This window comes from Amblyomma maculatum, chromosome 8, assembly GCF_055883805.1.
Source record: "Amblyomma maculatum isolate TAMU_Amacu chromosome 8, ASM5588380v1, whole genome shotgun sequence".
Taxonomy (NCBI): domain Eukaryota; kingdom Metazoa; phylum Arthropoda; class Arachnida; order Ixodida; family Ixodidae; genus Amblyomma; species Amblyomma maculatum.
Window position 1 is genome coordinate 21,272,556 of NC_139351.1, and position 144,179 is coordinate 21,416,734.

At 45.5% G+C, this 144,179-nt stretch overlaps 1 protein-coding gene, 1 long non-coding RNA gene and 3 pseudogenes across 2 annotated transcripts; 3 read left to right on the forward strand and 2 right to left on the reverse strand.

Moving 5' to 3' along the window:
• The first annotated feature begins 27,105 nt into the window (after positions 1-27,105).
• On the forward strand, positions 27,106-79,075 carry LOC146180686 (chitinase-3-like protein 1). Its single transcript, XM_084577820.1, has 9 exons — positions 27,106-27,151; positions 27,569-27,592; positions 27,782-27,940; positions 34,176-34,393; positions 38,060-38,154; positions 39,432-39,543; positions 50,747-50,908; positions 52,258-52,371; positions 78,866-79,075. The coding sequence occupies exons 1-9, from the start codon at positions 27,106-27,108 to the stop codon at positions 79,067-79,069; spliced, it is 1,134 nt and encodes a 377-aa protein (XP_084433946.1). The 3' UTR covers positions 79,070-79,075.
• On the reverse strand, positions 66,908-77,306 carry LOC146180687 (uncharacterized). The gene is made up of 4 exons (XR_014700391.1): positions 77,261-77,306; positions 69,922-70,093; positions 69,367-69,447; positions 66,908-67,451 (listed from the first exon to the last, which is right to left on the reverse strand). It is a non-coding gene; the product is annotated as an uncharacterized LOC146180687 (long non-coding RNA).
• Positions 79,076-118,741: 39,666 nt separating the features above from the next.
• LOC146180688 (uncharacterized) lies at positions 118,742-121,869 on the reverse strand (annotated as a pseudogene).
• A 248-nt stretch (positions 121,870-122,117) lies between these two features.
• LOC146180689 (uncharacterized) lies at positions 122,118-123,298 on the forward strand (annotated as a pseudogene).
• A 7,992-nt stretch (positions 123,299-131,290) lies between these two features.
• Positions 131,291-131,818, forward strand: LOC146180690 (uncharacterized; annotated as a pseudogene).
• The last annotated feature ends 12,361 nt before the right edge of the window (positions 131,819-144,179 follow it).

Sequence of the window (144,179 nt, forward strand, 5' to 3'; positions counted from 1 at the left end):
TGGGAGTGAAAGTGGAAAGAGAGAAAGAGGAGCCGTAGTGGAGGGCTACGGAGTAATTTCGACCACCTAGGGATCTTTAACGCGCGCTGACATCGCACAGAACACGGACGTCTCTTCGTTTCGCCTCCATCGAAACGCAGCCGCGCTGGTCGGGTTCGAACCCGGGTACTCCGAAACAGTAGTCGGCCGTCTTACCGCTGCACCAGATAGGCTAGGCGTTCCGGTAGCCAGGACGCCTAATGCAGTTTGAACGCTGGTCTTGGTAGATATACACACCCCGGTTACTGCGACCCCCGTCTCGCAGTTTTACACAGTGATGGCAGCGGTGTCGACGGTGGCGCCATCTGTTCGTGTGCGTTCCATATAGCGCATCAAAGTTCGCCGGCGTTTTAGTTGGTCGTGGTAAAGGCGATCCAAATCTACGCCCCCTCCAGTGTATCCGTGACGACGACTCTGCGTAAGGTCCCTTTCCTCACTGGCCCTCTCAACATGCGAAATTCTCTCTTTCCACTTTCACTCCCACCTTCCTCCCTTCCCTTACGGCGCGGTTGCGGTGTCCACAGAAAACAAGTGAGACAGTTACCGTGCCTTTCCCTTTCTACAAATAAATCAGTTTTTAACCAACCTGGGCGTACTCAATCCAACGGGTGGTTAGCATGCTTCGTTTATCCAGTGCGCTGAAGATCATCCCAGGTAGCACAAAGTGGGCTATGAGGGCGGGCCCCGGTAGGTCCGATATAGGCATCGCAGGACAGCCCCGGTGGGCTCAGTGTGGGTGCTGCAATGGGGGCCCACGTAGGCCTAAAGGGGGCTGACGACAAAGCCCCGATGGGCCCCACTAGGGCCCAATGCAGGCGACCCTTGCGGGGCTGCCCACATTTTTCCCGCATTGCCAAAAGGGCACATTCTGCCAACTCCCCCGATGGTTCTACATTGAACAGATTCGGGCAGCCGCTCTGAATGAACATTTACTTTTTATTTAGATTAGCCACTCAGATAATGACATAGGACCGATGCGGGTTCTATAGCGCAAGGCGCACTTGGGCTTGCCCACATTAGTCTTATAGGGGTCCGACGCAGATAATTGATGGGAATCCCCAGTCCAAGTTCTCCCAACCAATATTTACGCCCATAATTAAGTAATTATTTTATATATGTTTGCCCTTTCTAAACAATTAAATTAAATTGGTTCACAGGAAGCGAAAGGCGCAGTAACTGTCACACTTGCTCTGTGGACACCCGAACCGCGCCGTAAGGGAGGGGAGGAGGGTGGGAATGAAAGTGGAAAGAGAAAGAGGAGCCGTAGTGGAGGGCTACGGAGTAATTTCGACCACCTGGGGATCTTTAACGTGCGCTGACATCGCACAGCACACGACGCCTCTTCGTTTCGCCTCCATCGAAACGCAGCCGCCGCGGTCGGGTTCGAACCCGGGAACTCCGGCACAGTAGTCGGGCGTCTTACCACTGCACCACCCCGGCGGGGCACCTTTCTAAACAGCCAGAATAATAAATTTTACAATAATTCATAACATTAATTCAGCCTAAATGACTTCATGTATATCTTGTTCAGGTTATGAAAATGTGTGGTGGTGGCTATTTATTTATTGTAAATACAAAAGGAAAGAGAAGATGTTTGCCAACCCCGGTATCTGCTATCTGACATCTGAAACACCGGAACTGGGGCGGCGTAAATAAAGGGATAGCGAGCAAGAGGTAGAGGAAATCAAAGAGGTGAGCGATAGGCAGAATGAAAAGGGTAGGTAAAAATAAAGAAATATATGCACTAGGGTACAGTATACAGTACTTTGCTTGAGACACAACCGCAAATGTCGTACGTAGGTCACTGAACACTCAGCACATAGTGTGGGCCGCCGCAATAGCTCTGCGTCCAGGCAACTGTTCACTACGCACGCACTTGCACACTGTACAAAACACTGCCGACCGTCGTGGGCGATCGGCCGTTATTATCCTAAATAGCACACGCGGAGCGTTCAGTCACAGCGCGCACTATCTGGCTAGGTGAAATAGGTGGGTCATCAAGACCACCTGTTCGATATATTCACACAGGCTCACGTGCGTTCGCTCGCGGACGCGCGCACTACCCGGTGGCCACAGGAGCACAGCTACACTGTCCGGGATTACCCCCTGCGCTCTGTAAGCCGCCAGAAACTCACGTCGTGGTTCGGCTAGCGCGGCGCAGTGCAGTAGATGTTCGAGAGTTTCTACCGCGCCACAGCCGTCACACACGTCACTGGTGGCAAGTCCGTGGCGCATCCGTCGTTTCCCAGGCCACACACATCCAATGCGTGCACGGAGGATCATTGCGCGGTGCAGCCGAGTCAGCGAGCGATCGCTGACACTGTGAATGCGCTCACCTCTTGCGATGCGTGGGTCGGAGTGCTGCGTTTAGAGGTGGTCGTCAATTACCGCACGCACGTCCTAAAGAGCGAGTTGCTCGTCGCTAGGAGGGAGTTCATCTGTCCGGTCGCGAGCTCGTCGGCACGTTGGTTGCCCTCTATTTCGAAATGCCCGGAGATCCACTGTGCCCGTATAGCGCAGCCGTGCTCCGCCAAGCGCTCGAGACGCACGCCAATCTGACCCAGCAGCGAAGTTCCCGGCCGGTAGTTCGAAGGCGGCTGAGGGCAGCGCGGGAGTCACACAGCACGGCACACCTGGGCAGCAGCTCTGCCGAGGTGGAAGAACCCAGGAATGACAGGTGCAGCTGTCTGTACAGTTGCAGGGCGGGGATAGTAGCCGCCGCTGCTAGCGGGCAACGATCTCTGGCCACGGAGCCGTCGGTGTAAACGAGGAGGTGGTGTTGGAGTTCCTCGTAGATAACGGCTCTGGTCAGCTGCTGCACTGCACAGAGCGGTGTGGTGCGTTTCACCGCGATGCCGAAAATCTCTCGTTGAACCTCTGTAGCAGCGGGCCAGGGCGAGAAGAGGTCGTAGGGGGGCGTTGCACTGGTGAGCTGTTTGTACTCGAGCAGCGCCGCTCCCATGAGCGATTGGCGATGATGTCGCAAGCAACCGCTATAATAGCGGGCCGCCGTCCTCTGCTCGCGGTAAGCAATGGATGTGTCGGAACGTCCGCCGCGAGGCCTGAAGTTGTAAAGGCCACGCGCCTGCCTCGGCCAAAGTAGCTGCGCATTGAGAGTTCTGAGGAAGGCCGAGGCAAATTCGGAGCGCTTTACGATGCTCTTGAACAGTAATTTTGTTGTAGTGGCTGTAAGAAGATGGAAAAGAAAATACACGGGCCTGCTACTGGTTCTGTAACTGAGCCACCTCTGCTGCCTCGTGCAGACAGAAGAGAAAATAGATAAGAAAGAAATGGAAGACGGAGAGAAAGACGCGCGCCGCAACAACAGCCGTCTTCCACCACCGAAACGGCGGCGGGTGCATCAACGGCCTACAACAGATAACAATTCTGTCGCGCTAGCCGCGGTGACTCACCTTTCCCAGCCCCATCAGAGGAATATCAAGGAGGATATATATCCTCCCTGGGGAGTACCAGTCTACAGTTTTTTTTCCTGTTGTGGCGGTAGGAAGAAAGAAAAGAAAATACACGGGCCTGGTACTGGCTCTGTAGCTTAGCCACCTCCGCAGCCGCAGACAGAAGAGAAAATAGAGAAGAAAGAAAAAAAGTAATTTTGTGCTGACAGTTGCAGGCTGTCTATGGCAACCTCATAAGGAGCAACAGTTAGCAATCAGTATGCTTTAGCAGCTTTAGCGCAATTTGAATGAGCGCGTAAATTAAAGCCATGTAATATTTCTTACCGACTTAAAATGACAACTGTTATACAAATCATCTATAATGGTAATTTAGGGCCACGTCTAATACAAATAAAGGATGGAAAGAATTATTGCACAGTTGCAAGCACGCCTTCTAGCCCCATTACGGCCGATGTGGGACCTACAGCGGCTTTATGTAGGCAGCCCCAATTGGGCTGGGTGTTGTGTTTGAACCTAAAGCCCACTTGCTGTTGCACGTACCTTCAAATTGCCCTCAAGAGACCGATTTTGGTATCATGTGGGCCAGCCCCCCTTCCAGCCTCATTACGGCCGATGTGGGGCACAAAGCAGTTTTGTGTGGGCAGCCTCAATTGGGCTGGGTGTTGTCTTTGAATCTAGGGCCCACCGGCTGTTGCACGTGCATTCAAGTTCCCTACAAGGAGCCGATTTTCGTACCATGCGCGCACGCCCGCCTTCCAGCCCCATTACGGCCGATATGGGACCTAAAGCGGTTTAGCTAAGGCTCCCTCATTTGGGCTTCACGAGGACTTGCCCACATTGAGCTCTTATTTATATTTCACCTATCCTTAAGTAACCTGCAAGGGGCCGATTAGGGCAGCATGTGGGCATGTCCGTTTGCTTGCCCCGCTACGGCCAATGTAGGTCCCACAGAGATTTAATGGAGGCGGCCTTATTTCGGATCTTTCACGGCTTTCCCATATATTTCCCACATTTAGGTTGGATTGCCCTCAAATATCCGACAAGGGACCCTTGTGGTCTGGATGCAGGAATGTGATCTGCATTAGCCCGAGTAACGCCGCTATGGGACCCATGCAGGAGGAAAAGGAGCAAGCCCAGTAGGGCTTGCCCACTTTTGCCCCATCGGGGACTGACACAGATTTTATGATGGTTGCCCCAGCCCCACTTGCCTACATAGGAAGTACTGGGGTCCGACATTCTGTGCTGCCTGGAATAGTATGACCTTGACAATGGCCATGTAAAGACAGGCCTCAACTTACCACCTTCCACACTACGAGTTGGCAAAGGCATTTATTGCACCTAAACATGGGGGGTGCACGTAAGCTCCACCTTTGAGGGCATGACGCGATAGGGTAGGCTACCAGCCCACGTAAAAGCCCCGCTTTAACCAAGCCGTATATATACCAGAGTCCTGTCAGACGCATTCTGACATAACAGTCCCATGTGAGACGAGAGACCCAAGTTGGCTGCTCCTGCCGCGGTTTCGTTGTGCCTTCCATTTGCGGCTACGGCATGCGAGCATACGCGACGAGCCGAGCTGGCCGGCGTAGTGTTGCTTTCCAAACAAAAGAAGAGAAAAAATTTGCTGGGGCTTGGCTTTGTTTAAGCCTGGTATGTTGCGAAAGCAAAACATCTTGGCTACTTCTTAGCACGACTTTTGGTTCTTCACTGATAAATGAGCACGTGGATACAGAGTCAGCCTCGCTGTTCAGAGAATCCATCATGCTCCAGTCTGGATTATCGTCAGATGAGTAGGATTCACGAGAAGGTCGACGCGCCCTCCTAGCTGCATCTTGAACACGCCATCGAGCGAGACGCTCTTCACGCTGTTCATCTGTCTCTGTAGCTCGCTGTTACTTTCTAGCAGCAGCGAGGCGACACGTCTTCTCTTGCGGAGGCATGGCGACTGACTTGGCAGATGGTCAACGCGAGTATATACCCCCGGCTCCGCCACCTACCTCTCTATTGTGACGTCAAAGCGAGCGCAGCTCCTCCAACAGAAGGAAAGCAATGCGCCATGTCTTCACGCATGGCTACCGGCCGCCGCTACGCGACGACTCGACTTCAGCCCGTCTCTCGCTCCTGATCTGACGTCAGAGGGCTAGCGCGCAGCGCTTCTAGCGGGAGGAACGCGGCGCGCTGTAGGTACCGGCCGCCGCTACGCGACGACTCGACTTGGTAGCCCATCTCTCACCCTGGTATGACGTCAGAGGTCCTTCTAAAGGTCAGACGTGGCTACCGGCCGCCGCTACGTGAAAGGCCGTTCGTGAGTGTACTATTGCTTTTGCAATAAAACAGACTTAAGGTATCATGCCTCCTGTTTGACTGAACCAGTGAGTGGGGATTGACTACTATTTAATTAGAGTAGCTCATTCCGCCTATGGCGGTTCCTTCGCCTAGTCAGGGTTCTTCGCTCTGGTCGGCTAATCATCCAGCGGAGTTGGTACCTTCGGATTGTTTCCTTCAAAATGGGGTTACTATGGTCCCGGTTGCTCTTGTTCCAGTTGATGGTGGAACAATTCTAGTAAACGAGCCTGAAATTATCCAGGAGGAGCTTCGCTCTATTATTCTGCATTTCTTACACATTTCGGAGGTGAAGCAAATTTGGCAAGACAGGCATCCAATGCAGATCATCAAATGTTGAGCGCCTGAGTGATTTTCTGGCGTGCGTCAGGTGTGGCAACTCAGCCGCAAGGAGTTTTGCCCTTCCGCACCTTGCTTGCATGAAAGGCATTGCTCGTGGCGTTCCTGCAAACCTCTCCGCGGAAGCACTTTTTAAAATGCTTGTCCCTGCTGTCGTGGTGTCCGTTTACCGGTGCACTAGGCCTGCAGGTGATTCTCGCGTACCCACCGAGAGTACCATTTTAACTTTCGGAGGCCTCACCTACCCGTCTGAAGCTAAATCGTGGCCATACCTGTTTCACTTGGAGCCCTTGGCTCCACGTCCGCAGCAGTGCCGTAATCTTTGTTTTGGTCACATTGCAAATGCCTGCAGGTCCGAAATTCGCTGTGGCTCATGTGGTGGTCCCCATTTCACAACAGATTGTGCATCTGATGTGCTGAGTTGCTGCCTGTGCTCTGCCTCACATGCTGTTTCTGATTCTAGTTGCCCTGCTCGTAACAATGAGATTGTGCTCCTTAAATTAATCGAAAAACGTCATTGTTCACGAGGGAAGGCTGCTACAATATTAAAGGATCGCACCTCGTGTTTTGCTGCTCTGACTGCGCGTCAATCAGCTTTCTTAGAATCTACTATTTCTTCTGTTATATCTTGCCATACCTACCCTCACGTCCTTAGAAATTGACACTAGATTTACCGAAATCGATCCCAAATTCGACCGCAAACTAAAAGAATTAGACACCAGCTCTGCTACAATGCAGTCACCTTGCCGCCGCCCAGACCGAATAGTTGGAGCAAGGCATGAACGCGCTGCTCACCAAAATGGTCGAAGTAATGGAAAGTCGCTTCACCCAACTTCTAACTCCTTAAACTCCCAACACCCTCTCTCCACAAGTTTAGCCGACCTTTTCCCCCGAAGAACACATACGAGTAGAGGCCTGTCTCCTTCGCCTCCTTCATTCTCCTACACTCCACTGTGGCGGGGCGGACCAATAATTTCCTGCCCATCGTAAGTTGGAATTGCCGCGGCTTCCGGGGCAAATGCGCACTTCTGCAACTTCTCCTCCCCGCCCCTAACATACTCCATCTACAAGAGACTGCATACCAGGCAACACTCCCTGGCTACACGTCGACACACTCTGAGAGCACCAACACACCCGGGGCATCCAAACTCATTCATCGCAATATCACGTACAAAACTCATCATATCACACCGGAGTCGCCATGCGTGATCGCAGAACTTATACATCATACATATACTCTCCCATCAATGTTCGAGGTCGCAGGCTTTGGCTGCTCCTGCAAAACCTCCAACTTACTATGCATAACACGTTCCATATTTCCACGAGGATTGGCAACAGTGTCAGCATTGACACTAGTACAGATCTGATGCTGAGCCCCTATCTACGCAGTGTTCCCTGGAACAAAACACAACATACACTTAGGCAGTGATTACTATATCACACAGATCACTGTCTCGTACAAACCTCCCCGTCACACGTACACAGCACACAAACGCATTAACTGAGATGCCTTTCGCGCTTCGCGAACTGCCTATTCAGACGCTCCCATCAAAGATATTGACGTTTGGGTGCAATCACTTATGGATGATGTTCGCTACAACACGCGATGCATTCAAACTGCAACCGAAACCCCTACCCTTGACTCACGCCTAGCAAACCTCTGGCAGGCGTATCATAGCATCCTGGGACGCTGGAAAACAATAAACACAACAGACGACTTAAAAAGCGGTAGGCCGCGCTTCAGACACAACTAGAACAATATTCTGAGGAGCTGTGCAGATTCAATTGGGGCAAGTATGTGACAGCATCGCCGGAACACTGTTCACCAAACACGCATGGTAACTTCTCTCTGTGGTGCTTAGACTCAGCGAGGCGGCTCATATATTTGGTAGTGTTAGTCGCGGTCTAGAAATTCGCTTTTCGTCGCTATGCCTAAGGCCACTCGCATTCCCTGCTGCTGCAACAAATTTTTCCGGAGTGACTATGCCGGAATTGGCAGCTGTAATTTCAAAAACAACAGCTTCAGCTCCAGGCCCTGATTGTATTACTGCTGGTATGTTAAAGATGCTGTTCCAGATTTTTTCGCAGGAATTATCAAATATTGTTGACTGTTCGCTAAAGTAATCCTGGCTTCCTAGCTCCTGGAAGCTTGCCAAAGTGGTTCTGATACTTGAGAATCAAAACCTTGGCTATGTTCTTGACAATATCAGACCGATTCCTTTAACTTCTATTCTGGTGAAAACAATAGAACGCATATTTCATTTGCGTTTGTCTCTGTTCATTTCAAGACAAAATTCTTTCTCCCGATTGTATTTGTTGGGTTGTGCCGACAGCAGCCGCGTGCCTGCATTCCTGTCGCTCACGCTTCTCTCCCTCTTCTGTAACCCTCTCAGCAAGAGAGGGTTTATAATCGCGATTCTGGGCAATATACGTTGTTGTTCACTGTCAACCAGCGTTCGTGTTGCTGCGCAGTTCGCGCTGGCTTTACTACAGTGGCGACGAGTTCGAAAATTAGCCATGCGGTAAAAATTGAAGCCGACGGCCTGCCGCAACGTTAAGCACCGACGAGAGTTATGAGCAGCCTGCAGCTCCCGACCTTCGACACACATCAGATAAGTGGAAAGCGTACCTTACAAGGGCAGAAGCATATTGTGAAGCCAATGCTATTACCGACCCAGGACAGCAACGAGCCTTGCTTGTGGCAGCATTCAGCACGCAGACGGCTCAAGTGTTAGCGGGACGGATTGCACCTCGCGCGCCGAATTCCCTCACTTATGACGAAGCAGTCGCAGCTTTAAACAGCTACAGGACCCAAAGAGTTACGAGGTAGCGGAAAGTTCTAAAGTTTTCACCCGTTTCCAACAAGAAGGTGTCGCAATGCAGCATTCCTGATCAAAATACGGCGCATAGCAGACGGCTGCAATTTTGGTACTGCGCTAGAACGAATTCTGAGGGATAGAAGTTCTTGTGGTGTATGTACGCTCAACTAACCTCCGCAAGCAGTTACTGGCGAAGGAAGACGATGCTCGAGGAGGCTGAAACACTGGCAAGAGCAGCAGAAACAGCCGAGAAGGATACAAACTATTAAGTGCAGATTAAACAACGATGCTAAAAATGCAAGCCAGTCATCGCTCTTCATCGCGAGATAATCATACCAGCGGCGCAGTGCAAGAATGCGGACTATGTGGAAACGCGAAACACGATAACGCCAGCCGCTGGGCTAACGAACGATGTTTCCACTGGAGTGGTTATGTGGCGAAGAAATGCTACAATGCCAGAACAGATGAAAATCCTGCTAGGCGAACTGCGAGTGCCAAGGCACTGACAGTTGAAACAGGTCTAGCAATGAGAGCAAGGATGAGGCACACGTCAGGACGTTAATTTCTGAAAGGAAAAGCGGGTTGGAGCTACCGTCTCGGCGCACATTTCAGGGGGGGGGGGGGGGGGTGAATAGATCTGGAAATGGAAGTGGGCACATGATCCCCGGTGTGCGTCATATCACGGAACGTTTACGAATAACACCGAACGCAGTGGCCACGCTTGAAAACGCCCCATGTGAAGATGCTACGCGGGACAACTTTGGCGAACTCGAACTTCCGATGCGATACAGAAATGTGTTGGTACCCAGTCCACTTATTGTGCTTGACTGTTCAGGGCCGAGCCTGCGTGCCCGCGATATTATTGCGTCACTTGGCAAGACGGGCGTTCCGATGAGTATTCCGGGTTTGACAAGAAACGCGCCAAGCGATCACATGGTAAACAGACTTGGTTGGTTGGTTGGTGGGGTTTAACGTCCCAAAGCAACTCAGGCTATGAGAGACGCCGTAGTGGAGGACTCCGGAAATTTCGACCACCTGGGGTTCTTTAACGTGCACTGACATCGCACAGCACACGGGCGCCTTGCTTTTCGCCTCCACCGAAAAGCTGCCGCCGAGGCCGGGATTCGATCCCGCGTCCTTGGGAACAGTAGTCGAGCGCCGTAACCACTGCGCCACCCCGGCGGGGTGGTAAACAGACTGCTCGATGAGTATAAGGATGTCTTTTCGACAGACCAGGGCCTCATTAAGGAACATCCAGCCAGCCTAAAGCTCAAGGAGATGGCGACAGGCCGAAATTCTGTAAGGCCAGATTACTCCCTTACGTCCTCCGTGATAAGGTCTCTCGTGAAATTGATCGGTTATTGTCCCTTGGTGTCTTATCATCCGTGCAGCATTCAGAATGGGCTACGCCCATCGTAGTTGTCCTGAAAAAAGATAGCAACGTAAGAATATGCGGAGACTTTAAAGTCACGCTTAACCCGGCTTGTGATATAGAGCATTACCCACCTCCAGGGATCGAGGACATATTCGCGAACTTAAATGAAGGTGAAAAATACTTCAGCACCTTGGATTTGAAAGACGCATACAATCAAGCGCCACTTGACGAAGCGTCCGCGCGGACTTTGTGTCATTAACACGCAACGCAGACTTTTTCGTTACAACAGGCTTCCATTTCGTATAGCTCCTGCACCAGCTATATTTCACAGAAAGATGGACGCTGTGCTCAGCAGGCTGTTAGGTATGCAAGCCTACCTTGCCGACGTCAGTGTCAGAAGTCAAAAGGAACAACAAAATGCGGCTCAAGAAAGTGTTGGAACGATTCCAGGAGCGTGGTGTCAAGCTTAGGGCCGACAAATGCAAGTTCTGGCAGACATCAGTGACTTAACTTGGGCATCGTATCGATCGGCAAGGCCTAAACCCTATCGAAAAAAACGTAGACTCCATTATGCAAGCCTCGCACCCAAATAACGTGAGTGAGCTGCGTTCGTTCCTTGGTATGCTCACGTACTACGCACTCTTTCTGCCGAGTATGTCGACTGGACTCCACTCATTATATCGACTCATGGGAAGAAGAACCCGTTGGATGTGGTTACAGCCGCAACAGTCGGCTTTCGAGGAGGAGGAGAAAACATTTATTTACGATGATATGATCTCAAGCGAGCTAAACAAAGCCTGAAGATTGCACAAATTCTCGTGCGTTTTGATCCTCACAAGGAGTTGAAATTAGAGTGTAACTCATCTCCGTATGTTTGGGCGCAGTGTTGTTTCCTTTTATAGGAAATGAGCACATGTCAATTGGGTACCGTTCCAGAACACTAACAAAAGCAGAGCGAAACTACTCGCAGCTAGAGCGAGAAGCACTAGCCCTCATGTTTGGCGTTTCTCGCTTTCGTGACTATCTTCTAGGTCGGTGACCCTGGTGACCGACCATCAACCGCTGCTGGGACTGCTCAGGCATGACCGTAAGACGCCGCCAACGGTGGGCACTATTCTTGGGTGGCTACCAGTACAAATACAGTGCGTACCAGGAAAACAGCTGCTGACAGCTGACGCCCTTAACAGGCTATCAACGCCGACTACGGAACCAGGGACCGAGGGTGAATCACCGGAGTATGTCCTTTCATTGGAATCCCTGGAAGAAGGTTTGTACAGTGACGACGCACGAATTGCAGGAGCTGACGGCCAAAGACCTGAGGTTAGGCAGTGTCAGGCACTCATTTTGCATACATGGCCTAAAACGACTAAAGGAATGGCGAGAGACCTGTTGCTGTTTTTGATCGTAAGCTGCAGCGATCCTAGGCTCACCATCATATCTACTGGGGCAACAGAATGGCGATACTGCGGAAAGCACAGGGATGGATGATGCAGCTGCTACACGAAACCCATTAGGGCTCCTCGTCAATGAAATCAGTCGCCCGTTCATTGTTTTTTGTGGCCAGGCCTAGACAGGAACATGCAAAACTTGTCTGCGCAGTGCCGCAAGTGCGTGCAAAACCTGCCACTGCCTACGGCAGCCCCACCAGTGAGTTGGCCTAAGACAGCGGACCGGTGGTCTCGTATTCCGATCGATTTTGCAGGGCCGTGAAGTGGCAAGATACTAATGGTGATTGATGCCCACACGAAGTGGATTGAAGCAGTACCCCTGAAGCACGCGAATGCTTAAGGAGCATGTTCTGCCGGTTTGGTGTGCCACACACAATCGTCCAATAATGGCACACAATTCACAAGTCAAGAATTCGCCACTTTCGTATCGAGAAACAATATCGTGCACCTGCGCGATGCGCCTTTACACCCACAGTCTAACGGAGCAGCAAAAAGAGCGGTTCGGACCGTGAAGGACGGGTTGCGGAAAATGTGAGACAAACAGCTAGAAGACAACCTCATGCGTTTGTTATTCAACTACAGGGGGACACCCCAAAGAGAAGGAAGGTCACCTTCCGCTACGTTCCCGGCTAGACATGTCTGCCATCCAGAGATGCGGACTCGTAGGCGGATGGTCACGACTGGAACATTGCAGCAGCGTATAAGTGCGGAACTATGGCGCTGGCCAAAGATGGGTGCCTGGGAGTGTACAGATCACCTCGGGGGTGAGAATGATAACAGTAAACACGCGAACTGGATCAGTGCAGCGCCACGTCGGCCAAGTGCGTCGTCGTCAAGAGTTTACGCCAGGTGCTGCTTCTGTAGAGGCAACTGCAAGCGCGCAGTTAGAAGGCGGTCCTGACAAGGTGACCAGTGCGGATCTGCCACCTGTACATACGCATACAACCACTGAATCGGAGCAAGAACAAAGCCCTCAGCCGTCAGCAACCGACCAGAGTGAAGTACCATCTCCAGCAACAACGGAGTGTCCACTGGTTCAGTCGGAATTGACTGACCCCCTGCGGCCTACGCTCAGACGATCCACCAGGATAAGAAAACCTATACAGCGGTTTCAATTTTAAGGGAGGAGAAACGCTGTATTTGTTGGTTTGTGCCGAAGGCCGAGTGCCACTGTTTCTGTGCTGAAGGCAGCCGCGTGCCTGCGTTCCTGTGCCGAAGGCAGCCGCGTGCCTGCGTTCCTGTGCCGAAGGCAGCCGCGTGCTTGCGTTCCTGTGCCGAATGCAGCCGCGTGCTTGGGTTCCTGTGCCGAATGCAGCCGCGTGCCTGCGATCCTGTGCCGAAGGCAGCCGCGTGCCTGCGTTCCTGTGCCCATCGCAGCAGCGTGCCTGCGTTCCTGTGGCGAAGGCAGCCGTGTGCCTGCGTTCCTGTACCGAAATCAGGCGCGTGCCTGCGTTCCTGTGCCGAATGCAGCCGCGTGCCTGCGTTTCTGTACCGAAAGCAGCCGCGTGCCTGCGTTCCTGTGCCGAAGGCAGCCGCGTGCCTGCGTTCTTGTGCCAAAGGCAGCCGCGTGACTGCTTTCCTCTCGCTTCTGTAACCCTCTCAGCACGAGAGGTTTTATAATCTCGATTCTGGTCGATAAACGTTGTTGTTCACTGCCGACCAGCGTTGGTGTAGCTGCACAGTTCGCGCTGGCTTTACTGCACTCTCAGACAGATTTTTTTCCGTCCATATGGTCAATATGGTCTGCTAGCATTGACCTGGTGAGGAGAATTCATTTGGCTAGTCGGTTTCATGAAATTTCCGCTCTAGTAACTTCAGATATTTCAAATGCTTACGACAGTGTTGATTACAGACTACTAATTTCTCAATTGATAAATTGCCATGCTCTGAACAACATACATACACTCCTGGACTCAAGAATTTTTATCAGATAGATTTTTTACAGTTATCAGGGTGGTATTTCATCTCGCACATTTTCTCACTCGAAATGCATTCCTCAAGGTTCAGTCCGGTCCCCTCTTCAATACTTTCCTTTCTTCAATACCTTTGCGAGACGATGTTCACCTGTACGTCTACGCAGGCGATATTGCCTTCTTTTCTTCATCCACAGATGTACTTATATCATGACTTACAGAATTACCTAAATGCTCTTGAATCCTGGCTAGACAATCTGTACTTTACTCCAAATGTCAATAAATTCTTCATTCTAGTCCTTCCGGTCAATCAACTTGTTTCTATTTCTCTTTCATGACGTCTAGAGAGAAGGTGAGAAGTCTTAAGTACTTGGGGGTTATCTATGATTTTTCAATGAGCTGGAGACCTCATATTGAACATATTAAGCGAAAAGGGGAGTTTGCCTTGACTTACTGCATCCCATCAGCCTCATGAAGTATGGAATAAGGAGATATACACTTGTTATGATCTATAAACTTTATGTGCGCTCTATTCTGGAATTCGGCTGCGTCTTGTTTACAGGCTGCGCTGCTTACACACTTCGACGACTTCTCTTTATTGAACGGCAAGCATTGCGGCTTTACCTGGGCCTTCCTAGTTTTGCGGCATTAAATGTCTTGAACTCTGAGGCTCGAGTACTTCTTTTGGATTCCCGGTTTCGGCAACTGACGGCACATTCCATTCTAAAATATATGATTATTTCCAATCGTGTTCACAATTTTCATTACCCCTCCTAATTTATTTTTTCGTACAAATTGGTTGTATGCGTGCAGTCTCTATTAACTCCGTTGTCAGTAGATGTTTGCTCTCTTCGACAAGCCAGTTCTCATCTACCTCAATTTAATTTGGTCCATGATGACATTTATTCCAATCATGCCGACTGTTTGCCAGTGTCAACCTTGGTTTCTATTTTGAATGACCATCTGCAACATTTTCATTCCTATGTTTTTATTGCCACTAATTCTGCACAGCACAAGGGAAAAGAGGGTGTTGGGATTTTTAAAAGGATTGAGAGAGGAAGACGCGCGTCGCTAAAGCTGTCGTCCACCACCGAAGCGGTGGCGGGTGCAATGACGGCCTACAACAGGTACAACCGCGAATGGCATGTGATCTCCCGCCGCAAATGGAGGGACCTACCAGTCTCAGCCCTGTAGGGTCAGAAGCAGCCACCCTCCCCATGCGAGTCGGTTTGCATGTAATGTGAGTCGGTTTCCATGAATATATCTAATTATAAAAACCTCAAACAGACCACCTTTTCCAATAGATTGACAGACCCAGGTGCCCAAGGCTTAATTTCAAAAACATCAATAATTTGGCGGATAGATCCCCAGAATAGATTCGGATAAGCCTGATATGAAGATGAGTAGAGCGAACAAACATTCGTCATTTCCACACGCTATGCGCCTAGCAACACATTACCATCTCACATCTACTGCTAAAATATGTGAAACTGGTTGAAGCTGTAGACTTTGGAAGGTATTGAAAGGCTTTAATTGGCTTTACGCCATATTTCAACCGGCGGCGATGCCATAGTTGTCACATGATGACGGTGTTCCGTATATGTGAAAACCATGCCATCATCGCACGCTGAAAATTCACGTGTTGAACAGCCACAACTTTCCGCACTGTATGTACCCCTCATGAACTTACATTTCATCTCGTCCCCTTCGATACAAGCCGATATGCAAGCCAAAATTTGAACGGGCGCTGTATCTGCTTCGACAGCAGTGCCGCGCCGTAGTCTCTGAGGGGTTTTTGGATGTAATTGGTGCGCGAAAGCGCAGAGAGAGAAAGCGAATGTGGAATTAATCATCGTCATCATCAGCCTTACTATACCCACTGCAGAGCGAAGGCCTCTCATATTTCTCCAATTAACCCTGTCCTGTGCAAGCTGCATCCACTTCATCCCTGCGAACTTCTAATCTTATCCACCCACTTAACATTGTGCCTTTCCTTGCTGCGGCTTCTTTCCCACTGGATCCAGTTTGTTACCCTGCGCGACCATTGGTGATTCTCTCTTTGCATTACATGCCCTGCCCATGCCCATTTCTTCTTGATTTCCACTCGAATGTGATTAACTCGGGTTATTTCTCTGACCCATTCTGTACGCTTTTGTTTCTTGGTATTACACCTAACAATTTCCATTCCATAGCTCTCTGTATTGTCCTCAGCTTAACTATAACCCTTTCCTTAGCATCCATGCTTCAGCCCCATAGATGCAACTGTTATATACTCTCCTCTTGAGCGATACCGTTAAGCTACTAGTCAGCTTAACTATAATCCTTTCCTTAGCATCCATGCTTCAGCCCCATAGATGCAACTGTTATATACTCTCCTCTTGAGCGATACCGTTAAGCTACTAGTCATAATCGGCGGGTACTTGCCAAATGCACTCCACCATAATCTAATTCTCCTGGTCATTTCTATTTCATTGTCCCGATCTGCATTTACTTTCCTGTAAATCAATTACACTTGTTTAATTCCGGCCTAAGCCCGAAGCCTTAACCACTCAACACGGTTTGGCCGCAGATTGCAGATAACAGAAGCTGAATTATGTGGACGGAAGGAATCATAGCTCTGACCATATTTTATTTGTTTGTTAGGCTTAGTCTGCAACCCATTCATTGGCTTTAAGCCGGTTTAGTTAGATGACAATTTTTCACTGTCCAGACGTATCTAAAGATACATGAATCACATTTCCATCGCTCTCTGTAAGTTTTTAGTTGTCAGCCGGCCATCTTTTTTTTTAGTCAACTAGCCTGGGTTTCATACCCCGCAGGTAATACTAGTGCAAAATGTGTTAAAACCTATAAACCTAATCCTCTCTATCATATTTCCAGCAAAACGCAGTCGATCTCGGGTTCAAACTGTCTAAGATGACATTTTCGCCAATAACGTCAAACACTTATCACCTCGTACTTTAAATGCATCATTAGAATATCATTTACAAAGTCTTTCCATTAGCATAATGACGCTACAATGTCAGTAACTTGAGTTATTTCTCTGTCCCACTATTTGGTATTTTTTTTATAGAGCAGATAAAGGAGAGTGACCTCCCACGCAACTGTAGTGCGCAGACTGAGATCGCTGACCTCTTGTTAGCCAAGCTATATTGTCAGTCACTTCTGGTTATATAACTTGTCGCGTGGCTCTGAAGACACTCGGGGGATGGTATTATAGGTTTGGTCCGGTGACCAGATGGGTGAGGCGAATTGAAGTTGGTGACGACCAAGCGTCTTATGTGGAGGCTTTAGGGTGGGTAATGTCGCGTCCTGGAGTATACGTTTCAGACAGCCGATGGTGCGCGATGATTTAATGATTATACCTTTCGGGCTAGCCATGCAGAAAAGGCTGCACGTGAGTTATACATCAAGGTACTTATACGAGAGACCGGAGCACAAGGGTTAAAATTAAGGCCGTTACGTTAAAACAGGAAACCTCTTTTGTAAACGAGAATTTATACAGCATTTTACAAAATTCTACTTTATTAGACGTGATGTTCACCAGTTAGTGATTTTACCAGAGTTGTTATGACGTTCAAGATGTTTAGAACATGAGCAAAGTTTCACTTGTATTATGCAGTCATCAACGAAAAGTCGAGTGGAACATAATTTTTGATTGAAGATTATCGATGTGCGTTATGAACAGAAATGGATCCAAGAAGCTGTATTGTGAGCGGCGGATGATACGTGATTTGGAGCTGGTGAGCACCCGTCAACGATAGGAACTGAACTGTTCAGAAAACGTTTTATTGAGTAGGGTCGGCAGCAATAGAGCGACGACTGCATCCACACACTTGCGTCGCCTCTTTTTCGTGCCAATTGTCAATTTATGCACTCGAGCACCAGTTAGGCAATGTTGCTTGTGCTGGTGAGCCTTTAGTGTTGCTGCCTCAGATTGCTTCGCTATCAAGTGTCAGCTGCGGATCTTGGCGGGTGACTTTGAGAACGACAGCGGTCTCATTACGCAGGAACCTGTCGACATTATTACGCAGGAACCTGTCGACATTATGACAGCCTTACATGAAATTCGGTGCTGGCGAGCATTGCTGCTGGATGGACTCAACACAATCCGTAGTACGTTAGCACAGTTAGAGCGCTGGGTGATATCAGATCCTTATTGTCCAAAAGTGCCACAATTTAATGAAAATACCAACGATACTTCGGAGCATGCGTTGGAAGCATCGAACACTGTGTCGAAGCTCGCCAACTCATGAGGTTATGGGCCTCCGTTGAAATTTATTGTTTTTCGCCTTAAGGAAACTGACCGTATATGTTGGCCGAGTATGTTTGCGTCCATAATTCAGCAAACATAAGTTATCTGTGAGAATAAGCATCACAGAGATTAAAAGAGTAAACAAAGTAGAAAGCTTTTATGATAACACAACAAGCCGATATATATTGACTGCGTGCATCATAAAATTAAAGAAAAAACTTGCGCTAACAAATTAAGAAACGTGGTTTGATTGTATCTGAAGATTTCACAAAATCTATTGATTTCACCAGGAATCACTTACTTGCTTTCGTAAAATTTGAAAAGAATTCGAAATTCGAATTGTGGCAGGGTATGCCGCAATGAAATCGTCATCGATAGTAACACTTACACGCGTGATATTCGCCCTACAAAAAAGTACCCTACCCGATCTCCAAAGCTGCTATAAAGCCCCTGGGAGAAGACAAAGCTCAGCCCATTCTCCATCCTTCATATTATCGTCCGCAGCCTTGTACCAAACTTAGATGCAATCAACTTTCCTGTAGGAAAAGCGAAAAGCGGCATACTGGTATGCACCGAAACATGGCGAAACTCCGCTGCAGGTGACTCAGATACTTTCCGGCTTTCCCGATTTGACGCGACGGGGTAGAAAGGCAATGAGAGTGTATAATCATAAAGGCTACCTCTTCATCCGTCTATTTTGAGAATAATCTTTCACTGTTTCCTGTGATTTTTCTAGAATGCCCAAAGTCATCCGCGACTGTTCCCCACACTGTTTTGGAATTATTCATTTTGACGCTTCATACACGCGTTTACTTGAGATTTTGAGAGTGTCCGAGCTCCGCAACCTTTGTATGGTTGACGATGGCCAAGCGAAACATGCAACTGGATGCTTTAGAAGTTATCATTTAGCGCTGCAAGGCCGACTCATAAATCCTGGCCATCGCGTCCCCTGGAACTTCAAGCTGCTGTCCGGCGCGGCAATCCGTCTTTGTTTGCCGGGACAACGAGCTGCAGAATTGATATTAGGAGCGCCAATCCAGCGCCATTCCAAGGTGCAATATTTATTTTAGTGATCACAAGCTGTTCTGACTGACTGCCTCATTGATATTGTAGTTTAGTTCGCGGGAACAACCTGCAGCACATTGGTGGTCCGCGATTTCGGGACGCCGTCTGGTCGATTGCGCACGCTTGCAAGATGATGGACGAGACAATATGGAGAAGACACCACTCTAGGCTGTCTTGATGGATCCATCTATACAGCTGGCCGTTGAAAAACGATAGCCGTCGCAGAGAATCACGTGAAACGTCTCAATGCAGACTCAATTCTTATCGACTCTACAGGTGAAGAAAAGGAGGCAACCATTGCGCTATTAATACCCTCCACGCCCACCCCCAATATCATCTGGGACTTATGTCCTTAATTTCGCTAATCTCATGATTCTCACCACACGCCACCTTTTAGGTTTTCGGAAACCCCATAATCCGTCATCCCAAATTAGATATCCGAACATGCGGCACTTCCTGGTAACGAGGAAGATCTATCACCGTGCGCCAGTGACAATGAGCTGGCTGCCGCGATTGCTCCATATGAAAAGCCGGGCCCCATGTTGACGTCACTTTCAGATCCAAGGGGACCGTTATAAATGGGGTACTCACAGCGAACTTGAAAATAACACGCTCACCTTGAAACTTCCTTATGGTTACCGTGCCACTTAGTACTGGGAGTACTGGACGTGCACTCCCGCTTCGGTGCGGAGGGTCACTACGGCTCGCCTTGTGCGGCGCTAAGCTGAAACCGTTGCGGAGCCTTTAGATATGATAATGCGAGCATTAGGACAACCTGCTGGTGCTGTGGCTGTGAGCATACGACGGAGCCCTGCGTGTTACTTCGGTCCTACATGCCAGGCGCTGCTTTTCCTGCCTCCCCGTCACGGAATTCCTCGGGTCCACATTTTTCTGTGGCTCATGACGACACGCCTGAGCATTTTGAAGAACTTGGTGTCTATCGAGGATGAGGTGATGATTCTACTTCGGGGTGAGCTCAGCGATCAAGTCCGATGTGAACTCTTTAGAAGCCTCTTCCAATGACGAGATGTCTATTATGTCGTGTTCAGCCTGGCTGTCGTGGACGGTGTTGAAGCTTCCGTACCTGCCTGCAATAACCGGTTCTCGAGCCGGGTATTTTCAAGTCCCCAAGTTACCCAGGTCGAGAACAATGAGACGCATCTGGCACTGCCTGCTGCAGCGACACCGGCGCCTAATATGCTAGACCATGCACGTAAGCGCAGGGAGTCTTCTGCCCTGGAGAATGTTCCCGGCGCATGTACCCCATAAGAAGGCGCAGCCGTCAGGGAGTGGCGGGGTACACAAAGGACTATAGACACCTAATTTTTGGGTTTCGTGTTCTCTCCTTTGTAATAATGGTTTGGTTTGGTTTGTGGGGTTTAACGTCCCAAAGCAACTCAGGCTATGAGAGACGCCGTAGTGGAAATTTGTAATAATGCTTAAGACATTACTGTACACGGATCACCACGTCACATTTGCCTACGACTTCTGAATAATTATTAATCAAATTGGTCTCTCGCCTGTTTTGGCTAAGGTTTAAACAGCCGAACGATGGCTGCGACGTCGCAGACAAGTCTAGGTCACTTGAAAGATGCAAATACAGCGATATATTAATTCCTGTGTCATTTGAATTCGCAACAACGATAAAGCCAGCCTGCTCCTTCAACAAGAATCCCTACAAGTGAAGAATCGGCGATTATATCGCTGTTTTCATTGCTGTGCGTCAGGACTTGATTGTGACGTCAAGGCCATCTCTCTGCTTTCGAAACCGAAATTGGCGAGAAAATAAAATTTCATTATAGATTATTAATGGTAGTAGGCAAAAACTGCGTGCGTATCGACATACAGGAATGTCTTACGCATCGTTAACAAAAAGAAAAATGTCGCCAACATTTGGTGTCTATACTGCTTTAAGAACACCAAGATAGACGGATATAAGAAGCAGTAAAGCATACAGCTTGATAGTGAGCGCGAACGTATTACAATACTAGAGATGCATATCTACGACCAGGAGGGTGTTTCATGCGCGAGTGCCACCAGAAAAAATGTTAGCCCGCTGTTTCTAAGCCCTCACTTCAGCTGGGACTTTCCGCTGTTGCACGCTGGATACCAACTTTATTTAGTCCTGTTATCGTGGATCTATTTCCACAAACGCCAGCACCTTGTATGTAAACTCGGGCACATATGTCCGTGCATTGTATACATATCCAATATTCTTTTTTATTATCAGACTACAATGGCGACTGCTCCACGTTTTCTATTGCGTGTAGCCCCCAAAGCTTTAACCATTCTCCCTTGGACTTTTCCCGCTTTCAAGCGTTGCTACAAGAGCAGAGCTTAGATTCAGCCTGTTCAAGACATAACTTCTATTGGCACGCATTTATGCTTGCACGGATATCTCCAGACGGTTCTTATTCTTCTTTGGCTATTTTAGAAACACGGCTAAGGGACGCCTATATACTAGCTATCCATGATGGCGCATCATGCGATGCGAACGAAGCGCCCTTACACATAGTCTTAGAACCCGGGGATCAATGTAAATGATCAAGATTAAAGGATAAAGGTCATGAGAGGACATACCACCAACATCATAATGAACTCAAAACATCTCGAGTGGTTCTCCCTATTGGTGGAGATGATACAACACTGCTTTTCCTTATATATAGTTCATCCAAAGTAGGTTGCTCTGCGGCTTCGCAAGGGCAAAGGAAAGTGAAATCTATGCACATCCGGCAGATACACTTTTAGAGCAAATAGGGATTTCACTTCAATAGAAGCAAGACGAAGGACGGATAAACTCGCTCTTTCAAAGATACGATTAAATGGCCTGCACGCTTTCACCAGCGCCGTGCATTTAAAATTGAGTACTTGTTTATGGGCCATGTGGCAGCGCATGTGTGTGATTTGGATTGTTTTTACTGGCTCAATCACAGAAGGAGCAGTGCGGACGTATTTGATTAGCCTGCACGTTTCGTCATTATATAAAGGCGAGGTACTGTGACGTAGAAGAAAAGACAGTTCCCCGGGCAATTGATGAGGCGAAAAGAAGACGACGGCCAGCAACCGCGTGAACATAACATATCTCACTATTAGAAGAAGAAGAGCATGATCGGCATGTCCGGTAAGGAAGTCAAGCCTATCGTGCCTGATCTATTTTTTTTCTTTGCGTGTATTGTTAGCATCGGTAATCTGCTCTTGTAGGTGTGAATCCTTTTCGCAACCACCGTCCGCTCGTATTGTGCGGCGCCTAGAAACGATCCGATGCAGAGCACACCGAAAAGCTGCTGCTCGATCAAGTGTATGGTAACGCCGATGCCTTATAGCAGTTACTGCAAATTATTTGTCGACGTTTTGTCTACTTGTTTCCATTTCATGACTTTAGAACATAAGCAGTTTGCAATTTCTTCCCTATGACCCCGCGGCAGCGTGCTTGTGCGATGGTGCTGCGAGAAGGCCACAAAAGCTTGAACGTAATGCTGGAAACGCCTTGAAAGAAGGTTTTTGTGGTTTATAGTTCTTAAAGCGCATTCTCGATTGTTTCATTCTGAGCATAAAAACGGGTGTGCTGTCATTTCCAGTAAGACGTTTGGCTGCCCTGACTACCTAAGCCATGGCTGTGAGAAAAAAGCATAAAACTTTTTCTCAGTGCTTGATCCTAAGCACCAGTATCCTGATTGTAAAAATTTTGACCAAGACACGCAAGTCGACATACTCCTCCATAGTCCGGAGCGTTTCGGCGAAGCATATAAAGAAAAACACGCCACGTAAGAAAGATCACCGTCAAAGCAGTTGTAGTTAAATGTACAAATGTTCCATGTTGAGGACGAAATGTCTAAATTTAAAGCGCATATCTCTTTGGTCAGCGATTCTTCTAACATTATGTTACCCGATCAGACTAGATTTTGTCAATCCTTCAATTTCATAATGGCCAGCATTCTGGCATAACTATACATGTGCAGTTATTCTTAATCCTTTTTATGCATTGACGCATACATCGCATGCCAAAGTTTTTGTCCTCGCTGAGAAGCGCTGGGTTATTAGTCGTGCTGTAATATCTGTCATCGTGGCACAAATATCAGAAAGCGCTGAGTTAAATGTCCACTCAGAGAAAGTAAATTTTTGCCGACGCAAAAATTTTCTTTTCAGACGACCAGAATAGCCGTGCCAGTGCTGCTAAACCGCTTAAAGAGTAAGTATTACAAAGGGAACCTCCACTAGGCGGCTCAAGTGAATAAAAGAATGGAGAGATATTCTACTTAGGTAGCATTCACAGCGAACCCAAAGTATGCATCATCGGTGATGTTCAATATAGAAAGGTCAGGAAACGTAATGGCATACATGACAATTATATTGACTTTCCCATGTGTTGTCCTCGTTATATCGCGCAGAAAATACATATTTTCATCTAACACTCAACCACTCTAGCGGTGAGGAATCTGCATGCAATATTTGCTCGGCGAGAGAAACAAAAGACCTTTTACGAAGGGCAGAGAAGAGAAAAGGTAAAACTTTGTTAAAGGACCTATATGCGGCACGACGGCTCAGTGCTCTCCAGAGCCGACAGTTGTTGCAGCTTAAATGATGGTGATAGAGTGCGAAGGAGTGTTCATAGGAGGTTGGCCAGCAATGTTTCCATGTGGTCCAAAGAGAGAAATCACCATGTGCGAAACTGGCAACAGCTGGCATGACATTTTCACTATTGAGTTTCGCAATTAGTTGTTGGACATGTACCACGGCCACTCTTCCGAAAATTGACATTTGGCCGCCGCCGTAGCAGCCCGCTTTATTACTTAACCTCGTACGTGGTCGTTCGGCAATGCCACTGGTGAAAATCTGAAACGAACTGTTTCTGGTGTTGAGCATGTACATGCTAAACAGACGCTTGGTCGAGTTCGTGATCCATATTAGTGTAAAAGCATCACACCTAGGGTGGTCATTGAGGCAGTGGTACCACCTGCAAGGTTCGGTTTTCTTGGCTAGCCATGCATTCGATATTTCTCACAAATATGTTGCAACGTCGCAGCTTCCCTGGTAGATAGACTCTTATCATGCCTGTCTAGGAAAATTCAGAAACCCAGGATTGGAAGCATTGGCAGGGACGAGGTTTTACAATAATTCTAGTAACCGCCTCTAATTCAGTTTGCAATGAAAGTGGTTTTCGCACCTCAATTCTTTCTATTGCCGCGATAGATCTCACTCGCGTGCAGGCGTGACTAGTGTCATAGCATAAAATTTGTAATGATTACTAAAGTGTCGTTTACAGAGCGCCAGTTGACAACGGAAACAAGCAATAACATTAACGCCGTACTGCATAGTATGTCGCTAATAATGGATTGTTCTCTAAATCTGTACATAAGAGGTAAGCGCCAAGGGAAGCAACACTAAAAGACACATTACCATGCTTGATGGCCGGATGCAGTTTATGCCGAAGTTGCGGCCAAATCACGGGGATATATGAAGGTGGCACATGCTAAGCTCAAAGAGAGCTCAGACAAGCAGTGTGTTTCGCGCGTGCAGTGGGAAGTTGGGCTACCAGGTGTCCTGGTGGTTTGCGATGGCCAAGCGGAAGTACGGGATGTTCCTCATCGTAGTCTGCGTCACGGTGCTTGCGGCGGCCACGCTGTTCTCTTTCGCCGGCATGACCCAACAGGAAGGTGAGTGCACCAATGAACAGCTTCGCTCGATGTCTTGAAATACACCTACAGCGATCTGGAACGGGAGAATGTCCTATATAATCTATGGCTAGATGAAGAAGCTTAATTTAAGGTAGGTGCTTATTAAGGTAATGACCGTGCTAGACATCTATGAAAAATGGCATCTCCCAAAGGAGAAACGGTTGTCATTATCTAAACTTGATGGCTATGGTAGGGCCACCTTGTGCGTATGCAACCAGCTTTACAAGCAGAGTCCGTAAACTGCCACGATACCAGCCTCGCTCCCAGGAACCCTTTTTTGGACTCATTAGTCGCGTCAGAAGTAGTTCGGACGCATTTAGTCACTGTGTGACCCTCTTATTACGTAATTTTCATTTTTGCCTGTAGCACAACTGGCGGAGGGAAAACATCCACATCCTCAATAAACTTGCTGCAATCGCTGAGTTAGCTATGACTTGAACGGTTCCACCACTTTGAGTAGTAGCTTTCAGCCTAACACTGTATGTTGTGTCTCGAATTCTTCTCAACCGGGTGTGGTTTCAATGTGCTCCAATTCCCAATGCAAGAGCATATACTGCCAGAACACGATTGGAGAAAAGCTTAGAGCAGAATATTCAATAGCAGATAAAGTTTAAAACGTCATAACTCTCGTACAGCACTGGTACATGTGAGCCACTTCAGTTACAGGTTTATTTTTTTTAGCAACTGAACCTTGCCCTACTTACCAAGCGTCGGTGTGAGTTTCATTAGCTAAGAACCAATCAGAGCACGTGAGCCGAGTTTTGTCTATTTCGTCTTTTCAGTTCGGCTCAAGAACTTCAACAGTGAGGAAGGCGGGCACATCGAAGGTAAGTAGAGAGCGTTAGTTTGGTTTTCATTTCTGCTGAGGCCAGCATCTCAATCCCAGAGGATTGTAAGTGTTCTACGTAGCTTGTGAAATATATATATCACGGAGAAGTTTATGTACTGGGCTTTCATAAATATTTTCGTACTATCACATCGCGTATTATGTATTAATATAACTGCACACGTTTAGGCTTTCATTGACACTGCTGCACCGGTAAAAACTCAGATAAGCTTCGGACAGGTTTGGTTCAGAAGCCAGATAAAATGCTGTCGACGGATAGAAGTCGTACATAGGCGTCAAATATCACAAGGTTACTAAAGAACTGCATCTGATTTAGCTATTTTGCCTTTCGCTTCGATGCCATGACATATTGGTAAGGCTTCGGAAAATAACAGAGAAATGGGCGCTTGGGGACCTTGCGCACAAACTTATTTTGGGTCAGCTTCGTAAACTTAAGGAAAGAAGTTAATGCGATAGTGATGTCTTCTGGATCCACTGCGCACGGATTGAATTCAATGAAGGCGATGACATGCAGCGTATATCATCACAAAGTGGCAACTGAATACGGGATATGATCAATTGCGGCGAGAATATAGCCCTGTAGTGTTGTGTACGTGAACCTATTCGAGGCCATATTTGTTTTATGAGTTTGAAAGGTAGATGGAGAAATGACGTCGCAGGCAATGTCTTTTCAGTGGAGAGGAAGCCCTAGAGGTGGCACTGTAAATTTGATACTTTGAATAAAGTCAAGCCAGTGGAAAGAAATTTTCATGTAATGCTGACTTCAGATTGGCGGGCTATAGTAATCATGCCAGCGGCAACCATGGCTGATACGTGACAAGGGGCCGCTTTGGGCGGAGCGCCAGAAGTGCAGTAAATTATGATCTTGAAAACGCGCTGCAACCCCCCCCCCCCCCCCCCCGCTTTAAGTTTTTATAAATGAATCGTGCGAATTGAAGAAGCCAAACTGAATGGCCGTCCTGATGGTTTTCAAAGAATGTGGTAATCACCTGCAAGATGCTTGGCCAGTACGGAGCCGAGGAATATAGTCCTTCCTGTATTGCGTACAGTTTTAACATAACTCGACTTCGATTTCATGAATGGCTACTACTAGCTTCAGCTGGCTTCCACATTATGGAGGGTTCTTATTCGCACACGTTCATTCTTTTACTTCTACGGTATCGGTTAAGGGAGCTCCTCGTTCTGTTTTAGAGTGCCTTAGGTGTGTAGGGTCGACAGCCTGAAAGGACATTTTTCGCTGCTTGTGTGTCGCTGGCAGTACGATCGAGCATGCAAGTAAGCAGTTTTTTTCCCTCATTTTTGAAAAGCATTGCATTTCAGGAATTTTTCATTGTGGCCCACAAGTGCTTTGCTGTTAATTCGGTTTGTTCATCTCATGCACAAGACACCTAACGCGAAAAGGCCTTAAGGGTAAATAAAAAAATAAAAAAAATAACTGTGTTCATTTTTACCTAACGGTCTGAGCCTCCCGGTTCATTCTTGATTTAAAAGTGAGTTCGCTAATGTGGCCACCTTGCCTGAAATTCATTACACACATTAACATTCATTAACTCGCAGACGCCCAGGAAGAAAGCATGGCGGCGATAAGGAAGGCCTTCGAGGACAGTGCCAGCGACAAACGTAAGTAAACGTCAAAACAGACGTCTGAAGAGAGCGCTGGCTGCACGGGGAACAGAGAGCTTTGATATAAGGTCACTCTATACAGAATACACAGGTCGAGCATCAAATCAGACGAGTAGTCAAGATTTTAGGATTTTTCCCTCCGTTTTCAGTGCGAGATAACTAACACTGCGTCCTTTAGTCGTACAAATGGACACCAAATTGGCTTAAGCGAGGCCGTTGCAGTCACGTGATTGCTCATTATTGCACGTCGGCTTCTACAGAGTTGCATTTGTACCCTCCCTAGAGCTTGCTGAACTGTCAGTGATGTTGCCGCATTTCGGGAATGCTCAGAGATATAGTCTATTACTACCTGTAAGCGCATGTTTCATTAAAGTGCGAATAAAACTATCGCTTTCTTCTTTTTCTCGTGTACAGAGAACGCACCGAGCAAGTACTCAGGCAAGTGTACACCTAATGGTGCCTCACAATTGGGTATAATTTAAAAATAGGTTTGATACCAATGATTACTCGTTTGACTAAGGAGTACAATGTATATTTATTGAGTGTACACCCTGCAAATGTTGCCTCAGAGTTGTTTTAAAATTCATCACGTATCCTTTCAATATCCGCGCGATAACGTTCCCGCAGCGTCGTCCAACGCCAACCTGCTGTGCCGGTTCTCTCCGCGGTACCGGGCGGGTATCTGCCCGTATGGCGTGTGTTCTCACTTCATCTACGCCAGCGTGCCCAGCCGGCCGGGGCCGCACTCGCCACGCGGCAATGACGTGCTCTACAACTACGACCCAGGTGCCCGCGATCATTCCATGCAACATTACCTTCGGCCTGCATTTGCTCTGAAACACTGCAACGTCCGCCTGTATAGGGGCGAAAACGTTGTAGTTATATATGAAGCATCTTCTAATTCTTGGTTTCAATAACACCTTCTCCTAATCAGTACCTGGACCATGTGTGTTCCGAGGTCAGTTAAGGTTGCAGCTATAACTTCATCAGGTAGCTGTCTACTATGACAACCATTAATTTCTGCGGCTTTAAATTTGTCAACAGAGCCTACGGGGACATTGTGGCCTTTTTTTAGCTCAAGGCTCAGAGCTTATCTTGAGGTGCAGAACGAACTTCAGCAGCAAAATTATACAGCTGCAGTTTCAATGAAACACTTGAAGTGCTGAAAATGAGTGTACGAGCTAGGATTTCTAGGGCGAAAGCACAAAAAAGATTCTCCATCTTACTGAACAATTGACGGCCGCGTTTGACAACATCAATGTGAGGTCAAAACACTCGTACACTCTTCAGACAAAAAGGAAATCCCTGCTACGATGTGGCACACAGGGCACTGAGTAAAGTACGTTAATTCTTGGTCCAAAGTACAGAAGCCAACGGGTTTTCTGTTTCAGCAGCAAAGCGAAGCCATCTTGGCGTCAGTAAAGACTATGGGGCCATGAAATGCTATGCGACTGTTTCTTGCTGTGATAATAAATCATTGCCTAGCATTTTAAGTGCCATTTAACCTTTAATAATGGCTTGAAGGCTCCATTTTGCTGCTGACGAGAAAAATGTTTGGCTTCAGGACTTTTGACCTTGAATGACATACTTTCCTCACTGCCCATGCTGCGACGACAATCTTCGTGATGAGAGATCCAACTGTGCCTTCGTCATTAGCAGAGGAAATCGTATACGAGTGTAAAGCAACGTTAAATTTAATGCAGCCTTCAGTCAGGTGGCTTCCTGGTCACTCAGTTATGTGGAATGATAGTTCACTATGCATCACTCTGTTCGCTTCAACAGTTGTTCAGACTGAAAATTAGGTCCGCTCTTATACTATATTTACGGGCTCAGACAGTAAAGGTAAAGGTAACCAGGATTCCAAGGTAAATAACCTTAAAATCATGTCGCAATACACGGAGCGAATAGAGTGTTTTTGACGTTTGAACAAAAGTTTGGTAACTGCGTTATTGCCTCAATACCGCGCGTCTCAATACAGTCACATTTTCCTGCCCTCCCCTCGGCGTTTCACTTTCCTCTCCTCTTCCTTTCTTAATTGTTCACGTTTTTCCTAGCGGCGAGTTGCGACCTATGGATAACCACCCTGCTTTACACAATTTCGGTTACAGTCAGGATATGGCTGAAGCCAGCAGGACTTTCTTGCTAGTTCATGTTTCTCCCCATGTTGGGCCTAGTGGTGGTTGTCTGCCACCCTGGCCCAAGAACATATCTTTCTGCTGGCTTGCTCTGAACTTTCAACAAATCGTCCTTATTTGATATGGGTGCGCACCTGTGTCCCTGCGCTGTACCTTTTCAAAGATAAAAACACGTTTCCAAGCATTCACGTGATCACTGGTCAACATGCTGAAAAACTCGGGACAAATCTCGCCGTTCATTGGCTCAAAGATCTTAGGTGGTAGCTGACACTATAGGGCAATGGTAAATTATGAAGAAGCCAGCTAGTAATAGAGACCTCTTTTTATATTACTTTACCGCAGCGAATACAAAAAGAAATATTTATCTGGAATCGGGGCATTTGGAGTCATTGTCGTTGTCATTAGACCCCTCAGATTACTAAACACTGTTCTTGATGTCATTTCAGATAATGACCTACTAAAGTACTAACCGAAGATCTTTTTAACGGGCTAAAATAGCAAAATTTGACCAATGTTTACCTAATCAAGATATGCAGGGACAGCAAAGAAATAGAAACTATGCGCGCCTGATCCTTACCTTCGTATCGAGCATGCTCCCTATAACCCTGTAGAATTAGGGTACACAAGAATGAGCTTCCGACCGCATACCCCTTACCCGCGGACCCACTTAACTGTTTCAACTGTCAGAAGTATGGCTATGGCGCACGCTGCTTTCGAGGCCGAATAACCTGATCGAAATGTACTTCTCCCGAGATAACCTCACCTTTGTATAAACTGCGAGCGCAGCCACTCTGCTTATCCTGGCACCTGCCCTGTTTGGAAAACAGAAAGACAATGGAATTGTTGGGGACTCCCCAGTAAACTAAGTAATGTTAAAGAAAGACAAATTAGCAACGCACTCACTTATTGCTATAAGTTTGTAGAAGACGAACACCGTCACAACCTAACGAACATGGTAAGAACATCAAATCTTTCGCCGTGACCGAGAGCAGCGAGCATGCTCTCCAGGGGGGCATGATCATAGTTCAAAACTGTGTCAGAGATATGTGGTGGCAGCCGCCATATATTGTATATCCCGATCAATAAAGTTTGTTGGATACATCTCGACTGGGCATTATAGTTACAACGCATTATTTACATCTTCTAATCCTGCTGCTGGAGAAGTTCTGTATAGTGGGAGATTTTAATTCCACTTATAATTCTGCGCAAGTGACAAAAGGGACAGTCGAGGCCAAAAAATCGAGAATTTTATATTAAGTAAAAAATCTTGGTTTGCTTAACACTGGTAACCTACGTACATCTCACCGAGCTCACGGAAAATGACTGATTTAAATTCACCTTCCAACGACAACGATTTGATATGAGATATTTTATATAATCCCTTTCATAGCGACCATTTACTCGAACTATCACTTCAACATATCGAACAAAAGTTATTTGAAAAGGAAAACATCATTGGAAGCTGCACCTAACGGCCGGTTGCTTTATTCACGAAGTCAGCCAGCAAGAAGTTTTTTCTCAATAGAGTACTGTCCGCGGTAAACAGAGTACGCGTGGCCCTCATGAGATCCATTACTAGCTGGTAGCGCATCATTCTAAACATGCTGAACAGCTCTTGCTAAAGTCTTTATTAAAACACAGATGACAGAAAAAATATCGGAGGCTTGTGAAAATCTATAATTGTACCTGTTCTCAAACATGGAAAGCTGGCAACTACCTGTACTAGTTATACACAAACAACGCGCACAGTCTGCCTCGCGAAATCCTTCCAAAGTCTCCGAAATATTGACTGATATTTACGCAGGAATTCCGTGAGATTTTTGAAGTTCACCAGTCTGGTTAAAAACAAAAAAAATGCGTTGTCGAGCCACTATATATTTAAGAGATGACTTAATTGTTTTCCTCTGGACAGAGCGGTCACCACTTTATGGATTGATGTGCTCTTTGTTTTTTTTTTTATAAAGAAAACGAGGAAGGGAAGGATTTGGAGGTAGATGAGCTGGTTAAGCAATGAAAGAACGCCTCCTTCACTATGAACTTCTATGAAACTGGAACCAGTGAGCTTCCACCTGAAAAATCAAAGAGGAGGCAGGAGAAGGGAAAGTACAATCCGAGGTCAATGATGAATCGGTATCTGATCCAAGTTTGATGCTTGCAGTTGTCTCTTGGAAGGGAAAAGGCATTCCAAAGAGACCTAATACGAACAGAGCTGCAACAGAATACTTCTCAAGAGCTTTCCGGAATTGGTTCGAATACTTGAAAACAGCTTCCCGAAAGTGGTGAAGTGCCAGCAAATTAAGGCTAAGAATGTTAGACAACATGAAGTATGGAAGAATAATAAATAGTAGGTGTAACGTCGTCAATAGTGCATGTTTACTCGGGTATTCCTTTTGTGTGTGTTTGTCTGTTTCCTCCCGTTTCGGAGAGCCGGCCCGCGAGGCGCGCGGGTAGAGCTGCGCCCGTACCTAGGGAGGGGGGACCTTTTTCTTGCTTTTGTTTACAATGGGAAGTGTCCCTGCGTGTGCGCGTTGTCTGTTTGTCTTTCTTGAGGGGCGGGGGGTCTCGCGAATTGAAAGGCGCTCGGCCGTTCTGTGTTTGGCATGGTGGTTAGCGCGCGAGGCTCCGAACACCTTCGCCGGACCCGTCGAGCGTCCGCTGGGTGTTGTGTTTTTTTTTTTTTTCTTTGCTATGTGTAACAGGCAGCCGTAAATCTCGTGCGCGTCCTCGAGAGTGGAATGCTAGTGGTGAAAAGGCCGGGGTTGGGACGCTTCGGCAGAGGGGAGTGGGAAAGTACATAAAAACACTGAAAAATGTGAAACATATGAACAGAACGCAACAAATCGCTAAAACAAAAGAAAAAAAAAGACTACAAGTAAATAATACAATATTAAACATTAGAAACGGTAACAGCAGAGCGAAACAGAACAAGATCAGTAATTACCGCAACGGAAGAAGGAAGGTGGTTCCAGTCATATGATGTACGAGGTATAAAAGAGTCCAAAAATGTTTAGTTCTGCAGATGGTGATGCCTACTTTATGTATGTGATCGGTTCGAGGCGAAATTTATGAAGGGGGAACGAGCAGCTCACGGCGAATCGATTCGTGCTGAAGCATTTTGTGAAAAAGACACAGATATGCAGTTTTGTGTCGTGATGCAAGTGAAGTTAAGCCCAAGTTACGTTTCATGGCGGTTACGCTTTATGTGCGCAAGTAGTCAGAGAAGATAAAGCGAGCTGATTTGTGTTGTGTCATTTCCAGTAGGTCGATCAAACGTTTAGTACCAGGATCCCAGACTGCTGAAGCGTATTCAAGCTGTGAGCGGACGACTGTGGTGTATAAAAGAAGTTTGATGTTTGCTGGGGCTGCATGATAGTTACGTCTCAAATAACCGAGCATGCGATTAGCTTTGTTAGTAAGGTACTCTATGTGTGTGGACCAACTGAGATCGGAAGTAATATGAATTCCGAGAGACTTATATGTTGTAACAGGTTCAAGAAGGACATCATTAAGGGAATAATGGGCAGATCATTTTAACCCGAGCAATGCGCATACGTTTGGACTTGTTAGGATTGAGTGTCATGTGCCAAGTTTTACACTAGGATGAGATAGTGTTAAGGTCAGTTTGAATCAAGTGCTCAACATTCATAGATTTAATTCCTGACTGGAGAATAAATAACTCGTTTCATTTAAATTTATATACAACTGAAGCTGTATACTGTATGAAAACCCTCTCAGAGATAATCGCTCTGAGCAGACGAAACAAAGTTCCCTAGTCGAAACATTGGCTTTGGTTGGAGGCTTTCCCTTAACGCTTGTTTGGTTCTCTTTCATACATGGAAACTTGGCATTCGTATGCAAGATTAGGCAGAAATAGATGTTCGCGGAAAGATATTTAACTTCATGGAAGACTTTCATTTCAGCTTAGCTTGCGTTCAGTCCTCTCATGAAATTTCCTTCAGGAGAAGGGTGCACTTCAAAGATGTATTTTAAGCCCGAGTTTCATTATAAAAAGTCCATTAAGTACCCAGTTTATGGCGGTGATATACAAACAGCTTGCACATCTTCCAGCTTTTCAAGATGTGGAAGTCAAAACAGATAATATTTAAAAAAAAAAAAACGTCGGATATGGGCAAGCAAAACTGTCTTTGAACTATCCAGGCACCAAATTTTGCTTCATTTTTTTTTTTCAATTTTAACCTTCGAACGGCTTTATAAATTAGTAGTAGACGTAGCTTCAGCCAAGCCAAGCATTTTTTTTGCTCAGCTAGAAAAAACTCCACCCCGGCTTTCTTCCGGGCCGTGTGAACGCAAGCAACCCACGCAGGCGGGAGGGTAGTGAAAGGGGACAGCGCGCGACAGAACACCTTCGGCGGCGGATATTTAGCGAGGACGAAGCAATTAACTTCCTGCCCGCACCGCTGTTTCGGTGACCGAAGGTTTTTCCGTACATTTTTTTTTCACCCATTCCCCGCGGCAGGCTAAGGAAACACGCATTTGCCTGGGCTTGTGGACTGGAACGCTCCCAATCTAGTGGCTTAATGACTTTATTCCTTCATTTCCGTTAGCCCTACTAGTTGTGTCAAGCGGCCTCACACCGCCTAACAAAGACTTCTCAGACTGGTATGTGCATAAATCGATTAATATATCTTCCTGTGTCGCATGCTACAAATCTATTTTTAGTTTTGCCAGCGCATTTCGTTTTGAAGTAAAATAGGAATATCCCGTGCGATAGCGTGTCGCCGAGAGAAGGGAATAGAGGGATAGAGTAGCGAGAATTGGAGTGGATTGCAGTGCGTCTCAGTTATTCCGTGTGTAGCTTTAAATTCATTGCCAAAAAATCGAGAGACGAGGTTTGTAACCTTGGCTACGCTGCATTCCCTGCGCAGGCGCGTTCAAGAAGTTCCTGCATGTGCGTGAGACGGCGGGCGACGTGCGCCTCCTGCTTTCGGTGGAGCTGAAGGCGATGCTCCACACCGGCTGGCCTGCGCAGAAGCTCGCCTCCGACGCCCGCGTATGGCTCGAACGCAGTGGCGTCGACGGGCTGCACTTGGCAGGGCTCGATCTGCTGCCCAGGAACGTCCAGAACATCACCAACATCATCACGGTACGCACACCTCAAGGCGCTTTATTTTAGAGCTCAAAGTTTTGGCTCCGTTTAGCAATTTTCGGTTATGCTAGGCTGCATCCGAATAAAACGATGCAACTTGCTCTCTAAGTATTATTGTCTCATATTTATCGGTTTTTGGTAGAAAATAATGGTTATTCAAACAAATTTTTGACCGATCGTTTACCAAATTAGTAAGTGAAGCGTCTGCCAATCCTGTATTTTATAAAGGTTTAGTGTTCTCGACGTTTCTTCCCTAATACGAGCCAAAAGCAAGGGAAACTAAATGTTAGACAGACGGTAGAGTTCTACCACCGAGATTTCCTCTCACTTCCTAAACACCTGCTTAATGCTGAGCCGACAAGTTTCGACTAAGATGATCTAATTGAAATATCTTTGCGGGCGGCTCCATACGGAAAACAGCATAATTACACTATCTGTCTCGTCTTGTATACTTTGGTTCTGGCAACGGACGATACAGTGGTGAGCAAAAAAAAAGCGGATGTCACGATCCACCAGAGCAAGAGACTGGAATTCATTGCGTTGCGGGCCATGAAGGCGTCGAGAACAACAAAATCAGGCCAGTCATAATCCTCAACCGGGACCTAGATTATGGTTCAGCAGATTACAGCCAGCGGTGAACATCAAATTAGTATTTCTCTTTATGGCCGCTCCATTCATCAGTCATCTATGCCAATTCTTTTTACGCATCACTATGCTTAAATCTTAAGAGCGGCCATTAGCATTAGGGACAGAACACTGGCCAAATTTTGTCATGGGAATATGGTGGAGATGAAAAGACCTTGCCTCCTTTAGTACAGACCGAGTACTACAATATCAAAGAAAAGAGGCTTTACCATTTTAATTTGCCATTGAAAATAGTATAATACAACTGAGGTGCTATCTAGCAGAGAAACCCTATTACTTTCGGTGTAGTACCCCCCGTGACTACATATCAGCAAAATATCGCTGATTTCAGTAAGTCCACACCGTTATCTTTTTTTTCTAGAAGTGCTTGTAATTATTTATTATTTTTTGCGCTCTCTACACTACATCCTTAAATAAAAACCAGCCCTCCTTTCGCACCGCGAGAGGAATGTTTTCAGGATTTGTCACTAGATGGCACCACAGTGTTTGGAATTCTGTGAATGAAACGATGATAGTGCCCACAAAAACTTTCTTCGACGAGGCGTGCGCTATTGTGCCGTAACAGCTTTGAATGTGAAAAGGACGGTACTCTAAGCAAAAAAGTGTCGAATTACTGTCAAGTGAGTGAAATTTATATTTGTTTTCGGTATGTCTTTTTGGTCGACCACCAGTCGTCATTGCGGTCGCTGCTCATGGTTTTCAGCATCGAACCATAAAAACGGGCGCATGCACTGATCTAAAAATTCTCGGTAAAACTTTTCTAAAGCGCTTCTGCCAAAACTGCTACGAAATCGAACGTTTTAGACATCAACCCTTCCATTGCGCCAAAACAAATTGGAAACCTAAATTCCATAGTTCTGTCCCTTTAAGTCTTAATTGCGGCCATTAGCATACAAAACTCTCCAGCAGAAGTGTTTGCTTCGATAACAGTCTGACCAAGCTTGCCTGCGTAAATAAAAAAAACACTACATGTTTATATACTTGCACAGTGTACACCATCCGCGCTCTCTGACGGTGACGTTAGTGGTAGATAACTGTGAGCCCATCGCAGCCAAATAGGAAGAAAGGCATCTATCGAATAACACGCCACTAGTGCAGAAAGCACTGCGGCGAGGCGAGCACTCCAGAAACACATCCGCGATTCCGCACTGCGTGTTCTCTACGCTGTCGCATATCGTTACGAGTGGATATCACGCACCAGTGGGCAACACAACTCCAGAATCGATGGGCACTGCTTAGCGGCTCAACTCAACCCTCAACGTCGTCTTCGTTCACCCAACCAGACACTTCGTTCTTCACTTTCTGAATGCCAGCATGGGGCAGCAGAAGCACAGTCCCGGTGTGTTCTAAGTAAACGAAGCCAGGCGTGAATAATATGGCTTGAGTCGTGTCACATGCACAATGTCCGAAGCTCGTGGTGCAGACGACTTCGTGTTCAGAGGTTCGATTTCATATGTAACATCGGTGACTCGGCGCCAGATACGGTAGGGACCTGTGTAGCGTGGTAGAAGTTATTCGCACAAGCCCACCTGGCGGGATGGGAGCCAAAGCAGAACGAGAGAACCTGGAGCGTAGTGCACATCGCGGTGGCGACTGTTATAACAGGATTGCTGGGAGGCTTGGGCGGCCAATAGTCTGTCTCGAGCAATGCGGCGAGCATCATTAGCGCGGGAGATGGCATCACGAGCGTAAGTACTAGTGGCTGCGTTAGTAGCGAGTAGCTATGTATCAAAGGGGAGGAATGGGTGTCGTCCAAAAAGCAGATAAAAGGGAGAGTAGCCAGTGGCATCATGCCGAGAAGAGTTGTAGGCGAATGTTACAAAAGGTAGTATAATGTCCCAATCCCGATGGTAGCCGGAGACATGCATTGATAACTTATCTGGGAGGGTACAGTTGAGGCGTTCTGTGAGGCCGTTGGTCTGAGGATGATAGGCGGTGGTAAATTTGTGGCGGACGGCACACACACGGAAGTAGCTCGTCAACCACTCTGGGGAGGAAGCAGCGACCAGAATCCGTGAGTAGTTCACGAGGGGCACCGTGTTGTATCACGTCGTGGAGGAGGAAAGCAGCGACGTCTGTAGCCCAGCTAGTCGGGATCGCGCTGGTAATGGCGTAACGCGTAGCAATATGATTCGAATACCTCAACTGCTGCTCTCGAACATTGTCCTACTGAGTACTATAATAGTAGCCCAAGCTTTCAAGGCGAAATCTTCACCAGCATCATTGATTGAAAAAGCCATCGGCGATGTCGCCATTTTCACGTCGTCAGCAGTAAACGCCAGTGGGCACACGATGGAAAGGCATCTCAGGGGTTCGACGAGATAGGGGAGCCTATATAGGAGGAGTCGATTGACTCGAATCTTCTAAAGGCCGGCAGACCGCGGTTGAACTGTTGGTTTGGATATTTTTTGGGAACAGTACCTACCACTGTGTACAAGGCATACGACCGCTGTATGCCTTGTACACAGGGGCTTGAACCTCGTCAAGTGAAGTGTTTTTCACTTTTGTTCGAGCCCCTGCCGCTTTGATGGAAAATAAACCGAATTGAATTGAATTGAATAAATCTTTATAGTTGAAACACATCATGAGTGTATACGGTGCATTATAATATAATTTGGCACGAAAAGAAGCAAACGAGTTTCTCATTGCAAGTTGGATAGGATGGTGTTAGATCAAGGGTAGTAAATATAATGAAATATAGCTTATTTGAATAATCTGAGATGATTTACTTGATTTATTTGCTACAAACACGTCGCCGGTCCAATCTGAAATTCCCACTTTCTTTTGTGTAATGCTATCTGTTATGTATAATCATTACGGAACTGATTTCTTGCTTCAACACCACCTCAAAAAGTTAATTACTTTAGTCTGCCTCATTTGAGGCATTGACAGTTTTCATGCGGTTTCATTTAGACTGTGCTAGTGTCATAAATAAAAGCACGTTCTGTCATTTGGCGAGAAGGGCTAAACGTTTGAGGCTTAGTTTCTATTGGTTTCGTTTCGCATTTCGTTCTGCAGGCCCTCCGTGACTCGTTCAAACGGCAGTATCTGCTCACCATCGGCATCGACCGCACGCAGAAGGCCGTGGAGAGCGAGCTGCTGAAGATTCTCAAGTATGAAATAACACGAATGCCTTTCGCATGGGTAAAGCCGCTCTAGTTATTCTCTACTGATACCGCCGTTGCAGCATTGGTCAAATCAGGAACAACTGTCAAAGAAAAGACGGATACAAGTAAAAACTATATTTAGGTTCATGATTTTTTCTACTTATATTCAGCGGATGCAGCTCCTCTGCTTATTCAGTGTAAATAAACATATGAATCTAAGCTGCACTGAACTGATACAGAAGCAAACGACTCGTAAGATCAATTTTTCGAAGTAGGCTGAGAAATACTATGAACATATAAGCAAGCTGTGAAAGGGCGACGAGGCTGCGGACGCTCCCTCCCAAACACCTTGCGGGCAATGTTTACGTCACTACAATGAATTCTGTATTTCTTGGTATCTCATATGCAGTACGCAATAAATATACGCTAGTGCGAAAAAAAAGCATTACTTAACTTTTTTTTTGATGCGCTATTACTCAGCTTGTCATGTCTTATGGCGAAAAACTAAGAATTGAACTTTTCCGCTTCTATACTGCATCCTATCCAGCTTGGGTCACACTGTGGCTGGAAGTACAGAATATGCAAGGAGTGAGAGGGAACCTATTTTCTGGCACGTAATCAGAAGCTGTCTATTGTGCGGAAGACCAGTGCAGAAAAATTAGGATTTTCCAATTAAAACTGATTGCTGGGCTAGTTGGTGCATTGTGCATAAAAGGAAAGAGTTACAGCGCAACAAAAAGACACTCCCAAATAGTCAAAATAGACGCACAGGACAGGCACTGACACTGCAACTTCGTTCTGAAAACACCACCACATACTAGCTTCTTCTCGAACAACCTATTGCTCCCACAGAGTCAGCAACATATTCAGTCGACTTTTGAATTTTGGTAAGGTAGGGCTGGCCTAAACTGCTATGAATATGTTGCTGACCATGTAGAAGCATTTGGTTGTTCAAGAAGAAGTTTGTATGTGGTGGTGTTTCGACAAAGAAGTTGGAGTGACAGCGCCTGTCCTGTGCGTCTATTTGTGTCTATTTGTGAGTGTCTTTTTGTGGCGCTGTTAACCTTTCCTTTTAGGATCTTCCGCTGATTTGTCTTTATTTTCCGCCGTTAATTTTTGTTCGATTGTCATTGTCTGCTCATTTTTGCTGGATCTATTATGGCAACTACTGTTTTCAATATAAAAGCAATGTTTCGATCTGGAAGTTTTGATGCCCAGCGGGTTCGTGCAAAGAACTCATAAATAGGGTGTTGCTAGCAATATCGTGTATTGCTTGCGTGCAGGTTGGTGGACTTTGCGAGCTTCAAGACGAGCTACGTGAGACACACGGATGAGCGCACCACGCTCACCAACCCGTACAAAGAGTATGACAATAGCACCTCCGCACAGTTTCTGGTAGGTGCATCACTACTTTTCTGCTTATATAAATCAGTGCCCTTAAGCTCAGCAGTTTAAACTGCTGCCACTAAATCTATCTTTAGATACATTTTCTGTACCGGTATTAGGTATTGTATGTTGAAAATGAAAGTATCGCAGTATCGGTATCGAAAATACATTTTTAAAGTATCGTGTATTTTGAAGATACTCGATGCTAAAAAAAACTTCAAATATTGAAACCGCTGTGAGAGTTTTGGGTGACGGCACTCTCTCGGACGGCAGTACAGGCCCTGAGACAGCTCGGCTTGTAGTACCGCGTGAGTTCCCTACTTATGGTCCGGCGCTCAATGTTAACAATATTTCCAGATTCCTTTTCTTTAAAACTGAAGTTGGCAATGGTGAGTAGGTGCTCAAAAGGTGCTTTACATCTGAGCACCGAGTGCGTCACATGAATATGCTAAGCCGTTAACAGACACACAGAAAGATACGAACAAAGCGGAAACACAAGGCGAACATGCTGTTCCTGCTCTTCCTACCCTCTGCCGTCATCCCCCACCTCCCTTCCGTCGGTCCGTCCGTCCGTCTTTGCGGCACTGATTATCGTCAAGCAGCGTCCTGAGTGTGCTGTCGGATGCAGTAACTTATGCACGACCCTTCCCCAAGCCCCGGTGCTCCGCGTGCCAGCTCTGCTTGGCGGCAATTACACAAGCTACTAAGGCCTCAGTCCGCCATAATGCAGTCGGCTAACCGCCGTTCTGCCAGTTCACTGCGTTTGACCGCAAACAAATGCATTCTTTGTAACTGCACAGGGAAGAGGCTTCCACTAGACGGTTGTTATGGAAAGAATATTACGTCAAAGATTTTTTGATATGCATGACATGAAAGCTATGAATGCAATATTCCAGGACAGTTCAATAACAAATTATACGTTGTCAGACATTGTGTTTTGAGAAAAACATTTACGCAACCTTGAATAAACCTTGTAAAGATATCACTATCTTAAAGAGCTGTACTTTTTAAAATATGCGAATTGATTAACACCATATTAGTCACTTTCTGTTAAAAAGGACATTTTTTATCCACAACCAGCCGTAGTTCTCCAGCGACGGTAGTGAACATCGAGTTTCCTAACGACCTCCAGGATGCTTGTGTCAGCGCAGCTATGGTTCACTCTTACAAGCTGATAAAAGGCATCTTCACCTAATACAACACTGCGGTGTGCTCGTGTGCGCATGTAGAGAGGCTTTTCTCATTGTCGTGACATTTAGCACACCCACATTGCGCTCTTTCCTGGCTCTTCTCTTCTTGTTTTCCCTCTAGCTTGTTTTCCCTCTAGCAGAGCTTCAAAAATTTGTTAGCGCACTAATGGCAATATAACTACTCAGTTCTCCAAACGCAGTCGGGTTGAACGTTTTAGCGCGGAAATTTACGCAGGAGCCACAAGGTAAGCAGCGTGTAGTATGAAATGAAAAGCAACAAAATAAACAGAAAAACATTTCAGACGTATTTGTATGCATAGCCAAGTGCTCATAGGTCGGTTCGCATGAACAGCATTACCTTAAAAAAATATTTCGCTAGCTAGCTTGTGGAAGCAATCGCTTCATTGCAACCATGGCTTCAATTCAGTGTCAAGTTATGGCAAGGACAGCTATTAAACAGAGGAGCTTCAATAACTACGTGCTGGCATATTCGTTTAATCCCTTTCAGTAAAACTACGCTATAGCAGTGCTCTAAAGGTTTCAGAAAGCACGGTACAGTTTCCTGATGTCGCTAATCGTATTATGATCTTTATTATGTTGAAATTTCAGTGAGGCATCGAAGTATCTACGATACAGTACCGATTATCTGTATCGAAACCCGATTTCAGGTCTTATCTTGTATCGGCATAGAAAATACAATTTTTCAGAGTATTGAGTATCCCTATCGAAGATACTTTTTTGAATTATCTTGCCCAGCCCTGGTTCCCGGGTTTCCTCAGGAAAAGATATGGCGGAATCAAACAAAGAAGAACGCAATCAGCAATCAGGCCTATGTCACTGATGAAAGCGTCTCGCCGAACCCATGCGCGAGCACGCCAGCTTTGGCCAGGGCAACACCATCTAGACTAAGAGAAGGCCAGCGCAAGTCCCCTTTCCACTAGTCCTACGTCTAGACAGTGAGATCTGGGGATAGATCGGCGGCGCCGAGCGCAAGGCGATCTGGAACGACTCGGTCCGAGTGTGCGTGTTTTCAGCCTGTGTGTGCTGCGTTCCTAATCCATGCTGCAGAGGCGTTTGCGAGCAAGGTATCTACAATGTCTGGGTGTTGTGCGCTAATCTTTCGCTCTAACTATGGCAACGGATCCAAAGCACAAGTGTACAAGTTTCCTTCGGACGCGGCTCAAAATGCAGAGTGGACAAAGGCTGTGCCTTGGAAAAACTTATTACCGATGAAGTACACTGTGGTAAGGAAGCGTTCTTGTTTCCTTTCTGCTACTCGTGCTCCTATTCACCACTATTTCATTTAGCACAGTGTGGTTTATGGTTAGTTTATGGGGTTTAACGCCCCAAAGCAACTCAAGCTATGGACTCCGGAAATTTCGACCAACTGGGGTTCTTTAACGTGCACTGACATCGCACAGCAGACGAGCGGCTTGCTTTTCCCCTCCATCTAAAATCGGCCGCCGAGGCCGGGATTCGATCCCGCTTCCTTGGGAACAGTAGTCAAGCACCCTAACCACTGCGCCACCCCGGCAGGAATTTAGCATAGCATATTAAAGCGTAGGCGTGCCTATATCGAGCACGCAATTTGGACTGCACAGCTCCTAATAATCGAGTAGCATTCGCCCTGTTTTGAGTGCGGAACAAAATTGTTTTGCAACCTAAATTATTTTTTATGGAAGCAATTTTATTTCGCTAGTGACCACGTGATCGTAGTTGCTGTAGTAAATGATTGATTTAAGGCCGAGTTAGCTGCTCGCTGCGTTAATATTGTTACGAGTGGAAATCACGCACCGATAGGTCACACCGCTCTGAAATCGCTGGACACCGCATAGCCGCACAACTCAACACTGAGCGTCGTCTTCGTTCACACACCCAGACACTTCTTTTTTCACTTGCTGAATGCCAGCATGGTACACCACATAACATTACCCCCGCCGCAGAAGCACAGTCCCGGTGCGCTCTAGGTAAACGAAGCAGGGCGTGAATAATACGGCTTGAGTCGTGTCACATGCACAATGTCGGAAGCTTGTGATGCAGAAGACTTCGGGTTCGAAGGTTCGATTTCATATGTGACGTCAGTGACTCGGCGCAAGATACGGTAGGGGCCTGTGTAGCGTGGTAGAAGTTTTTCGCCCAAGCCTACCCGGCGTGATGGGAGCCAGAGCAGAACGAGAGAGCCTCGAGCGTAGTGCAAATCGCGATAGCGACTGTTATAACGGGATTGTTGGGAGCCTTGGGAGGCAAAGAGCCTGTCGCGAGCAATGTGGTGAGCATCTTTAGCGCGGGAGATGGCATCACGAGCGTAAGTACTAGTGGCAGCATCAGTAGTGGGTAGCGATGTATCGAAGTGGAGTAATGGGTGTCAGCCAAAGAGCAGATAAAAGGGAGAGTAGCCAGCGGTATCATGACGAGAAGAGCTGTAGGAAAATGTTCCAAAGGGTAGATTAATGTCCCAATCTCGATGGTCGCCGGAGACATACATTGATCACATATCTGTGAGCGTACGGTTGAGGTGTTCTGGCAGGCCGTTGGTTTGAGGATGAGAGGCGGTGGTAAATTTGTGGCGGACTGTGCACACACGAAGTAGCTCGTCAACCACTCTGGAAAAGAAGCAGCGACCACGATCCGTGAGTAGTTCACAAGGGGCAACCGTGTTGTAGTATCATGTCGTGGAGGAGGAAATCAGCGACGTCTGTAGCGCAGGTGGTTGGGATCGCGTGAGTAATGGGGTAACGCGTAGCATAGTCGGTCGCTACGGCGATCCATTTGTTGCCCGACGCAGAGACCGGGAAGGGTCCAAGCAAATAAACACCAACACGAAAAATGGGTCAGTCGGGATGGATATTGGCTGTAGGTGTCCTGATGGCAATGGGGATGGTTTTTTCCGACGCTGGCACAGCTCACATGCGGCCACATATTGTTGAACTGAGCGATAGAGGCCCGGCCAATAAAAACGTCGTCGCACACTGTCATACGTGCGGGACACGCCAAGATGACCAGTGGTGGGAGCATCATGAAATTCTTCCAGGATGGTGGAGCGCAGATGTTTCGGAGCGCCATCAGGTCGCATATTGCGGCGGTACAATGCGTCCCCTTGGAGTACGAACATGGCGAGGGCAGGATGAGACTGGCCGGTAGTCAGACGGTAGATAATAGACCGGAGCGCAGAGTCCAAGCGCTGTTCATCGCCTATGTGTGGAAAGGCCGATAAAGAGAGGACGCATGCGTCAATGTCACAGGCCGTATAGAGCTGAGAGAGTTGACAGGGGGGCGGGACAAGCAGTCTGAATCTTGGTGAAGCCGACCAGACTTATAGACCACGGAAATTCTTGCAATCTTAACGCCCAGCGTTCCAAACGTCCAGTAGGGTCTTTGAGTGAAGATAGCCAGCACAATGCATGGTGGTCTGATAACAGTAAAGGGTCGTTCAAACAAATAAGGGCGGAATTTCACAATAGCCCAAACAAGAGCTACGCACTCCCTTTCTGTGATAGAGTTAATTTGTTCTGCCCTAGATAGTAGGCGGCTGGCATACGTAATCACTTTGGTGCAGCTGTGGTGTCGCTGAGCGAGGATAGCTCCAATGCCGTGACCACTGGCGTCAGTGCGGAGTTCGGTAGGGGCCGAAGGGCTGAAATGGGCCCAGACGGGTGGATTGGTGAGAGCAGCGATAAGTTCAGAGAAAGCTGCAGCTTGGTCAGGATCCCAAGAGGAAGGTGCATGTTTTTTCAGTAGGACGGTAAGAGGGCGAGCAAGGGCTGCGAAATTCTGGACGAAACGACGGAAAAAAGAACACAAGCAAGAAAACTCCGAACATCGCTAGATGAACGTGGTGTAGGAATAGTACGAACGGCACGAATATTATCGGGGTCAGGCTGGACACCAGCAGCATTCACGAAGTGGCCAAAAACTTTGATTTCCCGATGACCGAAACTACATTTCTTGGAGTTGAGTTGAAGGCTTGCGCGGCGGAATAGCTCGAGAATAGTAGAAAGGCGAGAGAGGTGGCTGTCAAAAGTGGACGAGGAAACAATGACGTCGTCTAAGTAACGAAGCCGCGCAGCAACGAGTCCGTCATCCGTTCAAAAGTTGCAGGAGCGTTAAATAAGTCAAAGGGCATGGCTTTAAATTGGTAGAGGTCATCAGGAGTGATATATGCTGTTTATTCGCGGCCTCGTTCATCGACGGAGATTTACCAGTAGCCAGAGCGAAGGAAAAGTAGCTGGCTCCAAGTGAGCAATCAAGTGAATCGTCGCTGCGCGGAAGAGGGTAGACGTCTTTTCTGGTCAACTTGTTAAGGTGGCGATAGTCGACGCAGAATCTCCAGCTCCCATCTTTTTTCTGCACTAGCAAAACAGGTGGCGCCCGGGGACGGTTTGAAGGCTCAATGATGTCGTCGGCCAGCATCCTGTCAACTTCACTTTGAATCACCTGGCGCTCGGAAAGAGAGACACGGTACGGTCGCTTGTGAACCGGAGCAGCATCACCGGTGTCGATGCGGTGGGCTACAACAGACGTTTAGCCAAGAGGTCGGGCCCCAAAATCAAAAATGTCGCTTTATGAAAGCAACAGCTTGTAGAGCGTGTCGACAATCAGGTTGCAGGTCGGCCACAATCATGCTGGAAACAGGATCACGGCGTAAAGGAGACAACATATGATCGGTAGGGGCTGTTCAACGTGCAGAGGGAGGGTCGGTAGTTAGGGCTGAAACTTCACAGTCGGTTAGCGGGGACAGCTCAGCTAATGATATTCCGTCGGAGAGGACTTGGGTCGACAAACTGAAGTTTAGGACTGGGAGAGTGGTGCGATTGTCAGATACGTGTACGTTGAGGTGTGGGAGGATGCCGTGACGCTGCAGGACGACGTCTATAATTGGGCACGCCAGGTAGTCTCCATCGGGCACGGGCGGGAAGGGGCACATAGGAATATAAACAACAGCTACCGGAGGAAGGCGGGAATATTTTGCTCAGCGGAGGCGAGGCGGCGTGGAGAGGTCTTCAGAGCTGAGAGGAAGGTCCAGACGTAGAATGTCGGCTGCCCAGTCAATAAGGGTTGAGTGAGTGGTCAAGAAGTCAAGGCCAAGGATCAGGTCATCGGGGCATTCCTGGAGCACGGTATATAACACTGGTGTGTGACGACCAGCAATGGTTACACGGGCGGTACACATACCAAGCACGACACCAGGGCTGCCATTGGCGACACGAATGGTGGGCGAAACTGCTGGCGTCAGGACTTTTCCAGGCGACGACGAAACGAGGAACGGAGGACAGAGAGTTGGGCACCAGTGTCAATAAGGGCAGAGACAGGAACACCATCAACAAGGACTTCGATGAGCTTAGATTGCGAAGCAAAGGTCAACAGAGGTTTTTCAGTTCGGGTCACGAATGCAGCAATATACACACGGTAATCGCTGATTCCAGCTTAAGCAGTTTTTCTTATATTTACGTTACAGGTTTGTGACCAGCACTTTCGTGAAAGTGACCTCGTATTCACGACAAGCTACACTTTGTGTCGCCAAGGTCACCGTTCTGAGTAATATCTCTGCCTACCATTCTTATCTTTATCTATCCATCTAACAGTAAATGTGCTCTCAGATGAATTTTATGCCTGTCTTAATGTTTATTCAAGTAACTCTGAATGAAGATGAAATTTTCCTCCCAACTTCATTTCTGCCATTGAAATAGATAGATGACCCCGCCGGGGTGGCGCAGTGGTTACGACGCTCGACTACTGTTCCCAAGGACGCGGGATCGAATCCCGGCCTCGGCGGCAGCTTTTCGCTGGAGGTGAAAAGCAAGGCGTCCGTGTGCTGTGCGATGTCAGTGCACGTTAAAGAACCCCAGGTGGTCGAAATTTCCGGAGTCCTCCACTACGGCGTCTCTCATAGCCTGAGTTGCTTTGGGACGTTAAACCCCACAAACCAACCAACCATTGAAATAGATGCCAGGCGGATTGTGTCAAACTTCTCATATACTTTAAAAAACTGGCAATATTAGATAATAAAGGTAACAGAAATATAACCCTTTTCAGCGCTAGCACTAAAAACTTCAAGAGGTAGCTCCAGAGCGGTGTTGAAAAAAAACGCAACCGCGTAGGGTGAAGCTGACCTTCAGTATGATCTCACTACGATGACGTCACATAAGCTTGCACAGGTCTTGTAATCTAAGTGGTGCTGGCCAGGACTGCGCTCCTGCGCGACTACACCATGCGCTCCGCCCCTGCGAAAAGCTAGGCACCCGTATGCTGTGCGATTTCAATGCACGTTAAAGAACCCCAGGGGGTCGAAATTTCCGGAGTACTCCACTACGGCGTCTCATAGCTTGAGTCGCTTTGGGACGTTAAACCCCAAAAACCAACCAACCGACCACCCCTGGCGGCGAAATTCAGCAGCGCTCGTGACCGTGCAACAGAGGCTGCTCTCCTCTCCTCTGCTCTCGACCACGGCGCGTGAAGCAGACACCCGGCGGTAGCACCGCGTGTCGGTTATATTCTTCGCTGGGCAGTGCTGTTATGCTTGAAATGGTGTCGCGGCTGCCTAAAAGCGGGGTTGCATCGCGCTTGCCTCCCTTGCGTGTTGCTTGCCTCAGATAACGCATTCGTCTACTGGTTGTGCAGTGAAACTGGAGGCAGGTACCACGATTGTATATGCAAGTAAAATATAAATGCAGTAGGGCTGTAACTTGGAAGCAACTGGAATGATACAATGCTTGCAGCAATAAGGGAGAGCGTGGCGGCGGCCCTTTAATCACTATAGGTTTGCACATACTGCGCACCTGTAAACCGGCAGCGCGTGCAATTTCAAAGGCGAAAGTGTCAGGGGCATTTGATGCAAAGTTCTGCCGTACACATTGGGTAGCAAGGAGCGCAGCTCTGGAGTTTACAACCCTTCGATGTGACCGCGCAATAGCGGTGCCGCATTAAGCGTACGGAAGCGATGTCCTGGTAGTAGTTCTTGAGATTAACTATCCGAAAACGACTGTAGTTGGCGGGAAAAGCTGTTTTGGAGGCCTTCAGATTTGTTAGTGTATCCCATATGTTAAATATGCTAACCACAACTATAAATTAATGCAGCATGCACAGGCTAAGATTGCAGGACAGCCAGATGTTGAGTAAGGCGTCGGCTTCAGGCACTAGGTCATAGGGCGGTGGTAGCGCAAGCCGAGAAGGACCGTAATTCAGAAAGAAGTTAACAGACACGGAGACCTTTCAGCGTTTTTAAAGTTGCTCCATGGGTGAAGAATTTACTCCTAATATATAATACTTAATCACTGTAATCTCTTCTGTTGGGCTATTTCGTTAAGGCTATGTATGTATCCCTAATAAAGTTATACATGCATAGCCTTAACGAAATAGCCCAACAGAGGCGTGCTCGGCCTATTACTCATCTTCCGGCAAGATGCTATCCCGGGAACTGTGAAGACTGGCTCGTAAATAAGCGCGGTTATTGTTCAAGATTGGTCACATCGCATCGCTCACGTTATTTAATCGTTGCGCAGGAATGCCGATAAGGAGACGAGGCGCCCTTTTAAAGGAGCGAACAAGCGGGCGCCTTTGCATATGGGTCGAGAGACACGGCTGTCCCAGTTGTCGGTTAGTTAGCTAGCGCAGCCAACTCCACGAAAACAAAAATGCGCACATTGTTATACTGACACTCATCGACACGCGGCACCATGCCGCCGTGTCTTGGATGGTTCAGGCGGCACAACTCTCAGGCAGTCTAAGGCAGGCAATCTGGTTCAAGCCTTCCCACGAGAACAACTGGGGCGTTTTATTGCGGACGCTATTGAATAATGACGCCGTGTCCTTAGTTGTTCATACAGCACGAACTCGGGCGATCGCGTACGTCGAGTTTTCTGAAAGCAGCAGACGTGCAACTCACCACCACTTTCTCGAATTGGACAAACGGTAGAAACGTCATTTTCAAATTTCAGCTACCCGTGTTCATTCACGTGCAACGACATCAGCAAAATACGTTTTCGCATTTATTTTACTTAAGAATACGGGAAGAGCTAATCAGGGACGTTAGGTAAGGGCCTGGAGCCAAAGCGAGTACATCACTACGGAAAGAAAAAAGCAAACTGTAATAAACAAATTCAACCAGTGCACGAAGACGGAGGAGGCAAGCGACGGCGAACTAAGCATCCACAGTATGATGGCACGAAAAAGCGAAACACATTCGCGCCGCAGACTCGTTTAGGGTATCCATTTAATTTTCACGTCGTATACGACGTGATTATACCCTCATGAAAAAATAAAATGACTGACGAGATAGGCGCGAAATACCAATTCTCTAACTCACATGAGCGCACAACCAAGAAAATGTTTCACAGCGGCCTCACGTACAATACAAGCAAGCTAGAAAGCGTACGCGCGCGCGGAACCAGTTTTCTGTCACGTGTAGACTGGGCAGACGCACGCAAGTGAGTAGGAGTGCACGTCGGCCTGTTCGATTGGTTACGCGGAGCCGGTCGGAGACGTTGCTGTTCACTGGCACCAGCAGCGCCATGCTGCGACCCTTGTGTTCCCTTTTTTTCAGCAGCAGCGGAGGATATATAGAAAGAGCGAGCTCCATGACTCCAGCGCAGCTACGTTTGAGTGACGTCATGTTTGTTGTATGACTAGGCAGAAACGAGCGCGGTGTCTGTTTCGGCGGCGTTGATTGAGTCTAGTCATAGTATCCACGTGGTTACCCCTGGGTTGAAGGTCAAACACGCGCCCGGCGAAGAATTTACATAGCGAGAAGTAAAAGCTTTCGCTTTTAAAATTGTTTGCAAGTCTACAAAGCCAGCTTAACAGCAAGTTTTTAGCCAATCCTATACGAGCCGATGTGTGCGGTCGTCTTTTCACTGGAAAGCGCGCATGTAACTGATGTTTATTCGCAAGGCTTAATTCATGCTTCTATGCCCTACTAAATTCATGATTGCTGCGATTGCTTGCATCTTATCTTTAAAGACCAGGATGGCTCTGTTATCCTCTTCTACGTGACCGCCTCTTTCAAAGTGACGCAAAAGTTCGAAGACTGATGTCAGCCAATGAGGCGCTCGGTTATAACAGTGTTCGCCGAATACCTGTCATCGCCACTTGACACCGGAGCGTAGGAGCATGAGGCTACCTTCAGACGCCCGCCTTCGTGAGCAGTTATCATGGTAACAGTTTCTCCACATCACATGCGAGGAATATCTCGTGGAGGTTATTTGGTAACTTGTCCGGATTAATTCGCACTAAAACGCAAATAGGATGTCTCAACATTGCATTTTCTAGCCGTACACTACTATATCATCGCCGTAGATGCAAACAGCGCAGGCGCAAATGGGCTCGCATGTACACCAATTTCGTAGGCTTGCGAGAAATCTGGGTTGATGTTACGGCTTTACACTTCTCTAAAGCATTGTGTCATAACACATGCCGAAGTTCCTCGCTGATTTCAACCCTATTTCGGTAGTGCCTGCTTGTAATTTTAGCGCATAAACTCTTACGAGAGGCATAATATCTCTCGAATGCATCGGGCTCGAAGCCATTTGCAGAGCTTCCTTTTATACTTAGGCTTGACGTCAACTGTGATACAACATCCGTTCCACCTCAGTTGTTCGATCGCTTTGGCGATCTTTACGTATCAGGCCGCAGGAAGCCAGCCACTAGATGCCAGTTTACCTCTAGCTTTTTGCTACGATGTCTCTCATAGTCGCTAAAAAAGTTTGGTACACTAGGTGCACGTGAATTATTTTTCAACAGTAATAAAAGATAATATAGGACCGAGAAGACAATGTTCAGAACACAGGTGTACACCGAGAACTAAGTAGTGTTGCTCCTGCTTTCTCCTTTCAACCATTGTACTGATGAAACGCAGTATTTCGGACGCTTGGCGTATGCTAACAGAAAAACCAGCCGAAAAGACCCGTCTATGAGGGGAAATTGCGCACAGGGCGACGTTTGTGATGGCGTCTTTTCGACATCTGATATTTCTGTATCGGTCATCGTCTTAATTCTTTCATCGCTTGCTTCTTCCTGGACACACGCAGAGTCATGAGATCGACAAGCTAGCCCAGCTAGCAGCCCGGTCCCCCAAGTCCCACCTGTGCTTCACGCTCATTCTGGGTGGAAACCAGTTCGAACTGCGGGATGTCGCACAGCATGGACTCGGGGCAGCGGCGAAGCACGTCAGGGACACTTCGTACGGGGAGGCAAGTGCATACATGGCCTTCTTTGTATCAGGAGTGCATTCAGGCGCCAATGCGCCTCTGCACAAGCTATTAATGGAAGTAGCAGCAATGATTGTTGTAGCTATGAGCGACAGAAAGCACCAACCATAGGTAAAGACGCCTGTTCACTTAACTCCCTTTTTTGAGGGTGTGACGCGAGAGCAATCGTAGCTTTGGCTTCCTCTGCCTGCTCACCTTACGGATCTTCGTTCGCGCACATGCACTTAGATAATCGCTTAAATATATATCTCACACGTCCTAGTTAGCATGCGGTCGTAATTTTCCACAATAGGAGCAAGACCAACCGACACAGATATGCAGCCCCGCTGGAACCCAATTTACACGAACGCGCATGCTTATATATCAGTATAGCGTTTCTACCTCGGAATCCAAGGTTTAAGGTAGGTTCTTTTGAAATATATAAGGAGACCACAACGTTGGTAGCGCCTGCCAACGCCTACGCTGCATTTTCATGACGATGGGGCGTTTATCGCTATTGCTATATTTCACCCAAAGTGTCTGCTTAAGCCTTATGAGAATCCCATTTCAGGAACATACCGTTATCAGCTTTACGTTCTTCGGAATACCTGTCTTTGGTGTTGTCAGAGAGCTGAGCGAAAAATCACGAATATGCTTCTGGATGGGTTATGGTTGACAGGCTACAAGGCCAAGCACTTACTGATCCACGAATTGCGTTACGTCACGAGTCCGCGATGGCCGAGTTAACAGGAGCAACCACTCGAGACGCCTCGTTGAGCAGGAAGGTTGACAGTGAGATCGAGTTCTCAACTACCATTAAATCCCCGGCGAGACACAGTGATCTTAGGCAGGAAGAGACGTCCTTTATATCTGTGTCGGGTTTTTTTTTTCAGACTGTGGTGGCTTATGGCTCTGTGAAAATAAGTATGCTTGAAGCATTAGAGTCACCAATAGAGCGAATAGGAGAGTGTATGTGCTGCTTGAAAGAGGACGAACAAGTGCTGCCGCAGACGGGAGTCATTAAAGTTGCCAGGTCGCATACCCTTAAAGGGTGAGCTTACGCAGCCCTGTTCCCGGTGCCACAAATATTTGTTGTTTTATTTCGCCAATTATTGCTTGGTTTATGGGGTTTTAACGTCTCAAAGCGACTCAGGCTATGAGAGACGCCGTAGTGGAGGACTCCAGAAATTTCGACCAGCTGGGGTCTTTAACGTGCACTAACATCGCACAGCACACGGGCGCCTACGATTGCTTGACTATTGCTTTAAAAGGCATAGGTGGCTATTGTAGGCAGGTCTATAAACTAGCCGCGTTGATTCTGTTACATCGCCTCTTCGATCTCTTGCTTTCAGATTTGCAAGAGGCACTGGAACGAGGTGAAGTACATCGAGCCCGCCATCGGCTACTACGCGCGTAGCGGCAGGACATGGGTAGGCTACGACACCGAGAAGACCATCGCGGCAAAGGTCAGCGACCCTTTCACTCACTCTGATCGGCGTCATCATCTTATTATTATTGATCAATTACAATGAAGCAGCACTCAACGCCGTTGCTTCCATTGAAAGTGGAGACATCATGAGAAAAGTAGAGCTCTGTGACAAAAAGACATATTTGAGATACTGCGAATTTCCGTGTTTTTTTTTTTAGGGTTTTCATCGAGATGGCATATGGTGTTGGTAGCCAACCGCGAGCACCGAAGCTTTGATTCAGGGAAGGATATGTAGGAGGACGTTTTGTTGGGCTAGTTGGTGCAGCATTTGTTAAAAATGGACGAATCGCTAATAACACATTCACATGAAAGAAGACTCGGACAAGCGCTAGCTGACAACTGATCTTTTATTAAAGGGAAACACATTCACAGTGAAGGGAAGGGAAGCACCTGATTAGCGCCGCCATGGTGTGCCTATATAATGTGTGTTTCCCTTCAATAAAAGCTCAGTTGTCAGTGAGCGCTTGTCCGTGTCTTCTTTCATGTGAATATGTTGTAAGCGATTAGTCCAATTTTTAAAAGAAGATACGGAGGAGGATAGTATTAACTTAATAAGGATGTTCGCATGAAGACAAGCCCTCCACTGAGCTCTTGCCACCTATAACTGGGTAAGCCTCTCCTTTCGCCATTTGGGCAGAAGGCGCTTGTATCCCCCTGAGGCTTATGTTTAAGCAGTTGCCCACTCAATCGATGCAAGTTGCCTTGCCTTGTGACACACATGTACTTCACACACACTCAACTGAACACATTCACACCGCCATCGTGGGCATCTACAAGGCTGTTCTAAAACTCCTTTTGTCGGCCTCCACCGCTATGCTAATTTGCATGGGCCTCTTCCTTTTGGATTTCTTTTGTTAACTGAAACTTTCTCGTGACTCCAAGCTTAGCTGCCCTTCATTTTCTAGCTAAGGTCAGCGGTTACTAGCTCAGGCGGGCATTCATTTCATTCTAGCCTCCGCTCGTAGCTCTTTCCACCCATACCGGATCACAACAATCTTCTCGCCCCTTTGGTCCAGTATGTCTCTACAACTCAATGTCGCTCATCGTCATGCAGCCACGGAGCACCGCTCGCGGCTCTTTGGGCGTTTTAGGGCATTCAGGGAGCGACGGCACTGTTTTGGTCCATATCTTCTCGCCCGCGGGACTATTAACCGCACACTGTTTATCTACTGGCTGAAGCCCTCTCAGTTTCCTTCAGCGCACGGTTTAGGAGGCCACCCTCCAACTTCGGCTTGATAAACGCCTTTACTTACCCCTCATCCGTCACTCAGAGTACCGGAGGCTTGCTTCGGCACACCCAAATGATTGCGCTGATTGCCTCCTCCTGCCCCTTCCTCTATCAATATATTTCCGACCACTCCTATCCCAACTGTCCCTCCTCCTACACGAACCTAACCCACTGCATGCTCATTTCACTAGCCGGCAGCTCAGCAGCCGGGTTCCAATATTTTTTCTTACATTGTCACCTAAACCTCCTTGGCATTGAATGAAAATAACAGCGTCGACTAGTCGCGCAAAACATTGACATGTGCGGCCTGTAAGTTGTTGTCATAATAAAAGTCTTATACAACTATTAATATTACGCAAGAGGTGCTAATACCTATCACTCGCAATCCTGACCTTGTGTTAGTATTGTAGTTTAAAGTTGACTCGGACCATGTGGCTGCTGCATATCATATAACTGTGTCTCACTTAAGATCCACTTACCTTAGAAGCATAAGTATGAGCCAACTGAGCAGACTCTTCCTATCTACCACCATAATTTATTGAATTTAAATTAGGTGACTAACGATTGATAAGGAGCCGCACAAGAACATTCATATGAATGCAAAATAGGATCTCTATATGCAGCAGAAACTTTGGAATTGAATAATTTTTCCATTCCATGCCTTGAACCTGGCGCAGCAGCCTGAACGTTTCATCGCTCTGAAAGGCGGTCTAACTGCGACGGCTCGCTAATGGTAGCCCCATTGAGTATTTAGCACCAACTACTGGAGTCGCCAATGAGTTAATGAAATGGCTTAAAAGCACCGAAAGTGAAGTGTGCATCCGACCATAGCCACAATGACGGAAGTTTGGCACTTGCAGGGGAAAAAAATGATACAACAACTGCTCCTCGCAGGCACTCGTGCCAGGTTCGAATCCCCTGCTGGGACAAACTCTCCGTCATTTGCGACATTTATTTCAGGGTTGTGTACTGTTCTTTGTAGCCTTACGGCTACGTCTCAGTGTATGTTAATGAGTAAGGACTCCCCATTTACAAATATGCACCACCTCGGGGAATACTAATAGTGGAGTAAAGCCGATCATATGTAAAATTTTTACTTATTGGTCTCCGCCTCAACACGGCCTAGTTAGATCATGCTAGTGAAAGCATTTTATATAAGTAAAAGTTACTGGTGGTCTGGAAGGGGTGGACGGCACTCACAGTCGAGGATTTCGATAACTTCTGCCATCCTGCGGGCCTTCGGGATCAGATCTTGCTGATCGGACAGTATGGCTCTCGGCAGAGCAGCTTTTCTTCAGATTAGTTTAATGTTAGTTTCCAAGATTGTGGCAGGTTCTATGCTATAGAAAAAACCTTCCCTCTAGAATAATTCAGTCCAAATACAGAAAATTGGCCAGTGGGTCAGAATAAAAAACGCGGATTGCAGGAAATCAAGAATAACGGCCTGAGAGGAGGGTTAGTTTATGATAAAATGAACAGTGGTGCAACAAAGACACAAACAGTTATGTTTCTTCATTGTTAGTGTCGTTGTTAAACCACCGTTCATTTTTTCAGGAAATTACGGCATGTGAATACCTGTCTTATTTTTGGTGATGTGGTTTGCACTCGGTTAGACCTGCACTATGCTCTCGGGCCTAGAATCTCCGTAACGTAGCAGTGGCACAGTTAAGGTTATTTGAAGACGACAGTATTTAAAAATGTCTCCACCAGGAATCGAGACACTATCTTTCCTATCATCAGCCGAGAGAAACCGATCGCAATTCTCCTTGTCTTACATGGAGATGATAGTGCTCTCAATGACGATGCGGTTAATTATAATGATGCTGCATAGTTATAAAGATACTGATGGTAGTAGTGATAAAAATAAGAATGCATTTAGTTACAACCATGATTGTAGCGATAGTGATGATGAAAATTACAATAACGATGCAGTTAGGAAAAAGTCCTGCAAATTAGCTTTCGCCATTTCCACTCTTCAGCAGACTTAAGTGCAGCCTAGTGATTTTTTAATGAGCGAAGCAGTTATTCTTCGAACTGCAACTTTGAACGTCAAGAAATATGTATTTTAAACTCTAATCCAGAAGGAAGACCTGATGTTTAACCATGAGCCTCTCCACAGCCGCGCCGGGCTCCACCACTCCCTTGATCACGTCACTAAGCACGTGTCTAACCCCGTGATGCACCGCCGCAGTTGCTCTTTCGCAGTCATCGGCCCTCCGCCCATGCACTATATAAGCGCCGCAGCTACTTAAGTAGTCGCTCCCTGTGGCCATAGAGGCCGGGCCTAGTGAAAGAACGGCTCGGCATAGAACTAGGAAACACAGTGGGTAACTTTGCTTAACTAGAGCTTCCGCGCTTCTCGCTAACAATGACAGAGTTAAGCGGTTGTAAATATTCATGGCCAATTTCAACACAAATGAATGATGGTACTAAAATGAACACTTTTACTTACTGATGACTGAGTGTTCATTGATTTTGGCAGGAGTGGCAGGAGGAGGGGGGCTATCGACAACAGGTTGAAATCACGTGTGTCGAAGTATAGCCATGGATAACTTAGTCCGACAAACACAAACAAGATCACTGTGTCATCAGTGTTACAAGTGAGTGAAATCTGCCCTATTTTTTTTTTGTCCACGACTTCAGCAGTGAGCGCGTGTCAGTATCGAAATGACAAATTAGTGTGGCCTGGTTCTGGCTACATCTCGTGTATCGAAGTATAATCATGGATAACTTAGTCGGACGAACGCAAACAAGATCGCTGTGTCATCAGTCTTACACGTGAGTGAAATCTGCCTAATTTTTTTTGTCCATGTATTCAGCAGTGAGCACGTGTCAGTATCTTAATGACAACATCGTGTACTCTCTGGCTAGAAAACGCCTGCAAAGCACCGAACATTTTCCCGCTGTCGTATACACGGTGATGTTAAGATAAAGCTTTTCGCAGACGACTGCGTTCTTTATAGCTCAGTCAAATGTGTAGCTGACCAAATTAAACCTAACAACGCCCTCGCTGATGTTTCAGGCTTGTGCACAAATTGAAACATGTTTTTAAATGCTGACAAGTGCTTAGTCCTTCGTATATCTAGGAAAAAAACCGTTTTAAAACAAACTTATTATGTGGATGGCATCGCACTTAAGGAATCGCCTGCTGTTAAATACCTCGGAGTTACTATTACACACAATCTGAGTTGGGATCTTCATATTAATACAGTTTGCAACAAAGCCTTTAAATCTCTGGTTTACTCAACGCAAGCTTTCAAAAGCACCCGTACATGTGAAGCTAGCAGCATATATAGCGTTAGTCCGCCTATGTCTGGAGCATGCTTCGTGTCTATGGGACCTTTATACGGCGAAAAACATTCACAAAATAGAAAGAGTTCAAAGAACAGCGGACAGATTTATTTGCAACAAATATAAACGCACTGATAGTGTGACAGAAATACTTGGTTATCTGGTTCTCGATACACTTCGAGCGAGGCGTTCTGAATGCAGGTTAAAATACTTGTATTTAATGTATTGTGATGGACTTTAGAGTTTAATGATATGCCCTTCGGCCTTTGTAATTCAACGGCAACATTTGAAAGAATGATCGATATTGTACTTCGTGGCCTAAAATGGAAAACCTGTTTATGTTACTTGGAAGACATTGTTATCTTTTCGTCAACTTTTACCGACCATCTCACGCGCCTGAATGAAGTCCTCACGTGTCTTGCTTCAGCGGGCCTTCAGCTCAACACCAAGAAGTGCCACTTTGCAGAGAAGGAAATTAAAATATTGGGACATCTGGTCAGCCATAACGGCATTCGTCCAGACCCTGAAAAAATAATCGCGGTCTTGAACTTTCGCCGTCCGCAACGGGCTACAGATTCGCACAGTTTCCTCGGCCTGGCGTCCTATTTCCGGCGATGTATAAGGCATTTTGCAACTATTGCTGCGCTACTTCTTGAACTACTTAAAGCGCGCAGCCTTTTTGTATGGACTGAACAGTGCAACACTGCTTTTAACGACCTAAAGCCCGCCCTCACATCAGCTCCCATTCTTGGCCACTTCAGCGACAGCGCTCCTACCATCCTGAACACTGATGCCAGTTGTCAGGGTCTTGGCGCTGTCCTGCAGCGTGATGCAACTTCGCGTAAGAAAGTTATTTCCTTCGCCAGTCGGACCATGACTCCAGCTGAGAAAACCTACACCATTACCGAGCAGGAATGTCTCGCCGTCGTCTGGGCTGTTCAAAAGTTTAGCCCTTATCTATATGGTCGGCATTCCACAGTTGTGACCGATCACCACGCAGGAATGTCTCGCCGTCGTCTGGGCTGTTCAAAAGTTTAGCCCTTATCTATATGGTCGGCATTCCACAGTTGTGACCGATCACCACGCACTGAAAAATTTGACAGGCAGACTTGGCCGTTGGATTCTACGCCTGCAAGAATACCATTTCGACGTCGTTTATAAATCGGGTCGCCAAAACCAACGCTCTTTCTCGCTGCCCAGTTTCGGAATCAGCCTGCTGTTTTTCTTCACAATGCATTTCCACCTCTGACCGCAGCCAACCATCGCCTCCACCGACGCATACCATAACAGTTTCTTTTGACGGCTATGAGAACAAACACGCTCTCCGCTCGCAGCAATTAGCTGATGCCTACTGCCGGCCCTCATCGACCGCCTTATCGGTGCTTCGAGGCCATCCAACGCTAGGCTTCGCCGACAGCTTCGCAATGTCAAGCTTGAAGATGGCATACTACGCCGCTACGTGTATTATCCTGATGGAACTCGCTGGCTCCCAGTCGTACCGCGTGTGCTTCGTCCACGTATACTAGCGGCTTTCCACGATGACGCTACTGCAGGTCACCTTGGTTTTGGCAAAACATATGACCGCGTGAAAAAACGTTTCTTTTGGCCTGGCCTGTCAACCACCGTAGCTAAATACGTTGCTTCCTGCCATCTGTGCCAACGTCGCAAGCGGCCGGCTTCTTTCCTCGCTGGCCTCCTAAAGCCCCTTCCCTGTACCGCTACGCCATTCGACGTAGTCGGCATGCATCGACTTATATGGTCCTCTACCTCTCTCCCATGGGGGTAACCATTGGATTATAACAGCTGTCGACCACCTTGCACACTATGCTGAGACAGCCCCTGTACCGACTGGTTCCGCTGAAGAGGCAGCTAATTTCTTTTTGCGATTAATTGTATTGCGTCATGGCGCTTGCTCGCTATGCTGAGACAGCCCCTGTACCGACTGGTTCCGCTGAAGAGGCAGCTAATTTCTTTTTGCGATCAATTGTATTGCGTCATGGCGCTCCTTGCGTGCTCCTAAGTGACCGCGGGACGGCCTTCTTATTGACAGTCGTATCCGAAGTTCTTCATGCGTCATCCACCCTCCATAAGACAACCTCAAGCTACCATCCCCAGACTAACGGTCTGAGTGAGCGATTTCATCGCACCCTATCGGATATGATATCCATGTACATCACACCGGATCATCAAAATTGGAATACTATTGGTTGAAACTGGTTAACGCATCTATTAACGGCTCCGAAGTGGAATCCTGCTTTCCAAATTTCGACATTTTAGATGCGACCGGTTCGACCGGAGAGGCGGCGGCGTCCTTATAGGTGCTCATCCCACACTGCTGTGCACTCGTGTCCGAATAAATTCTCCGCTGAAATTTCTTTTCATTAAATGCAATGTCGCGCATCCACATTTAATCATCGGTGTTTACTACCGCCCCCCCAGACACAACTAATACTTTTGTTTCCGAGTTTCACGACGCCCTTCACGCTGTAACGTCCCAATTTCCAAACGCACCCATCCTCATGTTTGGTGACTTCACTTTTCCGTCAATTATCTGGTCCGATCTCGCACCTACAGCCTCGAAGCAAACCATTGAAAGTCATTTCGTTCACACGTGTTTAACATTTGGATTATCACAAATGGTCAATTCACCAACTAGAAGCACCGCGCGCGTTTCTAACATCTAATTGATGTCATATTAACATCGCATCCCGATAATCTCTCTCCCATCAGCTATCTTGACGCCGTCAGCGACCACTTAGTAATCCACGGAACATTTAACCGCATGCGCAAACGTCCGAACGCTAGAACTAAAAAAATATTATTATACGATAAAAGTGATTACTTATCTATCAACACTGAGCACGAAGAATTCTGCGACATATTCCCACCTGAGTTTAAAGAACGTTCAGTTGAAGTAAACTGGTCAACGTTTAAAACTAAAATGCCGTACCTAATCAAAAAGTACTCACCTGTGAAGATTATTCGCGACCGTCCTTTATCACCATGGTTTACATCATCGCTTAAACGATTAAAAAACAAAACAAAATGACCCTTCAGAGCGGCAAAATCTACTAACACCCCACGTGCATGGCAGAAGTATCATTCTACCATAAAACTTTTTCGCTCGCTCCTAGTAAAGTCTAAACGATTATTCTTTTCATCGACACTACCTTTAGTAATCCGCAACAACCCTAAACAGTTCTGGAGGATTAATAATCCAAAACGTTCAAATACACGCGTGTTCTTAACTAACGAGTCAGGCATTCCTTTATCTGATGGCGACATTGCTGAAGCCCTCAATCGTGCATTCAGTGGGGTTTTCTCTCGAGAGACTAACGCAAACCTCCCTTCCTTTCCCATTTTAACTCATCTGAATAGACGGACATCACATTTACACATCATAGCATAGCAAAATTTATCGACTCTTTGAAGCTCACATCATCGGCAGGAGTTGACGGCATCAACACAAAGGTTTTGAAGAACATTAAGCATATAACTAGCATAAACCTAACACACATTTTTCAGTAGTCTATATCATCTGGCGCAGTCCCTTAAGACTGGGAAGTACGCAAGATCGTTCCAGTTCCTAAGAAGGGCTCAGGTAACACTTTTCGCCCCATTTCTCTCACAAGCGTATGTTCTAAAATCATGGATCACGCTATTTACTCTCATGTCATCAACTTCCTAACATCCATCAAATTTTTCCATCCCAATCAGCACGGTTTTCAGAAAGGCCTTTCTTGTGCCACGCAACTTGCATTGTTTTTAAACGACATTAGTTCGAACTTAGACCTTAATATTCCTACTGATCCACTCTTCTTAGATTTTGAAAAAGCGTTTGATAAGATTCCCCACAAGCGACTATTACTAATACTTTCAAGAATTAACTTAAATGCACCTGTATTTAAATGGATCGAAGATTTCCTTACTAACCGCTCCCAGTTTGTTCTCGCTAACGATTACGCTTCCAGCCTCACCCCTGTTCTCTCCAGTGTACCCCAAGGTACCGTACTTGGTCCTCTTCTTTTCCTTATTTATATTAATGACCTACCCAGCTCCATCTCGTCTAATATCCGCCTTTTTGCCGATGACTGTGTTATTTACCGTCCCATACATAATCCTACTGATAATTTGGCTGTTCAGGCCGATCTGGCAAAAGTCGAGGAATGGTGTCAGTTAAGTTTGCGGGCTTCGCACGGAAGCGAGATTCCGAAGGGGCGGCCAAGGTCAAGGGGCAGTTTGACGCGGGCAGATTTATGACGGTCGCGCGGACGACCGCTTCTCGGAAGTGAGCCCAGAACACATGGCAGCGGGCGACGCCGCCGGCTCTCTCCGTCCCGTGCCGCGAGGGAGGCAGAACAGTGCAGTTAGAGCGCACAGCATAAGCGCAGTGGTTGTAGGTTAGAGCGCACAGCATAAGCGCAGTGGTTGTAGGTTCGGCGCTAACTGCGGTGTCTCCCGGTTCGAGTGGAGAGGGCGCGGAGGCCATAAATCCCGAAACGCGGCGTAACACGGGCCTTGGGAGAACACGCTGTTGACATGTCTTCCCGAGAAGACGCCTGTGTGTCCCTTTGAATCCGCCGCCCGCGCGCAACCGACCAAGAGCAGGGATCGGAATGTTTGGGCCTAAGGTTTGCGCGTGTGTGTTTTTATGTATTTTCGGAAGTGTAACCGTTGACGCCGTTTGTCTTTGCGACTGCTTGGCGCCGCTTGCGTGGCAGGATTTTGGAGAGGGAAAAGTCGCAGATGTATGTGTTTGTGTGCGCAACCACTCGCCGCTTAGTGCGTGCTTTGTGTGTGTTTTATTGGACATGCGTAGGAGAGGGGTATATGTGGCACAATGATTGGCCAACCCATTTTGAAACACTAAATGTTATTGGCCACAGAGTGGCGTACGTTGATTGGTCAACGGACAAAACTGGAATTTTGAGCGCTAAGGAAGGAGCGTGGAGACAGTTGGGCTCGGAACAGAGTTGGGCTCGGACGAGAGTCGAGGGCAGACGGGTTGTTCGAGAGGGAGGCTAGGCTGGCGGAGGTCTCAAGGGACTCCGGCCTAAAGTGTAGCAGGCGGCCAAGGCCTGATTCTGCTAGCCTCTGACCTCAGATCGTTCACCAGTCGCAGTTAGCCCTCTACGTTTGATGTCGCATCCGACGACATTTGTGTAAATACGCTAATTGTAAAAAGTGTAAATAAACGTGTACAGTCCGAGAAGAGAAGTCGTCATCACCGCACCGCAATGTGTCACTGAGCCACGGACGCAGCGGTGGTCCCCAACACCACTCGGTACGAGCGAAGGCAGCAGAAGAAACAGCAGGAACACCTGCTGTATAGGGAAGCCCAACATTCCCCCACGCCTTTGCACCTTTGAGTTTAACTGTGTCGAAACTAGTTAATGCCCCTAAATTTTAACAAAACGGCCCTAATTACCTTCCACAGACGCCAACACTATTCTTCGTACAACTACTTACTAAACGGAACTACTACCTCCTCGGTATATTTTTTGAAATATTTAGGTGTCACAATTTCCAGTGATCTTACATGGCATTCTCACGTTACATCCGTTACTAACGATGCTAACCGCACACTTGGCTTTCTACGGCGTAACCTAGCTCAGGCACCTTCTTCTTATGTAACTTATGTAACTCTTATCTAGCTTATGTAACTCTTGTAAGGCCCAAATTGGAGTACGCATGCGCATTGTGGGACCCGCATCTTCAAAACTTGATATCTACCATGGAATTAACACAAAACCGTGCAGCTAGATTTATCTTCTCTGACTATTCTCGTAATACTAGGGCCATTAATCTAAAAGCTAATGCTGGTCTCCCAAGCTTGCAAGCACGCCGTAAAATATCTAGACTGTTTATTTCGTAAATTTTATCATGCCTTATCATCTAAGCAGTAATCATGCCGATTCATCGAACATCCAGTCGCATCAGCCACACCTTGGCTGTTTATCCGCCACATGCCCGAACGACAACGCACCTCAACTCATGTTTTGTAAGGACAGCCATCGACTGGAACGATCTTCTCGCTGACATCGTCGCTCACTCTAACCCAACCATTTCAGAACCGCCATTAAAAACGTTTTTTGTTTATCTCACAATATTGTCAAGCCTGCCGCTCATGTAAACCCCCGTACTCCTGGGGTCTTTGAGGTATTGGAAATAAATAATACTGCAGCAAAGCGGAACACCGGTTACTCTTCATTTTTCCTCGTTTTCGGCCGTCCTTCCACTACAATCCTCGACACTTCCTTCTTCTCTACGCCCCACTACTCCTCATCATTACCAGCCCAGTTCTTATCCCGTGTGGCCAGATGCCGCCATCGTGCCCGCCTCAACACTGAAGCGTGCCAGCAAGACCGCAAGAATCGCTACGATTCGACGCATCGTGTGGTCTCTTTTCGTCCTGGTGACGAAGTACTGCTCTATACACCACTGCGCACCCCTAACCTTAGTGATAAATTTCAGCGCCGCAATCATAGTCCCTACAAGGTCATCAACCAAACTTCCCCAGTAAACTACCAAGTCACAACTGTTGATCCCCCAGCCGACCGACGCCACCGTGGAACTGAAATTGTTCATGCATCTTGCTTGAAGCCGTTTGCGCGTCGTGGTGCATCGGTTGCTTAGGAGCGGCCAAGCTGGCCGCTTCCGACCCCCGGTCAGATTGTGTGAGCCCTCCACGGATCTTCTTTCATTTGTACATACCATGATCTTCTTCTTCCTCTTGTGCATACCATCATCATCGTCCCGCGGCGCCGGCTCCTGCACGCGCTTGGGTTCTCTCCATCGGATTAAACGCTGACACGGCATACCTTGCCTTGCCGTAACGACCTTTTTTTCTTTTCTTGCCTTCTTTCACAATATAACAGCATAATACAAATCAACAATCACAATTTTATTATCCTTCACAGTCTGCGCACAAGCTCGCGTTTTATAACGGAAAAATGATTGAGGAATATACCCCCCTGAGATATGCCTTCAAATATTCATTTTTTCCCAGAACTATAGACGCTTGGAATAAATTACCTAGGTATATTGTAGACAGTCCCAATGCCGAAACGTTCGTCGCAAATTTGAAAATGCTGGGTAGAAGATGCACTTGTATTCCTGCATTGCTTTTGTTTTTGCTATTGTTGTATGATATGTATTATGCATTGACTTTCTGTAATTGATTGTGATTACCTTTGTTGATGTATTCTTGTAATGTAGTTTTTATTTGTGTCCACTCTTGCTTGGAGTCAAGCGACTCTGCAGTATTTTTAAACAAATAAATAAAACAACCCAATCCAAGAACTAGTGGAAGCTCATTATACTGCCCAGATCAACAGACGTTCCACCATTGAGACGGGCAGGTTTATCCTCGCCGCACTAAAACTCCAACCAATTGGTTCATCCACTGCAAACAGCCACCTTGTCCCTCAACACATCCGGGACAACCTTACCGTACAACCCCTTCCTAAAAATATGCACCCTGCTCATCACAAGGCACGACGAGAAGCTCGAGCCAAGGCGTTACACAAAACACACGCGACTGACACCGAAGCGGCCACGTAGACGCGGCAGAATACAATTACCCCACGGCATATGTTATCATTGTGAATTATAACTTCAATCACACAGTTTCGGCGTTTATCAAATCAAAAACGTCGACAGACACCAAAGAGGCAGCCATAGCGCTAGCCATCTCTTCTTACACTGCCACACTCATTTTCAGCGATTCTAAAGCAGTCATTCAAAATTTTGCAAGAGGGAAAACACACCTAGTCGCCCATCAAACCTTAACCTCTGGCTCCACAGCTCCCCTACCCATTCACATCGTCTGGGTGCAGGTCATGCAGGTAATCCCGGTAACGTGGCAGCCCAATCAACTGCTCGAATGCACGTCAACCGAGCGGAGCATACCGAAGACTGGGAAGCACGCGGGACAGACTGCTAACCTATCATGACATAACAGTTCACTACCGAGGACAACGACTCTTGTATCCCTCACCTCACACCTCACTCTTAAAACTCCATCGAATAATCTGGCGACAGCTACAAGCCAAAATCCTTCCCTCTCCAGCTTGATTGTCCTTTTCATACCTGGGCCGGTATGACCCCACATGCTCTCTATGTGGCGCACCTAGAGCCACCTTCAATCACATGTTTTTATGCGAAAATTTCAAGCCACCGCCCATTCGGGCCTCCGGACCAAGGGGGATGGGAGATCGCGGTCTGCAGATCGGACTCAGCAGCGCAAAAGATGCTGGTTGTCTGGGCTGAAGCGATCGCTGCCAGGCACAGCCTGACAGACACCAGCCGAGATCAGGAACCATCTCAATCCTTGTAATGTACCCTGGTTCTCACAGTGAATATTTTACCACCACCACAAGCTCATTAGGCTCACAGAACCGTATGTCGCAAGCTTACAGCAACGACTCCCGCGATCGCGAAGGACGACAGCGCCCTGGCTGTCTGCTTCTCCCTATTCAACTCTAGGCCTTAATTACTTCGCAGCGAAGCCACAGCAGACGGCACTCCGTTATAGATCAGCGAGAAGTTTTAGTAAATGGACTAATCGGTCATGAAAGTTCTTTACTCTAATCACCACTGTTTAGTAGTAATTGAAATGATTATTTTCCGCGACGCTTTCAGCAGAGCTAGCGTATAAGAACACTGGCAACGCACCGGCTGTGATCAAAAACTTCTACTGTGTGGTTCGGCACTTCACAAGAAACATATTTTTCGAAATTCGTTTTTCTAGACCCTATTATTGGTACAAAAAAAAATTTAAGATTGTTTTCTTACACTGCGCAAGGGATCCGTCGGACGGCTGGCGCGGAAGGCATGGCCCTCGCGGCGTTGTTTACAGCGGTGAGGTCAGTGCTGCCATCGGACGATGGCGGCAGCCGCGCCGAAGGTGGATGGCTTGGCAAGAACAAAATAACGCTGCGCTACAGTCTGTCTTCCGTTTTCAAAAATATGCTGATTGCATTTATTCATGTTAGCAAGCACGAACATAGCACAGTATCGGCGCCGGCATAGCAGCAGACGATGCGTTGGCCGGTGTCGCTCTTTGACGTCACCAAGCATTACAACATGGCGACCGCTATCGGTGGGAGGACCTTCGCAGTATACGCTTCAGCCACTTATTTCGAAATAAGTATTACGTATAGGGCGCTAAAATATCAGAAATAGAATAAAAAGGTTCATTATTATCTGCCAGACTACAAAAGTGTAATATATTGGATGACTATGGCAAGTCCCCTTTAAAACAATGATTCACTTCCCAAGAAGTAAAGGGAGCCGTTATCCTTGGTGAAGAATGACATCCTGCTTTCAGTGGTATGGGCAACCAAGACATGCTTTATTTAGCAGCATAATAGAATTCTATATCGTTCTCACTTTCCTTGTTTTGCGCCTATTCTACACTGTAAAAACAAAAACACCTTATTAGGTGTTTTCGCATGTCTATAACTAACACCCATGCACCCTTGAAAAAAAGTGGCTTCAGAGTGCCAGTGCACCCTCAAAGATGGTGCTTCGGTTGGTCATAACACCCTCCTATGGGGCCAATGCACTGGGGTGTTTTCATCACCTTTACACCCTATTGTAGGGTGGAAGCAGTGGCATTGCACCCTTACACCCCTTGATAAAAATCAGTGCGGATAACGTCCATATATTGCATTCCCTAATTAGGAATTACTTTTGCCACTACACGTTCCTTAATGCTTTTCCTATGTGCACATTTGCAATCAAGCTTAATGGTATTCCTTTTAACCACCTGTAATGCGAAATGAGCATGTAAAGAGATGCTGCATGCCATTATTTTGACATCTTGAATGGCCCATGCCAGTATGATTGTTTTTTCAAATTCACAGAGCATGTTACAAAAAAAATGTCACACAGAAGGAAACTGGAAGTCTTTTATTCGGTATAGAAGGGTCAGGGTTCGGGCTGGTGGGTGCTCGGGTGCTGGTGGAGGGGGGGGGGGGCAGGGGGGCACTTGTGTCCTGTTTCTTCATTTATGCGCGCTATGGAACCTCATTTATTTAACAATACTGCCACTCTCCACCGAGAGCCTAGCAGACGGGCAAAAACATACATGGTATGTACGTAAATACCTAAAAAAATGAAAGAAGCAAAACAGTTCCAACAAATGCAGACAACAAAGTATACAATTTTTTTCAAAAACAGAACTGAACAATGAACACAACAGCATGGTGACATTTCTGAAAAAACAACAACAAAACGTTTAGTCGTATGCAACAATAATCGCAGTACACAATATTAATTCGTGCAGCGCATCTTGGCTTCGACACGCAGACGCCCAAAAAGAGGTGCTCTATAAAGCAGCACAAATTGTCGGACCCCTTGTCATATGTCAGATTGAACAGCCAAAATCGACACATTATTAGAACAATACCCTAAATAGAGTCGATAACTCGAAGAAGCTTCCGCTGCTGAATGAAGGGGAAAGGCTCTTCAGCTTCTTTGATGCTGCTCCCAGTATATCCGACGCACAGCGTGGCAGGCTTTTCTTCCTGTTCCTTGATAAAATTGTGAAAGAAGTGCATAACAGAGCAGCTGTATAAATATGCACTGCACCTGGCAAAAAGCAAATTCCACCTATTTTCTACTCTATATTTAGGATACGCCAATGCCCTTTAGTGTACAGCAGTGTGCTGGAAAATGGCCCTATCGAAAACCACTGGTGGTTATCTCACAATTACCAGTGCAGAGTATACTGTTATGGTTGGTTCAGGAGGCACAAAGCCAGCAGTCTGATCAAGTCATAAATGAGAGCACATAAGGTCAACCCATTTTTATTCATGCAGCATGCTGTTGCATGGTAATTTTAGATTATGCAAGCTTTTATCAAACAAAAATGGCTACACTCATCAAAAGCACCTGGGTTAGAGAACTTCAATGCTGCCCCACGAACTTTTCATTTCACATGAATTGGAATGCTTATTATGATAGTTAAAAATGTAAATAAACAATAAACAACACTGGAGCAAGGCGTTTACTACTAAAATATTAACAGCTGGCTCAATTGAAGGCTTCACACAAGGCCTACAGCATACCCTGCACTGGCCAAGTAGATACCGCAGAACCAAACAAAAAAAAAACATGGAAAGAGCATACTTAGTCATGAGGCACTACAAAAAAAAAAACAAAGTGCATGTAATACATAACACATAATGCATTTCTGAACTTTTGCACGTCTTCTTGTGCTAAGTATGAACCAGCCAAGCCCTAGGTCATCGCAATGCTTCCTGAAGTGTTTACATTTAAGGTTTAGTAACAAGGAAAAAGTGTTCTCGCTGCTCTATGTGGCAGCTCTGAAACTTCATCACATATTATTCATTAAAAGTGTACACTGGAGCTTTGAGTTGAGCGACAATTACATGTGCAACAGCAGAGCATTACCAAACAACCAAACAGCAGAAGCTCTAAAAAATGTCAACACTAAAGCATGGCATGTTAAAACATTTTCCACGCATAGCACATTGTATGCACAGACATCCAGAACATCAGTGGTGAGCCTCAAGAGGCGGCAGGAAGCTCAAGTGTTCAAGAAGTTGTAATCGTTACAGCGGCAGGCAGTCTGAGCACTTTGAAATACTAAAGGGTCGAAAACTAAAAATATGTTGACTAACTTGAAATGCAAAAATAACAATTTGGATTTATTGAGAATGTTTACTATAAATGAGAATGTCTATGACAGTGCCACATGGCTAATGCATGAAATGTTAGCATCTGTAGTTGAAGGCATTATATTTATACAGCATGAACCTTGAAACACAGCAGTATTTTCTCCCAACCAATGTGGTAAACCTAATCTCATAAGAATTAAAATTATTCCATCATTTCAAACTTTGCTAGCAAATTTCAGCATTTTTTTAAAGCAACTATTAAACTGCATTACCCACCTTCAGAAGCCTGTAGGATACGACAGTGTGGCAAATATTTCTTTTGAAGCAGTCTCAGATTATATATTCCAGACATTAGGAACATGTTAGGCACTAGCATGCATGAGCAGGTTGAGAGACCCCTTTCCAGCAAATGCTAAACCCCACCAAGCTGCCTGCAAGAGCCATCTGATAAAGCACTGCTGGTCCACTGCAGCAGAGTGCCTGGTCAAATGGCACACTGCACCAATCTTGACATTACCAGTGCTTCATCAGGTGAAACTTGCATGCAATACGACGCGTGGTAAGCATGTGATGGCAGGAGTCTCTTAAAAGTGCTTTTGATTGTACTTACAGTGCAAATAATCCTTTCACAGCAAAGAATTCACAGTTGTGATGAAAGCTTGTGTAGTATTTCTATTTGAATTATGAATCACTAATACATATTACAAGTTAGACGTTAAACCATTTTAGAAACAAAGAAAATTCGCTAATAATGTCGGTTTCGAGTAGGCTTCCTGAATATTCAAATGAAAAAGAGAAAACTTACAAATGATACAAACAACATCCAGAGCTCCCGGCTGGTTCCCAATGTTTGCCAAGAGTTGCAGAATGCATACTGTCTGTACATCTACAATAGAAATAAGCAACACAACAATGGTGTACCTCCTTGCAGGTAAAAAGAGACAGCCGAGTTTTGAGGCGATAATTTATTGTCTAATTTAGGAAGGCAAATAAACAAAATTGAAAACATGTAGAGGCACGCAAACTGAAAGCCAAACATCTGACAGCAAAAATTAGCAAAGCTTGCGAAGATTCGAATCAGGTATCACCTAATTCTCTGCTACTAGTTGAACAGATTCGAAAAGGCTGCACCATTACAATGGAGAAGAACAACAGGTAATTTAAATTTAGCTAATGCGAAAATTGTTACATATGAAAAAATGCACAGCCTAGTTATGGTTTTATTATTCTTTCTGATGCTCAGCCATGTTTTTAGTATATCTATAAGGCAATGCAAAATGGCAAAAATGTAGGCATTTAGCGAAAAACTGCCAATTAGATAGCACATATAGCAAACAGAAGGAAACAGCTTAATACTTACGCTTCTTTCTCCTTTCACGCATTCCCTCAGAACATACTTCGAGCACCTGGGCAATGTCCTTTTTTCTTGCACGAATGGTGTCCTTCAAAACCAAGACAAGTGTCTTGTTAAGGCCAATTTCAACTGCCTCTTTGCCGTCCTTCTTAATCAGCATGTTGACGTCATGTAAGAACTGCAAGTTTGTGTGAATGGTTGCCATAAAGAATTCATTTTACTCAATGTTTCAAGTGACTGAATATTAAAAATCTTTGTACAAAAGCTAAGGCAATTGATGCCTTTGTACATATCTGAAAAAAAAAAAAACTGGCATTAGCAACCAGCAAATACAAATATTGTAACGTAACGTTACAAAGAAGGCGCTCTGGCACTCTGGCACCGAAGAACACCAACAGCCAGTCAAGGCAGCACAAAAGCGCAGCACCGTTTCGCTTCGTCGTCTTCTCCGAATCGCCGGTTCAAATCTTCGTCGTCTATGAATGGCATGTGTCATTGCCCCCCTTTTTGGCAGCATCGCCTCGATGCTGCAAATGCTGCTTGATGGGATGAGCTGACCATCAGTCTCAAGAATAGTCAGCGGGGCGATCGTGGTAGGGTTTCATCCGGACGACGTGTACAACATCAGTGAACTTGCGTCGTTTGCGGCTTGAGGGATCTTGGGTCGCGGATTCAACTTCGTAAGTAACGTCGCTGAGGCGGCGGAGGACACGATATGGGCCGAAGTACCGGCGCAGCAATTTTTCAGACAGCCCACGATGACGAACGGGCGTCCAAATCCAGACATAGTCTCCAGGCTCGTAGGCAGCGAAGCGCCGTCCCTTGTTGTAACGGTCAGCGTCTAGTTGCTGTTGTAGGTATATGCGCTGCCTTGCCAGCTGCCGTGCTTCTTCCGCACGCTGGGTAAAACTAGCGATGTCCAGGTCAAGCTCATCTTCGTCGTCGGTGTATACGGGCAGCATTGTATCCAGTGGAGTGGTCACTCGACGGCCGAAGACAAGCTCGAAGGGTGTGAGCCGCGTCGTCTCCTGAAGTGCCGTATTATATGCGAACGTGGCATATGGGAGGATTTGATCCCAAGTCTTATGCTCTATATCCACGTACATAGACAGCATGTCGGCCAGAGTTCGGTTTAGCCGTTCCACCAAGCCATTAGTTTGCGGGTGGTATGCCGTGGCCCGTCTATGACTAGTGTGTGTAAGGTTCAGTACAGCCTTAGTCAGGCGGGCCGTAAAAGCTGCCCCGCGATCGGTAATGATAACAGCCGGAGCGCCATGACGCAACACGATGTCGTGGACAAAAAACTCTGCGACTTTGGTGGCAGTTCCATTTGTGAGCGACGCGGTCTCAGCATATCGGGTCAAGTAGTCTGTCGCGACAACAATCCAACGCTTTCCATTACTTGACTTCGGGAAAGGACCAAGAAGATCCATCCCCACTTGTTGGAAAGGAGTTTTCGGTGGAGCGATCGGCTGAAGAAATCCAGCTGGTTTCACGGGTGGAGTCTTTCGGCGTTGACAATCACGGCAGGTTTTTACGTAAGATCGCACTGAAGGTAATAATTTCGGCCAATAGTATTTCTCCCGAATTCTTGCAAGCGTGCGACTAACTCCCAAGTGGCCGGAGGACGGTTCGTCGTGACAAGCGCTTAAGATGTCAAGCCGTAGGTGCGTAGGCACTACGAGTAGAAATGTCTCTTTGGATCTTTCAAAATTGCGCTTGTAGAGAACTCCACTTCGTAAAGCGTATGACTGCAAGCCACGACGAAAAACAAGCGGTACTCTACCACCGCGTCCTTCCAGATAATCGATGAGCGGCGCCACTTCCGGGTCCTTGCGTTGAAGGTCAGCCATATGGGATTGGGTAATGGCCCCAATAAAGGGAAAATCGTCGGCGTTTTCCACTGCAGTGGAGTCCAATGGTGCGCGTGACAAGCAATCAGCATCTTGGTGTTTATGTCCCGACTTATACACAACAGTGACGTCATACTCTTGAAGACGGAGGCTCCAACGAGCTAAGCGTCCAGACGGGTCTTTAAGGCTTGCCAGCCAGCACAAGGAATGATGGTCGCTGACAATACGGAAGGGTCGTCCATACAAATATGGTCGAAACTTGCTGATGGCCCAGATTACCGCAAGGCACTCCTTCTCCGTTGTTGAATAGTTCGCCTCTGATCGTGAGAGTGTTCGGCTCGCGTAGGCGATAACCCGTTCTATTCCGCCTTGCCACTGAATGAGTACCGCGCCGAGGCCAACGTTGCTGGCATCAGTATGTACGTCTGTTGCGGCGTCTTCATCGAAATGGGCGAGAATTGGGGGTTTGTGTAGCCGGCTTCTAAGCTCCTGGAAGGCTTGCTCTTGATCGTCTCCCCACAGGAAGGGTATGTCATCTCTGGCTAGTGCTGTCAGTGGTTCAGCTATCTTTGAAAAATCTTTGACGAAGCTTCGATAGTACGAACAAAGAACAAATCGTCGAAGTGCCTTTTTGTCGGTGGGACGTGGAAAATTTGACACTGCGGTAGTCTTCTCGGGATCAGGGAGAACGCCCTGTGCACTGACAACATGGCCGAGGAAGCGTAGTTCTTTGAAAGGAAAGTGGCATTTCTCAGGCTTGATCGTTAGTTGCGCGCCTTTGAGTGCTTGAAGCACGATGCGCAACCTGTCCAAGTGTTGCTCGAAAGTAGGCGAGAAAATAACAACATCATCTAAGTACACCAAGCACGACTGCCACTTGAGACCTGATAAAACCGTGTCCATCATACGTTGGAACGTGGCCGGCGCAGAGCAAAGACCAAACGGAAGCACCTTAAACTCGTATAGGCCGTCGGGCGTCACAAATGCAGTCTTCTCTCTGTCTCTCTGATCCACTTCGATTTGCCAGTATCCGCTTTTGAGGTCTAATGAGGAGAAGTACCTGGCATCGCGTAGTCGGTCGAAGGCATCATCAATCCTGGGCAGCGGATAGACGTCCTTTTTGGTCACGTTATTTAACTTTCGGTAATCGACACGGAATCTCAAGGTGCCATCTTTCTTTTTGACAAGGACCACTGGCGACGCCCATGGGCTCGTCGAAGGCTGGATCACGTCGTCCGCAAGCATTTCATCCACTTGCGTTTTAATGGCGTCACGTTCCTTAGGAGAAACCCGGTACGGGCGCTGGCATACCGGTAACGTGGTCTCATCGGTGATGATGCGGTGCTTGGCGACAGGAGTACGACCGACCTTCGAGCCTGTGGCGAAGCAGTCTGCGAAATCGCTCAGAAGAGCCGAGAGAAGATTCCTTTGATCGGGCCTCAAGTCGGGGCTAATTTTAACGGTTTGCAGAGCATGGCAGGGTGCGGCCTCTTCTTTAGGGTTCGTTCCGGCGGTGCATAAATGAGGTAAGGCAGTAACATCGTGAAGGACGGCAACAGCCGTGTCCTTGGCGAGATGCCGCATCTCCTTAGCAAAATTTGTCAGGAGGACAGTAGCACAACTGTTCTGGAGTTGTACGAGTCCTCGAGCAACGGCTAATTCCTTCTCGAGGAGTAGCGGAAGGTGCCCATCGGCGATGCCCTCGTAATCGTGGAACAAATCATGCTTTACAACAACCAGCACACTAGAACGTGCCGGAACCCTCACGTCATCGTCGGCTATACGCAAAACGTTCAGATCCGGATCTTCGTTTTCAATGCGCGCCACGGCTCGTTTCGTCGAAAAAGAAACACGCGCTTCTTTCAGGTCAATGACAGCGCCGTTGGTCTGCAGGAAGTCTAGACCAAGGATCAAGTCTTTCGAACACTCAGGAAGCACGATAAATTCTCCGACATACACAAAACCACGGATGCCGACCCGCGCTGTGCACTTGCCTGCAGGTTCAATCAAGTGACTTCCCGCCGTACGAATTTTCGGGCCGGACCAGTTTGTCAAAACTTTCTTCAATTCTCGGGCGAGACCACGGCTCATTACAGAAAAATCGGCACCAGTGTCGAGTAACGCGGTGATATCCACTCCATCAATCGTTACACACAAATCGGAGGTAGTATGCCGGATGCTGTCGCTACCTGACACAAGTGAAATCTCGTCGGGTCGGCCTGACGATGACGGAGGATATTCACATTTCCCGACATCAGCGACCCTGCCTCCGAAGGCCGCTGGTATTAGTTTTCCCGGCCAGGGCTGGGAGAGCGGCGTCGGGAAGAGTGGGGACTTGTCGAACGGTTGCTCGTCGGGGACGTAGACCGACGCTCTTGGTAACCGGATGTGACGGGGTACTGTCGCGCTGCAAGGTCGCTTGCAATCTCAGTAGGCCGTTCTGCATTCCGAGGGTAGAGGCCCTCCGAGGCGAAACCCCGCATGTTGACGCGGCGGTACGGGCATGCCCGGTATAGGTGACTGGCTTCACCGCAATGATAGCACAGGGGCCGACGATCCCGGGGCTGCCATACTTGACTTCTACGGAGTGGCTGGTAGATTGCCGGAGGGGAGTAGCGAGGCTGCATGCGGCTCCATGCGGGGTGCTCCATGCGGGGACCCTGCGGCTCCATTGCTGGAGCTGCGGCGTTGATACTATGGTCTGGCGGGGGAGCCTTACTCAGGACGGACGCGTAGGTGGGCCTCGCGTCAAACGTCTGGTGAGGAACGCGCTGCTGGGGAACAACGTCAGCAACTTGCTGAGCTGCCATACGCACCTCGTCCCGGACGACTTCAGCCAATGAAGGAAAAGATGCTGTGTTGCAAGGCATCCGGAGCGCTTGCAGTTCCTCCCGCACGACAGAACGGATGAGATTGCGTAGTGAGTCCATGTCACTGCCGACATGTACAGGGGGTGCGTCGGACCTAATGATGTCACGGTTGTACTGACGGGCTCGGTGTTGCAGCGTTGTCTCCATGGTCGCTGCCTCGCTGAGAAACTCCGCCACTGTGCGTGGTGGACTGCGCACCAGTCCCGCGAAAAGTTCTTGTTTAACGCCCCGCATCAGGTGACGCAGCTTCTTATCTTCTGACATTTGTGGGTCTGCACGGTTGAAAAGGCGTGTCATGTCCTCAAAGAACATACGCACGCTCTCGTTCTGGCGCTGAATGCGCGAGTGTAGCGCAGCTTCCGCTCGCTCCCGGCGGTCGGCGCTAGGAAACGTGGCTTTGAAATCACGACAGAAGGCTGCCCAGGATGGGAAGGAAGCCTCATGGTTTTCAAACCATGTCCGTGCAGACTCTTCAAGAGCGAAGAACACGTTGTGGAGCTTACGCTCATCAGTCCACCCGTTGTAACGAGCAACTCGCTCGTAGTTCTCAAGCCAGTCCTCGGCGTCCTCGAACACGTCGCCATGAAAAGAGGGGGGTGTTCGCGGCTGATGACACAGAATGTGGGTGGGAAGCCTGCTCTCAGATGTCATTGCAGCAGGTTCTACGGCCGTCTGAGGGTGCGTCGTCCTGGTAGCGGCCGGAAGGGGTCCAAATTTAGGGGGCTCTCCACGTAGGCGGCTGGCGTTGATGTACGGCGGTAAGCTCCGTACTGACAGGTTGATTATGCAGGACTGGATCAATACCTGGCTATTCCTCCACCAGATTTGTAACGTAACGTTACAGAGAAGGCGCTCTGGCACTCTGGCACCGAAGAACACCAACAGCCAGTCAAGGCAGCACAAAAGCGCAGCACCGTTTCGCTTCGTCGTCTTCTCCGAATCGCCGGTTCAAATCTTCGTCGTCTATGAATGGCATGTGTCAATATTTACTAAGGTTAGAAAACTGCAAAAACCATCAGTATTTTGCCACTCATCGCCAAACTGCAAGCAGTATTAAGGAAAGTCTAATATAAAAAATAACAAAGCAAAAATTATGATCCTCCTTCCTTCAACTTGGCACACTGCTGAATGGCAATAAAATATGTAATATATCTCTAAACTAAGGGTCCCCGCTCAGCTTTAAAAAGTAGGCTTCAATTCTTAGAGACAATCTACAGACATGCATCGTTAGCTAATGAAAGTCAAATTGTTTTCTGGGCCCTTTAAATCAGTAAACTGCTTTCAACACATACATTACAACTTTTTTAATAACAGTAAGTCACAAATTTGCCTGCAATATGCGCACTGTGATGAGCAAAGAAGGTAAACATATGCGACTAAGGCTATGATAACCGCTTCATATGTACATTTAAGCAAAAGACAAAAAAAAAGTAAACATCTGGTCGGAATCAAACTCTGTAATAGCAACATCCGGTACAATATTTGGCCACGGAATTCAAGCTGTCGACCTCTACTTGAATGCTGAGGCATCAGTATCGAATATCCATTTATTCTAGTCTAAATACACTACAAAAATCAAGTAATGCGGTCAAACAGTTATGTTGAAATGTGACCACAAAAATAATGAAAACTGGATGGTTTGAACCACATCAGCTGACTTAGCACGTGTACAAGTGCCTTAATTGAAGTCTTGCTGAAAATAAAATACGTACCTAAATGATTCTTCGAGAGCGAAAGTAAACGCCATAATAAAAGCAGCAAAATACAAATGCAAATTCACACTCCATGCAACCTAAAAATATGGTCCTCGTAAAATGAAAAATGCTCCCGTTGTGATTTAAAAAGGCAAATCCAGACGCGGGGAGTTAACATAGGCTGATGATAGCGGCATATAGTTTACGCAGTTTGGAATAAACTATTATGCAACCAGGCCGGCCGACCAGCGCACATCGATGCCGAGAGCACGAGCGCAGAGGCGTGCCGCGCTGAACGGCCGCCGAGAACGAACATAGCCTCCTCGAACAAAAAGTTTAAACAGAAGGGCTGCGGGAGGACGCTCCCCGAGCAGCAGGATGGTGCGCGCCTATGCTGAGAGTAAATAAAAAAAAAGGGGGGGTGGGGTCGCAGCGCTCCGAGTGAAAGAAGACGACGAAGCATGAAAGAGGTTTCAGGAGAGCGAGCGCGAAGTGTAAGAGATAAGGGAGGAGGGGGGAGTCAAGAATGCTAAGAGAATTAAGGTAGTACGCCAACATGACCTTGCCGCACGAACTGAAACGTTAGAACAAAACCGAGTCGTTGCGAACTGAGCGCAAGTATCAAACTGTCAAGAAACGAAAATCGTTTCGTGAACCTCCTGCGCGTACAAAATGCAAGGAAACGTAGCACATACATTATTTCTGTTCAAGAAAGTTGAGACTGATTTCCTTGCGCGAAATCTGCGTAACTCGCCGCGACATCTACCACATGTGCGATGTCATTTTGGCAGCCAGGTGAAAACAAGCGCGTGTCTCACGTTTTCATTTCAGCACATTCTGGAGCGTTCCGGCACAAAAAGACACAGAATGCAGCAATCCGGTAGGACACTGTTCCCACAAAGCGCAATATGCGTGAGAATAGGCTTACCTTTACAGACGATTGCGTCAGCCGCAAAGTACGCTGTCCGCATCCGTATCACAGGCACCGAACCAACCAGTGCGATTTCAGCGCGAGTGCAATGTAGTCGGCGCATATACCTCTTATTCACGCAGAAAAAAAATCGTCCATGCCTTCTTCTTTCGAACATCTCAAACATAAAGTGGTGCAGCAGTCCTTCGGCCTGAGCAAAGCAAAAAGAAGCCCGGACACTTGCCGACACGATAAATGCCCGTTTGCGTTAAACACCACATGTAGAAGGCACTTCACAAGCGTACACACTTCTGTAACACATATGCATGGGAAATGCAACACATTTCACGAGGGTACACAATCGAAGAAGCACATTCAGCATTCGCCAAAACGTGGTCGAAACGCACCCCACAATGCTAACGGCCATATTGTGAAATTTGAAAAGAGCGTTCGTAGCTACCGGCGGCCTCCTGGCGGTGAAATTTTGTATCAGTTTCTGTTTCATTTTTAGAAAGCACTCGTGTGTAATTTTAATTTTAGCGTTACTTTTGGTGCTTTATTTAGGTGTTGGGTTATATTAGCAGCGCCGCTTGTGTATAAAAGGCTACGAAGTTACGCAGCCATTATGCCCCCAGCATGTTAGGTGATATTGCTTGCCCGTAACACCCTAAGGCATATTCTCCAACCAAAGCACCCCTTTGGCATGCAAGAGGTGATTTCCAATGGCACGAACACCCTAGACTCAGGGTGTAAGGGTGTTTTGAATCAAACAAATGCCCAAAAAGGTGTTTTTGTTTTTACAGTGTAGGCAAACGTCCAATTGGTATTCTAGAAATCCTTACCAGCTGTCGGAGCATTTCGTATCATGGATATGTGCAGCAGTGTCAGACCTCATAAACCTGTTCATCAGTTCAGTAGTGTGCCACCAGCCCCGCGTCGACACACCTACGCGGCGACATGCCTGAAGCGTTTTTCGGTGTAACTTTGATTCCCAGTATCCGTAATGTTATTACTATTTTAGTTACTATATCTGGCCCACGTTAAGCCATGCATTCGTTTCGTCATGATGCGCCTCAAACGTTTACTCTGAGATGAGACCCAACGCATACATAATGAGAAACAAGAATTTTGGTTTGGTTCTTGGGGATTAACGGCCCAAAGCGACTCAGGCTATGAGAGACGCCAGCAGAAATTTTACAGGTCGTCTAATTTGTTTATTTAATAGAGCAATAAGAGCTTCGTAAGAGCGGCATCTAGCTGCTATTGAATTGTTTTAATTCTTTACATTCTTTAAGATTGTGTACCCGTTTTCATACTTTCTTGGCAATGTTCGGCTGCACATGATATTTCGCATATGAAGCAATCACACAAAGTTGTGCGAGTAGTTTAGGGTGAGTTTATGCGCAAATTGCTGTTCCGCATTCTTGAGACCTAAAGCAAATTTTCAACGCCTTGTAAACTTTGGCCATGGGCTCAAGATGCGTATAGACGTTGTTCTCGAGCCCGACGTCCGGCAAATTCACATGTTCTTTGTCAGTGCAGTTGCGTTTATGCCAAAATAATACCCTACTTTTGGTTTGCCCCATGACCATCTTGGCATTTGTCTGCTGCATGATGACGTAGGTGCGGCTGGCGCTGCGCAAGTACCCGGACCTGTGCGTGATGCTGGTTCAGGTGGAGAAGGACGACATCCGGGGCGTGTGCTCCGAGAGGCACTTCCCGCTGGTGCAGAGCGTCAAGCACGCCATGCGCCTTTACCACCGCTCACCGCCAGGGCAGGACGGACTTAAGGGGCAGGCGACCGCTGGCCGTTCTGGTCGCGAATAAAGCAAGCGCTGCGAGATGAAAATTTTCAGGACAGAGACCTTTCTGCTGGATTACTGCGGGACGCTATATGTAGCGTCCGCACCTCCTCAGAAGAAGTGTTATCTTTCGACCTCGAGATACATGGTCCACAGTAATGTGATTTTCATCTTAAATTTACCAGCGTAGTTCAAACCGCTTTTATTCCGTGTAATAGAGGTCGAGCTTTAATGCGAAACGGATATCTGTCCACTGAAATTCCTATCTATAATGTTCTTCACTGTATTAAGAGCAATAGATGAGTAGCGAAGACAGTACCGGAACGCAAGCCTGAAAGTGTTTTTGGAAAAAAAAATTGTCTCTCTTGTTAGCGCATATGCTGTGGTATTGGAACGATAGGTGTATGCATACGGGACGCAGAGCCTTAAAGAGCGGATTCAAGCCTCTGTTCGGCAGAAGCGTTTTGCAGGAGCTGCCGTCGCAAATGAAGCATTGCAAATTCCACATCTCTCGTCCTATCTTTGTTCATTTTGTCACATCTTCAGATACTCTCAGCATACCCTGATCTTCCGCTTTCTACCACTTACTTCCACGGTACTTCTATCCTTCCACAGTACTCTCGTACTTTTATTTCCTCCTCCTCCCCTCCTCGTTTCTATCGCCTTACTTTCATCCTCCTCAGCACTTCGTGTTTACCGTTCCTGCATTTTAGGCTAGAGTAGCCAACGCCGCTCAATCTAAATGTTTGTTGGTGGCTACACTCTAAGAACACACAGGAAAGAACGCTGATGTAAAAGAAATAAAAAGCAATTATATTTAATGATGACTATTGTAACGGTATGGAATTTCATGTAACCAAAAAGTGCTTCATTGAATTATTCGGAAGAGAGAAAGAGAGAAAAACATAAATAAAAATGTGTTTGGAAACTGAAGTCCAATAAAATGCTGAACCACAGAAGCCAAGTTAGCTTTAACCGCTTTCAACAACAGCACACATTCTAAACTGCAAGATCAAATATTTATAATATAAAGGAAAGTTACCAGGATTTCTACGGTTTCTTGCGTAAGACATCATTATATAGGCTGGCACACAGTCAGCAGAATTTTATGAGCGTCTCCAACTTGGCAATGATTCAGCCACAGCATATGCAGCTACGTATGGTCTGCAATGTGCTTCTCAGGGCAGACAACTAAAGCAGAAGTGTTCCCAGATGTTATGGGAATGCCTTGCTACCATAGTAATTGACTTTAATGGAGTCAAAATTGTTTGCTCTACATAAATCAGTATCCCCAGCACGATTAGTAAGTTGAGGGTAGCAATACCAGAGCCCAGAAACTCGGCATACCTACGAATCGGCTACAAAGGAGGCCGTGGCTTTGTATAAGTTTTACGGCTTGCAGTTTGTTAACGCGAACTGACATGAAACAAAACTTTGGCGCCTTACGTTACGCATCCATTGAAACTCTGCAGCCACGGCTGGAATCTAACCGAGGTTGCCCTACTCAACAGTTAATCACTCTAACCCCAAAGAGCCACCACCGTGAGGCGCAACTATGCATATATAGACAATAAAGTTGACAGGTTTGCTGTTTACGGCCAAGATTTTGATTTCTTTCTGAAAAGAGAGACAGAAAACGAAAAGACTGCGAGTAGGTAAACGATAAATGAAAACTCGGCGCGAACAGCCGCCAGAAGTGAGGACCCACTGTTCAAAGAGGTGATGACATGCCCATGAAACACCAGGGACCTCCACGTAGTTCCGTGCACCCCGAAAGTACTTCCGAATTATAATCTTTATGCGATTCACACCCGTTATCTGGATTGTTTCATTTATTATCGCTACATAAACGGCAATGTATCTATGACCTGTGATTTAAAGGCGAGTCGACCAGAGGTGCTCACGAAGCTCATCCACGCTGGCACTCAGGCGCGGAACATCCACCATATACCTGTGCTCATATGAGAAAATTCCCCATTCAGCGCTGTTAAAAAATAGCTCTTCTATCTCCCGGGCATAAAGTTGCGCTTCTCGCTTCAGCGGATAGATCCATTTTCATTTTTCATTTCGTGGTGGCAGTATTACGTCCACTATCGCAGAATGTGATCATATCCGGCATGAAACAGAGCAACAATTCGCAATATCGGGACACCTGCCCATGGTGTGGTAGCAAACCTTCGTTATACGAAATCACGTGGGAATGTAGAAATAATGATAGCTTTCGTAAAGACCCGAGTGCAGAACAGTGGGAGAGCCGGCTCTCCAGCGGCGATCTGGGTTATCAACTAGGTCTGATCCAGCACGCCCAGCAAGCAACGAAGCTCAGCAGAGCCCTGGAATAGGGTGAGAAGAGGGAAGATGGACCTCTTCTACTACTAGCATAACACATTTCTAAAAAAATTAACGTATTTTCTATCCTATCCTATCATTAGAAGAATATTGAACCATTCCACAAGCCACGCAGTCACCACCCCACCTGCAACGCAGCTACCTACTAATCCACGTACGCCATTCCTGGAAAGCTATACCGCTTCTCGTCATCTGTGTCAGTCCTTGTTCATATCGTCCATTTGGTAAACAAGATAGACATCAAGGCTTTTCTTTGTACAGCATAATTTGAAGCTCTCCCTTTATAGTGCATGACATCTTTCAATGTACACTGAAAAAATATGTTCTCTCGGTAAGTAAACACGCAGCGGCAGCACCAGTGCTCGTCTCATTCTGGCTTTCATTCCCAGAGGGCTAAAATGCATTCCTGGCACGACTACTAAATTGATCTGTTTTTCGGGAAAGCTATCCAACAGGTCAAGACAAATGTAGGTCGTGCTTCACAGGATAGAACTTTACTTGGCAAGTTCACTAACATTTTTGTTCACTGCACAGCTGTGACTGAATAGAGCTGTCTTGAGTTACTGAATAGCACCTAATGAATGAGTGGTTTAAATGGTCACATCCATTCAAACAACACTGACCAGCTTAGACACGTTTGTATTTAGCATGGTTCGTCCGAGTGATACTAAACTTTTGCTTGTGCAAAACTTCCTACCCAAACGAACGATTTGATAAATATGAAGTTCTCGCAGTAAGCATATAGTAACTATAGTATACAGCAGGTATGCAGTATAGGTGAGCACATAGCTGGTTTGCTTCAAGGCCTTTATAGACTTTTGAGTGTGAACAGAATCTGTGCATATGTGGGATGTGTGAGATCGTTATTTTCGAAAAAAGAATTTTAGTTGAATCAGGTAGTGGGTGAAAAATGTATCTGTGTGAAAAATTTAATTCATGTGGAGTAATTAGGTATAGGTTGTTGGAACAACCTTTGGCACTGCCTTTCTTTGGGATGGGGATGTACACTGACCTCCTCGAATCCTGTGGCCACTGCAGGGTTGTCCAATTTTGCTTACATAATGTATACAGAACGTTATTAGCGTCATGGTTGAGGTTTTGAAGCAACTCAGCTGGAATGCCATCAATTCCGCAAGCTTCGTTCTTCGCAAGGCTGGCTAAGGCCCATTCAACTTCACTCTTCAGGATGCCCTGCTCGAGATCAGTAATCACAACCGTCTTATATTGGGTTTGCACATCCGGGTCCTTCTTGTACAGTTCTGTGTATTCCTGCCACCTCTTCTTTATCTCTGAGGCTTCAGTGAGGTCCCTGCCTCGTTTGTCCTTTATCACGCCCAGCTTAGCACAGAAGCTTCCTTTGATATCTTTGATTGTTTCATACAAAGCTATTGTGTTCCTCAACTGGCTGTTGTACTCAACTGTTTGGCACTGTATGTTCAGGAAGACATTCTTATCTCTCCTTGCTATTTTCTGAAAATCCGCGTTGAGAACATTGTATCTTTCTCTTTCCCCAATAACTTTTTCCATCCTCCTTTCCTCAACTATTTGCAAAGCCTCTTCAGATAACCAGATGGCTTTCTTGCTTTTTTTTTGCTTTGGAACAACCTTAGTAGCAACTTCTTTTATTATATCACGAGCATCAGTCCACACTACTTCAGGCTCTTTGTCCTCTAGACCTAATTCTTGAAATCGATTCCTCCCTTCCACAGCATATTCTGATGAAATTTGATCCAGATCATACCTGAAAGACCTTCTAGTTTTCTGCGTTTTTCTCAATCGAAGCCTAAATTTGGCAACAAGAAGCTGATGAATGGTGCTACAATCGGCCCGAGGCCTTGTTTTTACTGCTTGTATAGTGCTTCTCCATCTCTGCTGGCAAAGAATGTAACCAATCTGATTTCTGTACAGACCATCCGCTGAAGTCCATGTGTACAGGTGCTTCCTGTGCTGTTGAAAATGAGTATTCGCTATGGTAAGGTTGTTTTCTTGAGAAAACTCTACTAGCCTCTGCCGAGCATCATTTAGCTAACCAAGACCGAACTTGCCTGTAATTCCGGATATTTCTTCACTCCCCACCTTAGCATTCCAGTCTCCTATGAGAAAAAAGACGTCTGATGATGGAGTGTGTTCTAAAAGACATTGCAGGTCAGCATAAAATCTCTCAACGTCCTTAAGAAAAGTTAACTTTCACACGCACATAATCACACACATATGAGTTTTAAAGGGTATTAATCAACCCTGTGTCCTTCAGAAAAGTTAGTAAGGCCTTGGTAGCTCGCGCAGCAGACGATCCGTCGCACCAAGGACTCAGGACATGTTCAAGGCGAAAGGTTGTGTCTTTAGGTAAGCTTAAATTATTGCGCAGTGTCCTGCGATGTGCAGTAAAACTCATGTGTGTGTGATTATGTGCGTCTGAAAGTGTGCGACTCCGATTCTCTTTTTTTCTCATTTATTTCCCCTTCCCCTCCCACACTCTGTCACCCTCATCCCTCAACCCTCATCAGGAGTAGCATGCTAGGCTTTCCACCAGGCAGACATCTCCTGTTGCCATTAAAATATATATATATATATATATATATATATATATATATATATATATATATATATATATATATATATATATATATGTATGTATATATATATCAACGTCAGCTTCTTCAGCAATAGTGGTTGGTGCATAGACTTGGATAACTGTTATGTTGAAAGGGTGACCTTGGATCCGAAGTGAAATCATTCCGTCGTTTTTGGGGTTGTACCCTAGCACTGCTTTGTCCATTCTTCTGTTTATTATGAGAGCAACCCATTCCTTCTCCTAGATTCGTGCCCACAATAAAAGACATAATGGTCGCCGGAATTAAATGCTCCCATTCCGGTCCACTTGAGCTCGCTGATACCCAAGATATCAATGTTCAATCTGTCCATTTCTCGCTTGACGAAATCCAGTTTACCTTGCGTCATAGATCTTACATTGCATGTTGCTATGTGATATATCTCCTTGCAACATCGGACTTTCCGGTCGCTTCCCGACACATCCCTAACTGAGCGTCCTTTTGGCTTTAGCCCAGCCGCTTCATTCGTCCTGGAACTACTAGAAGTCGCCATTTGTTCATCCCCAGTAACATGTGGGACTCCTTCCAACCTGGGGGGGGCTCATCTTCCGGCGCCATATCATTAATGCTATTGTGACTGGCCATAGGGTTCTCTTGGCAGGAAATACTGGAGTGGGTTGTCATTACCTTCTCCAGTGAATCACATTTTGTCAGAGCTCTCTGCCGTGACCGTTCTATCTTGGGTGGCCCTACACAGCAGAGCTCACGACTTCATCGAGTTTCGCAAGCCCCTCCGCCAGTTATTCATGAAGGGGGAAAAGAACGAAAAGAACTAATTTAATGGCAGAAAATGAAGTGGAACTCAAGAGACTTCTAATTTGTGTACAAGAAGAAAGTGAGAAGTTTGGGCCTAAACTGAACATTAAAAAGACAAAGATCATGACGTCTTGCCCTATCAAGTCCTGAAGCATCAAGGGACAAAAATTGGAAGCTCTGACAGATTTTCTTTTCTTGGGCTCCAAGATTACCCGGGAAGAAGACTGCAGCCATGAAATTAGGAGATGCCCATAGTTAGCCTTAACCACCTAGTAAAGAGCAGAGACATTAGTCTGCCAACCAAGATCTGTAAAACTCGTGCTATGGTCTTTCCAGTTGTGATGTATGGATGCGAGAGTTGGACTGTGAAGAAGGCTGACTGCCGAAGAATTGACGCGTTTAAATTGTGGTGCTGGCGGAGACTGTTGAGAGTTCCTTGCACTGCCAGAAGATCAAATCAGTCGATATTGTCGACCATAAACCCTGACTGCTCATTGGAGGGTCAAATTCTTAAGTTAAAGCTCAGCTACTTTGGTCCTCTGATGAGAAGAGAGGAGTCGCTGGAGAAAGGTTTGATGTTGGGAAAGGTTGAGGGTCACCGGAGAAGGGGTAGGCAGCGAACGCGATGGTTAGATGGCATCTTCGAGGCGCTGCAGATGAAGTTATGTGATGTTAGGAAGATAGTGAGAGACCGGAAAGCGTGGCGTGATATGGTCCATAGGGTCACGAAGAGTCGACCCCGACTGAACTGCACTGAATTAGTTTTTACAGGAAAAACGTCAACTCTACGTTAAATAACTAAGGACGTCGATATAGTTACAGACGTCAGAACAACCACTGCTGTGGAAATTGTGTAAAAAAAGTAAACATTGTGCTAAAGCGTGCAAAAACGCCGCAAAGCTTTAATATCAGGCCTCGTCACTACTTCACATCATCGAAAATTGTCAGGCAAGAGTAAAAGGGAAAGACATGATGAGAGAAAGAAGTAAGCCAGCAAGATTAGAGAAAGTAATCAAAGGAGTAAAAAGTAGAAAGCGTAAAAAACAAAAAAGAGGAGACGGAAAGAAGAAAAGTAGTGAAAAAGCAGCAAACAAGTGGAAGAAATAACAGCAAATGATTTCCGCTTACTCCTTTAAGAGAGATCCAAATGCATCTACGACTTTTTCATCTAGACTTTCACTATCAGTGTTCGATGTGATCGCTGGTGCTTACACACGCGCTAGCACAATGAATGGCTTTATCCTAGAAGAAATGTCTAGCACAACGTACGAGTCTTCACTGCACAGACTGGAAAATTGCAGCAATATTTGCTGCAAATTCAGCAATATTTATTTGCCCAGAGCAGTTTCCCATTTCTGTGGCAATCTTTTAGATAAGGAGGGAAGTGCTGCGTTGGGTTTAGACTTCATTTCTGAATTATTCTCCACAACATGCACACAAAAAATACTACTAACTGTAAAACGGAACTGAACACACACTTTCTCTATACCACTCAGCTTTGACATCCTCTTCCATACCCAGGTACATCTTCACAAATCTCTTCTTTGCCAAGCAGATAGTAGCACATTCATCCCAGTAGAACACAAACATCGTCCAAGCATGACAATAACAAATTCTACACCCAAGTACATTTCTACACACCTTTGCCAAGCAGTTAGTAGCACAATCGTCTCAGTACAACACAACCATCGTCCAAGCATGACAGTCACAGTCCATCACAAAGACACACACTAGCAAAAGACCACTACACATGTGCAGTAAGACAGTTTCATCCAAAGCACGTCACCTGTGCAGTAGGACAGGTCCATCTAAAGAACCTCTAATTAGCCCTTGCATATAGCCACACAATAACCGTTGTCTGGTCACTATATGCCACATCTTCTTTACCTTTTTTCCATCAACCAACGCGCCTACGTTGTATTTTCTTCTCACGTGATTGTGTTTGTCGCGCCACATTTTTGTGTACTATACTGCGCCAACTCGTCCCTCAAGCTGTTATTTAGAGATTCTACAACATGCCGCCGTGCATAATGATTTTGGCCTTGTTGACTTAAAAATTTATAACTTGTCTGTTTTCCATAACAGGTTGTATAAAAAGAGAAAAGTACACAGCGGTAGACCATCTACCATGCCATGATGACCACACGTATGCAGACGAGGCCGCAGAGTAAGCCTGTCAGGCCCCTAAGCTTGACAGAAGAGGGCTGCCGCCCTACGCTGATTTCTCTAGAGCCATATTTCTGCACAAAACATTATTTTCAGTCTTGGCAGGCGGTCGAAATTACTCCTATGGCACCACTTTCACTCTTTCCGCTTTCACTCCCACCTTCCTCCCTTCCCTTAAGGTGCGGTTCATGTGTTCACAGAACAAGTGTCACAGATACTGAGCCTTTTCTTTCCTGTGAACAAATTATTATTATTATTATTAATATTATTAAAATTTCAACCTCGGCATACAAAGTCACTTTCAAATGTCCCTTTTATAACAGTGTCACCTTTTATGCTTCGCACATAAAAGTAGCGCAGATTCGTGCCAGTACTGTAAATTTGAAAGTGCTTTTGTGCTCTTTAGCATACTCCACATCATACTTGCCTTTTATCCCAAGTCCTACACAGTCCATAATAAAAGGGCATTTCACTTTCAGCAGGGCTTCAGCCAAATTTAAAACCCATCGACCGATGCAGACTAAGTGGTCGCGAAGTACCACATATCACCACAGCGAGACCTGTTGTTTTCATGAACTGCTCTCGAGCAACCGGCTCATCATGTTGCCCCCCGCTTAGTGGCAGAATTGCATGTTAAAATGGATTTAACAATGAACTTTACTGCACATGTGCAAGGTGAGCTCTTTTTCGACACTTCTTAATGCAGGAGCTGTTCGCCTCATGCACCAAAGTAATGAATACTGGGCTTTTGTTTTTGAAGCGAAAGCTTCACTACGCTAGGTGAAGCCGGTCTTTGCACAGGCTTCATTTTGCCTTTCATTTAACCTTCCAGAAGCAAGTGAACAACCTGTCACTATGCGTTTTAGATGTCCACAGAAAAAAATTATCAGGAACTTCAGCGACTAAAGTAGTGAAAGGCGAAAGCCTGAGTGCCGCATTCTACTACGCAACTGTTACGCATGTAGCGATGAATGCTGCTACGAGTCAAGTGAGCGACAACTGTTTCACATTTTACTAGTGCATCGAGCTGTCAAGCAGTGACGAGTTTCCAGAATGTTCCAAGCATTGTCTACTCATCTACAATTGCCCAAGTTTAGGGCATTGATTTGTCATTAATTAGGTATCAATAAAATAAATAATCTCTGATTAGTTATTGATAATTAGTCGTTGGTAATTGATAATTAGCCATTATTAGGCGGTAATTATTGCCTAAATAATTAGTCGTCAGATCGGTAAATAAAATCATTAGTCAATAATTAGTAATTGAGCATTAGCAGTTAAAAATGATAATTTGATCACGTTTAGTCATGTATATTTATCAGTAATTATTTATTTATTTATTTATTTATTTATCATTAGTCATTCGTAACTGATTATTCGGTATTATTAGTCCTTAATTAAATTAGACAATATTTAGTAATTGAATTCTTATTGGCATGGCCATATAAGTCACGCATTCACGCATACTGGGGTAGTACTCTGTAATTGGTCGAGACCTTCATGACGTCATCCCGCCTCGACCAATCAGAGCCGCCGCAAAAGCGGGGTGCATTTTTGCCCACGACAGTATGAGCCATTAAAGGCTTTAGCTTTAAAATTGGCTGCGGTTTAACTCGGCTATGCCAGGATATACGTAGCAAGAGCTAAGGCAGAGCTTCTCCACTATGGCGTCTCTCATAGCCTGAGTCGCTTTGCGACGTAAAACCCCACAAACCAGCTAGGCAGAGCCTGGTTAGCGTTGGTTAATTTTGATTGCCCGTCCAGGTTAGAGTGGTGGCCTGGCTAGGTCTCCTCGGCTCGTCGCCTTCGCCTGTTTTCATTTCAATGCATAAGCCTTGCTTGTTTAAGCATCTCCGACTCGCTTTCCATGACTCAAAACACGGCGGTGCCGGCGAACCTACCGCTGTTTATAAAGCGCCACTAGCTGCTATCTCCAGTCCTACCTCCCAGGCTGCACGACAAACGGCGCGGCTTCTCTCGAGCGTGTGCGCTGCTCTCTTCGCCTTTTTAGGCTCATTCTCATATTGCTGCTGCTATGCGCTCTGATGTAAAACCCGTTAGTAGGGGACCTGCATGTTGCGCCGCGGACGAGTCACACAACGGCTCGTCGCGGTCGCCGCGTGGCCACCACTCCTACAGGCGCGCGTTCGCCGTTGCCCATAGATCGCCACATCTGGCGAGCTCGCCGCACCGTCTATGTGACGTAATCCACAGGCCTCTATTATCCGGAAACTCGGATCGTTGCGTTCGCTGCTCCGAGGTAATCTAGTAACGTTGGCTGCTCCTTCCATTGGGCGCTCGCTGCGCCCTTTTTATGACGTCACCGCGTCGCCACTGTCATAGTTGATGCCACAGTATGGATGGTGAGAATTCGGCCAGTCTGAAGGAGGCCAGGGATTGCCGTAGAAAGGAGGAGACATTGCGCTGAAGAGACTCAAGAAGAGCATGCCGAATGGTTGGCCAAACGCCGTTAAACCGATGCCGCAAGACGGACACGCTTAGCCTCTGACGATGAATCTACCGCGCCGATCTCTGATGATGAATGCTGCTCGATTTCTGTATCTTTGAAGCAGGTGAAAAATAAAGTTTCACCCGTTGGCTGATGACAACGTCTCTCGTCTGTTAGTCTAGTGAGAAACCACTAAGTTTCCTAACAACATGTCTAACTACAAACGAAGCCTAAGCATTGCCAGGGGTCTTTAGCTATCGCTACTCGACTAGGTTTAACCAGAGCTAAACCACCGCCAATTTTTAATAGGGTTGCACGGGCGGTAAGGGTCCTTGTCACTAGGCAGTTTTAAGGCGAAGGTCTTTCTAGGCTCGTGGTGAAGTTCGTGTTCGTTCGCTGAATGTGCCCGCCGCATTAAATTACAAAAGAAAACATCTCTCCACCTGGAATCGAAACACTATCCCTCCGATCCCCAGCCGAGCGCGCAAACCACTACTCCACGCCGGACATTTTTCCTTTGTTGCCTGGTTATGACACACAATGTTCCGCAAAACGAATCCTCAATCTCAACATAAAGGGCACATGGCGATGTTAATATATAGCCATCATGATCAGCCAGTGTTAGTCTGGCTTCGTGACAAAACTCCCGCAACAATAAAGCCTTGTCAGCCAGTCATGAGTTTCTGCAGCCGCTTTTGGTGTGGCAATAAACCAGTGCGTACTTCCTCTCAAAAAATAATTCGAAGCCATTATAGACCTTATTCGAAATTGCTGCCATCTAGTGACCGGCGCGCGCATGTCCGCCATGTTGAAGGGTCGTGGCGCATCCAGCGGCACGCTAGCAAAGTGCATTTCATTTCGTTCACGCACTCCGCTGCCAAAAATGCCTACATACTGTTCGGTGCCGCGTTGTACACAAAGCGGTAACAGGGATGGCGAGGGGGAAAAGGTAAGCAGAAATTTATATTGTCGCAGCGTTACTTTTTCTCGTTGCCTGTGCATGTGGCACCGCGTTATCACTGTGTTCCGGCTTCGCACATGTTCAGGCCAATTGTATACTTGTATCGCACTCATATAAATAAATAAAAAAAGGTATTGAATGCTTCCCACTCATCTAAAAGTCTGGGACGTTGTACTCAGTGCCTAAGTAAAATGCATTGTCTATCGTAAGCTACTTTGAACTCTGTAAACATTACCGCACACAGAATTGTTTACACTGGACATGCAGGAATATTTATTGAAGGCTAGTCCCGACTTACTGTACTGTTACCCGTCCTACTCCTAGATTGAATTATATCGGTTGCCGAATTTATTTTGACCAAGAGCATTTATGAGTTGGAAGAGTTGCCACATATTTACAATTCGCGTAACTAGGTATTTACATCCTAGATGCCACGCAATCAATGTCAGGGAAGGGCTAGCATGAAGCACGAGCCGCCTGGAAAGGTGATGAATGCGCATCCTGTGCTTTGTAAATGTTACTACAGCATACGCAGCATGGGTTCACAACGTCTCGAAGAGCTTGCAAAACACCTTTGGCGTAAAGCAAAACACATATTAACGGTAGTGATACAGCGACAGATCATTTGCTATTTGCCTTTTCTCCGCTACGGCTTCATCACTAACACGAGCACACATAGGCCTGCGCAGGGTTCTGCATTAGGGGAGCGACGTTTCACCGCAGCGCGCACCCCCCCCCCCCCCCCCCTTCCCTCCTCATTCCTTCCACCAAAGTCCCTACGGCCAAAACGCCGCGCAAAGATGAGGATTTGTTATCAAAGATTTGTTTTGACGGGACCTAATTGAAACATAAGAATAGCGTGCGCTTAAAATTAAACAAGCTTCGCCATGGACACAAAATTGAAAAATATGCGCCGACGTGCTCTCACATTTCCTTAAGTCCTCGGCTTTCCGGAGGTAAAGGCGGCAAGTGAGCAGTTCTTCTAATGCAAGATCACGGATCCTCAGCCGCCAGTATTGTCAAAAAAAAAAAAAAAGACCTGCATGGCCATAAACCTACACGTTTAAAACCTACGGCGCAGGTCTGGCAGAGTTATGGCGCAGGCCTTGTGCACGCCTATGCGAGCACCGTAGAACGAATGATAATAAAACAGGCTGTTTGCCTGTTAAAAAGCAACAGCACTGCGGCGGCTAAGTACAGAGTAAAAACGTTCCGCCATCAGCTGTTTCTTCCCACTGCGCTCACTTTAGTTGCTTTTCTATTTTGCAAGGTTGCGTGCTATGAATCCGCAGCATGCCGATCACCTCTCCGTGATCCAAGCAGCTGCGCCGAAACGCGGCACAAAAAAAGAATCCTTATGAAGTTCATATTTGATACATGGCTTAAGCAATACCTATAAATGACTGCTGTAAAGAAAAAGAGTCGATGTCTACAAACCTGTTGCACTTTTTTGTCTTCAGCGTCGGCAGACACACATACGATTCGGTCAGAAGCTTGTAGCTGCGCTGCTGTTGCCGTTCGGAATATGTTTTCGATGCACAGTACTGCTCTACAGTGTCGCTGTGAAATGTAGGCAGTGTCAACAAGTCCGTCGACCACTCTTCTGCTATTTTTTTTGTTGTGGCTACACGCGAATGGCACGGAAACTGCCGCACAAAACAAATGGGCAACAGACGCAGCAAGCGCGATGGTAGTCCCAACCCTTTAACATGGCGTCGCGGCGACAGTTGTGGTTTAGCCCCGACAGATGGCAGCAATTTCGAATAAGGTCAGCAATTTCGAATATCTAGAGTGGAAAACAGACCTTTGTATTTGGCCTTCCTGGACATAAACGGGGCGTACGACAACGTAAGCAGGGAACTTCTCTGGAACATATTAAAAGAAGAAGGTATCGGTTTTGAGATAATAGAGTTCCTACAGGAAATGTACCGGGATAACAAAGTAGAAATTACGTGGGAAGGGATACGAAGTACGGAGGATGTCAAAGTATGCAAAGGATTAAGACAAGGCTGTCCTCTATCACCGGTGCTGTTCATGCTTTATATGATAAACCTGGAACGGAGGATACAAGACAGTAACCTAGGTTTTAATCTGTCATATAGATTAGGTGGAAAGGCGGTAGAGCAGCGCCTCCCCGGTTTGATGTATTCAGACGATATTGTGCTGCTAGCTGAGAGTCTGGAAGAATTGCAAACTCTAATCAAGTATTGCGGAGACGAAGGGGACGCTCTAGGCTTCAGTTTCAGCGCAGTTAAGTCGGGTCTGATGATTTTCAACGGCTCAACTGATCAGGGTCTTAAAATACAAGGCCTTGAAATACCTAGAGTAGCAGAATATAAATATCTGGGGGTATGGGTAAACGAAGGATTGGCATACATTCGAAAGCATGAGCAATCACTTAAGGCCAAGGGCGAAGGAATGCCGGGATAATGAAGCATAAGGCATTGTGGGCATACAATAGGTATGAGGTTTTGAGGGGTATTTGGAAAGGAATTATGGTGCCCGGACTTACTTTCGGAAATGCGGTTTTGTGCCTAAAATCAGAGGTACAGTCGACATTAGAAACAAATCAGAGATCCATTGGACGATTAGCACTAGGTGCCCACGGCAAAACTACAAATGAGGCGGTAAAGGGAGATATGGGCTGGGCATCTTTCGAAGTGCGGGAAGCTCAGAGTAAAATATTATATGAGGAACGCCTGAGGAAATTGGACAGTAACAGATGGGCAGCTAAAGTATTTCAATACCTGTACCTAAAAAGCGTTATTGACTCACAATGGAGGAAAAAAAACTAGGAAACTAACTAGTAAGTATGCTAGTAACAAGGACGGAGAAATAAAGAGCATAAAGCAACAGGTGAAAAATACAGAAGGTAAAAATTTGATAATTTCGATGGAAAAGAAACAGAGTGTGGAATTATACCGAAAGTGAAAAATGCAGATCAGGAAGGAAGATTTCTTTAATAACTCAAGAGGCAGCGCACTACTTTTTGAAGATAGATCAGGGTGCCTTAGAACACGCACCTACAAAAAGAAATTTAACGATGGAGATGACGCATGTGCTGTATGTGGAAACTCCAGCGAAATAATTGCCCATATTATACTCGAATGTAATGGTATCCATCCGGAAGTTGGTGCAGGCGCCATCACTGTTCCTGAAGCTCTGGGGTTTAGAGATAACAGTGGCCGGGTGAATAAATCGGCGGTATAAACTAGCAAAAGACGACCGGAAGATTTGTGGCTTAAAAGCAGAGAAGTGACATAATGTTAGTAATGTAGGAACAAAATTTAATAAATAGGATGCTGGTTTAGTTAACCATTCTAAATCAATAATTAGGATATAGGGAGAAAAATGAGCATAATAGCTACTGCTACCACCCCGTTTCAAAGGCGACGCTCCTATATTCCATCCTTCCATCCATCCATCCGTCTATAGAGCGCCACATGCAGTGGAGGCCAAGCAGCACCCTTACATCAAATGGAAATTCGTCATCATTATTATGGTTATATATCGAAAGCCGCGCGCGTATAGACAATTTTCGCGGCGAAGAAGAAAATAGCCTCGAACTCGGCTCGCGCGGAGGCGCCTGCTCTCCTCGGTATGTGCGGGCGGCGGCGGACCGCATAGGTGGCTGTGCATGGCATTCAGTTTTGCGCTGTGAAGAGGCTGTAAAGTGTTTTCTGCCATCATATCGCCAGGAATGAAGACTCAAGGTCGACAGGCTACCACTGCGCTGTTGTCGGGTGCACAAGCAACTATCGCGGGTGCAAACTATTTCAGTTGCATCGGTTTCCTTCGAACGAAGAGGAGCGACGGCTTTGGATCATAAGCATAAACAGGCAGGGTTTTATCCCATCGACCGGGTCTCGTGTTTGTTCTGAACATTTTGTTGGTGGAGAACGGACGGCAAGAAACGCAGTACCCATGCTTCACCTCGGTTATGAGCGAAAGGTACGTGCGCATCTAGTTCCGTCAAAAAGCGCCTGCCCTTCTCACACGCGTATGTTTTACATCAAGAGGGCTAGCCAAATAATTGTGCCTGATGGAAACTTCAGTTCAGGTTAAAATTGGCCGGAGACATATCGTGAAAGCCGACTACGTACCGAAAAAAAAGAAGGAAGGTGAGTTCGGGGCCATGGACAGATAACCGGCTTTCGTTTTCTGCATGCCAAGGTTGCTTGTGAAGTTTTGCTTGTGAGGTCGCACTGTGTATCCTGTTTCGTCACTTTATCATTGTACATCATACTTTAATATACAAAATCACGGGGTTATGGCTGGCGCGCTGCCCTGTTGTGCATTTGAATGAACAATCTTTCGCTTGCTCAGTTTCTTGTGAAAGAGTATCTTAACTGCTTCATATGAACTATCATGAAAGCGTTCGTGCAGTCGCCGCAACGAATTTTTACTTTGTGTGATAATGTACACCTGCGATAAAAAGGCATGCGCCAAGTGGGGCACCAACTTTCTCCGCATTTCACGTTTCTTTTTCACTGCGTTTGGCTTGTACATGCCTATGGAGTAGCAAAAGGCTGCTAGAGTGGTGCATGATAGACTCACAAAATCTAGAGTACTTATCTTACCACCTAGGTAGAAGTGAGAAAAGAAACGATGATTGACGGTGGTGCCACTTTGACCTTCATAATTCTTTTTTGGTGCCTTCTCTTGAAGCTCTCCGATATTGAAACTCTTCCATCGTCTGATTCAAGCGTTTCCCAAGCTGGTGACGACGTATGTAGCTATGCTCAATACCTGCCACTTTATTAGGAGAAATAAGTGACTAAAGCCAATGGGCAGTGCACAATAACGGGTAGCAGAAATATCAGTACTATATTTTTTGTGTGCGTGCATTTGACAGTATGTGTATCTGATAGGTATGTCATTGTGGAAAGACAGCTGCTCAAGAACTAATTTTTGTAATTATGGCATCTGTCATAGTTCATAAATATTTCCTGATCGATCATCAAATTAACATGTGTAACACGTTTTTGCAGTTAACGCTTTTGAGGCACCTCAAAAGAATTTTTAAATCTCATTAAATGAAATGTTATTGCCTTTTTAGCTACCTCCATGTGTACAGGTCATTTTTTTGCATTTTAATGCCTTGAATATGTCCATGCTTGCCATACCAGTGCATGATAAATGTATGCTTAATACTTCGCAGAATTCAGCTGTCATGTGTCCTGCTGAGCCTGTTACTCTAAAGCATGAACTCAGTACTGTAAGTTGCCATACTTTTCCAGGCTCTGCACGTGTGGTGAATCAGTTTCGCAGTATGTGCCCTGTTACTCAGGCCATGCATTTGCGTACTCACCATGCTGATTATCTGGTTTTTGTTCTCTAAGACAATCTGAAGAAACCGAGTGCAAGTGTCTAACCAGGAAACCTCTGATTTCATTCAACCATTGCAATGCATTGGAGACTGCCTACCTGAATCTTTCCCGAGCCAGACACAGCAAGGCAGCATTCATTATGCAAGTTCTTTTTTTCTTTATACGTGCTGTGCGATGTCAGTGCACGTTAAAGACCCCAGGGGGTTGAAATTTCCGGAGTCCTCCACTACGGCGTCTCATAGCCTGAGTCGCTTTGGGACGTTAAACCCCACAAACCAACCAACCATTCATAGACTTCTAACAATCGAGTAGTGTTGAATTTTTTGAAACTCAGCATGTCTTGCAGGTGTCCAGCTCCTCTGAGTGACAAGAACTAAAGAAATGCAGACTGAAATTATGAAACATTTTTATTTAAGCACTACTGTGTATCACATATTATGGTTCTCTATGCAACCACAAAATTGCATGGCAAACACTGATGAGATCCGGTTCCATTTCAAAAGAAAGATTTTATTGGCTAATACACTCTGTTCTTAATGCACTTCCAGGTCTGCACCCAAGTGCAGAGCACACAGTGTGAAGATCCTTCTCTGATGGACCACGATTGCATCAAGTCATTAAAGCTGTCTACAGCATCACGGATGACACCAGAGAAAATTTGTTTTTACACTGGAGTTTGCTACGCTATTTTTGGAAGGCTAGTGGCATTCATAGACAAAACATCTGCACAGCCCTCATGCCTAGCTTAGATGACCGGGTCCTTCTGACACTTATGCGCCTCAGACTAGGACTTTTATACAAGGACCTTGCTTTCAGATTCAACATTTTCACATCTTCTGTGTGCAAGATCTTTAAAACTATTCCTGAATGCTTAAGAGAGATAATGAAGTGGTTTGTAGTTTGGCTGCGAAAGTCTACAATTGAAAGCAACATGCCACAATCATTCATAGAAAATGGTATGAAGATACCAGGTGCATTTTTGACTGCACAGAGGTGGCTCTGGAGAGACCGAAGAAGCAGAGCGAGAGCACAAATGTACCGTTCCAACAAAAGACATAATACAATCAAATTCCTGGCTGTAATAGAACAGACATCAGGGCGAGTTGGTACGTGGACATGATGAAAAAACAGCGCTACGGACGCGGACGGAGGTCAAGAACAAACAGGACGGGCGCTGACTCGCAACTGAAATTTATTGAAAAGACACAGTATGAATAACCCAGCCAAGCAGCACCATACCACACACTAAACAAAAAACCAAAACATGATGACCTCACACACACACCACGTTCAAGAAACCCTGCCTCATTATCTTTTAAGGCGATTGACGGTTCACTAACACATTTTTCACCCAATCGCATGATATTCCTGGTCTCAATTATTTTCCGGTTAATCTGTGCCGGATGTCTATTCAAAATACCTGTCTGCGTTAGAAAAGGATGGCAGCCATCACACCCCTTACAGTGTAGAACCACGTTAGATCCTTTACCAATCTCTAATGATCTCCCGTGCTCTCGCAACCGAACATTGATACACCTGCCTGTTTGACCCACATACACTTTATCACAAGATAACGGAATCTTATATATCACTCCTACTTTACATGGAACTTAGGGAAACTCATGCTTCACCCGACACGTGTTTCTTTCCCGAACTTTTTTCGCTGCTTTATTCTTAACTATGCTACATATTTTTGACAGTTTATTTGGTGCTGAGAAAACCACATTAACATCAAACCTCCTGGCTACATTTTTCAAATTGTGTGATAGAGCATGCACATATGGCAGGGCCACATATCTTTTTGTATCCATCTGTCCAGCCCCCTCCTGCTCCCGTGAACCTGGGTATGACTGTTTTACTTTTGTGATTAGTTTATCACATATCCTTAATATGACGTGAACAGGAAATCCTGTATTCGCTAGCCTAGACAGTTGTTCACTAAAGCTAATTCGCATTTTATGAAAGCATAATTTTCACAAGACTGCCTCCAGGCTGGACAGAGCGATGCCATCTTTTACGAGCTTTGAATGTTGCGATCCAAAATATAGCAGCGGCTTTGCACTCCTAGGCGAATACCGCTAACAAACAGGATGGGCACAAAACTTCAAAGTGAGGTCCAGAAAACGCAGCTCATTTTCTGCGAGATTCGTTCAAATGTGAATCTCAGTCCCAGCCCTTGCTCTTGAAAAACTTTAAGAATATTCATAGGTGTTGAGCTACTATTGCAACATTTATAAAAGACCAGGAAATCATCAACATACCGAAATATTCTTATCCCCAGCCCTTGCAAGTTTTTGGCAATCAATTCGTCTACTGTGCTTAGGAAAATGTCACTTAGAACAGGAGCGACCTTTGAACCAATACAGATGCTTGATATCTGGGTATACACGGCACTGTCAAATTCAACAAACATTTTTTAAATAAAAAGATGTCACTTCCAAAAACGACCCAGTTGATACACAACTTCTAATACAGTATATTTCTTGTTCACAGGGCTCGTTTTCGTGTGTTAACCTTTCCAGCCAGGCTACGCTTGCCTCACTAATTGCCGTTGCTGTTTGCAACGCACGGGTCGCCACTTGGTACAAGTTAGGGCGCAGCCCTCCTGAGGTTCCGGTGCTTTTTGGGCCTCTACATCCATCGTGGGGTCACAGCCGTATGATGTGGAGCGTACTGTGTTCCGAGATGTGGCGGCAGGTGCGTTACTACAAGGACAATCTGCGCATCGTCTGTGGCGTCGAAGAACATGGTCACGGGCAACGCTCCTTCCAGGAGTGGAGCAGGATTGCGGATAACAGGGCGGAATTCCTCTGGGCAAGTGTTCGTCTCCGACTTCCGCCGAGGAAGAGGAACAGGGCTACATCTGGTGAAGTGGTTGTGCTTGGGGATGCCTGCGTGCCAAAAAGACGCCTTGCTGTGCTTCGCAAGGACCCCAAGTTTGCTACGGAGCCTCGCCTCTCCCCAATTGACAAGGTGGCATTGGTCAGGCGATTGGCCACGCAGGTGAAAGACAGCTTGCGCACTTGCTTCGTTTCGGAATGCGTAAATGTTGCTTCGAGGACAGAACGGTGCCAACGTGAATCTTTAAGTATTGGGCCTGTGGTTGATTACATGGTAAATATGAATCTTAAGGTCGCTCTCTCAGATAAAGACAGTCGTTTTGTTATTCTGTCTGGGGATGTGTACAACCAAAATGCGCTGGATTCTGTTGAGAGGAATTTTAGGGTGGTGTTAAAGGACACTAAGAAGGTCGAGAGAGAGGCTTTGCGCCTGTTAGGGGAACTGAATTTAGGCTGATCGGCTACTGCTGTAAGAGACGCTAAATCAGGGTTTCTGGACATATGACTTTCTGTGAAAACTCATAAACCCAGGGAACCTTTTAGAGCGATAATTTCTGAGAAAGGCTCCTGGCAATGTTCATTATGATTATAAACAATGCGAACACGAAGACAAAGGACAAGATACAAGAGAGCCACAGTAGAAGCGCTGACTCACAACTATGCCTAAGCCCTTTACTCCAAGGCCAAGAAAAAACAAACATGAAGAAAACGAAACAGCCACGAGAAACAACCCCTGGGTTCACCTGCTGCACAAAAAAATCACTTAAAAAAGACACCTCTTTGCTTGAAAGAGCAAGAGAAGTCTTGCTGACACACTTATTGTCTGTTGAAATAAAATATGATTCCACTATCTCTCTCGTCATCTTCTCTTTGTGACGATACAAAATCCTAACCTTGTCAAACTTAGGAGTGCACTTCTTCTTCTCCTTCATTATTTCACATGAATGGCAATGTGATACCAGAAACGTTTTGTCCTTTCCACTTTCCAAGTTGTTCCAGTGTTCCTGTAGTCCCTTATTAATACATCGTCCTGTTGGTCCTATATAACTGGCTCCACAAGAGAGAAGACAGGTGTGTACAGGCTTCCACTCTCTTGTGGAGCCAGTTATATAGGACAAGCAGGACGATGTATTAATGTAGGATCTATTTTATTCGATCCCTCATGTAGTTCTCATGTCCAGTCTGCGAATGAGCATTTTACAACAAAATTATAAAATAGCTTTTGGTAACAGCTGTGGTATATCAACTGAGTCGTTTCTGGAGTTGACATCTTTTTATTTAAAAAATATGTTTCTTGAATTTCACAGTGCCGTGTATATCCAGAAATCGATCATCTGTATTGGTTCAAAGGTCGCTCCTGTTCTAAGGGACATTTTCCTAAGCAGAGTAGACGAATTGATTGCCAAAAACTTGCAAGAGCTAGGGATAAGAATCTTTCGGTATGTTGATGATTTCCTGGTCTTTTACAAAGGTGCAATAGTAGCTTAACACCTATGAATATTCTTAAAGTTTTTGAAGAGCAAGGGCTGGGACTGAGATTCACATTTGAACGAATCTCGCAGAAAATGAGCTGCGTTTTCTGGACCTCACTTTGAAGTTTTGTGCCCATCCTGTTTGTTAGCGGTATTCGCCTAGGAGTGCAAAGCCGCTGCTATATTTTGGATCGCAACATTCAAAGCTCGTAAAAGATGGCATCGCTCTGTCCAGCCTAGAGGCAGTCCTGTGAAAATTATGCTTTCATAAAATGCGAATTAGCTTTAGTGAACAACTGTCTAGACTAGCGAATACAGGATTTCCTGTTCACGTCATTTAAGGATATGTGATAAACTAATCACAAAAGTAAAACAGTCATACGCAGGTTCACGGGAGCAGGAGGGGGCTGGACAGATGGATACAAAAAGATATGTGGCCCTGCCATATGTGCATGCTCTATCACACAATTTGAAAAATGTAGCCAGGAGGTTTGATGTTAATGTGGTTTTCTCAGCACCAAATAAACTGTCAAAAATATGTAGCATAGTTAAGAATAAAGCAGCGAAAAAAGTTCGGGAAAGAAACACGTGTCGGGTGAAGCATGAGTTTCCCTAAGTTCCATGTAAAGTAGGAGTGATATATAAGATTCCGTTATCTTGTGATAAAGTGTATGTGGGTCAAACAGGCAGGTGTATCAATGTTCGGTTGCGAGAGCACGGGAGATCATTAGAGATTGGTAAAGGATCTAACGTGGTTGTACACTGTAAGGGGTGTGATGGCTGCCATCCTCTTCTAACACAGACAAGTATTTTGGATGCCCATCCGGAACACATTAAACGGGAAATAATTGAGGGCAGGCATATCATGCGATTGGGTGAAAAATGTGTTCGTGAACCGTCAATTGCTTTAACAGGTAATGAAGTTGGGTTTCTTGAACGTGGTGGGTGTGTGGGTTCATCATGATTTGGTTTTTTGTTTAATGTGTGGTTTTGGAGCTGCTTGGCTGGGTTATTTATATTGTGCTTTTTCAATAAACTTCAGTTGCCAGTCAGCGCCCGTCCTGTTTGTTTTTGACCTCCGTCCAGGTTCGTAGCGCTGTTTTTCATCATGTCCTGACTGTAATTTCTCCCTGTGGGTATATAATGTTTGTCTCGAAAGCTTTTGGTGGACGTGCCTGGGATAAGCACATTGTTAAGCAGTGCGGTATTCAAGAGTTTCTGGTTCGGGGCGATGTAATAATGGCAGACAGAGGGTTCTCTTTGGACCCATACCTAGAGGCCCAGGATGTCGAGCTGAACATTCCAGCATTCACAAAGGGTAAGAGTACACATTATTGCAGCTGCTGTTATGCTTTAAATTACTTCTTATGTCATGAATATTATGAGGTTTCAAGAATGTTTCCTCGTATTGGACCAGTTGTGGGCTATGCAATAAACAATGTTGTCAGCATATTGAGCTTCCTAAATGCTTCATTTGTGGTATTGATGCATTGTTTCAAAACAGCACTAATGTCATATTTCACCCATTGTACATCTGTGGTGCAGACCATTTCTTTTTGTTGCTTTGTAAAACCCTTAACATTTGTTATATCTGGATGGTAAATCAGGCTACCGTTGTCTGTGTCCTTCAGTATTTAGATGCAACAGGAAGTACGAATCATGACAAATTTTTGCGCTCTGCAGGAAAGCATCAGCTGTCAGAGCAGGAGGTGACCAAAACACGGCGCATTGCGTCAGTAAGAATCCATGTCGAAAAGGCAATAAACCGCATCACGACCTATCGCCTCTTCAAGTCTGCCTTCAGGATCAAAAGCCAGAAGACAATTGATGCAATTGTGATTGTTTGCGCTGGCCTGTGTCACCTCAAGATGCCACTATTGCAGATAAATGCTCTCGTGCCCAGACAGTGAATCTTTTTTCTCAGTCTACTGACTAGTTCAGTACATGTAAAAGATGAAGAGCATACCAAAAGCTAAATAAAGGACTTGACACAGCCGATAATGCATTAAATTTTCAACCCGAATTAGCAGTTCAACAACTTTGCATGAATACATCGACATGTTTGACACAAACTTGCGAATTTAACACTTGTCAAATATCGTTTATGCTGATGGCACCAATATTTTTATTGCCAGAGATTGCATAACTGAATTGATAGATCCCAAAAACATTGTGCTCAAGTAAATAGAAAACTGCAGTAGTAAATACAAATTATGGATTAAATCAAGCTAATTTGTCTTACCAAGTAACTTGTCTGTGACCTTAGAAATTGTACAATCATTTAAAATGCTCGGAGCAATACATAATGAACAACTTTTCATGGGATGGCCATCTTAGCTTCCTAGTGAATAAACGTACACATATTATACGTCTTCTTTAATGGAACTGCGAGATACTAATATGAAACGTGATGCGAAAGCTGTACTACTTACTGTCCGAAACGTGTCAACTATTTACATTGAACTTGGAATGCAACGCCAGCAGGAAACCTTTAGAAGCTGTATGTGCTACAGAACGTTTAAAGAATCCATGAAAACATTTCGGTAACCTGGCACACGCACGACACAAGTTTTTCATAACAGTGTACTTCAAGTTAATTGAATTTTGCAACTACCACCTAAGCAAGAGTATAAAAAGGAGGACTCAAACAACACACTATTTCCTTTTAAATTTACCTGGGCTAGAAAAACGAGATTGAATATAAATGCAGTAAAGCATTAAAACTTCATGCGGTGAACAACCATCAGCCAAAAGAGCATGTGTGTCAGTAAGCTTTTGTCTTGGGGAGGGCAAGCCCCTTGTACCTCAGCATTTAAGGGGGGGGGGGGGGGGTGCAAGTGCATTTTCGCGCTTGCCCCCCCCCCCCCCCACACCCACATACACTTTATCACAAGATAATGGAATCGTATATATCACTCCTACTTTACATGGAACATAGGAAAACTCATGCTTCACCCAACACGTGTTTCTTTCCCGGACGTTTTTCGTTGCTTTGTTCTTAACTATACTACATATTTTTGACAGTTTATTTGATGCTGAGAAAACCACATTAACATCAAACTTTCTGGCTACATTTTTCAAATTGTGTGATAGACGATGCACATATGGCAGGGCCACATATCTTTTCGTATCCATCTGTCCAGCCCCCTCCTGCTCCCGGGAACATGCGCATGATGGTTTTACTTTTGACTACCCCGACTCGCACAAAACAATATTGTCCTGCTGTGGAACCTTTTCGAGTATATTTTGCGTTTAACGTAAATCTATTGATTTCTGACTTCTGTAACCCACTTTTATTTACTCCCCATTATTGTGAACTTCATGCAGCTTTTTTTCACTATTCTCTTGGTGTGCTGATAACCACTGCATTGCTGCCAAAACGGGGGCCCGTTGCCTTGTCGAGCTGTGAAATCTAAGGTTTTACTCCAAGCTCCATTAATCAATTTTACCATGATGCAAAATAAAACTGACTTGAACTGAATTAGATATGTAACAATTGCTTATATTCTGCCAGGTCCAGTTTACCATCGGCTTTCGTTTTTTCTAGGCAAGGCAGCATGCTGGAAAAATACTTTTTTCAGTCTTGGCATAGTCCTTTCCACAAATGCTGCATTGAAAGGAACTTCTGCAATTATCGCAGATTTTAGTGACCGCACATAAAAATAGCACAGGCTTTTCCTGGAGCAAAACTTTGTGAACTGTGCCTGGGCATAATAACCATTTGGACCATTTTCATATGGAGCATAAATTCCATCATGCTCAAAAACATCATATTTCTCCTTACTAATTAAATTTCTGCATTCCTCTACGACGGGGCACTTGATCTTTATTATTGCATGATGGGACTCTATGCTCCCGTCTGGCGTTGCAGACAGCCAAGGCTCGTCCTTGTAAACATGAATACCTTGTAGTGAACCCACCAAGTCGAGGGTGGCTTCAAACTGCTGGCGGGCTATGGCTTCGTGCTTCAAGCCGTGCTGTGTTGCGACATTCTCTTGAAATTTAGGGGCTGTTATGGACAGCAGTGCTTTGTCAACTGGTGTGTTAGGTCTTTTGGGCACTTTTTTGATATTCGAGGCTGTTATGCGCAGGCTGCGTGATGTGTGCCATAAATGGACATTTTGTTTTTTTTTTGTAGCTGCCTCTAATAACGCTATTCTTTCCATTGAAATTTCAACATAGTTGACATAGAATGTGCTGCACAAAGTGCACGCTTCTGGCAAACTTGTGTAGTCGTTATGCGGTGCATGTTCGGGACGGGGCGGTCTGGCTTGTTCTGGAAATTCTTGCCGCTCAGGTGCTGTCATGGTCGCATGAAGAAGAGTTCCTGAAATGGGAGCAGACAAAACTAACTACCCGGCACGATACTTTATTCGCGGTTACCATGCAGGTGTTGTAAGCTTTGTGCCCTAACAGTCTGCAAAAACCTTGCCTAATAGTATTTGCGTTACCTTTAATTTAATTCCCAGAAGGGGTTATTTGAAAGTTTACATTAAATGTGTTCATATTTAAAACATCAGTGCTTTGCAATGGTACATGTATGGTATAAGACTTTATGTAGCTACTGTGAAATGGCTGCCAATGTTATAACAGCAGCCATAAATGTCTTTATTTGCATCTAATGCTGGGTGATGAAAAAGGTGAAAATAAAAGCGACCGCACTAGGAAAAGTGAGCAGGGTAGTAGTGTTCAGCTAGTCTTATGCTACACATACTATGCAGTGAAAAGCATGCATGTTATAAAAAAAAAACTTACCAGGAATGTTCAGAAAGTCTTTAAAGGGGGCAATCCTTGTAGTATTCGGCCAGCTCAGCGTCGCTGCCGAAGTGGCGAGGAATGGAAGGCAGGTTCTTTTTCTAAGCTGTGCTGGTCTATCGTTCTCTTCTGTAACTAGAAGTTTATGTCGACAAGGGCTGAAGGTTCCAAGTTCCATTTGGTTCCTCGGTTCCAAGCAGCAGCTTTATCTTTACATGCTTCCCCAGTTAGGCCAGAGTATACAGCAAGGTCTATCTTCCACAGTAGAGCACCTACATGGCTACAAACTTTTCCTTTGCTTGCATTACATGAACAGCCACTGTCTACTATTTTTTCACTGCTTTCACAACACACCCATGCATCATGAAGAAGTTTCACAGATTGGGATGCCTGTACTTGACACTTCAACAGTGCCAATATGTCATCTATTTTATGAATATACACTATCCCCACCCATCCACTCTGTAAATTTGAGTTGGACTCCATACTCTTGAAAGATTGTACTTGCTTCAACTCACATGCCTTCTTTTCCAGCAAGTAGAATATTATGTGTGGCATCTGTACTTGAGGCCACTTTTTCAAGTCATCGCACCAGTCGGTGATTACACTTGGGTACTTGTATTACTTGTCCCCTGCATGCAAGTAGGAATTGAGTCACCAAAATGTTGCACATCAATGGATAAATTAGTACCGAATAACAAACTAAAACAAAGTTCACTCAAGTTCAACACATATTTCATGTGCTGAAAAAAAACGGCGATTTCCTCTTTCGATGATTTGTTATCCCGTCACATGGAAGATAGATGATTATGGCAGAAATTAATAATGAACATAAAAAAGCTGCGCTGTATCAACTGCTACAGTGAACTAGTTTTTGAATGCCTGCTAGAGCAGCATAAATGCCGCAAACGGAAACGGAAGTAGCTAGAGCTGCGAAACACAGCGCGCTCACCATCTAAATCTGTCAAGATTCCAATGGCTAAGATTTATCGGTCAATGCTTGTGGTGAAGCTATCGCGGGAAAGCGGGCGACCAGCTTGCCGAAGACGACGGCAGTGTAGATCCTCACCGAAACCTAGTCGGCGTGCGGTACGGCACGCATAAGGCGCGGAGTTTTTTTTTTTTTTTAGCTGCTTGGTTGTCAGTCCCAAATGTCTTGTAGTATTTCACTTCCCCATTTCGAAGAAACAGTTTACTCACAGCCATAGCGTCTCCCATCGTAGCGTGATAGCAGCGTGAGACAATCTCGTCACATATTCGCGTCAGTGTCCACTGCATGGCTACTCGAACAGCCAAGTGTCTGCACGCTGAGCCTTTTCGACGAATGAAGTGCTACTAACATCGAGTTTCAAGCAGCCGAAGAAGTGGCCAACCGCACTGCTTAAGGCTAAGCTCCATGCAAACGGACACTAACATTAAGCGACGAAGGCAAGCGACGAGCGCCGCCGTCACCTTCGCATGTATCGATCCGATCTCAGTCAAATCGAAGAGACTGTAGCTCGACAGTACCTCAGTGTTACTCATTCGTCCAATGAAATTGCCAGCAGTATGACATCTTCGCTTTGCATAATATAAGTTTTGCACAATTCATTACAAAATTTGCTTACCTAGGTGAATCGTCAGTACGACGGTGGCAGGGCCTCCGGGGCCAGCGCCCGCTGACGTTCCGGCCATTTTTCAGCCGAACGGCTTCACTGCTGTTTGAAGAGCTTTTTCGGTTCGTCGGATGCTTTCTTCCCAAAAATAAATAAATGAGGAAACACCTGAACAACGATTTGCACTTCCTCCGTCCTAGCCGGTGTGTGCAGCGCAAACGCCATCCCACATACCAACATGGCGGTCGCGATCGGCCTAGACGCTAGATAGTGCCACCTCCTAAAATGGCGGCGCCCTAGATAAAACGGTCTATAAGCCTGCTTCGCCTCGGTGGAATCTGCCTGCCATGACATTTGAATTCATGTTAACTCTATACCACGGGCAGGAGTTAACTCGTGTTGTGCCAACTCGTGTCGCTCCTTTCATATGGGAGGGTTATATCAGAATCAGCCTGCCATAACCGTTTGCTTTCTCTTTACACCTACGACATGCAGGCACTTTTTTGTTTCTTTATTGCATGGAAAAACTTCGGTAAAAAAGGAACAACTCCACTTACTTGAACAAGTCCATGTCTAAAGTTACCGGACTGCTTAATACGAGCCCGTCATATCCCCAGCCCGACAATGCACAATCATCAGAACATCAAAAGTCTGGGAGACAAACACATGCGTCTAGATACGGCATCCAGTTTAGAGGTTCTTCACGTGCAGCATATACACTTCTCACCAAAGCACACTGCTCCCGAAACACGGATTTGGACGATCTTGGCATGCAGGCACAACCATACGGGTTGGTTTAAGCATGATTTTATATGTGATCTGATGGCTTACGCTCTAGCGTCATACTCTTAAAGGATGAGCTTAAGTGTCCCCAATAATGTAGCACCTTACACTGATAGGGGAATAATGTAGCAGACAAAAGAAAGCACTGGCGGAAGTCATTGCTTTCGTAATTCAACTAGGGTTAACCAGAGCTGAACCGCAACTAATGTTTTTTAGCAGTTCATCGTTCCGAAATGTTACGCTCAAAAACATACCAGGGAAATCTTTGAAGCCTTTATCATCGCCCGCAAAGGGGCTTCATGCGCAAGCATACCTTCTGCTTCGTTGTCGCGCCACGAGCTCGCCTATCGTAACTCTTAGTAATGAGCATGATATTTTTCTGTTGACGTTGTGGCCCTTCTTTTTCACTCCTATGCATCTGTCGCTCATTGTATTTATACGCTCATGCCTTTAATGCATTCAGTTGTTAGTCAGCGCTCGTGTTGTGTCTGCTTTCTTGTCCCGTCTCTTACGTTATTTCCTTCTACCATGATCAGTCACCAACTCGCCCAGCAACACACTTTAGTGAGACAGGGCATGGGGCCTTCGTCTTGCTATATCTCACTTGCTGCCCAGGTGTTCAGGTTTCGGTCGCCGGATGAAGAGAAATCGGTGCCCGAACGAAGGAGAATTGGCATCTGGGTGGTCACTCTCGGTCTTCGTTCGAAGTCACCTCAAGTTTGCCGATGATGTAGGCTAAAATCATTTCAGCTTGAAACACTTGAAATGTGCTTGAAACACACGTGACCGAGCGCCTATACAGAGGTGAAAGAACTACATGCTTATTAAATAGTTCTCGTATTCAGTATCAAAGAGTACCCTACTGAAAAAATTGTATGAGGCTATAACCTCACATTTTCTCACACAGGCTCACTAAATTCACGTAAGAAATCACATACAAGTCGCATATAATTGCGTAAAATCTCATAGTTTCTTGCACATTAACATAATTTATGGAAGATATTTTATGATAATGATATGCACCGTATGAGAGTCTATGTGATTTGATGAGATTGTGTGAAGTTGTTGCCCCGTAGAACTTTTCGTTTTTCTGTAGGGTATTTTCATTGATTATGAATATATATACGACAGGTGAATAGACGAAATTAGAAAGCGACTAAAAACAATTTAATTGAATGAAACCTGGAGATGCTGGCCAGCGGTGAGGTGAACCAGGAATGCTACTACTGGGAAAAATGGTGGTAAAACGGGATTTAGAGTGTTAATCGTGCACGATGATGTCACAGCACAATGAACTGCGTGAAATGATCCGGGTTATAGAGCAGACAACGCGCACACAAGGTGGCACTAGTCTCGCGCTGCAGCACACGCCTTTGCGCACACACCTTTTGTCGTAGCACAAACTGTCCGCAGTTGCGAAGAATTCTACACTCTCCTATCCCTGCATACTCACATGTACGTGCAATAGTCATATGTACACAATTTCTTTTTGAAGAATGAATGAGTAAATTTCTTAATAATACAAAAGCATTTTTATATTATATTGGTGAGGCCAAAGCATGGACGTGGGATGTAGACGCTAAAGGTGAAGCCATGATTGTGTCTGCAAATCTTAGTGCGGTGTAGCAGTATGACTTTCCATTACAGTGAGGTTCAGGTGTGAGCAGAGAAAGTGTGAGATATATTCCTCCTTCCTTTTCACTAAACCAATTACTAATACTAGGATATCTAAAAAATAAGAATAAATAGTAATTATTGCAATTGAAAACAATAAAATTTACTACTTAATGTTGATGAATAATCACAATAGTAAATAAACAGAATAATATAAAACAAAACAAAAATAACAAAAAAGAAACAAAATGAAATATCATAAAGTAAATATGAACAGATTAAAAAGTCAGACAAGAAAAAAAATGACAAAATCGGAGTGGCTCTCGCGTGCTGTGCGATGTCGACGCACGTTAAATAACAGGAGGTCGAAATTTCCGGATTCCTCGTTTAAGGCGCCTTTCATAGCCTGAGCAGCTTTTGGACGTTAAACCATACAAACGAAACTCATCAACACAAAGCGGTGTCTGCAGTGACCTCTTCAGCAAAGTCTTTGGTAGATGGATTCTCAGGGCCTTATTTGAAGGCTGGAGGAAGAAAGAAAAAATACTTGAAAAAATCTCAAAGTGCACAGTCATGACCCGGCTCACACGCAAAGGCACTTTCGTGTTCGTACTTTGCTTACGTTTATGTAATAAAAAAAAGGATAGTTTCTAGCAAAATGACTTGAACCTGTAGTTTCCAAAACATTTACAGCACTCTGAGCTCTTGGAAGCCCTTGAAGGGTTGTTAATTTTATATCATTTTCTTATGCATGCAAGTGCTGACTAAGAAGCTTATTTAACTGAACGTTAAAAACCTCGAGTAGATAAAACGGGCATGGGCAGTTCGTGCAATGCGAAGGGAGGATGACCGATGTTCGCAAGGCTAATAAATTGAATTGCAAGGGAATTGGCGTGGCAGGGGACAAAGAATGGCGGGCGAATGCGATTAGACAGCTGTCACATGAGCAGAATAGTTGGAGGCATGTTGGAAAGACCTTTGTCCTGCAATTGGTATGCCCGGACAATGATCGTGACGATGAGCCTCAGAACGTTGCAAAAAAGCGGCCAAGGAGCAATTAGGCCTTACGTGCGGAAATGGGAAACTTTGCAAAGTTTCCTCACGCAGCATGTGAATTCGTCCGCTACTAGGCTCGTGAACTTCGCTCGCTTTCACACAGATGGATTATGTGTATGACGCATTTAACTAGGTTAACTTTAGGAGCACTAAAGATGAAACCTTATGAAGATGACAATGTTGACTGCACAGCGCGATAGTGTTGCATTCTTACGCGGGACGTGATCGCTTGCGGCGATATAATGTAATGCTTTTGTGATTGGGCCAGGGATGTTGTTCTGTTCCTTTTGATGCGGGTTAAAAACTCTGTCGAAACAATGTGTTTAATTTATTGACAGTTCATGAGAACACGCTCTGTTCAAAAATCCTCTTCACGTCACTCACTAGCCAAGATATGTTTTCGCACTAAAATCCTGACTCCTTATTTCGACAGGCCAGTAGCTCAACCAGCTAGCAACCGCAGCACGGATAGGCTGCTTCTACACGGGGACGCCGTGGTATCACGACTAGCAACGACAGACGAGAAGGAAAAGGGCTCGAATTCGGCATTCCCCGCACAGTTGCGTGATTATTTGTTTTGGAGTGCTCCCTTGGGTGTTGGCACCCGTCATGTATCGAGCTCGAGGGCGCGGGGTGAGAAAACGCACAGAACTGAATTGCGCAGAGATAGCTCTACTCAAAGCAATAGACGAGTTTCCTGCGTCGGTATTTGACCTTAGCCAAAGTCAAGGTCGAACATTCGCAGTCAAACTACAGTGACATCAGTATTGACACGTGAGCGGCATAAATCGCATCAACATTTGACCTTGAGCCATGTGCCAAATGGTGGTCGGCCGATGATATGGAGTAGCACTGATAAGTCGATGGGTGGTGTGAGTTAATGATACACATGCTGCAACAAAGCTGAAAGGAGGTACGAACTTGCTTGAAGGGGATACGAAATAAGATTCCAGGGTTCTTGGATGCCGAATCGAGCATCCTCCTGCTAGTCCATGCTGTCGTATTCTTACAGCTTGCAAAAGGTGAGCTTTTATACCTACTTCGAAGGGTCGCTTATGGCTAGCAGCTGGATACCGTGCTCTGTGAGGACTATATTCGTAAAGATTGCGCAATTACTTAGTATAATTCTCATTGATTAGGGGCTCAGCACATTGGATAGTGAAGCTCGCAATGCTGTAAATACCTTCCACAACTAAAGGCAGAATCAACTTACACAGCGGATGTACTTCGTGAGAAACCGAATTCGAGGCCGACCGCGATGGCGAGCCAACAGAAATACGGAAACTCCAGAACAACGGTAATTACAACTGTCAGAGAACCAGGAACGGACCCGTGAACGAAAGTGCAAGAAGCGCACTGCAGAAGCCTTCGCTCAAACCGGCGCCCAGTCATCTGATGCCGCAAACGAATGCCAAACTCACAGCATAATGAAGAGCTATCATTCGACCTTCAATTTCTGGTTCAATCAAGTTAGACCACTGCTAAGTTTAAATAATAATAATAATAATAATAATAATAATAATAATAATAATAATAATAATAATAATAATAATAATAATAATAATAATAATAATAATAATAATAATAATAATAATTAATAATAATAATTGATTCAAAGGAAAGGAAAGGCGCAGTATTTGTCACATTTGTTCTGTGGACCCCTGGATCGGGCCGTAAAGGGAAGGGAGGAAGATGTGAGTGAAAGTGGGAAGAGAGAAATGGGAGCCGTAGGGGAGGGCTACGCAGTAATTTCGTCCACCTGGCGACCTTTAACGAGCACTGACATCGCACAGCACCCAGACGCTCCTCCGTTTCGCCCCCTCGAAACACAGCCCCCAGTGGTTAGGCTCGAACTCGGGTACTCGGGAACAGTAGAGAGATTTAGCATACCGCGATCCGCGATACGTCACCGCTATCCGCCACCGTGAGGCGCTGTGCGCATGCGCGGGTTCTACCGCGGCGGTACCGCGGCGGTAGCGGCGGTACTGCGCCGCTACTAGCGCCGCCTGTTCTGCGAGCCAAAGACGAAAACGCAGGCGGAAATTTAGCCAAGCCCGGCTGAGCCAAGGAGTTTCCTGCGCACGTTTTACGCATGTTGTTTTGTTGTGGGTGTGTTGTGGATGCGCGCATCCTTATTTTGCCAAGCACCCACATCCAGCAAGCCCCATGTCTGCCAATAAGGAAAATATTCCACCCAATGCCGCATGCACAAGGAGGCATTTCAATTTAGCCTCTGATATATTACTTCTCCATGAAGTGATCGAATTACGACCATTTTCAGAATCAGCAAAGTGGGCCGATGTGGCCGCTAATCTGAATTTGATAATCCCGGGGTCCGATTATACGCCACGTAGCGTGAAAGAAAGATTGGATTTGCTGCTGGCCCATTTCGAAAGCCAAGACTACCTCAATGGGAGACGGTAAGTAATAAATTAAGTTGTCACACTCCTTCAAAATGCGAAGTGGCGAGGAAGTATATACTTATATATATATATATGTGTGTGTGTGTGTGTGTGTGTGTGTGTGTGTGTGTGTGTGTGTGTGTGTGTGTGTGTGTGTGTGTGTGTGTGTGTGTGTGTGTGTGTGTGTGTGTGTGTGTGTGTGTGTGTGTGTGTGTGTGTGTGTGTGTGTGTGTGTGTGTGTTTTATATAATGGTTGTCATTCCAACTAGATCTGGCACAGAAGAACAGTACAGTGAATGGGAAAAACTCCTCCAAGAAGCTTCGGACATTGCGCGGGAGGCCAAATATAAAAAAAAAAGATGTGCGACGCAAGGGCGCCAAAAGAGCTGCGCAATGCGAGGCCCAGTCGCAACCTACTGCTCGCTGCTCGCGCGGAGATCAGCAACGAAATGCCGTGGCCGAAAGGATGGCTGAGGCGATGGAAGCCTACACAAACAAAGATACAGGTGAGAACCCCTTGTGTGAAGGAAAAATAAATGCTCGGGTTCTACTTGTGTTTCGTTTGCATTATACAACAGTACATTTTGACGTGGGGCGTAGTTACGGCGTCGGTGACATCTGTACGAATTGCTTGTTAAGTGTCGTATTTCCGTCTATCTACAACATGCTGTCCTTCAGAAGGCACGAAGTGGTGTTCTGGTGATGGGTCTGCGGGTAGAAATAGCTGTCTCCTACTCCAACCACAAGTGCTGTTTCTCTCTCAACTTTGTAATCACTCTGCCGAGCTGTAGATCATTTCACTAAGTTTTCATTCCTTGAAATGTACTTTGTTGCCCTCAAAGCATTAATAATTCCCTCTCTGCATTGCGTGTCCTGCCGAAATCAATTTCCACTGAATTCTGCAGGAACATTATAAGTGGAAGTTTATTCTATAATCTGCAGTGGAGTCCGTCTCATAGAATTTTCTGCTATTATTTTCTTTTTAATGGCTTGCTGTGTTGTCCGAAATCTAAATAATGTTAACCTTCAACTCAGCCGCACATATGTGCATTACCAGGATACATCGTGTTTATGCTTTCTTGTGATACAGCACACCGTTGCTCATAAGCTTGGCAGTGCTGCAAAACGGTTTGCAGCCAGTTATCATATTTTTTTCATGCATCGATCTGCAATCATTGCTTGGTCTTGATAATGTACTCTGCCTAAGTTGCGCTAAGATTAGGAACCTACCATTTTATTCCCTTAAATGTCAGTTGCATTGACTAACAATTCTGGAAAGTGAACGCCCTTGAAGGCATTCAGGAGTACCTCGTCTACCATGCAATATTCATTTTATGACTCCACCCAGCCGACGCTGCGCTGTTCAATAGCACGTTTCATATGTTCACATTGTGAAGCAGTGCTCCACACTCTTTATGAACACATAGGCCCACTCAAAGGCAGTGTTGTACATTACCCACAAAAGCACAGCTTGTGCAAATATGCAATAGAACCTGCATTTTATGCAGCGATGCGAGCATAGAAGCCAAGTCAGTGTCCAAATCAAAACTTTAGATGACTGTCTTTCAACAATAACAGGCTGTCTATGCAAAGGAGCGCAGGTCGAATTGATAATTGAATACACGTGAATACATTGGGTGTTATTGTGTAGAAGCAGCAAAGGCTGTTTTGCATCAAAGACAAGATTGGAGAAGTCTCACTGCTGTGCTGAGAGACTATGGGGTTTTGATGTGTTTGTCTGACATTTCCTCTCTCAAATATAAAAACATAACTCACACAAAGGCTACTATCTCATTACTCTTCTAGGAGTAATTGAAAGGTACGCTTTCATAATCAAGTACTGTAAAATTTGATTCTTCTGCATAAATATAAAATTCTTTGCGACCACTTCATGTTGCTGTTAGAAACGTGCTGTCCATTTTCAAGAGTAGAAATATACGTGCAAGCTGCGCAAGTGTGGCATGAGAGTTCAGTGCAAAATTATTGCTACTGACACAGCTTCTATTTGCCAAGCGTCGTCTTTACAGGAACAGTTTGTTGCTGCTTACTTGATTCCATGTAAAATGCCATTATCAGGCAATATTTACTTTCTCTACTTTGTCACCAACTAGGCATACATGACTGAGACCGATCACAACTATTTTTTTCCATGTGTTGTGGCTGTTGCTATATGCTGTATAATAGCTCGAAATAACTGTTATACTGCTTTTCTGACATGAGGTATTAATTATATTCAGCCAGTTGCTTTTGTTTAATTACAGACAGTGTGATAACAGGTGTAAAAATTTATATACTGCGGTAACAGTCTTGCTTTCTCACACTTTTCATGTAGCACTACACTTCCAACGTGAAGAGCTGGTCTTATATAGTTGCTGTATATTGCAGCATATTTAAACCTATTTAAAATATGAAATATCACCTATTTTTGAGATTCAAGTCCTTTGAAAGTTTCTCTGCTGCCTACCTCGAATTAGCTTTTTGCGCAATGCAATCGACTGCTGTATTACCAGTAACTATGTTTTATTCATTATAGACCAAGGCGACGACAGCCATCATGCAAGTAGTGCAGAGGCACTGCTGGGGTCAATGTACACTGAGGCACCAGGCAGAAGACGTTGCCTCTATGCCTCACATGGAGCAGTCTCCTGGACCATCCAGTCAACCTTGCGAAGACCTGCCTTCACAAAGGACATCAAACAGTCCTGCATCCAGCACACCACGTCTGCTTCAAGCAAGAGGTTAGATGCCATAAATTTACTTTGAACATTGTCCAACACAGTGAATGCAGCTCTTTGGATGCAGTTTTCCTGCCTTGTCTAATTGCATGTAATGCTAAAACACTCTGACTAGTCCTGCTTACAGCCAATGACAGACAGTCTCTTCAGTTTTCAGGTCAGATATTTAATTTATGAAGATAGCTGCTAAGTGCTGAACAAAGGCCTAGAATGCTGTGTTTTGTTTTCCTTCCTAGATATTTGCAAACATGCCTGTTCAATATGCACAAAAAAGGCTGCTCAGTAAAAAGCAAGTTTGTAGATGGGCCATTCTATCCAAATATCCAAGACCCCAAAAGCAACTATCGCAAAAAATATGTAACAAATAATTAGGTGTATTGGCGATAAAATGGATGGCCCTTATCGAACTATTTTCTTAAGAAATATTTCCTCCGTAAGCACTGTGATGTTTCTGCAAAGAACAACTTTGAAACAGTATGCTATGGAAAACATTATTTCAGAATATTTCTCTTGCATTGTTCTTTCATATGGCTCTTTGAATGAAATTACGTAAGAATTGTACAAATTCTTCAGTAAAAAGGACAAAAATGTGGAGTTACGGAGTTACTATGAAATTTTGTACAATAACCTTGGTAATGTCACGGGCAAAACATTTGTTTCATGCATTCATGCATTCATGTTGATGTAGTTCATGAAAGGAACATTCAAGGACTTGGTGAAGCAAGATGTACATCAAGTAAATGCTTTTATAGCACTTTATCACAGTAACAGGAAAAAAATTTTGGATCTCTTCTACCATAAGATCAGTAATTTATTTGCACAATGAAAGCCTTCACAAATTCAAACTGCCAGTGCATGGAATGCTTAGGGTGGCATAATGAAACAAATGGCGACAATAACAAGATTATCATGGTGATATCATGGCGGGATTAAATCACAAGAGGGTGTTTTGGAATCCACATGACCCAGAAACAATCTAAAGATACAGTAATCTAGATGCCAAGTTCCAAAATAGCAGGGAAAAGGAAAAATGACTTCGAAATTCACATTGCCAACTGCAATCATAGGAACACAATTCAACTTCAGACCGCAACAATTCAACTTCAGACCAGCAATGGTTTCATTCTTTATGCTCAGACCACACAGTAATCTGATAGTGAAAAAATGCATTTAAAGAAATTGGCTTCAGTGCTTACATGTTTGAAAAGGTGAACTAAAGTGGGTAAGAAAATGGCAGTAAAATGAGATAAGAGAACAGAAATTGTTTTGTTGGCAACGATAGCCTACAAGATATGTTATGTAAACCCTTTGAAGCACATAATTCTGGTGTCAAATCCCAGTAAAATGCTGCCTCCGTGTCAGAGGCAGTTATGCAAAGTTGGCCACAAAGGGCCCCTTCAAAATTCTCGCAGCAATGCTTTGTTGACTTGCCTCGGTACCCGAAGCCACCAGAACGAGATATGGCCAACTGACGGAAATATGGTGCTTACGGCGAATTTACATTAATATGTATTGACACAGCATAAAAATGGCTGCTCTGCACTCACAGTGTTCACCATTACAATGAAAATACCGCTCATGTAATGCCTCTAGTGGTGTTCTAGGTACCAAAAAGCGGGGATCCTGCAGTCTAAGCTGACCATCTTTTCTGGTGTTTGTTTTATCTAGCATTTCGTTTCTTCTGCATAGAACAAGTGTCTTGATATGCTTATCGCTTGTTTACTTTTTGTGCTGACGGTGTTTGTTTAGCCTGGCTCAGGACCTTTTCTTTTATTCCGCATTAATTAAGTGTTGATTTGTTTATCGCGTGTTGATTCTCTGGTGTTGCCTAGACGCTGCCTTATATATGGGGCTGCGGACTCGTCAAGCCGCCAAGTGGCAGCTTTTTTTCCGTAGCCCTCCATCTGTATAGCACCTGATGGAAATAAAGATTTATCATTTATCATGTTCAAATTTCTTGTCGCAGTCATACGCTTGTTACCTCCCAGATACAAACAATGTACGAAATTATAAGAATAGAACCGAGTCGATAGGTTATTCACATTTCTTTTGATCGCCCCTGTACATCATTTACACCTCCAGTCCTGAACGCACAGAGCAACAACCATAATTACTTTCCAGCCATGCCAGCGCGGCACTCGCAGCTCTAGCATCACTGACTCATTGGTTGTCATGGACTTAAAATTGCTACGATACTTTTTAATTGCCATCTCAATGACTGCGCTCATAAAATAATTTCCAAGAAGAGTTCTGTCATGCATTTAACTATGCTTGATTTCCACTGGTGGCATGTTGACTTTTTTTCTGCACAGTTTATTTTTTGGTGATAACCAGCTTCATGTAGTAGGTGCCACCTTTTCCAGTCTTCAACATGAAAAAAAAACGTCCACAAGTTAGGGATTCAGGAAACCTCTCTCAAGGCTACCGGTCTGGCTGAATATCGAACCTACTGCCTAGCATGTGACACACATTCTTACGTCACCCCCTGAGAGCACAGTAGCGACTTCATGGTTGTGTCACACAGAAACTGACAGTAGTGGTGCCTGGCAGATACAGGATTTTTATAGCTTTGACATGATATCAATCTGTGGGATAAAGGTTGAAATTATGCACACATGGTAAGGAGGCCAGCTATGCCTATTGACTGCACTGCACCTTTAACAGCTCATTGTGTTTTGCAGGTGCACATCGAGAGAATGTTAACACACTGGCATATCTTAGGATGCGCGGCCAGCGGACACAAGTGATTGACGAAAACTTCCTGGCACTTGAAGAAAAGCGCCTTGCGCTGGACATGCAGCGGCATGAAAATGACGTAATTCAAAGGGAATTGAACAGAAAAATGCAAGAAAAACAATGGCAGGCTATTATTGTCAATCAAGAAGCGCAACTGAGGTTGCTTCATGCACTTACAGAGAAGTTGTTGAGGTCAAACTCTGCAGACTCTGCATAATTAGGATATTAAATAATAAGTGTTCTGTTGTATTCCACACATGGCAATTTTTATTGCATTTGGATAGTGAATTGATTACGCAGTATAAAAGGGTGGAGCTAACACTTATAGACCTTATGAAAATTTACTGCCACCTATCGGTCATCGCACGCGTTTCCGCCATGTTTAAGGGTAGCTGAATTGAAGAGCGGGATAGCGTGGCCAGTTGCGTTAATGCTCGTTGTCGCCGATAATGTTGATATACTGCTGCGTCCCTTGTTGTACGCAGAACTAAAATTAGGCTATAGAAGAAAAGAACCATCAAGTTATATCTCTTGAGCTTTTGTTTTCTTGAGGCTTGTGTTAATCTGCTTTGCGTGGTTTTTTTGACAGTACAGTATCGCTTTACGAAAAATTGGAATGTAGGTAGCGTGGACGAGTAAATCGTCTATTATTCTGTCATATTTTACTCTTAATGCGAACAAATAGCACGGAAATCACAGCACAAAGCAGATGCAACCAGCACGACGGTAGCAGCCGTAAACGCAGCCGACTCACTAAACCCTTCAACATGGCGTCGCGTAGCACGGTTCGCTGAAGGTTTGATAGATAGCAGCAATTTTGCATAAGGTCTATGCAAGAGGGAATCGTGTTGATCTGGACAAGCTACCGCCTGTATTTGTTCAAAGAGAACGTCCCTTTACAGAACATTTGCCACCAGACTAAGACACCTCCCTCAATCCTTATTCATTTTGTTTTGTGATGTCAAAAGCTCTATATTTCAGCTTGCACTCTATGATGCTATAAACTCATGACTGCACTGACCAAAAATATGCGGACAATGACTGCAGTTACAAAACGCTTGAAATCTGAAATGCATGTCTACGGTTGTGTTATTCATCATTAGCAAATGGGACAAGGTACTCATCAAGTGATGGTGGATCGAGATCAAAAACACTGCTCACTTGACTGCCATACAGCTAAGTATGGCAGTTTGTCAGCAATGTAGCAACCTTGTATATTCTACCAATCATTTGATGAGAGATTTTTTGATTCTTATGAAAATCCACAAAAGCGAAATCTGTGGCCACATTTTTGAACCCGCACTCCACTGCCTGACGAACAGTACTCATTTTTCTATTAAAGTACGCTCCATGCGGCTGCAAATGTAGGCCTCCAAAAGGCTTCATCAGCAGGGGTCGCAGGGGATAGGCAGGATCTCCGTAGATCAGAAACTTTGCACCACCGGCCACCTTTTCCAGGTTGTCGTAGAGGTTTGTGTCTTTGCGAATACCTGGAAAGTATTAAAACAATGGGTTGCACTACCCGCCATTTAGATATATTGCACGCTACACCTAGAAGACAGTCATTATAGCTACAAACACAAGCCTGCATTTCTAATGAAAGTAGTCCAACCAGATGTACAATTTTCACAAATGTGGGTAGTGTGCAATTTGCACAAATGTGGGCTATGTAGCTGAAGCTAAACTGGAATAATGTTTTCATCTTCTAAATGGACCATAAAGTTGGGTACTTGATTCAGAAGTATGTGAATGTTCAATGTATTTTCATCACAAGTAGGTTTGATTAAAGGCTTGGCTAAATGAGTGAGTCCACCCAGTATTGTGTAAGACTGAAGGAGTTTCTTACTCAGTGAGAGATCATGCTGAACAGAAGCTACAGGTATTGCAGAAACGAGGAGGTCTGGAGCAGATCTACAGAGCAAGGGGACCACACTATTGGTGATCGTGCAAATCAACAGAATGGTTATACATTGTGGAGAGTACAACGCTAGCTGAACAGAAGCTACAGGTATTGCAGAAACGAGGAGGTCTGGAGCCGATCTTCAGAGCAAGGGGACCACACTATTGGTGATCGTGCAAATCAACAGAATGGTTATACATTGTGGAGAGTACAACGCTAAAAAGGCCGATCACTATCCATTGCCTCCATTAGAAGACATTTTTACGACATCAGCAGGAGGGGACGTGTTTACGTTACCTGACCTGGACAACTGAATATCGGCATATTCATGAACCCTCCGAAAATTAAAATTTACGTGCACTCAGGACTGTTGAAGTGTCTGCACATGTATTATGGAATTTCAGACAGTCCTAAAAATTTTCAGTAAGTCATGAATGAGGTGCTGAAGTATATTCTCTAGACGGCAGCAAGAATATGCCTCTATACTACCTATTCCGAATTAAACAGGGCATTCACACTTGGAAAAGAGGCACTGGCAGTCGTGCACGGAGCGAAGCGCTCCCAACAGTATTTTCGGCCGTACAGTCAACGTCTACTCAGCCTACTCAATTCGCACAGCAGTCCATGATGTTCTTTAGGTAGTTCCAGAACCTGACAAGAGTTCGAGAGCTGCAGCACAACCAGATGGAGACCAGAACAAGCCTATGATTTCACAGGTGGAAGCCTTGAACAAAAGCCTGCAACAACGCTGTTAATCAGCAGTGTGGAAAACCTGTGCCATCTCCCCTGTTCGTCAGTGATGAAGCATGATAGTCGAATAGCAACCAGAATGCTAAGGCTACAATTGAACAAAAAAGGAGATGAAAGATTGTTGTGGGTTTAGTGCTAAGAAGCTTGCTGTCAGTTCACGTATGTGACTTGCCGCTTCAATTGAAAGCCAGTTCTTCCCCCTGCACATGGAAAGACTTACTAGCATCATTCCACATCAGAGATAAAAATACTTTAAAGGATATTGAACACAGCGCAGAAATAATAAATAAGAAATGCCGGAGAAAATAACACTCTGAATGAGAACAGCATGGATTAGAAAATGAAATGCGAGTTGATGTCTTTCTAGCTAGAATTAAAAAAAAAAGAGAATTATACATAGAATACGTAATACAGCACAGACTAACACTAAGCTATTGACGAAGCGGCAGTGCAAACACTCAGTCGCAACAGGCAGAAAATCAGCTGGGGTGACGTGCATAGAAAATACCCAAGCAGATAGCTACAAGATAGCTACTTGCAGAGAAATTAGACACAGATCTGTTCTGCATTGGGCTTCGGTGATTATGACAACACATGTGAGTGGTCAAGGCTATGTTAGTGATAGCTAAGCACATGAGAATAATTGATGAAATAAATACAGTCTAGGTCCCCAGGTGAATAACAGCCAGCCGGCCTACCAAACATAATTGGGGCATAAAGTTGGATGAAGAGTTAACAGACTATATAACAAATGCAATATAAGCGTCGAAAAGTTACTGTGCTTGCCTGCATCATGGCGCCGCCCAGCTAATGGGCCATCTAGTTGGCAGACTATCCCATTGGCGCACATGACGGCCTGGTATTTCTGTACGTGTTGGCGCTTACGCCGCGAAAAGTGTTCTTGCTGGTCTGTTGTCGGTCGGCAGATCCGACGAGCAGTGCCGTCAATAAAACCCCAGCACCGCTTCAGTGGGGCGCCTTTTGCATACACAGCCTGGAATAAGAAGGTGGAACCAAGTCTTTTATAACACGATGTGTTGTTCTCATTCAAAATTGAAGCGCAGTGAAAATTTTTGAAACAAATCACATTCTCACCTCGGTGAACAGCTCCAAGCTGTTAATATTCAGCCACTTGTGCGTGGTCAAGTCTGCCAGGAGGTGTCCAAAGTAATATTCAATATGTGTCATTACTTTGGACACCACACTGGAGACAACCGTGGCGTGCCGACCGCACACTTGCTCCAGGTCGCAAAGGCGATTCGGGTACGCCAGGCGACGCAGCGTCATGCACAGCGCCTCATGTCCCGGCACCGGTACACGCTGTGCACTTCGCACGATCTGCGGCATGAGTAGTTCACTTGCGAGGTAGTCTAAATCAACTTTTTCGACTTTTTAATGTTGAACAGTCCATTGCAGGCACGTTGATAAGCCCATACTGGGCGACGCTACGTCGGGGCACTGACTCCGCGGGGAGCGCCGACTCTGCCCGGAAAAAAATCTCTTCTATCTCTGGCCATGTGAGAGCGTCCAATAACATTGCATCATTTAACACGCTGTATCGAGCCATTGCGACTGATATACCTTGGAAATACCATGCACCTTGTACGAGCGAGCACTAAATGGATCTTTTCGCTGTTTTAAACAAGCGCGCTTGGCGCTCATTGGCTGCTCCCGCGCACTTTCCGGCGAAGGACTTCCGGGCATGTTTCCCGCAGCTTTTCACGCAGTGCGATACCGGTGGCATGGAGAGTTCGGATGGCGTGAATGCCCACCGAATCCGTGTTTGCGTTTGTTACGTTCACATTACACAAAAAAATGTCCTGCAGCTATTTTAAGAAGCTAGATGCCAAGGCGCAAGGCCGATACCGAGCGAAGCTTTCGCTTCGAGGCGAGGAGCTGCCCGATCCGCTTGACGACGACGTTCTGTGGTTTGTCTTCACGTCAGGCCCAAGGAATCTTCCCCCCCCCCCCCCCCCCCGTTACAGCAGGTGATGTTTACCTGTACCTGGTCGAGGGAGTATGTTTTTATACAAATCTTACAAGATGGGAGACGCCTACAACATGTTCATCAGCGGCAAGGTGAAGCAGCTCAAGTCCTTCAAGGTGGGAAAGCGCGGCGACGGGATCGTTAAGATATCGGCGACTGTGCAAGCCAGCCAGACACTGTCCAAGCAGTACCAGGCATGGTGCGTCGTGAAAGACGACGGCACTGTCGAAAGTGCTCATTGCACATGCATGGCCGGGTAAGTAGGCGATTCAAAATGCGAAGCGCAATGCGGTAGCTCCCTTCTGTTATTTTTTGTGCATGTGTGTGTAATCCGATCAGATACAGAGAACCGAGGCTGAATTTCACAGTTCCAAAAGTTCTGCGGAAATCACGATAGAACCTAAAGAAGTGCGAATGCTTGCACAACCACCCGTGTGTAATAACATTTTCGAAGCAGTAAGCGAGTTATGAGGTATTAACGTCCTGAAGCGACTCGGGCTATGGGGCGTCGAGGGCGTAATTTGACACCTGGGGCTTTTCAACGAATGTCGACAAGATACAGCACACGAACGGTTTTGTATTTTGCCTTCTTCAACGGCGTCCGTGGCCGCGTTTTGAAGAAGCGGGATCTGCTACCGAGCGGCAAATCCCTAAATCAGCGCGGCGGGTGGAAGCAGTCAGGGGAATTCCGTGTTACGATGGGTACCATCATTTTCGGCCCTTAACTGCGTGACAACAGCATTCATTCTAAATGAAGCCGGTTGTGGATGGGAAAACTGATGATATTCTATGCTGTAATATTCTGTCGTACAAAACTCTTCCACTTTTTGATTGGTACATTTGTCATCATTCAATATCTTTGCTTATGAATTGCTTAATTCTTAGTTATTTCCAATGCAACTTTCAGCCTTGGGGAATGCTGCACACACGTGGCTGGCTGTTCAGTGTCGAGGAAACTCTGCAATATGGCGTGAACGACCCATCTCCAACCGATGTTGCCTGTAAATGAATTGAGGCATCAAAGGGAGGCAGAGTAAGTGTTTATTTTTATTCTGTCACATACAGGGCTTTCAGCGAGTACTTACAAAGCACTAAATTTTTGCAGGCAGCACCGGTCTCCGAAATTCAATTTTTTTAACCAAAAATAGGCCACGCACCACCCTAAGTCAGTGCAACTCAAGACCACACAAAACCAACTTTCACAGGTGAACAAGTGTCCAGCTTTCGGCACCAAGTGAAGGTAAGCCACTCGGACTGATTTGTTTTTGGTGCACAAGTGAAATTGTATTCTGATCTTCTATTGCTTTAAAGGTCACCAGTGTTTACTGTGCTGTAAAGAATCATATGCGACTGCATCAAAACTAGGGCACTAATTTGAATATTATTTTTCAGGAAATCGCACCAAACACTTTGCTCCTCACATCCATAACAGACAGCGAGGACACGGACTCCGCCCCTGAGACAACTGCCCACGATCCTGTACCATCAGCTAGGCGTCAGCAGATTTTTGCAAAACTGCCTCTTAGTGAAATCTACAAGAACACTGACATCGACATGGCCAAAAAGTGCAGCTGACAGCTGAATGCTGCAATGAAATCAAGGAGGCAACTCGTGGCCAGGTAAAATTGCCAAGATGGATGAAAGAACGTCGAGACAAGATTACTGCCTCTGTGCTGCACCGTGTAGTAGCATGCGACACTGGTGCAGCTAGCCTCGTTGCAGAAATTATGGGGTATGTAAAAACGCCTCAAGTGTCGAACTTGAGATGGGGCTCCGAAACAGAGCAAAAAGCTGCACAGGCACTCACAGAGCTCGAGTCTCTAAAGCATTTTCTTGGAGACATAGCGCAAAAAAGATACGGGGACAACACAGATGTAGACAGGACAGGCGCTAACTGACAACCTTATTTTCGAGGAAAACCGCAGCACAATTTATGTCAAAATTCACGTGACAATCAAGGGGCCTTATACTACGACCAAATACAGTTTGACAAAGGGCGGCCGACAATCTTGACCCGGAGAAACCAAAAAAAAGAAACAAGGGGGGACTGATAGCATTATTAACAGATTATATAAAACTCATTGTGAATTTAATACAACAGATGGGGTGCGAACAACATCGTGGCCAAGGGACGGTGCCACATAACCACAGCAACGAGCGAGCCTAAAAGGACTCAAAACAAGGGAAGTAAAAACAGTCATAGGTCTTCAGACATCTTATAGTAGCGCGAGAAAACACACAAGACAGGGTACAGGACACAAAAGACCCTGTCTTGTGTGTGTTTTTTCGCGCTGCTATAAGATGTCTCAAGTACTGCACCAACTAGGCCGACAACACATCTTACTGCAGTCATAGGTCAAAACCAGAAAAAACGTGCGAGGCAAAAGCAGAGTCAGAACTAAAAACAGATAAAACGTGCGAAGCAAAAGCAGAGTCACAACTAAAAACAGATGACACGTGCGAAGCAAAGCAGAGTCAAAACTTAAGACATATGAAACGTGCGAAGCAAACGCGGAGTCATAAGCTAAATCAGACGATACGTGGGAAGCCAAAGCAGAGCCAAAACTAAAAAACTAAAAACAGACTCAGGAGTGTAGAAGGCTCCCCGCTAAAACATCGAAGTGCTAAGCAAGAATAATCCGGATGGGCGAGTGGAAGAACAATTATGAAGAATGAGAAAATCAAGGGAGTAAACACACCAGAAAACGGGAAGTAATAAAAGAAATTCCACAGACGATAACTCGTTTCATAGCAGTCAGCAACCGGTTGCTTGTGGTAATAGAGCAAAAAGGGTTATAACACCTACATGTGGTCATCAAGTAATTCAAATTCGCTTTCAAGCAGGTTGATAGAAGGTACGTTGACGCAATCCTGACCGGCCTTCCTAATGAAGTATGCCTCCATGACTTCGCGCTCAGTTTTTTCTTTGGCTGATCTTAAGAAATCTGTACTATCTAAGAGCGGATAACGTGCGTTAGTTGGATCAGTTTAACAAGCTTTACAATGTTCGGCGAGGTTAGTACCCGATTTGTTGCGTAAGCATAGTCGGTGTTCTCTCGCCCTCTCATTGAAACATCTTCCAGTTTGTCCGATGTACTGGAGCCCGCAACATTTTCTTTGCATTCCGTGAACTTAGTTTGATGTTTCTTCATGCATGCTACTTGCTTTTTCATTTTTCTAATGCATACTTTCGATAGTATGCATGGTGCAGAGATAATTTCGACGTTATAACGCGCTGCCAGCTTTTTGAAGTTATGTGAAAACCTATGGCAGTATGGAATCACCTGGGCTGGCATCTTACTCTTGCTTTCTTCGTTTCCCTGCTTACTACGTTGACTGTTTGAGGCTTTTAGGTTTTGCAGAAGGCTTTCACACACTGCTACAATAACGTCAGGGGGGAAACCTACGTCTTGTAGACGCTTTAATTGCTCATTCATGCCAGTAGCCATGCGGTGGGTACAGGATTTTGTTGTGGCACCGTGAAGACAGGAAAACACGATGCCACGCTTCACCACCTTGGAGTGTGCACTATCAAAACATAAAGGGCGCTTTTTTGTACGCGGACGGTACATCCAGCACAGCGCGTGGCCGTTAAAATCCAGCTCAATATCTAAAAACTGAATGAGGCCATCTGTAGGCGATTCCCATGTGAACTTTAAACCGGAACCGTGATCAGAAAAGATGCTGAGCACCTCCTCGACAACATCACTTTGTCTAGCATGACATTGACTAAAAATGATCAAAAAGTCATCAACGTATCTGACCACTTTTTTAACTGGAAGGTTGGAAAGATTGGCTTGAATACGTTTGTCGACTGCAGATAAAAATATATCACACAGCAGAGGAGCGACCGACGAACCGATGCAGATTCCTTTTTTCTGGATAAAGAATTGTCCGTCTGAGCAAATAGCTGTTGAATCAAGGTAGTATTCTAGCAGAGAAAGGAAAGAATCGCTCCTGGTTCCCGCGCTGTTCTGGAATGCTACTTCCCCGCTTTCCGAGATCGAATCGCGGAGCACCATGAGCAGATCTTCATGAGGAACGGAGTAATAAAGGTCTTCTATGTCAACTGAAAAGCCACTGACAACGCAGAAGGAATTTTGTTCAAGAATGCCGACCATTTCTTTGGAACTTCGAATGATGAAGGGATCTTCAAGCTTCAAGGTTTTAAGACACCGTTGCAGGTATGAACTCACTAGCTTTTGCCATGTGCCGTTCTCAGACACTATGACCCTAAAAGGGCATTCAGGTTTATGTTTTGTAGCGGTATAAAACACTTCTAAAAATCCGCTTTTCGTCTTATCCACTGCTCTCCTCAGTGTTTGAAGGCCTAGATCTTCCAGTAGCTGAATGGCAGCACGTCTACATCGCTTTGGATCAAACTTGACTTTCTTAGAATTCATCTCAATGGCGGTTAGGGCTTTTTCTTGAAACATGCCAACTGGTAACATGGTAAAGCCATCTTCTTTATCGCACTGCAAAGCGGCTAGATTCTGTCGGTTAAGATAACTTGTAATTTTTCGGAACGGTGGTTTTCCCTTGACCAGGTGTCCTTCGTTACTCCTGAGGCAGGCCACCCCATCTTCAATTAGACGGTCTTTGTTATTTTCCGTGGCTCTTAAAGCAGTTTGACGCACTAGAGAAATCAATGTTTCCCTTTGCACGGAAGGCTGAAACACAAACTTTGGTCCTTTTTCTAAGATGCTCGGTATTTCAGGGGAAATGACAACGTTACCCAAAACGGTAACGCCTTCTCCTGTCTGCTTTGAAGCCTTGTTCGCTTTTGGTAGGCCAGATAGCGCTCGCTGCCACAAGAACTCTGTTGTCTGCGCCGCTAATTTCTTGAATGCCGCAAATGTTCTGGCGCTACTTGTTTGCTGCTCCAAAACGAGGATCCGAAGCCAGTCGTGGAATTGCCTAACTTGTCTCCAGTACTCAGTTTTCAGGATCTTGCATATTCTCCGCGTGTGTCCCCAAAATGGCCCCACAGCTCCAAATAAGGCTTGCACTTCCCACGGGACGAGGCGTCGTTTCAAGCAGAACGCCAGTATCCTTTACTGACATGTGGTCGAAGCGATGAGGTTAACACACGAAATGACAGGACTTCCCGCTGCAGGAGAGGATAGGAAAGAGCCCAATGTAGGAGAAATATGATGCAACAGATGTTTGGTTTGGGCTACTTGGTAGCAGTTTCTTGAAAATATAGCGCAAAAAAGAGACGGGGACAACACAGATGTAGACAGGACAGGCGCTAACTGACAACTTTATTTTCGAGGAAAACCGCAGCACAATTTATGTCAAAACTCACGTGACAATCAAGGGGCCTTATACTACGACCAAATACAGTTTGACAAAAAGCGGCCGGCAATACTGACCCGGAGAAACCAAAAAAGGAAACAAGGGGGGCCGGATAGCATTATCAACAGATTATATAAAACTCATTGTGAATTTAATACAACAGATGGGGTGCGAACAACATCGTGGCCAAGGGACGGTGCCACATAACCACAGCAACGAGCGAGCCTAAAAGGGCTCAAAACAAGGGAAGTAAAAACAGTCATAGGTCTTCAGACATCTTATAGTAGCGCGAAAAAACACACAAGACAGGGTACAGGACACACAAGACCCTGTCTTGTGTGTGTTTTTTCGCGCTACTATAAGATGTCTCAAGTACTGCACCAACTAGGCCGACAACACATCTTACGGCAGTCATAGGTCAAAACCAGAAAAAACGTGCGAGGCAAAAGCAGAGTCACAACTAAAAACAGATGACACGTGCGAAGCAAAGCAGAGTCAAACCTAAAGACATGAAACGTGCGAAGCAAACACGGAGTCATAAGCTAAATCAGACGATACGTGGGAAGCAAAAGCAGAGTCAAAACTAAAAAACTAAAAACAGACTCAGGAGTGTAGAAGGCTCCTCGCTAAAACACTGAAGTGCTAAGCAAGAATAATCAGGATGGGCGAGTGGAAGAACAATTATGAAAAATGAGAAAATCAAGGGAGTAAACACACCAGAAACCGTGATGGTTTTGGAGCAGCAAACAAGTAGCGCCAGAACATTTGCGGCATTCAAGAAATTAGCGGCGCAGACAACAGAGTTCTTGTGGCAGCGAGCGCTATCTGGCCTACCAAAAGCGAACAAGGCTTCAAAGCAGACAGGAGAGGGCGTTACCGTTTTGGGTAACGTTGTCATTTCCCTTGAAATACGGAGCATCTTAGTAAAAGGACCAAAGTTTGCGTTTCAGCCTTCCGTGCAAAGGGAAACATTGATTTCGCTAGTGCGTCAAACTGCTTCAAGAGCCACGGAAAATAACAAAGACCGTCTAATTGAAGATGGGGTGGCCTGCCTCAGGAGTAACGAAGGACACCTGGTCAAGGGAAAACCACCGTTCCGAAAAATTACAAGTTATCTTAACCGACAGAATCTAGCCGCTTTGCAGTGCGATAAAGAAGATGGCTTTACCATCTTACCAGTTGGCATGTTTCAAGGAAAAGCCCTAACCGCCATTGAGAAGAATTTTAAAAAAGTCAAGTTTGATCCAAAGCGATGTAGACGTGCTGCCATTCAGCTACTGGAAGATCTAGGCCTTGAAACACTGAGGAGAGCAGTGGATAAGACGAAAAGCGGATTTTTAGAAGTGTTTTATACCGCTAAAACACAAACCTGAATGCCCTTTTAGGGTCATAGTGTCTGAGAAAGGCACATGGCAAAAGCTAGTGAGTTCATACCTGCAACGGTGTCTTAAAACCTTGAAGCTTGAAGATCCCTTCATCATTCGAAGTTCCAAAGAAATGGTCGGCATTCTTGAACAAAATTCCTTCTGCGTTGTCAGTGGCTTTTCAGTTGACATTGAAGACCTTTATTACTCCGTTCCTCATGAAGATCTGCTCATGGTGCTCCGCGATTCGATCTCGGAAAGCGGGGAAGTAGCATTCCAGAACAGCGCGGGAACCAGGAGCGATTCTTTCCTTTCTCTGCTAGAATACTACCTTGTTTAAACAGCTATTTGCTCAGACGGACAATTCTTTATCCAGAAAAAAGGCATCTGCATCGGTTCGTCGGTCGCTCCTCTGCTGTGTGATATATTTTTATCTGCAGTCGACAAACGTATTCAAGCCAATCTTTCAAACCTTCCAGTTAACAAAGTGGTCAGATACGTTGATTACTTTTTGATCATTTTTAGTAAATGTCATGCTAGACAAAGTGATGTTGTCGAGGAGGTGCTCAGCATCTTTTCTGATCACGGTTCCGGTTTAAAGTTCACATGGGAATCGCCTACAGATGGCCTCATTCAGTTTTTAGATATTGAGCTGGATTTTAACGGCCACGCGCTGTGCTGGATGTACCGTCCGCGTACAAAAAAGCGCCCTTTATGTTTTGATAGTGCACACTCCAAGGTGGTGAAGCGTGGCATCGTGTTTTCCTGTCTTCACGGTGCCACAACAAAATCCTGTACCCACCGCATGGCTACTAGCATGAATGAGCAATTCAAGCGTCTACAAGACGCAGGTTTTCCCCCTGACGTTATTGTAGCAGTGTGTGAAAGCCTTCTGCAAAACCTAAAAGCCTCAAACAGTCAACGTAGTAAGCAGGGAATCGAAGTAAGCAAGAGTAAGATGCCAGTCCAGGTGATTCCATACTTCCACAGGTTTTCACATAACTTCAAAAAACTGGCAGCGCGTTATAACGTCAAAATTATTTTCTCTGCACCATGCAAACTATCGAAAGTATGCACTAGAAAGCTGAAAAAGCAACTAGCATGCACGAAGAAACATCAAACTAAGTTCACGGAATGCAAGGAAAATGTCGTGTACAGGATTCCAATCAGTTGCGGGCTCCAGTACATCGAACAAACTGGAAGATGTTTCAATGAGAGGGCGAGAGAACACAGACTATGCGTACGCAACAAATCGGGTACTAACCTCGCCGAACATTGTAAAGCTTGTAAAACTGATCCAACTAACGCACGTTATCCGCTCTTAGATAGTACAGATTTCTTAAGATCAGCCAAAGAAAAAACTGAGCGCGAAGTCATGGAGGCATACTTAATTAGGAAGGCCGGTCAGGATTGCGTCAGCGTACCTTCTATCAACCTGCTTGAAAGCGAATTTGAATTCCTTGATGGCCACATGTAGGTGTTATAACCCTTTTTGCTTTATTACCACAAACAACCGGTTGCTGACTGTTATGAAACGAGTTATCGTCTGTGGAATTTCTTTTATTACTTCCCGGTTTCTGGTGTGTTTACTCCCTTGATTTTCTCATTCTTCATAATTGTTCTTCCACTCGCCTATCCTGATTATTCTTGCTTAGCACTTCAATGTTTCAGCGGGGAGCCTTCTACACTCCTGAGTCTGTTTTAGTTTTTTAGTTTTAACTCTGCTTTTGCTTCCCACGTATCGTCTGATTTAGCTTATGACTCCGCGTTTGCTTCGCACGTTTCATGTCTTTAGGTTTGACTCTGCTTTGCTTCGCACGTGTCATCTGTTTTTACTTGTGACTCTGCTTTTGCTTCGCACGTTTTATCTGTTTTTAGTTCTGACTCTGCTTTTGCCTCGCACGTTTTTTCTGGTTTTGACCTATGACTGTTTTTACTTCCCTTGTTTTGAGCCCTTTTAGGCTCGCTCGTTGCTGTGGTTATGTGGCACCGTCCCTTGGCCACGATGTTGTTCGCACCCCATCTGTTGTATTAAATTCACAATGAGTTTTATATAATCTGTTGATAATGCTTTCCGGCCCCCCTTGTTTCTTTTTTTGGTTTCTCCGGGTCAAGATTGTCGGCCGCCCTTTGTCAAACTGTATTTGGTCGTAGTATAAGGCCCCTTGATTGTCACGTGAGTTTTGACATAAATTGTGCTGCGGTTTTCCTCGAAAATTAAGTTTTCAGTTAGCGCCTGTCCTGTCTACATCTGTGTTGTCCCCGTCTCTTTTTTGCGCTATGTCTTCAAGAAACTGCTACCAACTAGCCCAAACCAAACATCTGTTACTCTAAAGCACATGGGCTTTAACCTTAGACAGTGTGGTCTGTTTGTTGCAGGAAGCATGCCTTTCATTGGTGCATCTCCTGATGCTATAGTGTCTTGCGCGTGCTATGGGAAGTCAGTTCTAGAAGTGTCCTGCAACAATGAAAGGTGCTTCACTGACAAAGGGTTGCACTAAACTGGCTTATCTTAATGAAGGCTTGCAGCTCAGGCACAGTCATGCATACTGCACACAGGTGCAGGCCCAAATAGCTCTTACTGGGCTTCATCAAGAGTATTTTGTTGTCTTTACAGGCGCCTCTCTAACGACAGAGATTATAGTCTTTGATCAGGCATTTTGGCAGCGTACTAAACTCAAGGCAGAGCTTTTTTTTACCACATATACCTAGAGCTGCAGTCAATGCGCCTCTTAAAGCAAATGTAATGCGCAAAAGAAACATGCGACTGTCAAGGTACGAAATCAGGGAGCATTGTTGAATGGTCACTGTGTAAAGCAACATTCCACCTAAAGTGTGTAAAACTGAGACTCACACCGCGGCAATAGCGTTTTGTCAAGTGTCAAGGCAAAAATCACACTGATGATAATTGAGCACAGCATTTTTTCTTGCACTGTCCATCTTAAGTGTCGGCATTTTTCTGCCTGGCCTTGAACAAGTGCATCTCTCATGCAACAATTTTTTTTATCTGAACGAATAATCCAAAAAAAGTATGGAAGTACGTAAAACGTAGGCAGTGCGTAAGAGACAACATCCTTGATATTATCGATGACGTCAACTATAGCTCCTATCTGGAAGGCAAGGCTGTACAGTTTAATTGTTATTTTCAGTCAGTTTTTTTCCCTATCGGCACGCCCTACCGACGGCTTACATATGTGAATGAGTTTACGGGGATGGGTGACATAGATTTCTCAATACATGGAATAGTGTTACTTTTGCAGAAGCTCAAGGTAAAAGCGGCACCCGGTCCTGACCATATTCCAAATTGCATCTTGAAGAACTGTGCAGTTTCTGTCGCTCCCTTTTTAGTAGCACTCAGACATCAATGGATGTAGGCGCCTTGCCCGATGACTGGAGAACCACCAACATAGTTCTATATAAAAGTGGCGACAAAACAAAAACTGTGAACTATATGCCTATCTCCCTTACAAGTGTCATATGCAAATCATTAGAGCACATCATCTACACTAATTTATTTCAGCACCTCCATTGTAACTTTCTTTTTGTCCAAGGCAACTTGGCTTCAAGAAAGGGATTTTCTTGCGATACGCAAATGACAAAGTTTGCTCATGATGTCGCTCTCTCAATTAACAATGGTAACCAGGTTAACTGCATATTTTTGAATTTTTCAAAAAGCTTTTGATTCTGTCGCACCCACCCTGCTGAAATGGCTGGAAGCGTATCTCGTCGCTAGAAAGCAGTACATTATTCTTAAGGTGCAAGCTCATAAGATATTGCAGTTCCCCAGGGATCAGCCCTGCAATCTTCGTTTGAAAATGCTCTGTCGCGCCTTTTGTTGAATTAACCTTTTTTTTTAAGTGCTGTGCTGCTGTGCGTTTTCAAAAAATTTGTTTTTGTATACGATTGTTTATTATTACAATATGCAATTTTTTAAGTCTTTCTTGCTTTCATGATTATTTTGTTATCAGTTTGCTCAGTAATGGAATGCGTTGTATCTTTATCATTTTTATTGGTTCTTTTGCAAGATGGCATCTGCATAACAATGTATGCTTTGATACTGTATCACCCCTACAAAAATTCCCTCAACGGGCTCTGTAGCTACATGTATAAATAAATAAATAGGTCCTTTGTTCTTTGGAGCCAAAGTAATGTGTAGAATTTTGAACCAACTGATATGCTGATGTGTGCTATATGAAAAAGAAGCCAAGAGGCTTGAATTAGTCAAGAGCAGAACCCTTCATTTCACGTACATTTGTCAGCTAGCTACTATGAAACAAGGTGTCACTGCACTGTCTCTCTACTTATGTGCTGAAACCTGTCCGTCTGTTCAAAGCGAAATTTTTTAGATTGTTTCATGCTGCAACTTCTTAAGATTGCAGACAGGTATAATAGATTGTCATTATGTATTTGGTGCAGATGCACTGCATTTACAGTTCAGCAGATAATGTGTACAATAAAAACAATTTGCAATCACGTTGTGAGCACAAGCTGGTTTGGCAATGTGTCGTTTCTGTCCATGTTTTTGCACAGCATCATGTACTTTCATACCATCTGGTTATGAACCAGCTACACGCTTACGGTTGTTGATGATCGGGGTTTGCAGATTAACTAGTGTACTGCATACCACCACCACTTTGTCAATGGTTACGAAGATCTTGTCACCAGCTCTTCTCACAAAGTTCAGAGGCAACACATGGAAAATTCTGAACACTTTCTGAACTGAATTCTGAACTGTCTTAGCATCTCATTTTCTTTGATTAAGTACGACAGATCTTGCATGTTGACCGTGGTTTGTGTCTCCACATTGCACTTTCTCTACAATACATTTGCAAATGGGGCAGAGGAGTGTGCAGCTGTTTCTGCATCACTTGTATCTAGCCAAGGAGGGCACTCCAATGCATCAGAATCAAATCCACTTGATCCACGAGCAGATGCGGCAGGTGTGCGTGCTTTTTCAGTGCTTCTTTTCGTTCTGCACGCTGAAATCTGGTTATTTTCTGGACAATGTTCCATGACGCACGATAAGGAAAGATGGATGGCACGTAGTCTGGATGTGTAGGCTCAGGTAACGGTCGACCTATAAAAAAAAGCAGACATGGTAGAAGTCACAGTATGCTGTGAAATGAAAACAATAATAGCTGTACTGTACAAGACAACGGCAGTGAAGGGAGGAAACAACATTGTTTCCTCTCTTTTTCATTTCATAGAATTATATCATTGCACGAGGCAACATAAAGTAAATAAACAAAAAATTCTCAAGGCGCAGGATATCACTAGAACAGAATAAGAAATTGCATGCGTTGGCTCTAGCTGCAGTATTTTCCTTTTCTTCACTTTTTTTTCTTGAGAATCCCACACAGCATGACAAAAGTTAGGCACTGCACTCACGTCTTCATTCTGCCACCCCCCCCCCTTTTTTTTTACCCATCAGAGGCAGACCAAAACTAATGAAGCTAAAACAATCTGGGTGACTGGTTGCTTGATGTCACTTGTGTGGTTCTCAAATTGGGACAGCACAGTGCGATAAGTTTACGCATCGCAAAGCTAAGCTTTCTTATGTGTGCTCAACAATTCGCCTAGCTTTGCGTTCCATGGAATGGTTGTTTTCAGGGCTTAACGTGTGCTATCAGGCACGTCATACCGGAGGACTATGTGGATCACTATGGGTTGTTAGCGTCCGCAGACATCGAATGATAGGCGGTGCCCTGCGGTCACCGCGAACGAGATCGAACACGCGACTCTGAAAGCAGCAGAACGCCTGAACTACGGCGCCAAATATACGTGCAAACGTTAAAGAAACGCTAAACCAGTTTCACTTTCAGCGAATAAAAGTCCGGGCCAATATCGCAGCATGGTGAGCAGTGCATTACAGTGCAAGCGCGTCTGGCTCGTCCCAAAATAACGAAACGGGACGCTTCGATTTCGGTTCAACACCACGTGAGCGTAACAACGGCCTGCACGCGCCACACGACCGCAGAAGATAGCGTAGCCTTGCAAGGCTCAAAGTAGCAGCCCACTGCTAGGCACAATCATTAACGGGGCGAATATGAACGTTATGTCACCCATACCGTTCACTTGCTCCAAAGCAGCGCGAGAGCACAGTGTGGCACAAGCGGGCAACTCAAAATAGTTCTCACCTTCAACGAAGTGAGCAGAACAAACATGAGAACTTTTTTGTGGGCAGCCATTTGTCCCGCCGTACAGCTGCGATCCAGGCATTTCGTCGCTCCGTGTCTGAAGGGAACCTAAACGCGCGTACTTCCGACAAGAGGTTTGTTCCAGGCCGCAAGCTGCAGCCTGGTACACAACAGCACGGTCCACGTTGTGATGGTGGCACAGGAGACACTTTAGACATTGAAAATATGTTTCGACGAGCAAAAACCGATACCCGCACGCCGCAAACACACATAAAATGCCGCAAGACTGGATTGGATTGGCACGAATTGATTCGAAAGCCGTCAGTGACGCAAGCCAACAAGCTCGCCCGCAATTATTTGCCTCAATAGGGACCGGGCGCCCGTTGTATGGCGCCACCGTTTTCTCAGCGAATAGCGCCGCCCGTGGCATAATGCAAAACAGCGGAATGCCGAGTCGCCGAGCCTGCGGAGCGGGTCGCGTTTGGCGCTTGCGGAATGGCGCTTCCCGTTGTCTTCCGGTGTGGGTTTCAAAGCCTAAAAAACCGCACAGAGTTTGTCAGATCTGGTCACCTGGACAAAGGGCAGCGCCTTTACGAGGCTAGCCACGTATACGACATACGGGAGTGCCAAGCAGAGGGTATACACATAGTCTGCAAATGTATCCCTCAGACTAAGCTCAATGCACCGAGCTACGATGTGGACATAGAAGTGCGACTTCATTTCTTTGGGTAACCGTCGTAGTACATAAAACAGAGTTTACATGCCGTACTGTCGCCTGCATTCAGTTGGACTTGTCAAGGAACATCATTGGGGCAAAATGTTCCAGCAAAGCCGGCGTGGACGGCCGCTGCAAGCATGCTGCGGCGCTCGCATTTGCTGTGGACATGGAGGTAACAGCATCATGCACAAGCGGCAGTCGAAGTTGGGGGGAGCCTTCAAAGAAGATTCACCCCAAAGGAAAAAGGCTGAGTTCGCGGGATGATGGTACGTAGCCTCATTACTTGCGATACGGTAACACTAAGTGAGCACAACTACTGGAACTGACTTCCAGAATGAGAACCACTCGACAGTAAACAATTGCCTCATGCGCACAGGCAATACTTTATGGCTGAATTAGAAGAACGTGGCGTCAAACTTAATAATGTGAAAAGATTCTTTGCTTGCTTGCGAAGAGTTTAAAAATTCAAGTTTATTTTCTTGTTTACATTCAGCTATACGTTTGCACGGAGCATTTTTTTTTAATTTCTTCTGTCTGGACAGAGAGTTCACTCAACACTGCACACTATCTTTGATCGGATGTGTAGGCACTTCCCGCTTAGTTTTGAGAGTGTCGCAAAGCCCCTCGTACTCGTTCAGATATCGTGGCGAGAGAGGGGCTGCGCGGTATCCGTACGCAGCCTCGAGCGTCCATCAACACAACACCCGAAATGATGCAGTCGCGTCGCGATTTTGATGCAAAATTTTGAAATTTTTGCTGCTCATATTACTACTTCGAGAACATGAGCTTTGAGGGGCTACATGCACGTTTCTACCATTTTTACTGCAGAAAAAAAAAAGACCTTGCATTTTATTTAGTCAGCACTTCCCAAGTAAATTCGATATGTGGTATTTAAATATATTTGCAAAATATGGCTCTAAAATGGAAAAATGTACCGCTAAATGTTTGGTGCTTGTCCTAGTGCATGAGAAAAAAAAAACTTTGAACTTCACCTGCCATTAAATGCCGTTTAATACAAATCTGAACATTTTTCAGATGCTTCAGCCCAGGGTGGTGTTGATCCCATATATGTGCTGGATAAGTACGGCTTCATAAACTGCCCAGTGGTGACCATGCTTGCTGCAAAAAGAAGGCGAGAGGAGAGGGGCGAAACAAGTGTTGAGACACAGCAGGTAGGTTTTGGCGAGAAAGTCTAGTGCAGCTTGGTGGGACAAAAATACCTTTTTATTCTTTTCTCAGACTCCCTCCAAAGAATACACTTGGGCCAAAGATTCTCTGCTCTATTGTGACGAACCACAGCAGCAACCTTAGCGGCCCAGTTGACTATTTTTACGAGACTAATGTATGCAGCCCGGTTCAGTGCCCAGCACAAAGAACGAAAGAGTGGCATGCTGCAAGGTAGGCACCTTTTATCTCATCTATTAGTCAAAGCACTTTCTTTAGTTGTCACAGCTAGAAACAAGATATTGTTTTACCTTTGTAAGATGCATAATTCAGCTACTGCCTTTCTTTCACAGGTCTTGTCGGATAACCTCAACGGCTGCGCACAAAATACTTCGAGCGAGGAGACCTCCGGAGGAAGTAGCAGAAAAGCTACTTTCACAAAAGCGCGTCACGACACAGGCAATGCTGTACGGAGTAAAGCTTGAGCCGGCTGCCAGAGAATGGTACAAGTAACACTATAACAAACAACTGCACACTGTAAGCTTTGTTGTCAAATTAGATCAGCCGTGGCTGGCGTGCAGCCCTGATGAGTTAATCGAAGCCGATTATGGCTTAACGGAGCTGCTCAAGATTAAGTGCCCATATTCTAAAAGAAGTGGCAAAGAACGCTTTGTTGAAGGTAAATGCCTTCCATACATTGCTTCATCGGATGGCATTTGCAAACTTAAAGAGTCACATCAATACTACACTCAGATACAGCTAGCTTTTTACGTTCTTGGTCTCCAGGTGTGCCAGCTTGTAATATACACCCCCAAGGAACAAATGGTGCTAACCATTGCACGTTGCAACAGCTTTTTGAGCCAAATTGTGCCCAATCTTGAGAGATTCTACTTTACACACTTGTTGTCCAGATTAGTGATTAAATGAGATTAGGCACCAGAAATCAACAACCAAAATACAAAAATGTGTTTTTTAACATCTCTGTACATACTCTTAGCATAACAATTAAAAAAAAACTAAAATTGCATTTACTTAGGAACAATATCTTAATGTCATTTTTGGTGATGTGGTTCATGCTGTTTCAGAAATACTAAATTTGCAGTTTTTTTTATTTGGTCAGTATTATATGTGCTCTTTTGAGAACTGTGATATGTTTTCCAAATGCATCAGCTTGTCAAACCAGTGATCATTTTCATATTTAATGGCAGTTCTGTGATATAAATATTTGTGTATTGCACCAAATGTACAAAAAAATGTATGTGGAATCACTGTATAAGAGAAAAGGATTACTCATATTGTTTTAAGATGCCATTTTGCAAGTTTGCCAGGACGCAAATCACATGCATAATTTGGTCAATGCGATCATGAAGCTCAACTGGAAGCCGGACATTGATGATACTAAAATTCTTCATTCTCTGGATCATTCTCTCTACATGTATGCGAACACTTGCAATGTTGTAGGTCTCAGACATTTCCTCTGCAGTAAAGTTTCCGCCACTGGCAAATGGTGGCATAACAAGGATAACATTTGCTTCTGCCGCATCAACACGTACTCCAGGGAAGCCTTTGTCGGCAAGCACGACATCTTCCGGCTCCAATAGTGAAAGCAAGCCTGAATCAACTGTGATGAATGTATCCGTTGCCCTTCCTCCATATACCTTAGGCACAAATGTTACAAGGCCACTTGGAGCAATTCCAATAAGAAAGTTTGCAGTATATGTTCCCTTATAATTTGACTACATCAAGTTTTGTAACTCTACTGATGCAGGGCGTTCTGCTGGGATTTCGGTACAGTCAATCACAACTCTGCATTTGGGATAGTGTAACTTAAAGCACTCGGGCATTGTTGAATGCACGTCATCCCTGTGATGCCACTCGATCCAAGTCCGTGTTTTGGTGTAGAGTGTCTCAAGAATGCCCAGAAAACACCTGGCTGTAGTCCTACGGTGTACACCAAACAAGGCTCCTAGTGCTGTGTAGGTCATTCCAGTTTTCAGTTTCATTAGGAAAAGGGTGAGTATGTCAGCTTTTGACAACTCATACACCATTCTGGTGTCAGGTAGGATGCTAGCTAGCAATGAAAAGACTGATAATGTCACTGAGCACAAGCTTACCAGGGCATTTACATCTCACTGTACGGTCTGAGCTCCACAGAAATAAACACTCTTGTGATCTGGTCCTGATGCGGTATTTTGTGTTGTACAAGGTTCGGTTTGAATAAATACTGTTGACACAATTTTACATGAAATCTGTGTGCATGCAGTGTTGCTGCCAGTAAAGCTAAGAAAAACATGGGGCTCGGCAAGTGATTCTTCCTGGTGAATTCACGTCATTGTTCCAACCTGCAATGCAACAAAGAAAGTGCATTGTTAGCACTTTCACGGAAGTGATCTGCGTTTGGTCAGATATCTACAACTGTCGAACGTAGTCATCATACCTCCTTCAAATTTTCGTGACATAGCTCTGGAACATCCTCCTCAGGCTCAGGGCAGTGTGGCTCACCTGGCTAAAGTAAAACAAAAAGAATGCCTATCTTGAATATGTGAGACAGACATGCATTGCATTTAAACAGTGCTCAAAATAATGTGGAACGCACAACATCTGGCTAGAATTTGGGTGAAATAAAACTGCGTAGGATAATAGATACCATCATTAAACCTTTATAAAAGCAACAATCAATGAAAAAAAAAATTGACAGCAATAACATATCTACTTATTGTGCCAGTTAATACACTTGATCAAGTTATTGAGTTTCATCGAGGACTGGACAGGGCTCCCCGATTTTTGCTTTGTTTATGCATAGTGAATGCAAGCCAACTAGACCAACGATATGCCTTAATGAATCTGTACCTAGTTGCTGTCTTCTTCCCCAGCTTTAATTGTTGAGTGAAGCTTGTTGTTTTCCTCTTTTGCTTAGCCTGGAAATTTCACAAAGAAAATCAGTACAGCTGTTATGAATCTTATAACATTTGTACAAGAGAAGAAAGCAACTACACATGTTTAAACTTGATCCTTTTTGTTTAAATACTGTGATTCATACCTTCTGTGTGCAAGGAATAAACAAAAAATGATTAGTTCAGCTGATTCATAATTCAATTAACCTTTTAGGCTAATAATTACCTGGAGACGCCTTGTATGCATGCTGGTCGCTAGAGATTGATGCCTCTGTTAATACCATGAGAAACCAAACCACGAAACAGTTATGCAGTTGGCTGTTATGCAGCCCTTTAGGGCTACGAATATATATATTTTTTTAATTGTAAGACTATGGGGATTCAGCTCAGGCAGGCTTGTTACTGCAGATTTTGTGGCTTGGATGATAAACAAAACACGAAGAGCTCATCTGGAGAGATTATCCTTCCTTTTTAACATAAATCTATACACCTCTTTCTAAAGCAAACATATTGGTAAACACTGTAAAATAAAAGATTACACCAAGGGAACGCAGTAGCCAATGTTTATATTGCTGAAAATCATGTTTCCAAATTCTTTTAGCTCAAGGACGTAAATTTCCCGCGTCTTGAAGCATGTTGGTAAACACCGTGACATGAATTATTAGTAGATGCAATTAAAGCACGAAAGTTTCTTCCAGCTGACTGTCATACTTTCTGAAACTGAAAGCTACCAGCTTTGGTGCTCTGTCTGGAGCTGAAAGAATAATTACTTGCAATGGCACGTCTCTCTTAAGTACCCACATGTTTCTACCACCTACACTTGAATAAACGAGGATCATGAAACCGCCATCACAGGTTGTACTGTGGTACTCAACGTTCGAGCGAAGCGCTCGACGTTAAAAAAAAATTAAAATTAATTTTGTCAACGCACGGCTGTTGCCTTTCGTAACGTCCCTGGCAATCTTTTGGTGCCGGCCTGTTCTTGTATACAGGCGGGAAAATGCTTGGGTTATAACTTAGGCTGTTAGATTCCTCCGATTTTCGATTGCCGATAAAATGACGGCTACATATGCGGGAGTGTGGTTTCGGCTGCCAGGCACCCGTACCGTCGCTCCTGCGCAACAGAAGGTAGAAAACTTCCGGTTAAAACCAACTTTTAAGACCTGCCACCAATGTTTCCACGACCACACAGTAAAAAAGAACAGTGCATACTTACCTGTCTTCGAACCAACCGTATCCATGTCGCACGCCTTTCTTGCTGGTGCTGATAAAAATGGGATGGAAATCGGAAGAAATGAATCGGCTGTGCAGCATCCGTCGAGTTTGTGTAGATGTTAGTGCAACCAACAACACAACACGTCTGCCTGGACTTCGTTTTACCGGACATATTCATGCACAACATAACCACAGCAGCGAAGCAAACTGCACAAACCAGCAACACACTGCACACTAATGCGACCGGCATTCCGATGCTAGGGGGAAGCACCGAGAGACGGCGCCACCCGTTCAGCTGTCCGGTCCCTATACAAATGTTCACAAGAAAAACAGGATGGAAGACAGTAAGGTACAGTTTAACATGAAAATGAGAATGCGGCGAGCAGATATTTACTGCATATATTTCGTTCTCAAGCAAACGCGGTTCTCGCGCACGGTGCGTTAAAACAAAACATTCGGCCCTGTCGCGTTCACCGCTCTACCGCGGTGAGGCGGCGCATGCGCAATGGAGGCCCGCGGTCGCGGTTCACGGGGACGGATCGCGGTATGGTAAATCTCTCTAGTAGCCGGCATCTTAACTACTGCACCACCGCGGCGGGGCTTTTTCTGTGCTTTTTTTATTGCGAAAGCAATCCTGCTAGCACATTTCTGCCGTCGGTGGAGGTCGTTCCTTCGCTCCGGCGGACAGCGTGGCGTCACGACCAGAGGAGAGCAGGGGCCCCAAATCGTCTCTTCGGCCGTAGTCGTTCCCACGGTGTAAGAATAATTTAGGTGATGACACTCGCCAATCCCCGTAGAGAGAAGGCGCGGGCAGATTGTGTTCGCAGATGACCTTGAATCAGCGGTAGTTTTCGCCGCAAGGGTACAGATGGCGCTGTAGTATGGGAGCCCATAAGGCTCCTCTATTTAAAAAAAAAAGAGGAGCCTTAGAAGCCCAGGGGCCCGCGCTGCCCGCTCGCGTTCGTTCAGAAATTTTCACGCCACGCGCGGTGTGTGTGTGTGTGTGTGCGTGCGTGCGTGCGTGCGTGTGCGTGTGCGTGCGTGCGTGTGCGTGTGCGTGTGCGTGTGCGCGTGCGCGTGTGTGTGCGTGTGCGTGTGCGTGTGTGTGTGTGTGTGTGTGTGTGTGTGTGTGTGTGTGTGTGTGTGTGTGCGTGTGCGTGTGCGTGTGCGTGTGCGTGTGTGTGTGTGTGTGTGTGTGTGTGTGTGTGTGTGTGTGTGTGTGTGTGTGTGTGTGTGTGTGTGTGTGTGTGTGTGTGTGTGTGTGTGTGTGTGTGTGTGTGTGTGTGTGTGTGTGTGTGTGTGTGTGTGTGTGTGTGTGTGTGTGTGTGAAGGCTTCTCCGGGTTCTCGAAAAGTGTTTGGTTGTGCCTGTGAGTCCAGTGAGTGCATTGTTCGGCTGATTGGTATTCTGCTGGGATTCACTCAACGTATACCACACCGCGGCATGTGACGCCGAGTGCAATTAGTTGCGCTCAGCCTTGCTGCGCTTCAAAATGGGCAAGAAGTGCTTTGTACCGAATTGCAAGTCGGGGTATCGGACTTGTACGGAGCGTGTGTCGCTTTTCAAGGCTCCGCGTGAACCCGAACGTTTAGAAAAGTGGCGACGGGCGATTCCGAGAGCAGATAGAGTTTTGCAGCCTACCGACCACGTGTGCGCAAAGCACTTCCCGAATGAAGTGATCTCTGCAACATATCACGCGGAATACAAGGGGAACGTCCTTCTACACGCACAAACAAAACCGGTGCTCTCACCAGACGCTGTGCCTAGCATTTTCCCGAACTGCCCAGGATACTTGACTGTGCAGCAAAAAACGAGAAAACCTCCGCGGAAACGGCAGGCTCTGCCGCCGACTTCTCACAAGCTTAAGAAGCAAGGACAGCCAGAAGCGTCGAATGCTTCTGAAGAGCTACACCTGGCCGTTGAAAATAGACCAAGTTTATTGCTGGTTGACACAACGAGTTCAAAACATTCTGATGCCGAATCAACAGACGCGCCTTGTAAGAGGCCACGCTTGGATTTCAACAGCGTCGCGCCCCCTCCACGTGAAGAAGAGGATACTTTTCAATGCGATACTGACACATTGAGTGGCACATGCACTGCCGACGCACCTAGTCATACAGCTGAAAAGGTAATTTCCTGTTTTAAATTCAGGTGGCATTCCTCCAGCCGCCTCATCTAAGCTCACTATGCGCAACAAATCATGATATTGTTCTACAATAACTACTGAGCGGAAATTATCGTAAATACGATACGATTCTTCCCTTCAGTATATTTATTTGATTATAATTAATTAGCCAGGATCTCATTGGACATCTAATACCACAGTGTGCTAGTAATCTCATAAGCTTTGCTCACTATTGGGTGGCATCCGGAAAGTGAACATTTTTTTATTTAATTTCAGCGCTGTTCAGGCGTTAAAGAAGAGGTTGGTAACAGGAAAATTTTAGATTAATAAGAAATAATAAAATAGCAAGAAACATATAACACCGACTTGTTTAAGAGAAGTAATGACATAATATAGGTGACGTAAAGGAAACTTTGGCTTAGTTGGAACGGCAGAAACATTCCTGATCCTATCATATCTTTTCATTCAGCAACAAGTTTCTTCCTCATCTGAAAAAACTACGCAGCAAGAGAGAAGTCATGGACCAACGCAAGAGCAGCGACCCACCGAGTCCCTGTTCCTCCAGGACGGAGGACAGCAAATGACAATTTCCGCTTTGTCATGCTGTGCACCCAGCCTTAAACTCCCAAGTGAAGCCTGGGCAGTCCAAGTTTGACAGATTTGGAGTTACATCTGTTGTTTTCAGTGAGCTAGAATTGCCGAAAGAGAGTAACCAGGCGCCTTTTCATAGAAAAGTACTAGAAGTAACCACATCACATAATGACTCCTTGTCAGTGAAATGCTTTGTTTATGGCCGTATTGTTAACGTACAGACCATAAGTTCTGGTTTACCCATGAATTCCCTAGCTGATATAGAGTGTGCAGTGCGGGTCTTTCATGAAATGCATATGTGTGCAGATGGTCCCAGTGGTGAAATGTATAATAATATACGCCCCGAGTGTGCATATATTGACAAATGTGGAACCTGGCAGCACAA

Bases quoted from the DNA above. Each gene is read 5' to 3' on its own strand.
- LOC146180686 (XM_084577820.1), top strand. From the start codon at position 27,106: ATGGCGGCGATAAGGAAGGCCTTCGAGGACAGTGCCAGCGACAAAC. The intron at 27,941-34,175 runs GTGCCCGCGATC...TTCCCTGCGCAG, and splicing joins GCTCTACAACTACGACCCAG to GCGCGTTCAAGAAGTTCCTG. The intron at 52,372-78,865 runs GTCAGCGACCCT...ATGATGACGTAG, and splicing joins AGAAGACCATCGCGGCAAAG to GTGCGGCTGGCGCTGCGCAA.